At 50.5% G+C, this 117742-nt stretch overlaps 1 protein-coding gene across 1 annotated transcript; it reads right to left on the bottom strand.

The window, feature by feature from the left end:
- Positions 1-41101: 41101 nt before the first annotated feature.
- LOC140132376 (cytochrome P450 2C20-like) lies at positions 41102-101095 on the bottom strand. Its single transcript, XM_072151065.1, has 9 exons — positions 100915-101095; positions 66459-66621; positions 58237-58386; positions 55698-55858; positions 53220-53393; positions 51576-51717; positions 43559-43746; positions 42872-43013; positions 41102-42779 (listed from the first exon to the last, which is right to left on the bottom strand). Exons 1-9 carry the CDS (start codon positions 101092-101094, stop codon positions 42580-42582), a joined length of 1500 nt encoding a protein of 499 aa, XP_072007166.1. The 5' UTR covers position 101095; the 3' UTR covers positions 41102-42579.
- Between the last annotated feature and the right edge of the window lie 16647 nt (positions 101096-117742).

Here is a 117742-nt window from a genome sequence, read left to right as displayed (position 1 = left end):
TGTGATACAATTCCTTTTTTAAATTCCGCAGTTTGTCCAAATCCGTCGGGTTGTCCGGCACCACCCAACCCCCGCCCCGCGGTTTTTTGAGCAAAATCTGATCACGTGCAGCAAAATCCCAGGGCAATTTGGCGCAAAACGGCAATCGTCTGGAAACCCAACGAAAATGCGTCTGACGGATCCTTAGTAAATGAGCCGCATTGTTCCATTTGAAAGCCTGGTTCTTGCTACTCCTATGGATCTGTGCCAGCTTCCTCCTGGCAGGACCTAAGTCCGACCTGCTCTGCGGAAGATGATACTGACTTGGGGACATTGCTCTTGTGTGACTGGGCACCTGGGGTGCAACGTTCTGCTCCCCTTCATATCCTGTTTCTACTCGTGGCCATATCTGGTCAAGGATGTATGGGATTTTGTGGGCTCCTGTACTTCTTGTGCCCAAAACAAGCCATCTTGTCTTAAACCAGCTGGTTTTCTTCTACCATTATCGAAACTCAGCTGCCTGTGGACTCATGTGGCTATGGACTTTATCACCGATCTTCCATCTTCCTCGCATAATACCATGATCTGGGTGGTAACCAACCAGTTCTCCAAGATGTCCCACTTTGTTCCTCTGCCAGGTCTGCCGTCAGTTCCACGCCTTGCCAGCTTTTTCTTCCTCCACATCTTCCGGCTTCATGGACTCCCTCTACATATTGTATGCGACCGAGGGGTACAGTTTGTTTCCCGGTTCTGGCATTCTCTGTGCAGCCAACTTCAAGTGAAAATGTACTTTTCCTCTGTAGACCATCTACAGTCTAATGGCAAAGTAGAAAGAGATAATCAGACTCTGGGCCATGGGCCCCGAATTTTCCTATAATTCCTTGGACTCTGAATCTGCCGGCTCCGCCCCCTTTTCATTGTGTATGGACGACATCCTCGTCCAGCTCTCCCTCCTGCTGGGAGCTCTGATGTTCCTGCCGTGGAAGAATTGGTCTGAGATTCATATGATCTCGGATCCATATAGGAGCAAAGACGTCAGTCTTTACTCCGGGCATCCGCCTGCACCAAGACCAAGGTGGATAAGAAGCGCAGGTATTCTCCAGTCTACTCCTCAGGTGACAAAGAATGGCTGTCGTCTAGGTACATTTAATATTCCAAGCAACAAACTTGGTCCTCGTTTCCTGGGTCCATTTGAGGTCTTCCTCCCACTATGCGCTTCCCGAAGTCCTTCCATGTCTCTCTTCTGAAGCCAATCATCCTGACAGTTTCTCTTGGCAAGTGCCTACTCCTGCTGCTGAGACTGACTCCACCAATCTCTTCGAAGTGGATATGAAGATGGTGAGAGGGAAACGGTTCTTCCTTGTCAACTGGAAGGGGCTTGGGCCAGAGGAGAGATCCTGGGAGGATAACATCTTTGACCATACTCTCCAACAAAGGTTCCTTCAGACCAAGAAGAGGGGGTGGCCGAAGGGGGGGGTACTGTCATGGGTGGTCCTGCGACCCCCTCACCTTTCCGTGTACAAACGGCAGTTTCCTTGCTCCAACACGCGCATCCCTGCCTCCTAGGATGCGCGCGTGGCCGGTGGTCTAAGATTTAAAGGGCCAGCATGCCGATAATTAGCGCTGGCTGCCCATTATGTTACATTTCCGGCCCCTTCCTGTGTCCCTTGCTGGATCCTTGTACTACCATGCTTCAGAGAATGCTGTATCCCACACCCTGTGTGCTTATGCTGATCTCCCGTTGTGACCTCGCTTCTCTGCTGTCTGCCCTGACCTTCTGTTCTGCTACTGACTATTATCCCGTCCTGACCTCCAACCTGTACCCGAGTACGATTCTGCTCTACGACTCTGTACTTTGCCTTGGCTGCCACTGCCGGTGGTACCACGCCGCTTTGTGGCGGGCTCTGGTGAAAACATGGTGCCACTTAGACTCTGCTCCCAGGTGTCAGCTTACGTCATCGTCCGCGGTGGTACAGTGGTTCCTCTACCCCAGATCCTGACAATAGCTTTATCTGAAACCTCAGACACTGCCGCGAAGTACAATAGGAGCGCTGCACCACGCTCAAAGCCTCTCACTCCATAGGCCGGTGGTGATTGATGTGTCTGTCACCGCCTCCTAATCCCGCCCCCTCATGAATACAATTCCTATTGTACTTTTCGGCAGTGTCTGATAAAGGTAGCAGTGTAACACTTCTACATCTATTGCACTACTTCAGTAAGCAGCTCCTAGTGCCTGCCTATGGGTGACAGGTCCTCTTTAAATGTAACTGTATTGTAGCTATGATCACTGTAGGGTATGAGTCTCTGTGTGGTTCAGTGTAATCCACTGATAGTCTTCACAGTGGGGGAGTGTAATTCATGGTGGTAGAGACTGTAACAGCTAAAGATCAACTGGTAGCTGCTTATTACTAAACTTTTTATTCCGGATAGGTTAATTGCTAACCTGTCGCTTTTGTGGCAATCATTTAGTACTTGTATGTGGCGGTATATCGCAATCCCAATCAGAGTATTCAGACCTGTGCTGAGCTGTGAATCTTCCGGCGATTCACTAAGGTAGTGCGCCCGATGTCCACCAGGTGTCCCTGCTGCGCTGAAGTCCGCCTGGGTTCACTGGAGCTCACCAAGCTATCCTTGGTGCAGGTAAGTGCATATAGAGCGACACATTTTTTTAAAAAAATACGTCGGGTTTTCCGAATCCATCGGGTTTTCCGACGGCCATGCCTCCGATTTCCGTCGCGTGCATGCCGGCGCCGATGCGCCACAATCCGATCGCGGAACATCGCCGCAAATCGGAAATATTCGAGTAACGCCATTCGGACCCTTAGTAAATGACCCCCATTATCTCTCACTATGTGCTCTGTAGATGATCTGTTCAGGTCTGTGCTAGGAGTAGACCTGGTCACTAAGAGAGGTGGCCACTAAGAGATGCTCCTCTGTCAGAGGCTGGATCCTAAGAGAGCTGGCCTCTTCCTGTCCAGAGGTTTTGTTACTTCCTCTGGTCAGGTGGTGGCTCCCCAATCACACTCCAGTTCTCAATTAAGTGCATTTAGGTATATCATTGGATAATAACAATAAAAAATATTAACCCTTGCCCATTCAGGCAGAATCTACCGCTGCACAATTACCTCTGTACATGTATAGTGTCTTGAAGAGGAGCTGATCAGACTCTCTACTAGGGGAGCACACATATCAGGGGCTTATTTGCAACAACTCCTCTGCCTTGCATTGGCAGGGGTGTTGCATACCCCCAGGGCAATTGAAAGAGCCGCCCACGGCTCGGCTATGGACCGGATGGGAGTAAAGAGAACCTACGCTGTCCAGCAGGAGATGGGCTCCAGAGGGTCTAACAAGCCCCAAAGCAAATAGCGAAGGGGCTGAGGACTGTAGGGGGTGGTTTCAAGCCTTCTGGTAGGCTGGTGGGGCTTGCCCCTTTACTCCTCCCGTGCGAGGTCACAGGAGGTGGTGTTTGGGGGCGGGTAAGGACCCGCCCGGTGGTTTTATAAAGTCCGAGAGCACGTGGGGGGGCCTCTTTCCTTCTGCCCCCTGGACCGAAGAGGCGAGAAGTCAGAGACCCCTCTGCAAATACCCAGCATGGCTTCCCTAGAAGAACAAGTAATCCAGCAAGTGGCCATGCAGGGTTCAGCCATGCTGGATACCCTCCTGCAGCTTCCTTCTGCGGGGTTCGGTTCAAGAAGCGGACGTCCCTGAAGAGGACACCCATCTCCTAGGACCGAATCCCCCTGCAGTGGCTTCCATCCTGGAGGGTACAGCAACCACCCCCGCCCGGCGGCCCGCCACCCTGTCACCACCACCCACCCAGTGCTCCTTACCTTCTCCACGGGAGCAGCTGGCAGAAGTTGGAGGACGTCCCGTGAGGAAGAGCAGGCCTCCTGTCCCAGCCAGGAAGCGCGGCCCGGGCCAGAAGAAGATGGCGTCGCCCAGACCACGTGGGACACCGACTGCCCCAGAGGACCGTCGTGGGATCCCTGCTGAGAAGAATGCAAAGGGGTAGGTTTCCATCCTCTGCCTGGCACCCCAGCGCTGCTGCCCGCTCACCTACCCCAGCGCTGCTGCCCGCTCACCTACCCCAGGGCTACTGCCCGCTCACCTACCCCAGCGCTTCTGCCCGCTCACCTACCCCAGCGCTGCTGCCCGCTCACCCCTTCCCCCCCCTGCTCCCAGCTCCGGTCCCCTCACCACCAGGCTCCGGCCAGATGTACCTCCCCGCTCTCCAGCCACCAACCCTCCCCAGTAATATATCTATATACAGCTGCCAACTCCCCAGTAATACATCTGTATACAGCCACCAACCCTCCCCAGTTAAACCTCTATTTACAGACGCCACACAGGCAGTAATGCATCTATATACAGACGCCAACCCCCCAGAAATATATCTATATATAGCCACCTCATTGCCTATATACAGCCGCAAACTCCCCAGTATTACATATATTTACAGCCGCCAACCTCCAGAAATACATCTATATACAGCCCCCCATTAATACATCTATATAAAGCTGCCTCACCCCCTGTAATATATCTATATACAGTCGCCAACCCCCCAGTAATCTACCTATATACAGCCGCCAACATCACTAGTAATTCATTTATATCCAGCCACCCCACCAGTAATAAATATATGCACAGCTGCAAACCCCCAGTAATACATCTATTTAAAGCCGCCTTACCCCCCCTTTAATACATCTATAAATAGCCCCCTCACCCTCAGTAATTCATCTATATACTGCTGCCAACCCCCCCCGTAAGTAATCTATATACAGCAGCCATAAAACATCTACATATACAACCGCCAACCCCCTGGCAATACATCTATATAAAGCTGCCAACCTCCCCAGTAATACATCTACATACAGCTGCTTCACCCCCTGTAATATATCTATAAACAGCCGCCAACCCGCCAGTAATACATCTATAAATAGCCAACCCCCCAACTAATACATCTGTATACAGCTGCCAATCCCCCAGTAATACATCTATATACAGCCACCAACCCCCAATAATACATCTATATACAGCTTCCAACCCCCCCAAGTAATACATCTATATATAGCTGCCAACCCCCCTTATTACATCTGTACACAGCCACATCCTCCAGTAATACATCTATATACACAGCCTCCCCCCAATAAATCTTTATATACAGCCCCCAGTAATTTATCTATCTACAGCTGCCTCACTACCAGTAATACATCTATATACAGCTATCAACTTCCCAGTAATACATCTATATACAGCTATCAACCCCACCAGTAATAAATACAATATACAGCCGCCTTCTCCCCAGTAATACATATATATAGCCACCAATACACCCAGTTACACATCTATATATAGCTGCCTCACCCGCCGTAACACATCTGTATACAGCCATCATCCCACAAGTAATACATCTACATACAGCCTTCCCACCCCCATAATATCTCAATATACCGCAGGCTCCTACCGCATAATACATCTATATACAGCTGCATCATCCCCCCAGTAATACATCTATATACAGCTGCATCACCCCCCCCCCATTAATACATCTATATACAGCCACCTCCCCCCAGTAATACCTTAATATACAGCTGCCAACCCCCAGGTAATACTTCTATATACAGCCGCCTCTATATAGTATCTATATACAGCTGCCCCACCCTGTAATACATCTATATACAGTCGCTAACCCCCGAAATACATCTATATACAGAGGCCTCCCCCCTCAGTAATACATCTAAATACAGCCGCCAACCTCCATACACATGTATACAGACACAAACCCTGTAGTAGTTAGACGTGACAGCTTCTCTACTTCCTTCACTGTGAAGAGGCTCCGTTCCTTCCCGTGACATCATACCTTCCAGGAGCAACTCCATTGTAGACACAACCATAGTAGCAGGGATCAGTCTGGGAGGTGTGTTAGCTTTGTTGTCACTGAGAGTTGACTGTCTTTACTTGAGAGCATCGCTCCAGCCAGAGACAGTCAGCTCGCCAGGGACTGGGAAGCATGCGTGCGCCAGCCGTCCAGCACAGGAACCGCTATATGTACCGGACCCGATATCCTATCTTCAGTGATGGGCATCAGGACTGTAATCCCAGGCACTGCCAGGCTTGTAGAGCCCAAAATGTGCCAGTAATTACCTGTATTAAGATTTTATAACCTAGAAACAATGGGGGTCATTTACTAAGGGCCCGATTCGCGTTTTTTGCGACGGGTTAACCAAATTTTTCCATTTTGTGCCGATTTTCCCTGTATTGCCCTGGGATTTTCGGCGCGCGCGATCGGATTGTCGTGCATCGGCGCCGCCATGCATGCGACGGAAATGGGGGGGGGGGCGTGGCCCTAAAAAAAACCTGATGCATTCAGAAAGAACGCCGCATTTAAAAAAAAAAAGTGTCGCTCGACACGCGCTTACCTTCATCCACGATGGCTCGGTGAACTTCAGTGCATTCCGATGCTCTTCAGGACAGCAGCGACACCTGGTGGACGTCGGAGGAACTGCCTTAGTGAATCCCGGACGGACCCGAATCCACCGCAGAGAACGTGCCGCTGGATCGCGAATGGACCGGGTAAGTAAATCTGCCCCAATATTCACATTTTAATACATTAACCTGTTCCCGCTAAATGACATATTATTACTGCATGGGGATGTGAGGATAGCCCTCCTTGTCATAATAGTACGTCATGGACCTGATGCTGATTCAGTTCAACGCCGGAGCTGAGCTGACATCAAGAAGCGCAGGTTATCAGCAGTAGCTTACAGCTGACACCCCAAAGCAATACCCCAATTAATACCACAGTAAGCAGGATCTCAGCCTTCTATGGATTTCTCTGCGCTGTCTTTGGGGGCTCTGATCGTTGATACAGCAATCCAGATCAGGTCCCCAGGACTGTCCACAGGCAATGCGCGTCAGATCCTGTCTGTTACAGGATTTTACAGTCACAGTGTCAGCCTCTGCATGACTGAGCTAATACATCAGTATTGCAGGGTATTATTATGTACAGGCAATCACATGGTAATAGAAAAGTAAACATAAAAAAATTAAAATTAAAAAATAAACAAATACATTGATAAAAAATACCTATAATCCCTATTAACATACAAAATGACATATAATGATGAAAAAAAAGTTAAAATCATAACACAAATACCCACATACAGCATCACCGCGTCCATAACGAACCATAAAATAAATAAAAATAAATCATTATTGAGACAGCACAATAAACACAGTTAAAAAGGGTAAAAAACACTCAAAAAACAAGCCATCAACCAGCTCCATAGACGGATATATGAAGCTAAAAGATCCTGCCAGAGGGGGCGCACACCAGTATGTCAGTGCTTGGTTTACAAACCTTCATCCTGGTGGTAGATGTCCTTTAAAGTGTTTGTACCGGCTTTACCAGGAAGGTCTTCCAGATGGACAATGACCTGAAGCTACTTCCAAACTGCTTAAACAGCGACTGAACGTAACAGAGTCCATGTATTGGAGCCAACAGAAAGTCCTGATCTCAGTCCTATTGAAAATTTATGGGCAAAGCTGAAAACTAGCCTTGGAAGAGTGGCGTTATCTTCTGGAGGGAGCTTATCATCCAGTGATTATCTATACTGATCACAAGAATCTCGTGTACCTCCAGAATACTCAGCGGCTCAACCCACAACATGCTCGTTGGTCCCTCTTCTTCTCCCGCTTCAATTTCCTAATAAATTTTCGTCCTGCGGAGAAGAATGTTAAGGCCAATGCCCTCTCTCGTGCCTCACATGTCATTTGGGAAGATCCTGCTCCTTGACACAATGGGGCAGATTTACTTACCCGGTCCTGTCGCAATCCCGCAGTGCATTGTCTGACGAGGACTCGGGTCTGCCGCGATTCACTAAGCTTGTGCGTCTGAGTTCCTGCATGTCTTGCTGCTGCGCTGAGGTACGCCGGAGTTCAGCTGCTTCTTCCTGGTGCATGTGAGTGCTTGATCTTGTGACACAATTCCTTTTTTAAATTCCGCAGTTTGTCCAAATCCGTCGGGTTGTCCGGCACCACCCAACCCCCGCCCCGCGGTTTTTTGAGCAAAATTTGATCACGTGCAGCAAAATCCCAGGGCAATTCGGCGCAAAACGGCAATCGTCTGGAAACCCAACGAAAATGCGTCTGACGGATCCTTAGTAAATGAGCCGCATTGTTCCATTTGAAAGCCTGGTTCTTGCTACTCCTATGGATCTGTGCCAGCTTCCTCCTGGCAGGACCTAAGTCCGACCTGCTCTGCGGAAGATGATACTGACTTGGGGACATTGCTCTTGTGTGGCTGGGCACCTGGGGTGCAACGTTCTGCTCCCCTTCATATCCTGTTTCTACTCGTGGCCATATCTGGTCAAGGATGTATGGGATTTTGTGGGCTCCTGTACTTCTTGTGCCCAAAACAAGCCATCTTGTCTTAAACCAGCTGGTTTTCTTCTACCATTATCGAAACTCAGCTGCCTGTGGACTCATGTGGCTATGGACTTTATCACCGATCTTCCATCTTCCTCGCATAATACCATGATCTGGGTGGTAACCAACCAGTTCTCCAAGATGTCCCACTTTGTTCCTCTGCCAGGTCTGCCGTCAGTTCCACGCCTTGCCAGCTTTTTCTTCCTCCACATCTTCCGGCTTCATGGACTCCCTCTACATATTGTATGCGACCGAGGGGTACAGTTTGTTTCCCGGTTCTGGCATTCTCTGTGCAGCCAACTTCAAGTGAAAATGGACTTTTCCTCTGTAGACCATCTACAGTCTAATGGCAAAGTAGAAAGAGATAATCAGACTCTGGGCCATGGGCCCCGAATTTTCCTATAATTCCTTGGACTCTGAATCTGCCGGCTCCGCCCCCTTTTCATTGTGTATGGACGACATCCTCGTCCAGCTCTCCCTCCTGCTGGGAGCTCTGATGTTCCTGCCGTGGAAGAATTGGTCTGAGATTCATATGATCTCAGATCCATATAGGAGCAAAGACGTCAGTCTTTACTCCGGGCATCCGCCTGCACCAAGACCAAGGTGGATAAGAAGCGCAGGTATTCTCCAGTCTACTCCTCAGGTGACAAAGAATGGCTGTCGTCTAGGTACATTTAATATTCCAAGCAACAAACTTGGTCCTCGTTTCCTGGGTCCATTTGAGGTCTTCCTCCCACTATGCGCTTCCCGAAGTCCTTCCATGTCTCTCTTCTGAAGCCAATCATCCTGACAGTTTCTCTTGGCAAGTGCCTACTCCTGCTGCTGAGACTGACTCCACCAATCTCTTCGAAGTGGATATGAAGATGGTGAGAGGGAAACGGTTCTTCCTTGTCAACTGGAAGGGGCTTGGGCCAGAGGAGAGATCCTGGGAGGATAACATCTTTGACCATACTCTCCAACAAAGGTTCCTTCAGACCAAGAAGAGGGAGTGGCCGAAGGGGGGGGGTACTGTCATGGGTGCTCCTGCGACCCCCTCACCTTTCCGTGTACAAACGGCAGTTTCCTTGCTCCAACACGCGCATCCCTGCCTCCTAGGGCACGTGCGTGGCTGGCGGTCTGAGATTTAAAGGGCCAGCATGCCGATAATTAGCGCTGGCTGCCCATTATGTTACATTTCCGGCCCCTTCCTGTGTCCCTTGCTGGATCCTTGTACTACCATGCTTCAGAGAATGCTGTATCCCATACCCTGTGTGCTTATGCTGATCTCCCGTTGTGACCTCGCTTCTCTGCTGTCTGCCCTGACCTTCTGTTCTGCTACTGACTATTATCCCGTCCTGACCTCCAACCTGTACCCGAGTACGATTCTGCTCTACGACTCTGTACTTTGCCTTGGCTGCCACTGCCGGTGGTACCACGCCGCTTTGTGGCGGGCTCTGGTGAAAACATGGTGCCACTTAGACTCTGCTCCCAGGTGTCAGCTTACGTCATCGTCCGCGGTGGTACAGTGGGTCCTCTACCCCAGATCCTGACAATAGCTTTATCTGAAACCTCAGACACTGCCGCGAAGTACAATAGGAGCGCTGCACCACGCTCAAAGCCTCTCACTCCATAGGCCGGTGGTGATTGATGTGTCTGTCACCGCCTCCTAATCCCGCCCCCTCATGAATACAATTCCTATTGTACTTTTCGGCAGTGTCTGATAAAGGTAGCAGTGTAACACTTCTACATCTATTGCACTACTTCAGTAAGCAGCTCCTAGTGCCTGCCTATGGGTGACAGGTCCTCTTTAAATGTAACTGTATTGTAGCTATGATCACTGTAGGGTATGAGCCTCTGTGTGGTTCAGTGTAATCCACTGATAGTCTTCACAGTGGGGGAGTGTAATTCATGGTGGTAGAGACTGTAACAGCTAAAGATCAACTGGTAGCTGCTTATTACTAAACTTTTTATTCCGGATAGGTTAATTGCTAACCTGTCGCTTTTGTGGCAATCATTTAGTACTTGTATGTGGCGGTATATCGCAATCCCAATCAGAGTATTCAGACCTGTGCTGAGCTGTGAATCTTCCGGCGATTCACTAAGGTAGTGCGCCCGATGTCCACCAGGTGTCCCTGCTGCGCTGAAGTCCGCCTGGGTTCACTGGAGCTCACCAAGCTATCCTTGGTGCAGGTAAGTGCATATAGAGCGACACATTTTTTTTAAAAAATACGTCGGGTTTTCCGAATCCATCGGGTTTTCCGACGGCCATGCCTCCGATTTCCGTCGCGTGCATGCCGGCGCCAATGCGCCACAATCCGATCGCGGAACATCTCCGCAAATCGGAAATATTCGAGTAACGCGATTCGGACCCTTAGTAAATGACCCCCATTATCTCTCACTATGTGCTCTGTAGATGATCTGTTCAGGTCTGTGCTAGGAGTAGACCTGGTCACTAAGAGAGGTGGCCACTAAGAGATGCTCCTCTGTCAGAGGCTGGATCCTAAGAGAGCTGGCCTCTTCCTGTCCAGAGGTTTTGTTACTTCCTCTGGTCAGGTGGTGGCTCACTCCCCAATCACACTCCAGTTCTCAATTAAGTGCATTTAGGTATATCATTGGATAATAACAATAAAAAATATTAACCCTTGCCCATTCAGGCAGAATCTACCGCTGCACAATTACCTCTGTACATGTATAGTGTCTTGAAGAGGAGCTGATCAGACTCTCTACTAGGGGAGCACACATATCAGGGGCTTATTTGCAACAACTCCTCTGCCTTGCATTGGCAGGGGTGTTGCATACCCCCAGGGCAATTGAAAGAGCCGCCCACGGCTCGGCTATGGACCGGATGGGAGTAAAGAGAACCTACGCTGTCCAGCAGGAGATGGGCTCCAGAGGGTCTAACAAGCCCCAAAGCAAATAGCGAAGGGGCTGAGGACTGTAGGGGGTGGTTTCAAGCCTTCTGGTAGGCTGGTGGGGCTTGCCCCTTTACTCCTCCCGTGCGAGGTCACAGGAGGTGGTGTTTGGGGGCGGGTAAGGACCCGCCCGGTGGTTTTATAAAGTCCGAGAGCACGTGGGGGGGCCTCTTTCCTTCTGCCCCCTGGACCGAAGAGGCGAGAAGTCAGAGACCCCTCTGCAAATACCCAGCATGGCTTCCCTAGAAGAACAAGTAATCCAGCAAGTGGCCATGCAGGGTTCAGCCATGCTGGATACCCTCCTGCAGCTTCCTTCTGCGGGGTTCGGTTCAAGAAGTGGACGTCCCTGAAGAGGACACCCATCTCCTAGGACCGAATCCCCCTGCAGTGGCTTCCATCCTGGAGGGTACAGCCACCACCCCCGCCCGGCGGCCTGCCACCCTGTCACCACCACCCACCCAGTGCTCCTTACCTTCTCCACGGGAGCAGCTGGCAGAAGTTGGAGGACGTCCCGTGAGGAAGAGCAGGCCTCCTGTCCCAGCCAGGAAGCGCGGCCCGGGCCAGAAGAAGATGGCGTCGCCCAGACCACGTGGGACACCGACTGCCCCAGAGGACCGTCGTGGGATCCCTGCTGAGAAGAATGCAAAGGGGTAGGTTTCCATCCTCTGCCTGGCACCCCAGCGCTGCTGCCCGCTCACCTACCCCAGCGCTGCTGCCCGCTCACCTACCCCAGGGCTACTGCCCGCTCACCTACCCCAGCGCTTCTGCCCGCTCACCTACCCCAGCGCTGCTGCCCGCTCACCTACCCCAGCGCTACTGCCAGCTCACCTACCCCAGCGCTTCTGCCCGCTCACCCCTCCCCCCCCCTGCTCCCAGCTCCGGTCCCCTCACCACCAGGCTCCGGCCAGATGCACCTCCCCGCTCTCCTCACCTCCAGCTCAGGCCCCGGCCGGCCTCAGCTTTTAGCCTCGATGCCCGGCCTCCCCAGCTCCCGGACAACAAGGTAACCCCCTCACCTCCGCGGCGCCCTCGATCCCGCCCCCCACCGATCACCTCACCTCCGCGGCCCCCGCTATCCCGCCCCCCCCCCAGATCATCCTCACCTCCGTGGCGCCCGCTATGCCGCCCACCAACCTCCCTACCCCCCGATCATCTCACCTTCCTCACCTCACCTCCGTGATCCCGCTGCCCCCACCACTCATCTCACCTCCAGCACCAGCCGGAGCCTGCGGCCTCCGCATCCGGCCGGGCCTCTGGTAAGCCGAGCCGCCCCCCCCTCGGCAGCGATCCCCGTCCTGCTCCTCACACTGGCAGGGCCAGCCTTTCCCAGCCCTTCCGACACCCCCATTTTCCCTCCCCCGCCGTGCGGCAGGCTTCAGGCCTACCCGGCGCCTAGGCCGGGGACTTCCGGTAGGCCTCGGGCCTAATTTTCAGCCTGCCCTGGGCCTGCTACCAGGCCTCAGGCCCCCACGCCAGCCAGCCGCAGGCCTCGGGCCTATCCACCACCAGCCCCGGGCTCGGCACCAGGCCTCGGGCCTATCCCCCATCTTGCCCCAGGCCCCATAGCAGTCCTCGGGCCTACCCACACTCCAGGCCTCGGGCCTTCTCCCCAGGCAGCCCCACACCAGGCCTCGGGCCTACTCCCCAGTCAGCCCCAGGCCCCCCTCCCTGTCACATACCCCCCACCAACTCAGGAGCCGCCAGCAGCGCTATCCACAGCCTGCGTCCCGGCACTCTGTTTTCCCCCACCATGCCCCCCTGCTCAGCCAACATTACAGCCCTGGATCCCTGGGCAGCTCCCCTTCCCTCCTCCTCTCCTATTCCCGAGTCCTCTCTGCATACCCTTGATGCGGTAGAGACCTCTATGTCCACGGCGCACCACAGACACAGGAGCCACAGATCCCCGTCCTACAAGCAGCAGAATGGACTCCCAGAGGCCATAACGCAGGCGGGCTGCAGATACTGGCTCTGAGCTCCTCTCACCAGACCGCAGCCGCCATCATCATCATCATCACGGAGGGCGCCACGGACACTACAACAGCCCATCGTCACCGGGTTCCAGTGGCCGCGAGGTGGCGCACTCACACACCCGCACCAGTCACCGAGACTTCCCTCACCGCCTGACCAAGCGCGCCAGGCGGACATCAGAGCATCCAACATCTCGCCAGGAATCCGAAAACAGATCCTCAGCTCATCTACAGCAACTGCAGTCCCAGAGGTCATCCCGTCATGGCAGCCAAGGATCTCAAGCTCCACCTCGCAGCTCTGACATCATCAAGCAACCACCTCAACGCATCACTTCAGCTTCCGAACATCACCAACCATCTGAACAGGACAAAGCACAGTCTTCACATCAGGACAAGTCAGTTCCACCAGCGAAGACTTCATCCGGTGAGTTCAGTGGCCTCCCCTCGTGGTCGGCCATTACCTCATCACACAAGAGCACAGAGGTCATCACATCCATTACCTCCTCACACAAGAACACAGAGGTCATCACGTCCATTACCTCATCACACAAGAACACAGAGGTCATCATGTCCATTATCTCATCACACAAGAACAGAGGTCATCATGTCCATTATCTCATCACACAAGAACACAGAGGTCATCATGTCCATTATCTCATCACACAAGAACACAGAGGTCATCACATCCATTACCTCCTCACACAAGAACAGAGGTCATCATGTCCATTATCTCATCACACAAGAACAGAGGTCATCACGTCCATTACCTCATCACACAAGAACACAGAGGTCATCATGTCCATTATCTCATCACACAAGAACACAGAGGTCATCACGTCCATTACCTCATCACACAAGAACACAGAGGTCATCATGTCCATTATCTCATCACACAAGAACACAGAGGTCATCATGTCCATTATCTCATCACACAAGAACACAGAGGTCATCATGTCCATTATCTCATCACACAAGAACACAGAGGTCATCACGTCCATTACCTCATCACACAAGAACAGAGGTCATCATGTCCATTATCTCATCACACAAGAACACAGAGGTCATCACGTCCATTACCTCATCACACAAGAACACAGAGGTCATCACGTCCATTACCTCATCACACAAGAACACAGAGGTCATCACGTCCATTACCTCATCACACAAGAACACAGAGGTCATCATGTCCATTATCTCATCACACAAGAACACAGAGGTCATCATGTCCATTATCTCATCACACAAGAACACAGAGGTCATCACGTCCATTATCTCATCACACAAGAACAGAGGTCATCATGTCCATTATCTCATCACACAAGAACACAGAGGTCATCACGTCCATTACCTCATCACACAAGAACACAGAGGTCATCATGTCCATTATCTCATCACACAAGAACACAGAGGTCATCATGTCCATTATCTCATCACACAAGAACACAGAGGTCATCATGTCCATTATCTCATCACACAAGAACACAGAGGTCATCATGTCCATTATCTCATCACACAAGAACACAGAGGTCATCATGTCCATTATCTCATCACACAAGAACAGAGGTCATCATGTCCATTATCTCATCACACAAGAACAGAGGTCATCATGTCCATTATCTCATCACACAAGAACAGAGGTCATCATGTCCATTATCTCATCACACAAGAACACAGAGGTCATCATGTCCATTATCTCATCACACAAGAACACAGAGGTCATCATGTCCATTATCTCATCACACAAGAACACAGAGGTCATCACGTCCATTACCACCTCACACAAGAACACAGAGGTCATCACATCCATTACCTCATCACACAAGAGCACAGAGGTCATCACACAAGAACACAGAGGTCATCACATCCATTACCTCATCACACAAGAACACAGAGGTCATCACGTCCATTATCTCATCACACAAGAACACAGAGGTCATCACATCCATTACCTCATCACACAAGAACACAGAGGTCATCACATCCATTACCTCATCACACAAGAGCACAGAGGTCATCACACAAGAACACAGAGGTCATCACATCCATTATCTCATCACACAAGAACAGAGGTCATAACGTACATTACCACCTCACACACGAACACAGAGGTCATCACGTCCATTATCTCATCACACAAGAACAGAGGTCATCATGTCCATTATCTCATCACACAAGAACACAGAGGTCATCACGTCCATTACCTCATCACACAAGAGCACAGAGGTCATCACACAAGAACACAGAGGTCATCACATCCATTACCTCATCACACAAGAACACAGAGGTCATCACGTCCATTACCTCATCACACAAGAACACAGAGGTCATCACGTCCATTACCTCATCACACAAGAACACAGAGGTCATCACATCCATTACCTCATCACACAAGAGCACAGAGGTCATCACACAAGAACACAGAGGTCATCACATCCATTATCTCATCACACAAGAACAGAGGTCATAACGTACATTACCACCTCACACACGAACACAGAGGTCATCACGTCCATTACCTCATCACACAAGAACAGAGGTCATCACGTCCATTACCTCATCACACAAGAACAGAGGTCATCACGTCCATTAGATCACTACTCACACAATTACAAGCCAGTCAGGATACACCTGTGGGCTTAGGGAATTTAGCTAGCGCAGGACAGGGCAACTCAATTAGTGATCGCAGCCCCGGGAATGCCAATGCCCGAGGCTGTGCGATCCTCCTTCCAGGAGCCGGGTCCGGGCATGCGCAGTGTAATACATCTGTATTTCACTGTGTGTGGTGAACAATAGCTTGAACAAGCGATCAGTGGATCGCTTGATCAGGCTTACCTGTAAAAGTGATAAGAGTTAAATACATTTAATAAAAACATATTTTAATTAATAAAAAAAAAAATAAAAATTGAGCGCCAAAATGGTATCAATTGAAAAGTAAAAAAATTGTATCAATTAAAAACTCAACACGTAAAAAAATAAGCCCTAAACTAGCTCTGTCAACCAAAAATATTAAAGTTACGTCTCCGAAAAGATGGCGATGCAAAAACAAATGAGATTTCCTCTATTTTAGCTTTTTCAGTAAAAAAAAAACAAAAAAAAAAAAAACTATATACATGAGGTATCAACGTAATCGTAGTGACCTATAGAATAAAGATAATATAGTATTTTTAGTGTACGGTGTACGACCTCCAAAGATACAAAAGAAAGGAAACCAAAATTGACAATTTTCTTTCACCCATACATTCAAGTGTTAATAAAATCTCATCAATAAGCTTATGACCCACTAAATCGAAGTATTTGTGAAGTGCATCTCATGACGCAAAAAATAAGCCCCTTATATGTCCAAGTTGCCAAAAAAAGATAAAAAATAAATAAATAAAAAATTGTACAGCCAATAAAAAGTGACAATGCATAATCCGCTGTGAATGGCGCAGCTCCCCCCTCAATGCCTCGGTGTGTGCCCATACAGCAGTCACCATCACATATGGGGTATTGTTATACGCGGAAGTGATTGGGGTTTAAATTTTGTGGAGCATTTTGGTATTTTATCCACTAAAAATTTGTACATTTTTGAAAAACACATTAATTTAGTCAAAAAAAAAAAAAAAAAATTCAATTGCATCCGTTTCTGTTTTAACCCCTGTAAAACAGTTAAAGGGTTAACAAACTTGACAAAAGTTGTTTCGCATACATTGATGGGTGTAGTTTCTATAATGGGGTAACTTATGGGGTTTTCTTTTATTTAGGCTTCTCAAAGTGACCTGAAACCGAGCAGGTCCCGCAATAGCAGGTTTTGCGGTTTTTATGAAAATATGGAAAATCGCACGTAACATTCAAAGCCCCATAACATCCTGTAAAAATAAAAATATGCATAAAACATCGCGTCCACATAAAGTAGACATTCGGTGAGTGTTGGTTGCTAAGTTTGTTTAGCGGTTATGACTATGTATGGGATAAAGTAGAATTTTTTGAAGTCCGGAAAACGAGAATTTTTCCAAATTTTCACCAAATATCTGATTTTCTCCTAAATAAATGCAAAACATAACACCAAAATTTTGTAACTAACATGAAATGCAATGTGTCACGAGAAAACAATTTTAAAATCACTTGCGTTTCAAAGTTATAACCATTTAATGTGACACAGGGCAGATTTCAAAAACTGGCCCGTGTCAGGAAGGTGAAAAGTGGCTTCGGCGTTAAGGGGTTAATGTCAGTAGGATAATCCTGGGCAGCACAAAAGGCATTTCTCCCCCCATCCACTGCATCAGGTTAGCCACCAGCCCACCGCAATGTTGGTTAAATGCGGTAGTTTAATTTCATTCAATCCAGTATTAGCACTAGAGAAGGTCGGGAATGAGGTTTCCCCGGGTAGGACGGCCGGTCCCTTATAGAACCGCCAGGCTTAGTTCCCAAAAGGAGCCCGGAAAGTTCAAATTAATTGACCACCTGTCTTTTCCCAAGGGTCCCTCGGTCAATGACGCTATATAGGAGGTTGTGGCGGTTACGTACGTCTCCTTTGATAGGGCGGTTGACTTATCAAAGTTGACTGCAGAGAGAGATGGAAGTGTCCAAAACTTTCCATAACTAGTTGCGAGCTTTTGCGGTTTCGGTCCCTGGTTTTGGGTAAATGCAGTAACTTAAAGTCGGAAAAGGATAATCCTGGGTTGCGTAAAAAAGCACATCTCACCCCGGATAACTAGTCCCTTGAAGGAAGTCTTGTGGATTTTGCAGGTATGTCTTCGAGTAGTTAATGGGTCAGGCATCCTATTCACAGCTGCCTTACAGAGAGCAAGGAAAGTCCTGATTATCAAAAATACATGGTGTCCCTGGGAGGAGTGGCGTTTAGGCATGAGAATCTGCAGGGGATAACCGCCATCTCTTATTATGCGACGGGGTCCATCCCAATTCCATTGAGGTGAATATTTTAGAATATTTTCCTTCTCGGCCTGCAGGAGCTGGCTATGATGTCCATGGCCTTGGTCCGTGTGGGGGGTCGCAGCCGGTGGTAGGAGGGAGGAGGCAGCTCCGTGGCGGAAGTTACACAGGCCCTAAGGCGCTGGAAGATGCCCACATGCCGGCTGCAGGGACGCAGCCGCCATTTCGGGCGAAGTTGGTTCTCAAGATTTTGAAGATGCCAAGCGGGTCTAGCAAGTTGGGAAATGTTTTAATTTATAACGTTATTTAATAATTTATCTTAGTTGTTAATAAACGCTGTGGCCTTCCCACATTACCCAAACATTTAGTTTCCCGGTCTGTTGATGGGTGGTTAGTCTAGGTACACGGTCAAGTACCAGATGGTTGGATGGTTTATCAAGGTACAGGGTCAAGTACCAGACGGATGGAAGGTTGATCAAGGTACAAGGTCAAGTACCAGATGGTTGGATGGTTTATCAAGGTACAGGGGCAAGTACCAAATTTAAGGTTTGGGTTTGTTAATCCCTGCAGTCTAACAAGCCCCAAAGCAAATAGCGAAGGGGCTGAGGACTGTAGGGGGTGGTTTCAAGCCTTCTGGTAGGCTGGTGGGGCTTGCCCCTTTATTCCTCCCGTGCAAGGTCACAGGAGGTGGTGTTTGGGGGCGGGTAAGGACCCGCCCGGTGGTTTTATAAAGTCCGAGAGCACGTGGGGGGCCTCTTTCCTTCTGCCCCCTGGACCGAAGAGGCGAGAAGTCACCCTCCCACCCTGCCCTCAGAATTATTTCTTTTCAGCTCTTCTTTCCTTGGTTCTGGCTGTTTCCTTCTGTTTTCCTACAGTTGTCACAGCGAAGGCAGAAGTTACACAGGCCCTAAGGCGCTGGAAGATGCCCACATGCCGGCTGCAGGGCCGCAGCCGCCATTTCGGGCGAAGTTGGTTCTCAAGATTTTGAAGATGCCAAGCGGGCCTAGCAAGTTGGGAAATGTTTTAATTTATAACGTTATTTAATAATTTATCTTAGTTGTTAATAAACGCTGTGGCCTTCCCACATTACCCAAACATTTAGTTTCCCGGTCTGTTGATGGGTGGTTAGTCTAGGTACACGGTCAAGTACCAGACGGTTGGGTGGTTAGTCTAGGTACACGGTCAAGTACCAGACGGTTGGGTGGTTAGTCTAGGTACACGGTCAAGTACCAGACGGTTGGGTGGTTAGTCTAGGTACACGGTCAAGTACCAGACGGTTGGGTGGTTAGTCTAGGTACACGGTCAAGTACCAGGTGGCTGGGTGGTTAGTCTAGGTACACGGTCAAGTACCAGGTGGTTGGGTGGTTAGTCTAGGTACACGGTCAAGTACCAGGTGGCTGGGTGGTTAGTCTAGGTACACGGTCAAGTACCAGGTGGTTGGGTGGTTAGTCTAGGTACACGGTCAGGTACCAGGCGGTTGGGTGGTTAGTCTAGGTACACGGTCAAGTACCAGATGGTTGGGTGGTTAGTCTAGGTACACGGTCAGGTACCAGGCGGTTGGGTGGTTAGTCTAGGTACACGGTCAAGTACCTGACGGATGGAAGGTTGATCAAAGTACAAGGTCAAGTACCAGATGGTTGGGTGGTTTATCAAGGTACAGGGGCAAGTACCAAATTTAAGGTTTGGGTTTGTTAATCCCTACAGTCCATGTGGTGTATTACAGCCGTAGGGGTAAAGATGGAAGAGGTTGCACTTTCAAGGAAGTGCTGGCTATGTGCAGTGTAGGGGACAACCCGCCCATGGTCCTGGAGACAGGCACCTGGGTTGGTGTTGGACTAGGTACACAAATATAATGAAGGTGACAGTTAGTAGCTAACGCCCTTAAACCAACTGTATACCGTATTTTCTGGACTATAAGACGCACTTTTTCTCGCCAGAAAATGTCCGGATGTAGCCTATGCAGGAGGGAATGGAGGGCACCCGGCTGCGCTCTGCCTGCTGATGCTGGCAGGAAGCGCAGCCCTTCACAGTGAAGCGCAGCGGCTCTGCAGTCCGCTCCTCCTCTCAGCCCTCCACTGCTGGAGGGAATGGAGGGCAGCTAAAGCTGGCAGAGCGCAGCGCTTTGTAATTCTCATATATATCGGTGTCCTCAAGCTTTGTGGCAGAGCAGCAGCAGTGGAGAGAGAGGGGGATCAGAAAGGCACTGACTCTGGCCAATCCCCGCTCCGCTTGTAAGTAGTCCGGGAGGTTCAGAGTGAAGAAGAAGATGAAGGCTGCTGGCAGTGTGTACAGAGGAGCCTGTACATGGCTGCTGCAGTGTCTGACCTGTAACTTCTCTCCAGACAGGATCAGATAAGTGATTAGTGCTCCCTGCCCCCAGGTCTCTGCTCTCACACTCTTAAACACTTGTTGCCTGGTATGTAGTGGCTGCTGTCTTGTGAAGGTACCTTACCCCACAGACCAAGCTCTTGTGACCATTGTACAAGCACTGTCACCTCCTGTGTCCCCTCCTCCTCATAGATTGTAAGCTCCTGTGACCATTGTACAAGCACTGTCACCTCCTGTGTCCCCTCCTCATAGATTGTAAGCTCTTGTGACCATTGTAAGATCACTGTCACCTCCTGTGTCCCCTCCTCATAGATTGTAAGCTCTTGCGACCATTGTACAAGCACTGTCACCTTCTGTGTCCCCTCCTCATAGATTGTAAGCTCTTGTGACCATTGTACAATCACCGTCACCTCCTGTGTCCCCTCCTCCTCATAGATTGTAAGCTCTTGTGGCCATTGTACAAGCACTGTCACCTCCTGTGTCTCCTCCTCCTCATAGATTGTAAGCTCTTGTGGCCATTGTACAAGCACTGTCACCTCCTGTGTCTCCTCCTCCTCATAGATTGTAAGCTCTTGCGACCATTGTACAAGCACTGTCACCTTCTGTGTCCCCTCCTCATAGATTGTAAGCTCTTGTGACCATTGTACAAGCACTGTCACCTCCTGTGTCTCCTCCTCCTCATAGATTGTAAGCTCTTGTGGCCATTGTACAAGCACTGTCACCTCCTGTGTCTCCTCCTCATAGATTGTAAGCTCTTGTGACCATTGTAAGATCACTGTCACCTCCTGTGTCCCCTCCTCATAGATTGTAAGCTCTTGTGACCATTGTACAATCACCGTCACCTCCTGTGTCCCCTCCTCCTCATAGATTGTAAGCTCTTGTGGCCATTGTACAAGCACTGTCACCTCCTGTGTCTCCTCCTCCTCATAGATTGTAAGCTCTTGTGGCCATTGTACAAGCACTGTCACCTCCTGTGTCTCCTCCTCCTCATAGATTGTAAGCTCTTGCGACCATTGTACAAGCACTGTCACCTTTTGTGTCCCCTCCTCATAGATTGTAAGCTCTTGTGACCATTGTACAAGCACTGTCACCTCCTGTGTCTCCTCCTCCTCATAGATTGTAAGCTCTTGTGGCCATTGTACAAGCACTGTCACCTCCTGTGTCTCCTCCTCCTCATAGATTGTAAGCTCTTGTGACCATTGTACAAGCACTGTCACCTCCTGTGTCCCCTCCTCCTCATAGATTGTAAGCTCTTGTGACCATTTTAAGATCACTGTCACCTCCTGTGTCCCCTCCTCATAGATTGTAAGCTCTTGCGACCATTGTACAAGCACTGTCACCTCCTGTGTCCCCTCCTCCTCATAGATTGTAAGCTCTTGTTACCATTGTACAAGCACTGTCACCTCCTGTGTCCTCTCCTCATAGATTGTAAGCTCTTGTGACCATTGTAAGATCACTGTCACCTCCTGTGTCCCCTCCTCATAGATTGTAAGCTCTTGTGACCATTGTACAATCACTGTCACCTCCTGTGTCCCCTCCTCCTCATAGATTGTAAGCTCTTGTTACCATTGTACAAGCACTGTCACCTCCTGTGTCCTCTCCTCATAGATTGTAAGCTCTTGTGACCATTGTAAGATCACTGTCACCTCCTGTGTCCCCTCCTCATAGATTGTAAGCTCTTGCGACCATTGTACAAGCACTGTCACCTCCTGTGTCCCCTCCTCATAGATTGTAAGCTCCTGTGACCATTGTACAATCACTGTCACCTCCTGTGTCCCCTCCTCCTCATAGATTGTAAGCTTTTGTGGCCATTGTACAAGCACTGTCACCTCCTGTGTCTCCTCCTCCTCATAGATTGTAAGCTCTTGTGACCATTGTACAAGCACTGTCACCTCCTGTGTCCCCTCCTCCTCATAGATTGTAAGCTCTTGTGACCATTGTAAGATCACTGTCACCTCCTGTGTCCCCTCCTCATAGATTGTAAGCTCTTGCGACCATTGTACAAGCACTGTCACCTCCTGTGTCCCCTCCTCATAGATTGTAAGCTCTTGTGACCATTGTACAATCACTGTCACCTCCTGTGTCCCCTCCTCCTCATAGATTGTAAGCTCTTGTTACCATTGTACAAGCACTGTCACCTCCTGTGTCCCCTCCTCCTCATAGATTGTAAGCTCCTGTGACCATTGTACAAGCACTGTCACCTCCTGTGTCCTCCTCCTCCTCATAGATTGTAAGCTCCTGTAACCATTGTAAGATCACTGTCACCTCCTGTGTCCCCTCCTCCTCATAGATTGTAAGCTCTTGTGACCATTGTAAGATCACTGTCCCCTCCTGTGTCCTCTCCTCCTCATAGATTGTAAGCTCTTGTGACCATTGTACAAGCACTTTCACCTTCTGCGTCCTCCTCCTCCTCATAGATTGTAAGCTCCTGTAACCATTGTAAGATCACTGTCACCTCCTGTGTCCCCTCCTCCTCATAGATTGTAAGCTCTTGTGACCATTGTAAGATCACTGTCCCCTCCTGTGTCCTCTCCTCCTCACAGATTGTAAGCTCCTGTGACCATTGTACAAGCACTGTCACCTCCTGTGTCCCCTCCTCCTCATAGATTGTAAGCTCCTGTGACCATTGTACAAGCACTGTCACCTCCTGTGTCCTCCTCCTCATAGATTGTAAGCTCTTGTGGCCATTGTACAAGCACTGTCACCTCCTGTGTCCTCCTCCTCATAGATTGTAAGCTCTTGTGGCCATTGTACAAGCACTGTCACCTCCTGTGTCCCTTCCTCCTCATAGATTGTAAGCTCTTGTGGCCATTGTACAAGCACTGTCACCTCCTGTGTCCCTTCCTCCTCATAGATTGTAAGCTCTTGTGACCATTGTACAAGCATTGTCACCTCCTGTGCCCCCTCCTCCTCATAGATTGTAAGTAGAGATGAGCGAGCACTAAAATGCTCGGGTACTCGTTATTCGAGACAAACTTTTCCCGATGCTCGAGTGCTCGTCTCGAATAACGAGCCCCATTGAAGTCAATGGGAGACTCGAGCATTTTTCAAGGGGACCAAGGCTCTGCACAGGGAAGCTTGGCCAAACACCTGGGAACCTCAGAAAAGGATGGAAACACCACGGAAATGGACAGGAAACAGCAGGGGCAGCATGCATGGATGCCTCTGAGGCTGCATAATCGCACCATTATGCCAAAATTATGGGCAACAGCATGGCCATGACAGAGTGACAGAATGAAGCTAGATAGCATCTAAAACATCCAATAATTGACCCTGACACTATAGGGGACGGCATGCAGAGGCAGCGGCAGCAGCGGCAGGCTAGAGAGTGGCATGGCGACATACCCTAAATGGACTCAGGCTTCAAACCAATGGGTGGCAGAGAGGAACCAAAGGAGGTGAGCAAGAAGCGCTCAAATAATATCGGTACATGATAAAAGTTTGCCAGTATATTTTGTGGATTACACAGCAGGGTGGCGACAAAGTTAACATGGAAGCCATGAAAACAACCCAAAATTCTGCCTGACACAGCTCGTTTGATAAGGGGACCATGTATGGAGGCAGTGAACTAGTAGTAGATTAAAGGTGCTGCAGTTAAAACTATGTTAGTTGGATCTTGGCATGGAGCTGGCGCTCCGCTGCCAGGCGAGCTTTCGCCAATCCAAGCCCCTGTCTCTAGGCTACTCCCCAAACAGCACTTCTAAGAACCTTTTGTATAAGATCAAGTGTAGTAGCGTTCTTATAAGTTTAGGATATGGCGGGTGAGGGGAATGTAAACAGATGCGCAAGAAGCGCTGAAATAATATCCGTAAATGATAAAAGTTTGCCAGTATATTTTGTGGCTTACACAACACGGTGGCGACAAAGTTAACAAGTTTGATGTGGAATGCCCTGTAATAGCTCTTGGGCGGTGTGCCTTTTATCGCCTAGGCTCAGCAGTTTGAGCACCGCCTGCTGTCGCTTAGCGACGGCACTGCTGCTGTGCCTAGAGCTACCGACTGATGGCGCCATGGCCACGGATGGTAATTCGGAGGAGGAGGAGGTGGAGGAGGGGTGGGAGGAGGAGGAGGTATAGTAGGCCTGAAACACCTGGACCGAGGTAGGCCCCGCAATCCTCTGCGTCGGCAGTATATGACCAGCCCCAGGGTCAGACTCGGTCCCAGCCTGCACCAAGTTAAGTGTAGTAGCGTTCTTATAAGTTTGGGATATGGCGGGTGAGGGGAATGTAAACAGATGCGCAAGAAGCGCTGAAATAATATCCGTAAATGATAAAAGTTTGCCAGTATATTTTGTGGATAACACAGCAGGGTGGCGACAAAGTTAACAACTTTGATGTGGAATCCATGAAAACAACCCAAATTTCTGCCTGACACACCTCGTTTGATAAGGGGACGACGTATGGAGGCAGCTATATGGACGACTTTTGGAGGTAGCAATGGAGACAACGTGTGGAGGCTGCTATGGAGACAATTTAATTTGGATAGTGCCTGTATGTGGCAGTCCAAAAAAGTTTTCACACCAGAGGAGCAGGTAGGTGGCCCTCCAGAAAAATGAAATAGATTGAGTGCCTGTATGTGGCAGTCCAAAAAAGTTTTCAAACCAGAGGAGCAGGTAGGTGGCCCTCCAGAAAAATGAAATAGATTGAGTGCCTGTATGTGGCACTCCCAAAAATTGTTTAAAACAGAGGACCGGGTAGGTGGCCCTCCAGAAAAATTAAATGCATAAAGTACTATAGCTAGAGCCAGTGGGCCCTGTCAAAAAATAGCCAGTTTCCTCTGCTTTAGTGTACAAAGAGGAAACTGAAATATGAAAAATGAAATAGATTGAGTACCTGTATGTGGCAGTCCAAAAAAGTTTTCAAACCAGAGGAGCAGGTAGGTGGCCCTCCAGAAAAATGAAATAGATTGAGTGCCTGTATGTGGCAGTCCAAAAAAGTTTTCAAACCAGAGGAGCAGGTAGGTGGCCCTCCAGAAAAATGAAATAGATTGAGTGCCTGTATGTGGCAGTCCAAAAAAGTTTTCAAACCAGAGGAGCAGGTAGGTGGCCCTCCAGAAAAATGAAATAGATTGAGTGCCTGTATGTGGCACTCCCAAAAATTGTTTAAAACAGAGGACCGGGTAGGTGGCCCTCCAGAAAAATTAAATGCATAAAGTACTATAGCTAGAGCCAGTGGGCCCTGTCAAAAAATAGCCAGTTTCCTCTGCTTTAGTGTACAAAGAGGAGGAGAAGGAGGAAAATGAGGAGGAGGAGTGGATAAATTATTCAGGTTGAGCTTCCTTCACCTGGTGGAGATTGGAAATTAGGAGAAATCCAGCCTTTATTCATCTTGATAAGCGTCAGCCTGTCAGCGCTGTCAGTCGACAGGCGTGTACGCTTATCGGTGATGATGCCACCAGCTGCACTGAAAACCCGCTCGGACAACACGCTAACGGCAGGGCAGGCAAGAACCTCCAAGGCGTACAGCGCCAGTTCGTGCCACATGTCCAGCTTTGAAACCCAGTAGTTGTAGGGAGCTGTGTGATCATTTAGGACGATGGTATGGTCAGCTACGTACTCCCTCACCATCTTTCTGTAAAGATCAGCCCTACTCTGCCGAGACTGGGGACAGGTGACAGTGTCTTGCTGGGGAGACATAAAGCTGGCAAAAGCCTTGTAAAGCGTACCCCTGCCAGTGCTGGACAAGCTGCCTGCTCGCCTACTCTCCCTCGCTACTTGTCCCGCAGAACTACGCCCTCTGCCGCTAGCGCTGTCAGAAGGGAAATAGTGTTTCAGCTTGTGCACCAGGGCCTGCTGGTATTCATGCATTCTCACACTCCTTTCCTCTCCAGGGATGAGAGTGGAAAGATTTTGCTTGTACCGTGGGTCCAGGAGAGTGAATACCCAGTAATCGGTGCTGGAATAAATTCTTTGAACGCGAGGGTCACGGGATAGGCAGCCTAGCATGAAATCTGCCATATGCGCCAGAGTACCAACGCGCAAGAATTCACTCCCCTCACTGGCCTGACTGTCCATTTCCTCCTCCTCCAACTCCTCCAACTCCTCTTCTTCTGCCCATACACGCTGAACAGTGAAGGACTCAACAATGGTCCCCTCTTGTGTCTCGCCAACATTCTCCTCCTCTTCCTCCTCATCCTCCTCCACCTCCACCTCCTCCGATATGCGCTGAGAAACAGACCTAAGGGTGCTTTGGCTATCAACAAGGGAATCTTCTTCCCCCGTCTCTTGTGACGAGTGCAAAGCTTCCGACTTCATGCTGATCAGAGAGTTTTTCAACAGGCCAAGCAGCAGGATGGTGAGGCTGATGATGGCGGCACCGCCACTGGCATCGTGTTGACTCCTCGAAGTTACTCAGCACCTGACAGATATCAGACATCCACGTCCACTCCTCATTGTAGACTTGAGGAAGCTGACTGACCTGACTACCAGTTCTGGTGGAAGTTGACATCTGGCAGTCTACAATCATTCTGCGCTGCTTGTAAACTCTGGATAACATGGTTAATGTTGAATTCCACCTCGTGAGCACGTTGCACAACAGTCGGTGAGCGGGCAGTTGGAGGCGGCGCTGCGCTGCCCTGAGAGTGGCAGCATCTGTGCTGGACTTCCTGAAATGCGCACAGATGCGGCGCACCTTCATGAGCAAATCAGACAGATTGGGGTATGTCTTGAGGAAACGCTGAACTATCAGATTTAACACATGGGCCAGGCATGGCACATGTGTCAGTCTGCCGAGTTGCAGAGCCGCCACCAGGTTACGGCCGTTGTCACACACAACCATGCCTGGCTTCAGGTTCAGCGGTGCCAGCCACAGATCAGTCTGCGCCGTGATGCCCTATAATAGCTCTTGGGCGGTGTGCCTTTTATCGCCTAGGCTCAGCAGTTTGAGCACCGCCTGCTGTCGCTTAGCGCTGTGCCTAGAGCTACCGACTGATGGCGCCATGCCCACGTATGGTAGTTCGGAGGAGGTGGAGGAGGGGTGGGAGGAGGCATAGTAGGCCTGAAAGACCTGGACCGAGGTAGGCCCCACAATCCTCGGCGTCGGCAGTATATGACCAGCTGCAGGGTCAGACTCGGTCCCAGCCTCCACCAAGTTAACCCAATGTGCCGTCAGCGATATATAGTGGCCCTGCCCGGCAGCACTCGTCTACGTGTCTGTGGTCAGGTGGACCTTGTCAGAAACGGCGTTGGTCAGGGCACGGATGATGTTGTCTGACACGTGCTGGTGCAGGGCTGGGACGGCACATCGGGAAAAGTAGTGGCGGCTGGGGACCGAATACCGAGGGGCGGCCGCCGCCATGAGGTTGCGAAAGGCCTCGGTCTCTACTAGCCTATAGGGCAGCATCTTCAGGCTAAGCAATCTGGAGATGTGGACATTAAGGGCTTGGGCGTGCGGGTGGGTTGCACTATATTTCCGTTTCCGCTCCAGCGTCTGGGGTATGGAGAGCTGAACGCTGGTGGATGCTGTGGAGGATCGTGGAGGCGACGATGGGGTTTTTGTGCCAGGGTCCTGGGCAGGGGGCTGACTATCAGCTGAAACAGGGGAAGGAGCAGTGGTGTGCACGGCCGGAGGTGAACGGGCTTGGTGCCACTGAGTGGGGTGTTTAGCATTCATATGCCTGCGCATACTGGTGGTAGTTAAGCTAGTATTGGTGGAACCCCTGCTGATCCTGGTTTGGTAAAGGTTGCACACCACAGTCCGTCGGTCATCCGGTGTTTCCTTAAAGAACCTCCAGACTTCTGAAAATCTAGCCCTCGCCGCGGGAGCCCTCGCCGCGGGAGCCCTCGCCACGGGAGCTTCACTACGTGGCGCTGATGCACCTGCTCTGGCCCTGCCTCTCCGTCTGGCCCCACCACTGCCTCTTCCAACCTGTTCTGGTCGAGGACTCTCCTCCGTCTCAGAAGCACTGTGTTCACCCGGCCTCTCAACCCAGCTTGGGTCTGTCACCTCATCATCCTCCGATCCCTCAGTCTGCTCCCCCCTCGGACTTCCTGCCCTGACAACAACTTCACCACTGTCTGACAACCGTGTCTCCTCATCGTCGGACACCTCTTTACACACTTCTTCCACTACGTCAAGAAGGTCATCATCACCCACAGACTGCGACTGGTGGAAAACCTGGGCATCGGAAAATTGCTCAGCAGCAACCGGACAAGTGGTTTGTGACTGTGGGAAGGGTCCAGAAAACCGTTCCTCAGAGTATGCCAGTTCAAATGCCAAATTTTCCTGGGAGGGGGCAGACTGGGGGGAGGAGGCTGAGGTGCAGGAGCTGGAGGAGTGCCGATTTCGGTGACATGGGTGGACTGCGTGGAAGACTGACTGGTGGACAAATTGCTCGAAGCATTGACGGCAATCCACGACATCACCTGTTCGCACTGTTCTGGCCTCAACAGTGCTCTACCACGAGTCCCAGTAACTTCAGACATGAACCTAGGGAGTGTAGCTCTGCGGCGTTCCCCTGCTCCCTCATCAGCAGGTGGTGTCTCACCCCGCCCAGGACCACGGCCTCTGACCCCTGCAGTAGTTGGACGCCCACGTCCCCGCCCTCGTCCTCTACCCCTAGCCCTCGGGTTAAACATTTTGAAAATGAAAGTTATAACTTTAATTTTTTTTTAACTTTTTTTTGTGTTTTTTTGTGTTTTTTAGTTTTTTTTTGTGTTTTTTAGTTTTTAAAACCAAACAATGCTATCCTATTGCTATGGCTATTTTCTAGCCAAGTATGAAAGCACACTGCTATGCCAGATGAGATGACGCTGAGTTATGAAAAAATAAACGTAAAATAAAAAGAAACTGCCAGACTGTGCCTAATTGAAATCAAACCCCTAATACATTTTCCCACTTTGGTGTTTGAGGTGGATATGTGTGTCACTAAGAGCTAAACACAACGGTAGCAAGTCCCCCTGCAAATTCCTCACAATATGGTACTAGCTGCACTACTAGTGCCAGCAAGCCCAGCACAAGCAAACAAAAAAAAAAAAGTAGAACGTTATTGTAGCCCTAAGAAGGGCTGTTGGGTTCTTGCAGAATCACTCCTGCCTAACACTATTCTAATAGAACACCCTAACGCTTTCCCTGACCAGCAGCAGCTCTCTCCCTAACGGCATCCAGACAGAGAATGATCCGAGCAGCGCGGGCAGGGGCTAGTCTATCCCAGGGTCACCTGATCTGGCCAGCCAACCACTGCTATCCACGTGTAAGGGTACCACGTCATGCTGGGTGGAGTGCAGAGTCTCCTGGCTTGTGATTGGCTCTGTTTCTGGCCGCCAAAAAGCAAAATGGCGGGAGCTGCCATTTTCTCGAGCGGGCGAAGTATTCGTCCGAGCAACGAGCAGTTTCGAGTACGCTAATGCTCGAACGAGCATCAAGCTCGGACGAGTATGTTCGCTCATCTCTAATTGTAAGCTCTTGTGACCATTTGTCACATATACTCATACCTATACAGCCCTGGTAACTCTTGAGACCCCCTGACTACATGCCAGAATAATTCTTTCTGAAGATAGACGGCGGTGTCCGGGAGAGGAGGAGGGGGTGACCGCTGCTCGCCCCTGCCCCTCTCCAAAGAGAAACATGGCTGCACTGCACCGTCCAGTTACTTTACTGTTACTTTATTAAATATTTTAGCATACTATTTGGGGGAAAAAAACTTTTTTCTTATTTTTCCTCCTCTAAAACCTAGGTGCGTCTTATGGTCCAGTGCGTCTTCTAGTCAGAAAAATACGGTAGTTGGGAAAGGTGTGGTGTCATGTCCTGTAATCCACTCCTTGCAACTGACTATTTGTTCGAAAACTCTTCTTCCTTGGCGACAAATAGTAATACACTTACGTACATGCAATACATACAGTACACTTTACCTGCTGTCTGACGGTCTTATCCTGTGTGTATGGCATCTAGGTGTTTCTAGGTTGAACACCCCCGGTCCCCTAAAGACCCACGGTTTACAGAATACCATAACTTACAAAGCTTCGGTTTGCGGCATAAGCCTGCGGTCAGGATTTAAATACAAAGACGGTCCAACACAGTCTTACTACAATCCTGCAAAGCCTATAAAATGGTTAAGTGCAAACTTACTGACAAAATGGCAATGACAGTTGTGCAAACATGTTTCAAACACACATTTAACCAGCCCAATGGGTAAATTGCTTGAACCCTTAAAGTTACAAATGTTACATGAAATGGTTACACAGGGTAGCAATAGCAAGAATGTCTCTTTCCTGTAGAGAAAAAGGCATAGAAATTGCAAACAGAATGTCTATTCCTGCAAATGAAGGCATTAAGTGCAACACAAAGTCAATAGCAACTTCTCCTTGTAGCGGATGGCTAGAAGTCTCTCAGAAGGCTTTTAAAACAAAGTCCATCTTCTGGGCACAGCCCTTGATGTGGGGAAAAGTGCAGCCAACAAAGGGTCTCCTCTGGATGGAGGGACAGAGTCCTTTGCAGAGGTCTCTGCGTCAGCAAGAGGTTGATGCTAACATGGCATATAACAATGGTGAGCAGTTCAAGGAAAGTCTCTTGAATGTAGTAAATAAATAGGGGGATGAGTCTCAGGAAAGTTTCTGGCTCTATGAGGTATATGGGCGCTCAGCATATTCACAATATATACATAGTTCAGTACCTGTTAAGGCTACAGCCCATCAGGGGTTACTCTGTATCAGAGTTATATGACGTAGCGGTGAGTACCTCTGGTTCAGAGAAGCGCACCATCTTGGCCCTCTGACCTCTGCGGCAGGGCAGTTGGTACTCCTGCAGGTATGCAGGAGCTTTCCCCTTTGTTTCCAGCTGGGACCTCCGGAGTTCCTGTCATCCCGTCATCCACTGACTCAGGCACTGGAGCTGGGGTCGCAGGTGCCTCAGATGCAACAGGGGCCACCGGTTCTGGCGCTGAGTCATCCTTCACAGGCAGCAGAATGGGAGACTGTGGTGGGGATGATGGCCTCTCTGGAGTACCTCTCACTGGAGTGGAAACAAGTACACAAAATTGAGGCACAGTCACAAGTTCTAAGAAACTGGGTGTAGGTGAACACAAAGAGGATGTTGGACTGGAAGTAGGGGCCAGCGGACTTGACACAGGGACAAAGGAACGAAGACATCTCGTCAGCCGGTTCCTGTGTACTCGAAGTGGTGGACGGTCTCCTCTTGAAATCTCGTAGACTTCAGGGGAGAGACTTTCCCTAACCAGGTATGGCTCAAGCTCCCAACGCCCATCTAACTTACTGGTGGGATGGTTGTTTTGCAGCCACACTCGTTCTCCAGGGGCAAGAGGCTCAGCGCAAGCATTGCGGTCAAAGTCCCTTTTTTGTTTGTCTCGGGCTCCCTCCACCTGAAGGTCCACAATTTCTCTGGCATCCGCCAGACGCCTCTGGTGTTCCTGGACCCAATCAGTCGGGGGGAGTAGAGATTGGGAGTCAGGAGATTCCATGTCCAAGGCCATATCGGCAGGGAGATGTCCATGTCTTCCGAACATCAGGTAGCAAGGAGTGTATCCTGTGGAACAATGGGTGATATTATTGTACAGGTATACTAACTCGGGTAGTAGTTTCGGCCACTCAGCCCTTTTTGCAGGAGTCAGGGGGCTCAGCATGTTGATGAGAGTCTGGTTCATTTTCTCACAGAATCCATTGCCCTGAGGATGGTAGGCTGTGGTCCTCAGCTTCTTGCAGCCATAGAGGGTACACAGCTCCTGGAACACTTGTGACTCAAATGCAGTCCCCTGGTCCGTAAGTATTTTATCCGGACAGCCATAAAGGAGGATGAAGCTCTTCCACAGGGCCGCCGCGGAGGTCCTGGCGGACAGGTCTCTGACTAGTACTGCGACCACAAACTTGGTGTAGTAGTCGATTATTGTCAGGGCATATGTGTGACAGGATCTGTTGGGCTCCAACTTAACGTGATCCAGAGCCAGGATCTCCAGAGGGCACTGGCTCACAATGGGATGTAGTGGGGCCCTTTGATTGTGTTGCTCTCCTCGAGCGATGGTGCAGGCTGGGCATTCCCGACACCAGGCCTCGACGTCGGGCTTCATGTTCACGCAGTAGAAGCGCTTCCGGAGGGTAGCTTCAGTCTTCGGGGCGCCAAAGTGTCCAGCCTGGCTGTGATACATATCTAGCACTATCTTGGTATGCCTCCGGGGAATCACAATCTGGTACAGCCGGTCATAGGTGATAGGATCTAGAGTTCTCCTTTTTAGCAGGCCCTGATGCATACTCAGTCTTCCTCTGGCGCCACAATTGAGGCAATTCTCTGTCAGCTCTTTGCCGGCGGATTCTTTCAGGCACTCACCCGATAGAGAGATAGTCCATCACCTCTCCTATGGCGCGGCTATCAGCCTGAAGACTCATCCAGAGGTCCTTCTCTGCAGGTGGCGCAGACTCTTCCTGTGGGGTAGCAGGCACTGCTTCCGAGAGTAAGGAGTAAACTCTCTGGACATCTTGTCGCACAAACCGGGCATAGAACTCTGGCATCTCCACATCTTCCCACTGAGCATCCGTGGAAAGTCCCTCCCACTGGTCAGGGAGTCGGGACAAAGCATCGGCGTTGGTATTGGTCTTGCCAGCCCGGTACTTGATGGTAAAGTTGAAGTTGGCCAGCCTGGAGGCCCAACGCTGTTCCAGCGCTCCAAGTCGGGCGATGTTCAGATGTGCCAAGGGGTTGTTGTCTGTGAAGACAGTGAAGAAGGAAGCAGCTAGGTAGTCCTTGAACTTTTCAGTCACAGCTCAGATTAACGCCAAGAACTCCAACTTGAAGAAATTGTAATTCTGGTCGTTCTGTTCCGGTTCTCGGAGGGAACGGCTGGCGTAAGCTATGATCCGTTCATTCCCATTCTGAAGCTGGGATAGTACAGCTCCTAATCCCTGCCTGCTGGCATCGGTGTAGAGTATGAAGGGCAGATTGTAATCTGGGTATCCTAACACCGGAGGCTCAGTCAGCCTTTGCTTCAGCATCTGGAACACAGCTTCTCGTTCTGCTGTCCATTCAATGGCCGCTCGGGGTCGTTGGCCCTCTTTCGGCAGTCCCCTTAAGAGTTCTTGCAGGGGGGCTGCCAGCTGGGCAAACTTCGGGATGAATCGCCTGTAGTAGCTGGCAAATCCCAGGAAGCTCTTAATGTCCCGGATAGTAGATGGGGTAGGCCAATTATGGACAGCTGCAATTTTATCTGTGTCTGGCTCGATTCAGTCAGCACTCACCACATGTCCCAGGTACTTTACGCTAGGCTGCAATAGGTGGCACTTGGACGGCTTTACCTTCAACCCATGCGGGGTCAGGATTTGAAAGACTTCAGACAGATGTTGGAGGTGCTCCTCATAGGTCTTGGAGTAGATGATGATATCATCCAAGTACAGGAGGACGGTCTCGAAGTTCTGATGGCCCAAACACCTCTCCATTAACCGCTGAAACATTCCTGGGGCATTGCATAGGGCGAATGGCATGTTGTTGAACTCGAACAGGCCCATCAGGGTGGTGAAAGCCGTCTTCTCCCTATCTTCAGGCGCCATGGCCACTTGCTAGTAGCCACTGGTCAGATCCAGGGTAGAAAAGTAGGCAGCGGACCCTAGGGCTGCAAGAGATTCCTCGATTTGAGGCAGCAGATAGGCATCCTTGTTGGTGATATTGTTGATCTTCCTATAATAATTTTTCACAAGGACCAGTGGGGCAGCCCATGTGCTGTAACTCTCCCGGATAAGTTGGCTGTCTTCATCTCTTGTACCAGCTTCTTCACCTCTTGGTAACGGGCTGGAGGAATGGTCCAATACCTCTCCTTGATAGGAGGATGCGAGCCAGTAGGGATGGTATGTTGAATCAGGGTAGTGTGCCCAAAATCCAACAGGTGTTTGCTAAAGGGCTGGTGGTGCTTCATGATGACATCCAGGACGCCTTGTACTTGGTCTGCAGGAGTAATATTGTTGTCTCCAATATTTAGCTCAAGCCACCAGGATGGACGCTGAAGAGAGTGGCTGTGGCTTTGTATCTTCTCAGATCTCCCACGTTTAGCAGTCTGATGGGTACTTGCCCTCTAGGTACTGTTAGTAGGCACCTGGCGGCTAGAATGGGTAGGTATACGTCAGCTGGTATGGATTCTACCATAGCCTGGTAGTCTTGACCTTGAACACCCATGCAGGCTCGGCACCATACCAACGTCTCAGTCCCAGGTTGATGGCGGAAAGGTTGTGGAACCTTGATCCGGACTCTGTAGATTTCTCCATTGGGGCCAGCAAACTTCTGTTGTGCCGATAGGGCTTGCATGGTCTCCTGAATTACCTTCCGAGAATCACTGGGCACTGTTGGTAGAGAGTTGTGGAAAGTCTTCAGCACTTCAGGGTAGCAGTTGCAGAGGACATTCGTACCCATTACCAGGGAGAAGTTACCGGCTTGTGTCACCACTACGCCCTGTCTGGTTAACTCGGTGTCTCCAATGTTGAGTGGGGGTTCCCAGTAGCCGCGGATGGGAACAGTCTTCCCATTAGCAGCAATAATGTTCAGGTAGGCGTTGGGAGGCTGCAACAGGGATGCTCCTTTTCGGCACCTCTTAAAGATGGCACTGCGGATTGTGGTCACTTGAGAGCTGGTGTCTATTAAGCTGGTAGGGTTACTCCATTTATGCTGTTATATTACTCCATTAACCAACGACACTCATTCTCTTCATGCCCGTATCTACGGCAGTAATTGCATCGCAGTCTTGGTTCTATTTGGCTCCAGGTTTCCAGAGATTTCGCCATGGCTGGGCGTTGCTTGGCCCGGGAGTCTCGGGGAGTAGCTGACTGTAAGGAGCTATCAGGTGGCTTCTTCTTCTTGGAGGGAGCAGCCACTTCCAGTTGAGCCATTCGCTCGAGCAGTTTGCTCATGGTGTCTGCCAGGGTGGTGACCTGCTCTGCTAGGATAGCGATTTCTTCAGACACGGGAGGTGGTGTTGCTGGTTGCGCTAGAGGAAAGGCCAGAGCAGTATCTTCCAGATCCACAGGTTTAGACTCCTCCTGTGGTTCAGCAGGCAGGCGTTCTCCCAGGATGTCAATGGCAATCTCCTTGAACTCAAGAAAAAAAAGCCTGGGCATGTTGAAGAGACAGCATTTTTAACTGGCATTAGTGATTCTTATCCAGAAGCCCATTAATGAATTGTTACCTAAGGGTTTGCTCGGAATTCTCAGCCTCTTTAGGGTCAAGGCGGGTGACAGCCTTCCATGTCTCCTGTAGGGAGAGGGCAAAGTCTCGGAGGGATTCTTGGGGCTTCAAAGAACTTCTGCTTCAGCTCAGAGGCAGTACATTTTTCAAAGGTGGTGCACAGCCTTTTAAGGATTTGGGCCACATTCTGGCATTCTGGTCGGGGCCAGGACTTGACTTCCTGGAGAGCGGGTCCCTTTAACTGCCAGGTTAGGATGCCTACTTTCTGCTCTTCTGTGAGTGGAAACAGGGTGAAGGTAGCTAGCATCTTGGTCCTGAATTCAGAAAAAGTGTGCAACTTTCCTTCAAAGTAGGGTAACCAGGGACTCTCTGGAGGATTTAGCCTGAGGAGGGTCCAGGTGACAGGAGTTGCTCCAGTTCAGTGTCTTCATCTTGGGCTGACATGAATGGGTTAGCTTGGTGAAGTCTGAGGGGTTGCTATGGGCGATGGCTAGAATGGGACATGGGCACTTTAAGACACAGTCACTATTCCCTGGGAGGTGAGCCAATAACCTAGCGTCGGAAACAATCTCTACCCCCCTTTAACTTCCCCAGCTGTATTCACTCAGGTTCAGCCGCGGTGATGGGACAGCTGCAACGCACGATGACCTCCTTTCTCGATGTCTGGCAGACAGCAATGGCTTAGCAGTGATCAGCGGTGGTGTCCTTCAGCTGCAAGACACATGCGTTGGCACTCCGGAAGGTACGCGCGCCGCTGGCAGATTCTGGCGCGGCCTGCGCCGAAATCCAAGATGGGTGATTAACCCTCTTCGTTGCTGGGCTGCGATCACTCGAGCTCCTCCGCCACGGGACTTCGTGCCACACGCGCAGGGGGAGGAGTTCAGCGAGTCTCCTGGATTTCCCACCAGTGAGGTTTTTGGCGGGCTGGAGTTCTGTGCTGCGCCCCATCCACTGAGGTAAATCACTCCAGATGCTGCAGCGCCATATGTAGCAAGGCTGGTAAAGTTCTGTTGCAGAGATTAACCTCTGGAGTGCTGGAGTGGGGCTCGACAGCACTTGGCAACAGTATAACACAGTCAATGTCAAAAAGCACAAAGTCACTTGGGCCTAAACCTGGATGGCAGCAGGGTTAGGCAGCACAGTAGTTTTGTAATAAAGGACAGTCTATAGTGCCAACATAAGGCACAGAAGTAGAAATCCTGTTCGTGACGCCACTTGCAACATCCCCCACCGGGGCCTAACCTTTTCTTGGGGCCTGGAGGCAGACACGCTAGTGTCGCGGTGCTTAGTATGGGGACTGGAGTGCTGTCCTACAGCCTGGCAGGTCTCCAACAGGTGGTGTGTGCAAGAAATTAGATGAGGGAGAGGCTGTGGTACTGATTCTCCCTGGGGCAGCCCTTAGAGTCTCTAGTATGTGTCCCTGGTAGATAGATGGGGGCCCTTGATGATGATACAGCTGTAGCAGGGACCAGACGGAGGCAATGTTGTGCATAAAAGTAACTTACAGTTTTTTTATTCAAACCAACAGCAGCAACAGGCCAAACAATTCCTTACAGAGGTAGGATACTGGAAGTGCTCTTGGAGAGGGAACCTCAGGAGTTGGGTCACCAGCCTAGATGCAGGGGCAGGCTGGGATGTAGCTGTGCCCAATGCTGGAAGCTTCGGCTTTAGTTATGGGTATTGTTCAGTATCAGCCCGGATGGTGGACTGACACAGTATCTCTCACTATGTGCTCTGTAGATGATCTCCTCAGGTCTGTGCTAGGAGTAGACCTGGTCACTAAGAGAGGTGGCCACTAAGAGATGCCCCTCTGTCAGAGGCTGGATGCTAAGAGAGCTGGCCTCTTCCTGTCCAGAGGTTTTGTTACTTTCTCTGGTCAGGTGGTGGCTCACTCCCCAATCACACTTCAGTTCACAATTAAGTGCATTGAGGCATATCATTGGATGATAACATTAACAGTCAAATCAGCTTAACCCTTGCCTATCCAGGCAGTATCTACCACTGCATTATTACCTGAGTATATGTAAAGTGTCCTGCAGAGGTGCTGATCAGACTCTCTACTAGGGGAGCACACATATCAGTGGTTTATTCGCAACAACTCCTCTGCCTTGCATTGGCAGGGGTGTTGCACATTGTTGCTTGTTGATGGTGCATCCATTACCCCCTGGAGTTCGTGGTCGTAGACCACATGAAGTTGGAGTCCAAATTGTTCCTCTCATGTGTGTTCTTGTCTCCACTCTAGCGAGTTCTTTCCCCTCCGCCTCAGTCACCCGTGTTGCTGCCCCTGGAGAGCGATCCCATCCCTGAGCCTTCTGCCATCACTGACCCTGAGGTACCTGAATTTTTGGTTCTAGTACCTGATGATGAGGACGACAGCGAGGAGCCAGTGGTATCCACCAGCAGGACCTCCGCGGATCTCAGAGGGAGACAAAAGGAAAGGGGTACCAGCTTTCCCAGGGCTGCAACCCTTAACATCAATGTACTGTGCTTCTTGTATATTATCACCTAATTTTTGGTTTTATACTTATACTATTAGGCCAGAGACGATCCTGAGACTCATTCCCTCATTCATAAACCAGAAACATTTCTGGACTTTTTCCCCAGTTGTGCTTGAAAGCACCCCTCTCTGCAGTAAGCAAAAGTAACTACCTCTTCTTACACAGGACTGTGCCCCTCATCGCAAAGGAGATCCTTCTATGCCTTTTCTCTTGAGGGACGGACTGTGCCCAGAGAATGGACTCTAGCCCCGCAGAGCCCTCTGAGAAACTCATAGTCACTATATGCTATTCTTCTTATTTTTGTGATTGTTATGCATATTATGCCTTTCTTTTAGGAAATGAGCGTTGCGATTTCTGCTTCTACAAGTAGCCATATTATAACATTATGTAATGTTTTCCATTGTGTTAATTACTGCCAATGTGATGTTTAACCTCTTTTACAGGCTTTGCAGCCAAGTGTCAAAACTGTATTAAACTGTCTCTTCACCTGTATTTCATGTATATCTATGATTATGCCACCTGGGTGATGTGTCCTCGGACAAATTTCAGGCCTTGGTGCAAGGAGTAGATTACAGGACATGACATCAAGCCTTACCTAATGAAACAGTTGGTTTAACCGGTTAACGAGCGGGCCCTTTTCTGTTTTTTCATGTCCATTTTTCACTCCCCACCTTCAAAAATCTATAACTTTTTTATTTTTACATGTAAATAGCTGTGTGACGGCTTGTTTTCTGCGTAACAAATTGCACTTCATAGTGATGGTATTAAATCTTCCATGCCATGTACTCGGAAGCGGGAAAAAAATTCCAAATGCAGTGAAAATAGTGAAAAAACGCATTTGGCCATTTTCTTGTGGGCTTGGATATTACGGCTTTCACTGAGCGCCCCAAATGACATGTCTACTTTATTCTTTGGGTCGGTACGATTAAGGGGATAACAAATTTGTGTAGGTTTTATAATGTTTTCATACATTTACAAAAATTATTTTTTATACTTTGTTGTACGGAGCTGTGGGTGGTGTCATTTTTTGTGAAATTTGATAATATTTTCAATTATATCATTTTTAGGCCTGTATGACCTTTTAATCACTATTTATAGATTTTTTTATATTTTTCAAAATGGCAAAAAAAGTGCCATTTTCGAATTTGGGCGCTATTTTCAGTTGCAGGGTTAAACGCATTGAAAAACTATTATCATATTTTGATAGATCGGACATTTTCGGACGCGGCGATACCTAATGTGTTTATGATTTTTACAGTTTATTTATATTTATATCAGTTCTAGGGAAAGGGGGTGATTTGAAATTTTAGGTTTTTTTATTATAATTTTTTTTTTTTAACTTTTTTAATTTTTTTATTTTTACTGTTTTTCAGACTCCCGAGGGTACTTTAACCCTAGGTTGTCTGATCGATCCTATCATATACTGCCATACTACAGTATGACAGTATATGGGGATTTTCGTCCTCATTCATTACAATGTGCTATCAGCACATTGTAATGGAGGGGTTAAAACGAAATAGCCTCGGGTCTTCGGAAGACCCGAGGCTACCATGGAGACGGATCGCTGCTATCTTTTTGAGGCTGCCGGCAGCTTTGCCGGCAGCCATCGCTGTGATAACACCTATGCTAGCACCGATCATGGGTGTTACCGGTAAGCCTTTGCTGCAATATGCAGCAAAGACTTACCGGCTATGGAGAGGGCTCAGCCTGTGAGCCCTCTCCATGCAGCGCGACCCGACCGCCGCCGTGAATACACAGCGGGCGGTCGCGAACTGGTTAAGGGCGACTAGCTACCAAATATATTGTACCTTTGTAATGTATTTAGTCCGACACCAACCCTGGTTTCAATAGCCAGGACTCCCCTACACTGCACATTGCCTTAGCACTTTACCCAAAGTGCATTGTACTTTCACCCCTTCCATCTGGAGGCTGTGTACTACCAGCCAGCCCTGTGTTCTCATCCGGTCTATAGCCGAGTCGCGGTCCGCTTGTTCAATTACCAAGGGGATTTGCAACAACCATGCCAATGCATAGGATGGGTAGGTGTTGCAAAAATGTCCCTCTCCTTGTCAGCAGCTGCCTGCTCAACTCACTTAGAAGCTACTGTCCTGGTTAGCTTTGTAATTGCAGGTGGAAACCACTGCCTGGGAGGGCAATAGTTAAGATGCTGATTGTCTTTAACTAATGATATCCTTTGTCTTATGGTGAAGCAAGCTGGAAGCTGATTGGAGAGTGCTTGCACATGACTAGGGGAATATTTAAACCCTTTGTGAGCGGAGGACATGGTCTTAGTCAGTATATTCCAGAAGTAGAGGAGAAAGCAGCAAATGTCTGTGCTGCAGAAGACAGTGTAACACTACCAGGAAGCAGAGGTGTCTCAGGCCGCTGCCTGGCACCTGTAGCCTGTCAGGAGACTAAGCCCCAGAGCAGAGGTCCACTGTCCGGACTTGGCTCCAACTAACGACCCAGCATGAAGATAATACCAGGCTGTGAGCAACTCTTCCTGCGGACCAGCTATCTCCCACCAGCTTTCCAGCCTTCATTCTTACCAGTCTGTGCCATGTTCTATGTTCTTTGTAATCTGATACCAAAAATGAGATATAATGACAGGATTTGGGGCTATTTAGTTATTAGTTGTGTGTTGGGGTCTGTACATGTTCCCTTGTCATTGGACAGTTGATGTTGCGTTCTCTCTACACTTTATTTTAGCAGATAGCCCCCGCTCTATGGAAGCTTTGCTGCTCTGCTCAAAGAGGTTTCACTGACTGAGCCTCTAGATGGGGGTAATATGTGACCCTGGTGTTATGGATCCAACACCAGAACCTGATGTGGGTCATGAGACCTGGAGGTAGAGCGCCATCACTCTGGTTCTGAGGAACTGCAGGAGGTGTAGACGTAGGATCCGGAATATGGAGAGAAACAAAGCGACATCCGAGAGACACCAAGTGCAGTCCCACTATAATAACACTGGTTACATGTATGTGGAGGGGGGGGGGGGGGGGCATGTGACTATAGAGTATAGGAAAGAGAAAAAAATATTTTATTTGACACTAAAAATCAGGTATATCTGGGGGGACGTGTAAATTCTAAACTTCATTCATCCGTTTTACGTGTTTGGTGTAACTTTTTTGGACAATCCATGAAGATGCTGTAAAATGTCTCATCCTCTCTCCAGTGCTGAGAATAAAAGATCCCCAATATGTGACAATCAGTAACCAGTTACACTGATTGATAAGGGTGGGAGAGGGTTAATAACATGAACATTAATGTATGTTACCCCTCCCAGGGCAGAGAGTGCATGTCCCATCTGCAGACTTCTCCTCCTCTGTGCTGCCTGGTATCTCTGGTTATCCGGCACCTAGAGACACAGGGGACACAGATCAGAGGTGACGGCTCTCAGTATCAGGAAGTATTAGACATGTCCTTGGCTTCTTCTTGTGCATAGTAATAGTAATCAGCACAATCCAGTCCCTGGCACTGCTCCCTCTGCTCTGCTCACCCTGTTCTGCTCTGCTCCCCCTGTTCTGCTCTGGTCTTCCTGCTCTGCTTCCTCTGTTCTGCTCCCTCTGTTCTGTTCCCTCTATTCTGCTCCATCTGTTCTGCTCCCTCTGCTCTGTTCTGCTCCCTCTGCTCTGTTCTGCTCCCTCTGCTCTGTTCTGCTCACTCTGCTCTCTTCTGCTCCCCCTGCTCTGTTCTGCTCCCTCTGCTCTGTTCTGCTCCCTCTGCTCTGCTCTGCTTCCTCTGTTCTGCTCCCTCTGCTCTGTTCTGCTCCCTCTGCTCTGTTCTGCTCCCTCTGCTCTGTTCTGCTCCATTCTGCTCCCTCTGCTCCATTCTGCTCCCTCTGCTCTGTTCTGCTTCCTCTGCTCTGTTCTGCTCCCTCTGCTCTGTTCTGCTCCCTCTGCTCTGTTCTGCTTCCTCTGCTCTGTTCCCTCTGTTCTGCTCCCTCTGCTCTGTTCTGCTCCCTCTGCTCTGTTCTGCTCCCTCTGCTCTGTTCTGCTCCCTCTGCTCTGTTCTGCTCCCTCTGCTTTGTCGCTTCCCCGCCCAAGTCCCCGGAGTTCACCTTCATCTTCCTGGTGCATGTAAGTGCATTGTCCGTGTATAGTGCGCTGTGCGGGGAGTCACTAAGATCGTGTGCCCGGAGAAGCCTCTGCTGGAACGCAAATGGACTGGGTAAGTAAATGTGCCCCATTATGTTCTCCATTTATGAAATGTTCTGCTCCAGTATTGGGGTCTGTGCACATAGATACAAACTGCTCGCACATGGATTTATGATGTTTGCACCAGTTTTGTGTTGCGGCTGCTCTGTGTTCGCTGTGACATAAAATTGTGCACCTAGAGGGGCGTTCCGGTGAGGATTCGGCGACCACATTTATGTCGGACATTTCGCTATATCTGTGTCACACACCCATTAAACTGATAAGCGCTATCTGTACGTGCAGTTTGCTAATGTATCACTCCCATCATCCCTGAGTCCTCCGCTCCCTCATCTTGGGGCCTCGCTCCTCCTCTGGTCAGGCTGTGGAAGACCCGGGTCGAGGTTTGGCACAGATCTGGGTTAAAAACATGGCTTGGACCTTGTTCTGCTTCAGCTTCCTGCAGTCCTGACGTTCGGTCCCCGGGGGGAGGGTGAAGGAGAACTTCTGGAGCAGAGCACAGAGGAGCAGGAAGATCTGCATGCGGGCCATGGTCTCTCCAGCACAGACCCTCTTCCCTGGTAGAGAAGGTATAAAGCTGGTTATTACTGTAGTGTAATATGTTATTACAGCCCGGTGCCCAACCCCTCCCCCATAGTGAGCGACTCACCTGCAGAAAACGCCATGAATGCCGGCCGCGCTCGGAACTGGCCCTCGTCATCCAGGAAGTGTCCAGGGTTAAAATCTTCTGGGGTCTCCCATTGGGTGGGATCAGACAGTACAGAGGACAGGAACGGGATCACTGTTGTCCCCTACAATGATAAAAGAATTATATAGAAGGATCCTAAGTGGCCATCATCTCTGAATGAAGGGGAGGAGGTATGGGGGGGGGGGTCTAACCATGTTCTATCATTGAGTTTGGGAGGAGAAGGCACTAACAGGGTTGTGTCCGTCTATCGATGCGTCTAAGAAGAGGAGACACAATATGGAAGTCTAACAAGACACTATATGGGAAGAGTCTAAGAGGAGCCACTATATGTATATGAGTCTAACAGAATTGTGACCATCAATGACCTATCAGAGTCTAGGAGGAGACACTACATGGGAACAAGTCAATTGGTGACATCTTTATCCATTTGGTGACAACTCGGGCTGCTGCAACAGGTTATCTCCTCTGTGTAAATGAAGGATTTAGACTAAAGATCAGAAAGATTTCCAAACAGCCATTATTCAATTTTCCATAGCGTAGGACCCCCAACCCCACAGTGTGTGTCCATCCACAATTATGAGTGAAGGTCTCATGGACTCCCCAAAACATTGATTAAACAGGCTGGTTGTTGCCAGGCAGGTTCTGTACCTTGGGGAGGGTGTATCCTCGAAACTGAGTGTCCTTGGTCACTGCATGGTAGTGAGCCACCGGTGCCAGGTCCAGGACCCTCTGCATCTCATGGATAACGGCATTGGTGTAAGGCATCTGTGCTCTGTCCATAATCCCAGGAGACCGCTGCGACCCCGTCACCTCATCAATCTCCTGCTGGACTTTCACTGTAATATGTAGGATAAAGAGAGGAGGTCAATATACATCAACCAGGTGACATCCTGGAGAAGGGGTCTACAAAGGGCTGCTCACATGATGGAGAGAAGGGTCTACAAGTGGCTGCTCACATCATGGAGAAGGGGTCTACAAGGTTGTTTTGGACACCTTCCTCCCCTTGTTCTTCTCCTGAAACTGAAAATAGAGGTTATGGTCAGGAGTTTGTGGCCAGTAGATAATTTAGGGCTGAGCATCTTACGTCCAGCGACTGCCACTCCGATTCCTTGCTTGAAGAAGGATTTGTGCAAAAGGATGGAAGGATGATCTCCTGGTCTTTGTAGAAACTGAAAACTACTTCAGAGAATGATTCCGTCTCGTTCTTCTAGCCAAGGTAACCTCTATAAGTAGGGTGGTTTTAAACACTAAGTTCTTGATGATGTCAGTTTCAATAGGCTCAAAAGGGGTCCCTGAAAAGAGCGTCAAGCACAAGAGTGAAATCTCAAGTAGGAACCCACTTGAGTATTTTGGGTCTGATCCTGGAGGGTGCAGAAATAAACCTTTAGAGCCACCTGTGGTCAGCGAGAGGATGGTGAAAGAAAGCACTTTGGGTGGACACTGGTACATTTAGGGTACTTGTGGATAGTCCATGTTCCAGATTTGCCTTCAGGAAGTCCAATACTCGTAAGATATTTGGATTAGCCTGAGAGGCGGGATTGTCCTTCCAAAAAAATCACACATTTTCCCCAAACTTTATAGTATATTCAAAACAAGAGGCTTTCTACTTTTCTTAAGTGTTTTGATGACTACTGAAGAAGGACCTGTGACTTTAGGAAGTCAGACTCAGGATCCACATTGATAGACAGAATCTTCCTAGATGGGTCCCAGAAACAGCAGATCCACCTGAACTGGCAGGATTATCGGATTCTGAAGAACCATGGAAGTCAGGAGCAGGTACCAGTTCTTCTTGGGCCAATATGGGCAGACCAGAATCACCCTGGGTTTAGTAAGGGAATAGGGGGGGAAGGTGTACAAGAGTGACCTGCACCAGACATGGCTGAAGATATCCAGCCGTTCTCTCGCTTCTCCTGCCTCCAGCGAGTAAAAGTATCGACATTTTGAGTTTTTCTTTGCGGCGTAAAGATCTATAAGAGGAGTCCCCCAGAGGCTGATTAGGTGGAGGAAGATTCTCTTGATTGAGACACCACTTGTTTAGATGGATATTGTGTTTAGACTCTCTGCCCAGAAGAAGAATGTACGGCTTAGGGAAGATAAAGATGGAGATCTGGTTCCCCCTTCCCTTCCCAGATAAGGTACTGTCATGGTGTTGTCCAACAGAATGGGGCTCATTTACTAAGGGTCCAAATCCTGCATTTTCGTTGGGTTTCTCTAATTTTTCCGATTTGCGCCTAATTGCACCAGGATTTTGGCGCACGCAATCGGATTGTGGCGCATCGGCGCCGGCTTTCACGCAACAGAAATGGGGGGAGCGTGGCCTTCGGAAAACCTGACGGATTCGGAAAAGCTGCGGAATAAAAAAAAAAAATTGTGTCGCAAAAATAGCACTCACATACACCGAGACGGAGGAGGTGAACTCCGGTGGATTTCAGCGCAACAGCAACACCTGGTGGACATCAGAGAACGCGCTGCTGGATCGCGACTGGACCGGGTAAGTAAATCTGCCCCAATGTGTACAGCACCTGAAATAACCTTAAGTGTGATGTCACTATAAGGGGGTGGGGTTATGTGGAGCGGGCTCATGATGTCAGAGTGTAACATCACCAGAAGGGTAAGAATATTTTAGGCAGTGGTGGTGCTATCATTGTGAGAGACGAGGTTTTAAGGTCATTATGCTCTAAAATGGTGACATCATAGTGAAAGCAGGATTGGCTTGGCCCAGCTTGTGATGTCACAGGGAGGGTAGAATCAATTTCAACTGGTGATATAATATGCAAAGAATCTGCTTGGCCAGTGATGTAAAAATATTCTTGTCTGGTGATGTCATAACTCACCCATGCCCGTCTCCTTGCTCCAGTGCCCTGCTACTCCAACTCGCCTTTCCGCGTTCCTGTTCAGGGTCCGGCGGTTAGGCGCGCGTGTCCCGCGTCCCGAAGAATTAAAGGGCCAACGCACCATTGGTGCTGGCTATTCCCGGGATTCCCCTTAAGCCAGCTTCTTCCTGCACACCCCACTGGATCTTTGTGCCTCACAGCATTAGAGAAAGCTTTATCTGATGCCCTGTTCTAGTATTCTGAATTCCTGTTGTGATCCCAGATCCATTATTGACTTCAATTCCATGCTGCCTTTCCTTTAGCTACGTCCGACTCTGATCCTGTGCTGCCTGTCCTGACCTCCTGCCTGTCCCCGACCATGATCCTGCCTTACAACTTTGTGCTACCCCTTGGCCGCCACCGCGGACAAAGTCACATCTGTAGAGCAATCTGGTGGTACCATGCCGCAGCAAGTCCAGCCCGCTTTGCAGCGGGCTCTGGTGAAAACCAGGTGCCACTTAGACTCCGCTCCCATGTGCCGACTTGTGTCATTATCCACAGTGGTCCTGTGGGTCCACAACCCCTGGTGCCTGACAGTAAGATCCGGCCATGGATCCCGCCAAGGTTCTGCTGCATAACCTGGCTGATCTTACCACCATCGTGGTCCAGCAGTCCCAGCAACGCAAGGCCAACAACTTGGACAAATCACCGCCATGTTGCAGCAATTGATGGCTACTCAGCAGCAGCATCAAGTTCCTGTAGTCTCTCATGCTACTACAGTTCCTCTACCATCTCTGGATTCCAAGCTGAGACTCTCCATGCCATCTAAGTATGATGGGTACCCCAAATTGAGCAGGGTCTTTATCACTCAGTAGTCCTTGCACATTTACATGTCGACACAGTTTGTTATAGAACGGTCTATGGTGGCTTTCATTATCAGCCTCTTCTCTGGGAAGGCCCTGGCATGGCCTATTCCTCTCTGGGACAGAAAAGATCTTGTCACAGCTAATATGACATCTTTTTTCGGTGAGTTCCGGTCTGTCTTGAGAAACCTGAACGGACGTCTTCTGCTGAGACGGGCACTGCTGAACCTGCGTCAAGGCGACTCATCTGTTGGTGATTACGCGGTTCCGTACCCTGGCCTCTGAGCTAGCCTGGAACTAAGCAGCCCTGATCGCAACCTATAAAAAGGGACTACAAGTTAAATATGCACTGTGTGCACGTGACCTGCTGTCTACTCTCAGTGGTCTCATCTCTCTGGTCAGTAATATTGACTGTTTTTTGGAGGGTTCTGAGGAGCAAGAACCCAATCAAGTACAACTCAGGGTCCGACTTTGCTCCACCTGGCTCTTGCCTTCCAAAGACCACTTCAGCCACCTGCTATGTCCAATGCAGTTGGATAGAGCTCGGCTGTCTCCCCAGGAGCGATCCAGGCGATGTCAGGAGAACCTCTGCCTCTATTGTGCCAGCCCGGAACACCTCCTTCAGGCCTGTCTACTCCGTCCTCAGTGTCTGGTAAACGCACGCACCTAGGATTCTTGGGAGAAGTGTCCCTAGGTGAGAACAAAGCTTCTCCACGTTTGAACATACCTGCCTTACTCAGTTCCGGGACCGGTAATCAGTTTCAAGCCTTTGCCTGAAATTCTAGATTCTGCAGGAAACTTCGTTGATGCTACCCTGGTCACTCAGTACTGTCTTCCTGTGGTCCATCTCGAGAAGGCCCTGGTCATCTTGTCAGTCAGTGTGCAGATTCTCCAAGACCCGATCCGCCCTGAACCCCTATGCCTGCAAGTGGGGGTCTTGCACGAGGAGAGTCTTTCCTTCTACATGCTAACGCGGTCCAAGTCTTCATTTTTTCTGGGTCTTCCGTGGTTGCAGCGCCATGGACTGGTGCTCGACTGGCAGTCCGGCAAAGTTCTCTGCTGGGGACCGGACTGCCAGTCACGTTGTCTGGAACTACCTTGTCCCATATCCACCATGTCTCTTCCGAAGTCTCTGGTGGGTCTCCCCGCTACATATATGGACAATGACGATGTTTCCAAGAACCGAGCAGAGACTTTGGCCCCGCACCGTCCCTACGACTGCCCTATTGACCTGCTGCCCGGCACATCCCCTCCACGGGGTCGGGTGTACCCACTGTCTGTGCCCGAAACCACAGTGATGTTGGCCTACGTGAAAGAGATTCTGCAGAGGGGGTTCATACGTAAGTCCTCTTCTCCTGCCAGTGCAGGCTTCTTCTTTATGAGCAAAATGGATGGGTCACTTCGTCCATGCATAGTCTATTGCAGCCTTAACAAAATCACTGTGAAGAACCGCTATCCTTTGCCGTTGATCACGTAACTTCTTGACCGCTTACGTGGAGCCATGGTCACCAAACTAGACCACCTAGGTGATGAGTGGAAGACCACCTTCAATACTTGTGATGGGCACTTTGACTACTTGGTCATGCCGTTTGGACTAACGCACCAGCTGTTTTTCAGGAATTTTTCAACAACATTTTCAGAGACTTGCTATATACCTGTGTCGTGGTCTATCTCAATGATATCCTGATGTTCTCTATGGACCTTTAGTCTCACCAGTTCCACCAGAAGAGTCTTCCCTTTCTCGGCTAGATCATCTCTGACAAGGGCCTCCAGATGGATCCTACTAAGCTATCTATGGTTCTCCATGGGCCTCGCTCTGTAGGACTACGTGCAATACAGAGATTCCTGGGCTTCGCCAATTACTACCAGCAGTTTATTCCACACTTCCCCTCTTTTGTATCTCCCATTGTGGCGCTGACCAAGAAGAACGCCAATCCTAGACTTTGGCACTCGGCGACTGAAGAAGCCCTCTCTAAACGAAAGTATGCCTTTGCCTTGGCCCCAGTTCTCACATGGCCTGATACAGAGAAGCTATTCCAGATAGAAGTTGATGCTTCCTCTGTAGGAGCCGGGGTAGTGCTCAACCAGAAAGGGCCCAATGGCCAAACTCTCACTTGTGGGTTCTTCTCTAAGACTTTCTCCTCCACAGAGAGGAATTACTCCATAGTGGACCGAGAGCTATTGGCCATTAAACTTGCCTTAGAAGAGTGCCATTATCTCATGGAGGAAGCTCATTTTCCAGTCTGCATATATGTACAGATCACAACCTCCTCTATCTCCAGACTGCTCAGTGGCTCAATCCGCAACAAGCTAATTGATCAATTTTCTTTTCCTGTTTCAATTTTCTTATTCACTTCCATCTTGCAGAAAAGAACGTCAAGGATGATGTCCTCTCTCGTGCCTCAGATGTTATTGGAGAAGAACCGGCTCCTTGGCATGCCATTCCTCCAAAACAACTGGTTGTGGCCGTCCAGTGGACCTCGGCAGCTACCTCCTGGCAAGACCTGCGTCCGACCTGCTCTTCGGAAGAAGATACTGAGTTGGGGACATTGCTCACGTGTGGCTGGGCACCGTTGGGTAGCAGCGCTCTGTCTCCCTAATTTCCAATTTTTATGGTGACCTGCTCAAGGATGTACAGGATTTTGTGGGTTCCTGCGCTTCCTGTGCGCCTCAAACCTGCTGGTCTTCTTCAGCCGTTGCCAATACCCAGCTGCCCGTGCACTCACGTGGCCATGGATTTTATCATGGACCTTCCGCCTTCCTCTTGTTATAACTTCATCTGGGTGGTAACTGACCGGTTTTCAAAAATGTCCCATTTTGTTCCTCTTCCAGGTCTGTCTGGTTCTTCCTTCACATCTTCCGGCTTCATGGACTTCCTCAACACATCGTTTCTGAGCGGGTGGGTTTTAGTTTGTTTCCAAGTTCTGCCAATCTCTGTGCAGCCAGCTTCAAGTGAAATTGGACTTTTCTTCTGCCTACCATCCGCAGTCTAATGGTCAAGTGGAAAGATTTAACCAGACTCTGGGCTGCTATCTCCACCATTTTGTCTGTCTGTCAGGACTCAGCATCTGCTGGCTCTGCTCCATTTTTCATCATTTATGGACTGCACCCACACTCTTCCCTTCCTCTACCTGTGTCCTCGGACGTTCCTACTGTGGAAGAGCTGGTTCTGAAGGATCTGAAACCTGCTCGAACCAAGACTCACGCTGACAAGAAAAGCAGGCCTCCTCCCATCTTCTCTCCAGTGGACAAAGTCTGGTTATCTTACAAGTATGTCCGACTGAAGATCCCTAGCTACAAACTTGGTCCACGTTCCCTTTCGAGGTGTTGAGGCGCATCAATCCTGTGGCCTATAAGCTGTGCCTTTCTGCTACCATGCGCATCCCAAACTCCTTCCAAGCCAGTCATCCTGAACCGCTTCTCCTGGCAACCTCCTCCTCCTGCTCCTGAGGCTGACTCCACCGACATCTTCAAGATAAAAGAGGTTCTGGATATGAACATGGTGAGAGGTAAGCAGTTCTTCTTGGTTGACTGAAAGGGGTTTGGGCCTGTGAAGAGAACTTGGTAGCCCGAGGACAATATATTGAATCGTGGTCTCAGACAGAGATTTCTCCAGACCAAGATGTCGGGGAGGCCGAAGGAGGGGGAGTAATGTCACAGGTGCTCTCGCGACCATTGTCTTGGGTCGCGGGCTCACCCGTGCCCCTCATGCTCCAGAGCCCCGCCGTTCCAACTCAACTGATCGCGTTCATGTTCCAGGTCCGACTCCCTAAGGAACAGCGCATCATTGATTGTTGCTGGTTATTCCCAGGATTCCTCATAAGCCAGCCTCTTCCTGCACACCCCGCTGAAACTTTGTACCTCAAAGCCTTAGAGAAAGCTTTGTCTGATGCCCTGTGCTAGTATTCTGAATTCCCGTTGTGACCCTGATTCCGTTATTGACTTCGATCCCATGCTACCTAATCTGAGCCCCTGCCTGTCCCAGACCATGATCCTGCCTTACAACTTTGTACTACGCCTTGGCCGCCACAAAGTCGCACCTGTGGAGTGACCTGATGGTACCACGCCGCAGCAAGTCCAATCCGCTTTGTGCCGGGCACTAGTGAAAACCGGGTGTCACTCAGACTCCGCTCACAGTTTTCGGCTTACGTCATCGTCCACGGTGGTCCAGTGGGACTCTCCTGTCAGGATAGTCTTGTGTGGTGATGTCATCACATCATCCTGGCTAGGGATGTTATTTTTAAAGCAGAATTTTCTTAGCTGGTGACATCATAGTGAGGGCAGGATTGTCTTTTCTGGTGATGTCATAGTGAGGTCAGGATTGTCTTGTCTGGTGATGTCACAGTGAGGTCAGGATTGTCTTGTCTGGTGAGGTCATAGTGAGGGCAGGATTGTCTTGTCTGGTGATGTCATAGTGAGGTCAGGATTGTCTTGTCTGGTGATGTCATAGTGAGGTCAGGATTGTCTTGTCTGGTGATGTCATAGTGAGGCGAGATTGTCTTGTCTGGTGATGTCATAGTGAAGTCAGGATTGTCTTGTCTGGTGATGTCATCGTGAGGTCAGGATTGTGATGTCATAGTAAGGTCAGGATTGTCTTGTCTGGTGATGCCATAGTGAGGTCAAGATTGTCTTGTCTGGTGATGTCATAGTGAAGTCAGGATTGTCTTGTCTGGTGATGTCATCGTGAGGTCAGGATTGTGATGTCATAGTAAGGTCAGGATTGTCTTGTCTGGTGATGCCATAGTAAGGTCAGGATTGTCTTGCCTGGTGATGTCATAATGAGGTCAGGATTGTCTTGTCTGGTGATGTCATAGTGAGGTCAGGATTGCGTTGTCTGGTGATGTCATAGTGAGGTCAGGATTATCTTGTCTGGTGATGTCATAATGAGGTCAGGATTGTCTTGTTGTGTGATGTCATAGTGAGGTCAGAATTGTCTTGTCTGGTGATGTCACAAGTACACATATTCTAATACATTACACACTTACTTACCCTGCACATTGGGGTAATTGCTGATTAAATTTAGGGCGAAATTCAGAGTGACGCTTGTGGTCTCAATCCCAGTAGGGAGGAGGGCGATGAGGGACATTATGAGGCTGATCTCTCTGAAATTACTGCCCGAGTGCGATTCCTCCTGGGAAAGGAGATTTATATAATGAGATTCTGCATAACACAAAGTAACTACAACCCCCAATATCCACAAATTTACAGTACAAGGTATCCATGGCTCTCTATCTGTGTGTGATAGACCCAGCACATCCTCATACATCAAGATAACCAGGATGTGACACATTATTATATCCTGTCCCTGCGTCCGTTCTTTGACTGATAGACCATAGGTTATATACAATGTAAAATTTTCTCACTACCTATCACACATAATATACAGGCAGAGGCATAACTGCCAGCAGTCCCGGATCTAATGGGACAGTCCCGATCCTTTGGATGGTGACAGAGCTGATTATGCAATGTCCTTCTACCTGGGCCGGACCTTTTGGTTTGGGGGCAGCTGCATTCCCCTGGTATTTGAGTGTCTGTTAGAGTGACCTAGTGCTAGATGTTTCACGCTTAGCTTGGACCAGATGAACAGGCCTCCTCCATGCTGGGCAGAACCAGCAAAGGGATGCAAGAAAAGGCACATCAATAAGATGGATGATTCCCCCTGGGGCACACCCGATGTACAAGTAGTGAAGAGATCCCTGAGTAGATGGTAGAGGGGAAGCCCATGATGTTAGTGGCAGCCAGGGATCACACATGGTGATGTAGTAGGTCCCTTCTGCCAGGTCCGAGGTAGCTGGTGCGTTGATGGAGTCTGGTTTAGTTCAGAGTGGAGGCAGAGCTTCAGGCCTGATGGAGGGTAAAACCTTTTAGGAGAGAAAGCAGTAGCTGTTCTGTAGCAAGCCCAGGTTTGGACAGAAAGCTCTGGAAGAAGACTCGGAAGAGTCTCTGGAACTTCAGCCAGAGGGAGTATTAATAAACTTCCACTCTGGGAGGAGTTCCAGGCATCGAACTCATAGCGGAGCTCGGCTCCGATCAGGATTAGCATTGATTTACACTTTAATATTTACATAAGAAATATTAATCCAAATTTATTAAAGCCCCTGTGCCAATTTTCTCAAGGACCTTTCACATTCATTTCAATGCAAACTGCTTACACATGTATGTAAGAAGTGTTCTCGACACATTTGTGTTACGGCTGAACTATTCTGCCCTGAAAGGGGCCTTCTGGTGCACAGTCGGATGACACGCCACATTTTTCATGCAGTGTTCCACAGAATTTTGTTGCACGCCCCATGTTAAGGGAGCATCACAATAAGTTTGTGCACTCTGTAGGAGCAGTGCCAGGGGAGGCAGAGTCACGAGTTTCTTGAAATCTCTTGCACACTGCATACAAAATCACCTAAACTATAGAACAGAGACAGCTGTACTCTACTCAAGTAGTGGGGTCACATAAGGTGTAAAGTTTTGTAATGACTCTGACCAGCGGGCCATTACAAAAACAGTGATAATGCAGAAATGAAATCCTAGATAGAGGAGGGGGCGGGGCTCTGACTACCTGTCATACATGATATACAGGCATTCGTAGCTTTTACTACACAACATTTAGAAACTCTTTCTGCTCCTCTATGTCTGTACCTCTTTTATCTTAATCAAGAAGTAGTCAATGAAATCTCGGGGTGCATTGGGGTTCAGGCTCCTTTTGTGGTTATCAATGTATATTTTCATAAACGCTGCCAGCTCAAAAATTTCCTTGGAGATTTTCTCCTTAATAATAGGGACATTCAAGAGAAGCGGAAAAGTATCACCGAGCTGCGGGAAGAGAAACTGGTGAAAGACTCACAAAATATCGGAGACTTAGTGTATGAAGACGCTGCCTTATGCCTCAAGTGTCAGCGTGGCCCTGTCCTGTCCCCCCAAGTGTCAGCGTGTCCCTGCCCTGTCCCCCAAGTGTCAGCGTGTCCCTGCCCTGTCCCCCAAGTGTCAGCGTGTCCCTGTCCTGTCCCCCAAGTGTCAGCGTGTCCCTGTCCTGTCCCCCCAAGTGTCAGCGTGTCCCTGTCCTGTCCCCCCAAGTGTCAGCGTGTCCCTGTCCTGTCCCCCCAAGTGTCAGTGTGTCCCTGTCCTGTCCCCCCAAGTGTCAGTGTGTCTCTGTCCTGTCCCCCAAGTGTCAGCGTGTCCCTGTCCTGTCCCCCAAGTGTCAGCGTGTCCCTGTCCCCCCAAGTGTCAGCGTGTCCCTGTCCTGTCCCCCAAGTGTCAGCGTGTCCCTGTCCTGTCCCCCAAGTGTCAGCGTGTCCCTGTCCCCCCAAGTGTCAGCGTGTCCTGTCCTGTCCCCCCAAGTGTCAGCGTGTCACTGTCCTGTCCCCCAAGTGTCAGCGTGTCCCTGTCCTGTCCCCCCAAGTGTCAGCGTGTCCCTGTCCTGTCCCCCAAGTGTCAGCGTGTCCCTGTCCTGTCCCCCAAGTGTCAGCGTGTCCCTGTCCTGTCCCCCAAGTGTCAGCGTGTCCCCGTCCTGTCCCCCCAAGTGTCAGCGTGTCCCCGTCCTGTCCCCCCCAAGTGTCAGCGTGTCCCTGTCCTGTGCTTCCCAAGTGTCAGCGTGTCCCTGTCCTGTCCCCCAAGTGTCAGCTTGTCCCTGTCCTGTCCCCCCAAGTGTCAGCGTGTTCCTGTCCTGTCCCCCCAAGTGTCAGCGTGTCCCTGTCCTGTCCCCCAAGTGTCAGCGTGTCCCTGTCCTGTCCCCCCAAGTGTCAGCGTGTCCCTGTCCTGTCCCCCCAAGTGTCAGCATGTCCCTGTCCTGTCCCCCAAGTCTCAGCGTGTCCCTGTCCTGTCCCCCAAGTGTCAGCGTGTCCCTGTCCTGTCCCCCCAAGTGTCACCGTGTCCCTGTCCTGACCCCCCAAGTGTCAGCGTGTCCCTGTCCTGTCCCCCCCAAGTGTCAGCGTGTCCCTGTCCTGTCCCCCCAAGTGTCAGCGTGTCCCTGTCCCCCCCAAGTGTCAGCGTGTCCCTGTCCTGTCCCCCAAGTGTCAGCGTGTCCCTGTCCCCCAAGTGTTAGCGTGTCCCTGTCCTGTCCCCCCAAGTGTCAGCGTGTCCCTGTCCTGTCCCTCCAAGTGTCAGCGTGTCCCTGTCCCCCAAGTGTTAGCGTGTCCCTGTCCTGTCCCCCCAAGTGTCAGCGTGTCCCTGTCTTGTCCCTCCAAGTGTCAGCGTGTCCCTGTCCTGTCCCCCCAAGTGTCAGCGTGTCCCTGTCCCCCAAGTGTCAGCGTGTCCCTGTCCTGTCCCCCCAAGTGTCAGCGTGTCCCTGTCCCCCAAGTGTCAGCGTGTCCCTGTCCTGTCCCCCCAAGTGTCAGCGTGTCCCTGTCCCCCAAGTGTCAGCGTGTCCCTGTCCTGTCCCCCAAGTGTCAGCGTGTCCCTGTCCTGTCCCCCAAGTGTCAGCGTGTCCCTGTCCTGTCCCCCCAAGTGTCAGCGTGTCCCTGTCCTGTCCCCTCAAGTGTCAGCGTGGGAATCTCTAAGGTCTTCCCGTCTGCTGCTTCTATGTTTATGGTATCAGCTACTGGGCTCCATGGTGTGTATATGGTGTACAGACTATATGTATGTGTATATATGGTGTGTATATGGTGTATAGACTATATGTATGTATATATATGGTGTGTATATGGTGTATAGACTATATGTATGTGTATATATGGTGTGTATATGGTGTATAGACTATATGTATGTGTATATATGGTGTGTATATGGTGTATAGACTATATGTATGTATATATATGGTGTGTATATGGTGTATAGACTATATGTATGTGTATATATGGTGTGTATATGGTGTATAGACTATATGTATGTATATATATGGTGTGTATATGGTGTATAGACTATATGTATGTGTATATATGGTGCGTATATTATGTATGGGTTTATATGATGCATATGATACACTGTATGTATAATTATATGTATATCAGTGTATGAGTGTAGATCTGTATATAGATGTCCGTTTATATCAGTGTATGGATGTATATTTTGTGTGTTTTGTGTTAGGGGCTTATGGGGCGCAGCCGCTCCTAGTTACCCCCCTGCCCTGGATAATGAGGCGTTGTCCCAGGTGGGACCTTCCATTATTGGGGGGTCCTGTACCTCGTATAGGTAGGAGTGTGTTTTCATGCTGAACCTCCTTGAAGTTTCGATCAGCTCCTGTAACTTTGGGTCGTTGTAGTTGAAACGCTCCCCTAGGAGAGCGCAGCTCATGATGTTCCCCACTGCGCAGCCCAGGACCTCCACGGGGTTAAATGGTTTTCCTACAATAACAAAAGTAATTGTTATTTTATCCATTTCATGGAGATACAAGGGGAGGTGGAGGAGGCTGGAGGTGCAGGGTCCTAGTGACTGGAAACCTGAAAAAAGTTTTGTGATGTTGTAAGGATGTAATACATAGCTGCCAACCATCCTGGTTTGGCCGGGACAATCCCGTTTTTTTTACCTCTGCTGGGGTTGTCCAGCATAATATTTCATAGCCAGAACCTGCTATACTGAATGTCTTCTACAGACATTGGGCAGGGAATCCTTTTGAGAGAAGTGTCGGCTTAGCGGAGAGCAGGGACCAGGTCATCAGGTTCAGATCTCTATCCATATATGGCCACTGCAAGGGCTTCCCCAGACACAAGGTTCAATTAAACAAATTTATGCCCAGCCCGGGATTTGAACCCCAGACCTTCTGCTATAGAGATAGAAGCCCCTAGGCCAGTGATGGCAAATCTTTTTTACACCGAGTGCCCAAACTACAACCAAAACCCACATATTTTTCGCAAAGTGCCAATGCGACAATGTAAGCAGTAACTTATTACTCCCTGCTGTGTATAGGCACCTGAGGACACCAATACGATAGAAAGAAGGGGAAGTAGTTTGGATTATCATTGTAGCTTCCTTCTAGGGTCCTGGGCTGCCTGGGACTGCAATAGGCCTTGAGTCCGGTCTGGCGAACCCTGCCCTGGGGTGATGGCCTGGGTGCCCATATAGTTGGCTCCGAGTGCCACCTCTGGCACCCGTGCCATAGGTTCGCCACCACTGCCCTAGGTTATAAGCTCTGGGGATGTCAGTGAGAGGATTTTATGTAACTAAGAGTTTCACTGTTACATTGTGACACACTGATACATAGAGAGGGATCTTCTCAGTGAATATTATTGAGATTATTATTTTTATGGAGATTATTATTATTGAGATGATTACTATTATTGAGATGATTATTGAGAGTATTATTATTATTGAGATTATTATTATTGAGATGATTGAGATTATTATAATTGAGATTATTGAGATTATTATTATTGAGATTATTACTATTGAGATTATTATTGAGATGATTATTGAGATTATTAATATTGAGATTATTATAATTGAGATTATTATTGAGATTATGAGTATTGAGATTATTACTATTGAGATTTTTGAGATTATTATTGTTAAGATTATTGAGATTGAGATTATTGAAATGATTGAGATTATTATTATTGAGATTATTATTGAGATTATTGAGAATATTAGTAATGAGATTATTGAGATTATTACTATTGAGATTATTATTGAGATTATTATTATTGAGATTATTGAGATGATTATTATTGAGATTATTATTATTATTGAGATTATTGAGTTGATTATTGAGATTATTATTATTGAGTTTATTGAGATTACTATTATTATTATTATTAAGATTATGATAACAATTATAAAAAAATAATAATAATAGTCGTCTCAATAATGACAATAGTAATCTATGAGAAGATGTATCTCTATACACCAGTGCATGGAGCCTGGGTCACTGTGTAACAGAAAAAGACTAAGTCACATAAAATCCTCCCTAGTGGATAGAGACTCCATCTGTTGCAAGTAGAGTTTAGAGTCTGGAGTTCAAATCCCAAACTAGGCAACATTTTTGAAAAAATTATTATGGAGGGGATTATTATTATTACAGGCGGTCCCCTATTTAAGAACACTCGACTTACATACGACCCCTAGTTACATACGGACCTCTGGATACTGGTAATTTATTGTACTTTAGTCCCAGGTTACAATGATCATCTATAACAGTTATCACAGGCGTCTGTAATGAAGGTTTAGTGTTAATCCTGTTTTTTATGACAATCCAACATTTTTAATTTAAAAAATTTTGACCGGGGTTACAATTATAAACTATACAGATCTGACTTGCATACAAATTCAACTTAAGAACAAACCTACAGAACCCATCTTGTACATAACCCGGGGACTGCCTGTATAATGAAGATGATTATTAGTAATAAAAATTTGGGGCGTGGCCAGGGCATGATTAGGGGTGTGGCTTAGGGGGAATCGCCCCTCTTTCTCTTCCAGAAATGTTGGGAGGTAAGGTAATATTCTACCAATCACAGACTAGGAACAAGCAGCTTCTCTCGCTGTGGATGACGGGGTCCCTCCTTCTGGTTTACATCTGGACAACCTGCTGCCGGAGGGTGCAGTCACTTTGGAGTCGCTCAAACTTTTGCAATTATCACATTTTTATTTAGTGCTTTAGAATATTTACAATTCATGAAATAATCTTAAAATACTGAAATATTATTTATTATAGGACATAATGAGACTGTGACAGCCCATAATCTGTATAGACTATAACCCGGGCTGCCCAGCGGGGGGCGCTCACCTCCCATCTGTGTCACCGCTTTGATCAGATACTTGGATTCCTCCAGGACTTGTCTCTCCATGGACGTCTTCCCCATCCCAAAATTCCTCAGAGAGGACATGGTGAACCTGCGGAGCTGACGCCATCGCTCTCCATCGATGCTGGGGAAACCTGCAGATTAGACAACAACGTACTCATTACGTGGGGGACCATTGGATTACAGCGAGCAGCGCGCACCTCCCGCCGGACCACTTTATTCATCCGGATAGTAACCAGTGGCGCTGCCCCTATATCCTGCTCCAGCACTCCGCAGGATTGCAATACTTTTTATACAGTACTCCCCTCTGTTATACCCCAAAGCATTATATCCAGTGTTATATGCTTATGGACCTGATGAAGAGGACAATTCGTCCTTGAAACGCGTCGTCCGCCATTGAAAAAATAAACCTATTATATAAAAAAAATTCTTTATATTCCTTCGGAGTCTACCTCCATATTACTTTTTAGCTGTAGGGGCAGCGCGTACGTACCTACCTGTGTATTTCTTTGGACCTTTTTGTCTAATCGCTACCTACCTATTTGACCGCAGACACTCCTGCGTGCCACAGGGTCCGCAGCAGCCCCCCACATCTTCTCTCTACCCTTCCCTCCATATCTCACCTCTATTATCCTACCACTATATACCCTCAAAACTACTACCCTCCCCCCCTAAGGCGCCACGTGCCCCCACAATACTATATTACGTGGGGGAGACAGTCTATGAGAGAGCACATCACTGCAGTCTATGAGAGTGCACATCACTACAGTCTATGAGAGTGCACATCACTACAGTCTATGAGAGTGCACATCACTACAGTCTATGAGAGTGCACATCACTACAGTCTATAAGAGAGCACATCACTGCAGTCTATGAGAGTGCACATCACTACAGTCTACGAGAGTGCACATCACTACAGTCTATGAGAGTGCACATCACTGCAGTCTATGAGAGTGCACATCACTACAGTCTACGAGAGTGCACATCACTACAGTCTACGAGAGTGCACATCACTACAGTCTATGAGAGTGCACATCACTACAGTCTATGAGAGTGCACATCACTACAGTCTATGAGAGAGCACATCACTACAGTCTATGAGAGAGCACATCACTACAGTCTATGAGAGTGCACATCACTACAGTCTACGAGAGTGCACATCACTGCAGTCTATGAGAGTGCACATCACTACAGTCTGGAATGGGTTAACAAAAAATATTTTATATGTATCTATAGACTGTCTCAGACTGTCTCGGGCACTCTCATCCCAGTGACTGGCTGTCTCGGGCACTCTCATCCCAGTGACTGGCTGTCTCGGGCACTCTCATCCCAGTGACTGGCTGTCTCGGGCACTCTCATCCCAGTCACTGGCTGTCTCGGGCACTCTCATCCCAGTGACTGGCTGTCTCGGGCACTCTCATCCCAGTCACTGGCTGTCTCAGGCACTCTCATCCCAGTGACTGGCTGTCTCGGGCACTCTCATTCCAGTGACTGGCTGTCTCGGGCACTCTCATCCCAGTGACTGGCTGTCTCGGGCACTCTCATCCCAGTCACTGGCTGTCTCAGGCACTCTCATTCCAGTGACTGGCTGTCTCGGGCACTCTCATCCCAGTGACTGGCTGTCTCGGGCACTCTCATCCCAGTGACTGGCTGTCTCGGGCACTCTCATCCCAGTGACTGGCTGTCTCGGGCACTCTCATTCCAGTGACTGGCTCTGTCTCAGACTGTCACTTTGTCTATGGGGAGATTTATCAGAAGTGTCTGAGAGCAGAACTGTTCTGGTTGCCCATGGCAACCAATCAGAGCTCAGCTTTCATTTTCCCACAGATGTTTATGCAACACCCCTGCCAACGTGTAGGCAAGGGAGTGCTTGCAAATGAGCACTCCATCTGTACTATCCCTCTAGAGGAGTCTGATCAACTCACTTTTAGGGTAATGCAGTTCTTGAAAGGCAATTAGCACTGGTAGATTCTGCCTGGACAAGCAAGGGTTAAACCTATTTAATACTGTCATCCAATGATATTTCAATCTGTAAGCTGGAGTGTGATTGGAGAGTGAGTACCACCTGACCAGGGAATGATAAAACCCCTGGACAGGAAGGGGCAAGTCTTTTTAGAACTCAGGTCTCTTACCAGAGACACCTCTTAGAGCGCATGCTCTTACTACAGGGCTCCTAGGCCTCAGCTCTCAATATAGAGCACAGACTGTCAGTGACCAGAGAGATAGTGTGACACACCTTCAGTGCCACACAGAGAATAATAATAATTTTTTATTTATATAGTGCACACAGATTACGCAGCGCTGCACTAAGCATGTCAAAATACCCAGGACAAAGCTGCAGCTTCCATAGCTGGACACAGCTACCTCCCAGCCTGCACCGGAGTCACCAACAATCCAGCATCTGTGGCATGTTGCCTGCAGTTGTTCCAATAAAGAACCATGAGTTATTTTTGCACAAGGTTGCCTCCATCTGGTCCCTGAATACGGCTGTTACCACCACAGGCTCCCCAACCATCACCCAGGAACTTATCTTACAGACACTCAGGGGTTGCCCCAGGGAGAACCAGTACATCAACCTCTCCCTCATCTAATTCTTACACACACCACCAGCTGGAGACCTGCCAGGCTGTAGGACAGCCCTCTGGTCCCCATACCAAGCACCATGACATCAGCGTGCCTTGGCCGCAATCACCAGCCACCCCGGTATTCCGGGCCCTGGCTGCCTCCAGGCCTCAAGAAAAGGCTAGGCCCCGGTGGGGGATGTTGCAAGTGGCGTCACGAACAGGATATAGACTTCTGTGCCTTATACTGGCACTATAGACTGTCCTTTATTGAAAAGACTGTGCTGCCTAACCCTGCTGCCATCTGGCTTTAGGCCCAAGTGATTTTTATGCTATTCAACATAGACTGTGTTTCTGCATTGCCACGTGCTGTCGAGCTCCGCTCCAGCACTCAGGATTTTAATCCCTGCAAATAAACTTTGTAAGCTCTGCTACATCAGGCACTGCAGCGCCCAAAGTGTTAACCTCTGGAAGCTTGTGGCGCAGCAAGGAGCTCCAGCCCGCCAAACCGCTGGGGAAGTTAAAGGGGGCTAGAGATTGTTTCAGACACTAGGTTAATTGGCTCACCTCCCAGGGAATAGTGACTGTGCCTTAAAGGGACCACGTCCCCATTACTAGCCATTGCCCATAACAGTGGACATTGTTAACCACCTCAACTTCGCAAAACCAGCCCAATTATGTCAGCCTAAGATGAAGACACTGAACTCGAGCAACTCCTGTCTCCCGGGCCCTCCACAGGGTATCAGAGCATGCTAAATCCTCCAAAGAGCCCGTCCAGCCCGTTGCTGCCAGTGCCACCACCATTATGCCCCTGACTATGCCCTACTATCTTGGGGTTCCCTGGTTACCCCACTATGAAGGAAAGTTGCACACTTTCTCTGAATTTAGAGCCAAGATGCTAGCTACCTTCACTCTGTACCCGCTCACAGAAGAACAGATAGTGGGCATTCTAATCGGGTAGTTAAAGGGACCTGCTCTCCGGGAAGTCAAGTTGTGGCCCCGAGAAGAGCGCCAGAATGTGGCGCAAACGCTCAATAGGCTGCGCACTAGTTTTGAAAAATGTACTGCCTCTGAGCTAAAACAGAAGTTCTTTGGGAATAGACAGAAGCCCCAAGAATCCCGTAGAGACTTTGCCCTCTCCCTACAGGAGATATGGAACGCTATCATCCGCCTTGATCCTAAAAAGGCAGAGAATCCTGACCAAATCCTGAGAGAGCAATTCCTTCATGGCGTTTCTTACCATCACCAATGTCAGCTGAAAATGTTAGCCCTACATCATCCTAACGCATCCTTCCTAGAATTTGAGGAGATGGACATTGATGTACTTGAGGAACGACTTCCATCCAAGATACAAGAGGAATCAGCACCCCTGACTGGCGAAGAATCTGCCGCAGCTGTCTGTTCGGCACAACAGGCCTCCCAATCTCTGATGCATAAGGTAGTCGCCATCCTAGCGGATCAATTGTCCTCCTTGACTACAACATTACACAAACTTCTAGAACATCTGGAACAGTTAGAGGTGTTATCCTGGCAACAGAAACAAGAAATTCCAGCCCACAGAACGTCTCCACCCCTACCTGCAAACCGAGATCAAGAGTGTCATACACCGCCAAGATCTCCAGACTCCGGCTATAGTAGCCCTGGAAGGTCGCTGGATGTGGTCGCCGGTTCGGGCATCAGGAGGACACTTGTTGGCAGCTGAGACGCCAGAAATTGAGAAATGAAGAACGTTCCCCAATAGGAGAACCTCTAAGTCCCCGAGATTCTAACTGGATGCCAAGGTTCGTGGGGACTCGCCCCATGGTTCATGTGACCATCAACGGAGTAACCCTACTGGCCTTAATTGATACCGGCTCTCAAGTGACCACCCTCCAAAGTGCCACACTCGAGAGCTACTGGGAACCCACACTAACCATTTGAGACACTGAGTTAACCAGGCAGGGCGTAGTAGTGACACAAGTGCCTGAAGATGGTAACTTCTCCCTGGTACTGCGTACCAATGTCCTCCGCAACTGCTTTCCTGGAGTGCTGAAGGCCCTCCATGACTCTCTACCAACAGTGCCCAGTGATTCTCGGAAGGTAATTCAGGAGACCATGCAAGTCCTAGCGGCGCAACAGAAGTTTGCTGGCCCCAATGGAGAAATCTGCAGAGTCCGGATCAAAGATCCACTACCTGTCCGCCTTCAACCTGGGACTGGGACGTTAGTATGGTGCTGAGCCTGCATGGGTGTTCAAGGTCAAGACTACCAGGCTATGGTAGAACCCCTACCAGCGGATGAAGACCTGCCCATTCTGGCAGCTCTGAGCTTAGTCACAGTATCCAGAGGACAAGTACCCATCAGACTGCTAAACGTGGGGGACTCCCCAGTAGACCTGAGAAGATACCAAGCCATAGCCACTCTCTTCAGCGTCCACCCTGAAGATTTAGAGGAAACCTCCTAGTCTGCCTCCCAATAGCTGGAGGTGAAACAAAGTGCAGAGGGTGAGCCTACCGAGCAGTCCTGGGGTTTTGAGCTCAATATTGGAGACGACGATATCACTCCTGCACACCAAGTACAAGGTGTCCTGGATGTCGTTATGAAGCACCACCAGACCTTCAGCAAACACCCACTGGATTTTGGGCAGACTACCCTGATTCAGCATACCATCCCTACTGGCTCTCATCCTCCTATGAGGAGAGGTACCGGCCAATTCCTCCAGCCCATTACCAGGACGTAAAGAAGCTGGTTCTAGAGATGAAGACAGCCAATGTTATCCGGGAGAGTCACAGCCCATGGGCTGCCCCGCTGGTCCTTGTGAAGAAGAAGGATGGAACCCTTCGCTTCTGTGTTGACTATAGGAAGATCAACAATATCACCCACAAGGATGCCTATCCGCTGCCTCAAATTGAGGAATCCCTTGCAGCTCTAGGGTCGGCTGGACAAGAAGGCCCCGGACACACAGCACATATAACACTGCATATATACACTGCATATGCACACAGCATATACATACAGCACCCGCCTACAGCATATACACACAGCATGTACACACTGCATATACACACAGACATATACAAACAGCATATACACACAGCATATACACACAGCATATACACACAGCATATACACACTGCATATACATACAGCACCCGCCTACAGCATATACACACAGCACATACACACTGCATATACACACAGCATATACACACAGCATATACACACAGCATATACACATAGCATATACACACTGCATATACACACAGCATATACACACAGCATATACACACAGCATATACACACAGCATATACACTCTGCATATACACATAGCATATACACACAGCATATACACACTGCATATACACACTGCATATACATACAGCACCCGCCTACAGCATATACACACAGCATATACACACTGCATATACACACAGCACCCGCCTACAGCATATACACACAGCATATACACACTGCATATACACACAGCATATACACACAGCATATACACACAGCATATACACATAGCATATACACATAGCATATACACACTGCATATACACACAGCATATACACACAGCATATACACACAGCATATACACACAGCATATACACACTACATATACACATAGCATATACACACTGCATATACACACTGCATATACACACTGCATATATACACTGCATATATACACTGCATATACACATAGCATATACACATAGCATATACACACTGCATTTACACACTGCATATATACACTGCATATATACACTGCATATACACATAGTATATACACACTGCATATACACACTGCATATACACACTGCATATACACATAGCATATACACACAGCATATACACACTGCATATACACACTGCATATACACACTGCATATACACATAGCATATACACACAGCATATACACACAGCATATACACATAGCATATACACATAGCATGTACACACAGCATATACACACACCATATACACACAGCATATACACACAGACATATACACACAGCATATACACATAGCATGTACACACAGACATATACACACAGCATATACACATAGCATATACACACAGCATATACACACTGCATATACACACAGCATATACACATAGCATATACACACAGCATATACACACAGCATATACACACAGCATATACACACAGCATATACACATAGCATGTACACACAGACATATACACACAGCATATACACATAGCATATACACACAGCATATACATACAGCAAAAATATGGATAAAATTACTTGTTTTATTGGTCCTGGCAGGCAGGGTTGGCCTTCTTTAAGATGGCCGTGCTGTGTCGTCGGGGGGAAAAGGGGAGCTGGGGTGTTGGGGGGGAGCTGGGGTGCAGTGGGGGGAGAAGGGGAGCTGGGGTGTTGGGTGGGGGGAGAAGGGGAGCTGGGTGTTGGGTGGGGGGAGAAGGGGAGCTGGGGCAGGGAGGGAGGATGGGAGGCAAGACTTTGGGGCAGATGTGAGGGCGGGAGGGAGACTTTGTGGCCGGTACAGGTCCTCAGCTCTGTATTTAACACAGCAGGTGGGGCCCCATTACTGCTGTGCTGTTAGCAGGGAGAGAAGGGCCCGGCAGAATGGAATTAATAAATTTAAGTTTCGTCGTCCATCCCGGGCCCCTGAGCTTCACGGGCCCTGTAGCAGCCGTAGCTGTTGTTACACCACTGTATCTGAGGGTGTCTCTATCACTGTAATCCACCAGAGAGCAAATCACTGCAGTCTATGAGAGTGTCCCAACCACTGCAGTCTATGAGAGTGTCCTAATCACTGCAGTCTATGAGAGTGTCCCAACCGCTGCAGTCTATGAGAGTGTCCCAGTCACTGCAGTCTATGAGAGTGTCCCAACCGCTGCAGTCTATGAGAGTGTCCTAATCACTGCAGTCTATGAGAGTGTCCCAACCGCTGCAGTCTATGAGAGTGTCATAACCGCTGAAGTCTATGAGAGTGTCCTAACCACTGCAGTCTATGAGAGTGTCCCAGTCACTGCAGTCTATGAGAGTGTCCCAGTCACTGCAGTCTATGAGAGTGTCCCAATCACTGCAGTCTATGAGAGTGTCCCAACCGCTGCAGTCTATGAGAGTGTCCCAACCGCTGCAGTCTATGAGAGTGTCCCAACCACTGCAGTCTATGAGAGTGTCCTAATCACTGCAGTCTATGAGAGTGTCCCAGTCACTGCAGTCTATGAGACTGTCCCAACCACTGCAGTCTATGAGAGTGTCCTAATCACTGCAGTCTATGAGAGTGTCCCAACCACTGCAGTCTATGAGAGTGTCCCAGTCACTGCAGTCTATGAGAGTGTCCCAACCACTGCAGTCTATGAGAGTGCCCAAGTCACTGCAGTCTATGAGAGTGTCCCAACCACTGCAGTCTATGAGAGTGTCCCAGTCACTGCAGTCTATGAGAGTGTCCCAGTCACTGCAGTCTATGAGAGTGTCCCAGTCACTGCAGTCTATGAGAGTATCCCAATCACTGCAGTCTATGAGAGTGTCCCAGTCACTGCAGTCTTCGAGAGTGTCCCAACAACTGCAGTCTATGAGAGGCCATATACAAACTGAGGAACAAGGATGTAAGCGACTGCACTGTTCCTCAGGGGCGGGGCAAAGATAAGAGATACGCCTCCTTACAGCATCTTTCATTGAAGACATCAGCGATGGCGGATATGGGGCGGCCGCTGAACTCCTCAGCATGTTGGAGCAGAGCGTCCTTCACTGCCTCGTAACCACAGATGACCACGATGGGATTGGTCAGCTTCCACACGGTGAACACCGGGCCGTACTTCCTGCTGAGCTACAGGGAGACACAAGGAGGGGTTATAGCTTCACTATATACATGTGCCCCAGAGCAGCGCTCTGAGAGAGACCCCAGCCCGCACACTACACCATGAGCACTCACCATGTAACTATCGCAAACTGCCGACACGGCTATAAAATTACAGACAATCCCCTCTATAAGGGACATATAATACCGCCACATGGTGACCAGTACCAGTACAACAAGATAAATACCATTCACTGATAATAAACAGAACATTATAGAAAGACCAACATTCCCAATAATATCACTAAGCAGGGGCAAATACAGTGAGGAATAATACCGCCATACAGTGAGGAATACTACCGCCATACAGTGAGGAATAATACCGCCATACAGTGAGGAATAATACCGCCACACAGTGAGGAATAATACCGCCATACAGTGAGGAATATTACCGTCATACAGTGAGGAATAATACCGCCATACAGTGAGGAATATTACCGCCATACAGTGAGGAATATTACCGTCATACAGTGAGGAATAATACCGCCATACAGTGAGGAATATTACCGCCATACAGTGAGGAATATTACCGTCATACAGCGAGGAATATTACCGTCATACAGTGAGGAATAATACCGTCATACAGTGAGGAATAATACCGCCATACAGTGAGGAATATTACCGCCATACAGTGAGGAATATTACCGTCATACAGTGAGGAATAATACCGCCATACAGTGAGGAATAATACCGCCATACAGTGAGGAATATTACCGTCATACAGTGAGGAATAATACCGCCACACAGTGAGGAATAATACCGCCATACAGTGAGGAATAATATCGCCATACAGTGAGGAATATTACTGCCATACAGTGAGGAACACTACCGTCATACAGTGAGGAATAATACCACCATACAGTGAGGAACACTACCGCCATACAGTGAGGAATACTACCGCCATACAATGAGGAATATTACTGCCATACAGTGAGGAATATTACCGCCATACAGGGAGGAATAATACAGCCATACAGTGAGGAATAATACCGCCATACAGTGAGGAACACTACCGTCATACAGTGAGGAATAATACCGCCATACAGTGAGGAATATTACCGTCATACAGTGAGGAATAATACCACCATACAGTGAGGAACACTACCGCCATACAGTGAGGAACACTACCGCCATACAGTGAGGAATAATACCGCCATACAGTGAGGAACACTACCGTCATACAGTGAGGAATAATACCGCCATACAGTGAGGAATATTACCGTCATACAGTGAGGAATACTACCACCATACAGTGAGGAATATTATCGCCATACAGTGAGGAATATTATCGCCATACAGTGAGGAATAATACCGCCATACAGTGAGGAATATTACCGTCATACAGTGAGGAATACTACCGCCATACAGTGAGGAATATTATCGCCATACAGTGAGGAATAATACCGTCATACAGTGGGGAATAATACCGCCATACAGTGAGGAATATTACCGTCATACAGTGAGGAATATTACCGCCATACAGTGAGGAATAATACCGCCATACAGTGAGGAATAATACCGTCATACAGTGAGGAATATTACCGTCATACAGTGAGGAATAATACCGCCATACAGTGAGGAATAATACCGCCATACAGTGAGGAATAATATCGCCATACAATGAGGAATTCTACCGTCATACAGTGAGGAATAATACCGCCATACAGTGAGGAATACTACCGTCATACAGTGAGGAATAATACCGCCATACAGTGAGGAATACTACCGCCATACAGTGAGGAATATTACCGTCATACAGTGAGGAATAATACCGCCATACAGTGAGGAATACTACAGCCATACAGTGTGGAATATTACCGTCATACAGTGAGGAATAATACCGCCATACAGTGAGGAATATTATCGCCATACAGTGAGGAATACTACCGCCATACAGTGAGGAATATTACCGTCATACAGTGAGGAATAATACCGCCACACACTGAGGAATAATACCGCCATACAGTGAGGAATAATATCGCCATACAATGAGGAATTCTACCGTCATACAGTGAGGAATAATACCGCCATACAGTGAGGAATACTACCGTCATACAGTGAGGAATAATACCGCCATACAGTGAGGAATACTACCGCCATACAGTGAGGAATATTACCGTCATACAGTGAGGAATAATACCGCCATACAGTGAGGAATACTACAGCCATACAGTGTGGAATATTACCGTCATACAGTGAGGAATAATACCGCCATACAGTGAGGAATATTATCGCCATACAGTGAGGAATAATACCGCCATACAATGAGGAATATTACTGCCATAAAGTGAGGAACACTACCGCCATATAGTGAGGAAAATTACCCCCATACAGTGAGGAATAATACCGCCATACAGTGAGGAATACTACCGCCATACAGTGAGGAATATTACCGTCATACAGTGAGGAATAATACCGCCATACAGTGAGGAATACTACAGCCATACAGTGTGGAATATTACCGTCATACAGTGAGGAATAATACCGCCATACAGTGAGGAATATTATCGCCATACAGTGAGGAATACTACCGCCATACAGTGAGGAATATTATCGCCATACAGTGAGGAATACTACCGCCATACAGTGAGGAATACTACCGCCATACAGTGAGGAATACTACCGCCATACAGTGAGGAATAATACCGCCATACAGTGAGGAATACTACCGCCATACAGTGAGGAATACTACCGCCATACAATGAGGAATATTACTGCCATACAGTGAGGAATATTACCGCCATACAGGGAGGAATAATACAGCCATACAGTGAGGAATAATACCGCCATACAGTGAGGAATACTACCGCCATACAGTGAGGAATACTACCGCCATACAGTGAGGAATATTACTGCCATGCAGTGAGGAACACTACCGCCATACAGCGAGGAACACTGCCGCCACATAATGAGGAATAATACCGCCATACAATAAGGAATATTACTGCCATACAGTGAGGAACACTACCGCCATACAGTGAGGAATATTACCGCCATACAGTGAGGAACACTAGCCCCATACAGTGAGGAACACTACCGCCATACAGTGAGGAATATTACCGCCATACAGTGAGGAACACTACCGCCATTCAGTGAGGAATAATACAGCCATACAGTGAGGAACACTACCGCCATACAGTGAGGAATAATACAGCCATACAGTGAGGAATACTACCGCCATATAGTCAGGGACAATTCCGCCATACAGTGAGGAATATTACCACCATACAGTGAGGAATATTACCGCCATACAGTGAGGAATATTACCACCATACAGTGAGGAATATTACCACCATACAGTGAGGAATACTACCGCCATACAGTGAGGAATATTACCACCATACAGTGAGGAATATTACCACCATACAGTGAGGAATAATACCGCCATACAGTGAGGAATATTTCCGCCATACAGTGAGGAATATTACCGTCATACAGCGAGGAATATTACCGCCATACAGTGACAATAGTCCTGAGCAGGAGGGGGGGGGGGGGACTATTGTGCTTTAGCTGCTCATGGACCAAATATTGCCAGTAGCAAGGACAATATGGAGGATTGGGGAATCCAGTTTGGCCGGGGGTGTTCAGGACAAAGTGTGTTTATTGGGGTGGAGGGCGTGAGTTACAAGGAGCCAGGCAGGTGAATTTCGGATCACTCCACCACACATGACATATGTCAGCTCCTGCCCTCCTCCTCCTGAGTGACTGCACTTATCTGCACTCAGCAGCGTCTGCCCTCCTCCTCCTCCTCCTGAGTGACTGCACTTATCTGTACTCAGCAGCTCCTGCCCTCCTCCTCCTCCTCCTGAGTGACTGCACTTATCTGTACTCAGCAGCTCCTGCCCTCCTCCTCCTCCTCCTGAGTGACTGCACTTATCTGTACTCAGCAGCTCCTGCCCTCCTCCTCCTCCTCCTGAGTGACTGCACTTATCTGTACTGAGCAGCTCCTGCCCTCCTCCTCCCTCCTCCTGAGTGACTGCACTTATCTGTACTCAGCAGCTCCTGCCCTCCTCCTCCTCCTGAGTGACTGCACTTATCTGCACTCAGCAGCGTCTGCCCTCCTCCTCCTCCTCCTGAGTGACTGCACTTATCTGTACTCAGCAGCTCCTGCCCTCCTCCTCCTCCTCCTGAGTGACTACACTTATCTGCACTCAGCAGCGTCTGCCCTCCTCCTCCTCCTCCTGAGTGACTGCACTTATCTGTACTCAGCAGCTCCTGCTCTCCTCCTCCTCCTGAGTGACTGCACTTATCTGTACTCAGCAGCTCCTGCCCTCCTCCTCCTCCTCCTGAGTGACTGCGCTTATCTGTACTCAGCAGCTCCTGTCCTCCTCCTCCTCCTCCTGAGTGACTGCACTTATCTGTACTCAGCAGCTCCTGTCCTCCTCCTCCTCCTCCTGAGTGACTGCACTTATCTGTACTCAGCAGCTCCTGTCCTCCTCCTCCCTCCTCCTGAGTGACTGCACTTATCTGTTCTCAGCAGCTCCCGCCCTCCTCCTCCTCCTGAGTGACTGCACTTATCTGTACTCAGCATCTCCTGCCCTCCTCCTCCTCCTGAGTGACTGCACTTATCTGTACTCAGCAGCTCCTGCCCTCCTCCTCCTCCTCCTGAGTGACTGCAATTATCTGTACTCAGCAGCTCCTGCCCTCCTCCTCCTCCTGAGTGACTGCACTTATCTGTACTGAGCAGCTCCTGCCCTCCTCCACCCTCCTCCTCCTCCTGAGTGACTGCACTTATCTGTACTCAGCAGCTCCTGCCCTCCTCCTCCCTCCTCCTGAGTGACTACACTTATCTGTACTCAGCAGCTCCTGCCCTCCTCCTCCTCCTCCTAAGTGACTGCACTTATCTGTACTCAGCAGCTCCTGCCCTCCTCCTCCTCCTTCTGAGTGACTGCACTTATCTGTACTCAGCAGCTCCTCCCTCCTCCTCCTCCTTCTGAGTGACTGCACTTATCTGTACTCAGCAGCTCCTGCCCTCCTCCTCCTCCTGAGTGACTGCACTTATCTGCACTCAGCAGCTCCTGCCCTCCTCCTCCTCCTGAGTGACTGCACTTATCTGTACTCAGCAGCTCCTGCCTTCCTCCTCCTCCTCCTAAGTGACTGCACTTATCTGTACTCAGCAGCTCCTGCCTTCCTCCTCCTCCTCCTCCTGAGTGACTGCACTTATCTGTACTCAGCAGCTCCTGCCCTCCTCCTCCCTCCTCCTGAGTGGCTGCACTTATCTGTACTCAGCAGCTCCCACCCTCCTCCTCCTCCTGAGTGACTGCACTTATCTGTACTGAGCAGCTCCTGCCCTCCTCCTCCTGAGTGACTGCACTTATCTGTACTCAGCAGCTCCTGCCCTCCTCCTCCTCCTGAGTGACTGCACTTATCTGTACTCAGCAGCTCCTGCCCTCCTCCTCCTGAGTGACTGCACTTATCTGTACTCAGCAGCTCCTGCCCTCCTCCTCCTCCTGAGTGACTGCACTTATCTGTACTCAGCAGCTCCTGCCCTCCTCCTCCTCCTGAGTGACTGCACATATCTGTACTCAGCAGCTCCTGCCCTCCTCCTCCTCCTGAGTGACTGCACTTATCTGTACCCAGCAGCTCCTGCCCTCCTCCTCCTCCTCCTGAGTGACTGCACTTATCTGTACTCAGCAGCTCCTGCCCTCCTCCTCCTCCTGAGTGACTGCACTTATCTGTACTCAGCATCTCCTGCCCTCCTCCTCCTCCTGAGTGACTGCACTTATCTGTACTCAGCATCTCCTGCCCTCCTCCTCCTCCTGAGTGACTGCACTTATCTGTACTCAGCAGCTCCTGCCCTCCTCCTCTTCCTCCTGAGTGACTGCACTTATCTGTACTCAGCAGCTCCTGCCCTCCTCCTCCTCCTGAGTGACTGCACTTATCTGTACTCAGCAGCTCCTGCCCTCCCCCTCCTCCTCCTGAGTGACTGCACTTATCTGTACTCAGCAGCTCCTGTCCTCCTCCTCCTCCTCCTGAGTGACTGCACTTATCTGTACTCAGCAGCTCCTGCCCTCCTCCTCCTCCTCCTGAGTGACTGCACTTATCTGTACTGAGCAGCTCCTCTCTCCTCCTCCTCCTCCTGAGTGACTGCACTTATCTGTACTCAGCAGCTCCTGCCCTCCTCCTCCCTCCTCCTGAGTGACTGCACTTATCTGTACTCCGCAGCTCCTGCCCTCCTCCTCCCTCCTCCTGAGTGACTGCACTTATCTGTACTCCGCAGCTCCTGCCCTCCTCCTCCCTCCTCCTGAGTGACTGCACTTATCTGTACTCAGCAGCTCCTGCCCTCCTCCTCCCTCCTCCTGAGTGACTGCACTTATCTGTACTCAGCAGCTCCTGTCCTCCTCCTCCTCCTCCTGAGTGACTGCACTTATCTGTACTCAGCAGCTCCTGCCCTCCTCCTCCTCCTCCTGAGTGACTGCACTTATCTGTACTAAGCAGCTCCTCCCTCCTCCTCCTCCTGAGTGACTGCACTTATCTGTACTGAGCAGCTCCTGCACTCCCCCTCCTCCTGAGTGACTGCACTTATCTGTACTGAGCAGCTCCTCTCTCCTCCTCCTCCTCCTGAGTGACTGCACTTATCTGTACTCAGCAGCTCCTGCCCTCCTCCTCCTCCTGAGTGACTGCACTTATCTGTACTCAGCAGCTCCTGCCCTCCTCCTCCTCCTCCTGAGTGACTGCACTTATCTGTACTGAGCAGCTCCTGCCCTCCTCCTCCTCCTGAGTGACTGCACTTATCTGTACTCAGCAGCTCCTCTCTCCTCCTCCTCCTGAGTGACTGCACTTATCTGTACTCAGCAGCTCCTGCCCTCCTCCTCCTCCTGAGTGACAGCAATTATCTGTACTCAGCAGCTCCTGCCCTCCTCCTCCTCCTCCTGAGTGACTGCACTTATCTGTACTCAGCAGCTCCTGCCCTCCTCCTCCTCCTCCTGAGTGACTGCACTTATCTGTACTCAGCAGCTCCTGCTCTCCTCCTCCTCCTCCTCCTGAGTGACTGCACTTATCTGTACTCAGCAGCTCCTCCTCCTCCCTCCTCCTAAGTGACTGCTCTTATGTGTACTCAGCAGCTCCTGTCCTCCTCCACCTGAGTGACTGCACTTATCTGTACTCAGCAGCTCCTCTCTCCTCCTCCTCCTCCTGAGTGACTGCACTTGTGCTCACGGCTGCTGAGCTCTGGCCTCTGCCTCACTCTCCCGGGTTCCTGTAAGGCAGCACTAGTGAGAACAGAGCAGGTCATATAGCAGCCTATGGTGTGATAGATCACTGGTGCTCTTGGGGAGCGGCAGCTTTCCTGCCTGGCCGGAGCTCCAGTGCTGAATATAGAGAAGGCAGAGGAGATGGAGACCACAGAGAAGCCTCTGCGTGCCACAGGTTCGCCACCAGTGCTCCATGCACTTCATGGCAATGTGAGAGAACAGAATCCGTTTCGTTCATGCTTTCTATTCTTGTATAACATTGTTCATGCATATCTTGGACAGGAGCTGGTAGACAGTTACACCCTTCAGAAGGTCCAACTACACTGCAACCCTGGAGGAGTTTAGAAGTAAAGTGAACTTTTCATAAAGTGCCTAGACCATACACAAGGTATTGTATTCCGGTGTGGAAGATAAGCCACCCGCGGTCCTGGTTACTGGAACTAGGGTTGGTATTGGCAGGCCCGGCGCCAGCACCCGGCTAACCCGGGCAAGTGCCGGGGCCCACTCGGACCACCAGGTCAGCAGGACATCTGCCCCGCTGCCCGGGAGATTCCTTTCCTCTCTCATCGCGATCTGTGTCCTCCAGACACAGATCGCGATGAGAGCATTTGCACTCACTGCTTTCCCACAGGCTGAAGGCTGAAGGACCTTTGATGATGTCATGGTCACATGACCTGCCGGGGAAAGCAGTAACAACACGGAGAGAGCTGCATCAGGTGAGGGGGAGACATGACAGGGGCCAGGGAGGGGGTCAGTGTGTATACAGGAGGGGGTCAGTGTGTATACAGGAGGGGGGGCAGTGTGTATACAGGAGGAGGGGGTCAGTGTGTATACAGGAGGGGGAAGTGTGTATACAGGAGGGGGTCAGTGTGTATACAGGAGGGGGGGCAGTGTGTATACAGGAGGAGGGGGTCAGTGTGTATACAGGAGGGGAGGCAGTGTGTATACAGGAGGGGGCAGTGTGTATACAGGAGGGGGGCAGTGTGTATACAGGAGGGGGTCAGTGTGTATACAGGAGGGGGGGCAGTGTGTATACAGGAGGAGGAGGGGGGCAGTGTGTATACAGGAGGGGGGCAGTGTGTATACAGGAGGGGGGGCAGTGTGTATACAGGAGGAGGAGGGGGGCAGTGTGTATACAGGAGGGGGGCAGTGTGTATACAGTAGGGGGGGCAGTGTGTATACAGGAGGAGGGGGGCAGTGTGTATACAGGAGGAGGGGGGCAGTGTGTATACAGGAGGAGGAGGGCAGTGTTTATACAGGAGGGGGGGGGCAGTGTGTATACAGGAGGAGGGGGTCAGTGTGTATACAGGAGGGGGCAGTGTGTATACAGGAGGGGGGGCAGTGTGTATACAGGAGGGGGCAGTGTGTATACAGGAGGAGGGGCAGTGTGTATACAGGAGGGGGGGGGCAGTGTTTATACAGGAGGGGGGGGCAGTGTGTATACAGGAGGAGGGGGGCAGTGTGTATACAGGAGGAGGGGGTCAGTGTGTATACAGGAGGAGGGGGGCAGTGTGTATACAGGAGGAGGGGGGCAGTGTGTATACAGGAGGAGGGGGGGCAGTGTGTATACAGGAGGGGGGGGGCAGTGTGTATACAGGGGGAGGAGTGGCAGTGTGTATACAGGAGGGGAGGCAGTGTGTATACAGGAGGGGGTCAGTGTGTATACAGGAGGGGGGGCAGTGTGTATACAGGAGGAGGGGGTCAGTGTGTATACAGGAGGGGAGGCAGTGTGTATACAGGAGGGGGCAGTGTGTATACAGGAGGGGGGCAGTGTGTATACAGGAGGGGGTCAGTGTGTATACAGGAGGGGGGGCAGTGTGTATACAGGAGGAGGAGGGGGGCAGTGTGTATACAGGAGGGGGGCAGTGTGTATACAGGAGGGGGGGCAGTGTGTATACAGGAGGAGGAGGGGGGCAGTGTGTATACAGGAGGGGGGCAGTGTGTATACAGTAGGGGGGGCAGTGTGTATACAGGAGGAGGGGGGCAGTGTGTATACAGGAGGAGGAGGGGGGCAGTGTGTATACAGGAGGAGGAGGGCAGTGTTTATACAGGAGGGGGGGGCAGTGTGTATACAGGAGGAGGGGGTCAGTGTGTATACAGGAGGAGGGGGGCAGTGTTTATACAGGAGGGGGGGGCAGTGTGTATACAGGAGGAGGGGGGCAGTGTGTATACAGGAGGAGGGGGTCAGTGTGTATACAGGAGGAGGGGGGCAGTGTGTATACAGGAGGAGGGGGGCAGTGTGTATACAGGAGGAGGGGGGGCAGTGTGTATACAGGAGGGGGGGGGCAGTGTGTATACAGGGGGAGGAGTGGCAGTGTGTATACAGGAGGGGGGGCAGTGTGTATACAGGAGGGGGCAGTGTGTATACAGGAGGGGGGCAGTGTGTATACAGGAGGGGGGGCAGTGTGTATACAGGAGGGGGCAGTGTGTATACAGGAGGGGGTCAGTGTGTATACAGGAGGGGGTCAGTGTGTATACAGGAGGGGGGGCAGTGTTTATACAGGAGGGGGGGGGCAGTGTGTATACAGGAGGGGGTCAGTGTGTATACAGGAGGGGGGGCAGTGTTTATACAGGAGGGGGGGGGGCAGTGTGTATACAGGAGGGGGTCAGTGTGTATACAGGAGGAGGGGGGTCAGTGTGTATACAGGAGGGGGGCAGTGTGTATACAGGGGGAGGAGTGGCAGTGTGTATACAGGAGGGGGGGGCAGTGTGTATACAGGAGGAGGAGGGGGTCAGTGTGTATACAGGAGGGGGGTCAGTGTGTATACAGGAGGGGGGTCAGTGTGTATACAGGAGGGGGGCAGTGTGTATACAGGAGGGGGGGCAGTGTGTATACAGGAGGGGGGCAGTGTGTATACAGGAGGGGGGGCAGTGTGTATACAGGAGGAGGGGGGCAGTGTGTATACAGGAGGGGGGCAGTGTGTATACAGGAGGGGGGCAGTGTGTATACAGGGGGAGGAGTGGCAGTGTGTATACAGGAGGGGGGGCAGTGTGTATACAGGAGGAGGAGGGGGGCAGTGTGTATACAGGAGGGGGGCAGTGTGTATACAGGAGGGGGGGCAGTGTGTATACAGGAGGAGGAGGGGGTCAGTGTGTATACAGGAGGAGGAGGGCAGTGTTTATACAGGAGGGGGGGGGCAGTGTGTATACAGGAGGAGGGGGTCAGTGTGTATACAGGAGGAGGGGGGCAGTGTTTATACAGGAGGGGGGGGCAGTGTGTATACAGGAGGAGGGGGGCAGTGTGTATACAGGAGGAGGGGGTCAGTGTGTATACAGGAGGAGGGGGGCAGTGTGTATACAGGAGGAGGGGGGCAGTGTGTATACAGGAGGAGGGGGGCAGTGTGTATACAGGAGGAGGAGGGGGTCAGTGTGTATACAGGAGGAGGGGGGCAGTGTGTATACTGGAGGAGGGGGGCAGTGTGTATACAGGAGGAGGGGGGCAGTGTGTATACAGGAGGAGGGGGGGCAGTGTGTATACAGGAGGGGGGGGCAGTGTGTATACAGGGGGAGGAGTGGCAGTGTGTATACAGGAGGGGGGGCAGTGTGTATACAGGAGGAGGAGGGGGTCAGTGTGTATACAGGAGGAGGAGGGGGTCAGTGTGTATACAGGAGGAGGAGGGGGTCAGTGTGTATACAGGAGGAGGGGGGCAGTGTTTATACAGGAGGGGGGGGCAGTGTGTATACAGGAGGAGGGGGTCAGTGTGTATACAGGAGGGGGGGGCAGTGTTTATACAGGAGGGGGGCAGTGTGTATACAGGAGGGGGGGCAGTGTGTATACAGGAGGAGGGGGTCAGTGTGTATACAGGAGGGGGTCAGTGTGTATACAGGAGGGGGGGGCAGTGTGTATACAGGAGGAGGAGGGGGGGCAGTGTGTATACAGGAGGGGGGGGCAGTGTGTATACAGGGGGAGGAGTGGCAGTGTGTATACAGGAGGGGGGGCAGTGTGTATACAGGAGGAGGAGGGGGTCAGTGTGTATACAGGAGAAGGAGGGGGTCAGTGTGTATACAGGAGGGGGGGGCAGTGTTTATACAGGAGGAGGGGGGGCAGTGTGTATACAGGAGGAGGGGGGCAGTGTGTATACAGGAGGAGGGGGTCAGTGTGTATACAGGAGGAGGGGGGCAGTGTGTATACAGGAGGAGGAGGGGGGCAGTGTGTATACAGGAGGAGGGGGGCAGTGTTTATACAGGAGGGGGGGGCAGTGTGTATACAGGAGGAGGGGGGCAGTGTGTATACAGGAGGAGGGGGGCAGTGTTTATACAGGAGGAGGGGGTCAGTGTGTATACAGGAGGAGGGGGGCAGTGTGTATACAGGAGGAGGGGGGCAGTGTGTATACAGGAGGAGGGGGGCAGTGTGTATACAGGAGGAGGAGGGGGTCAGTGTGTATACAGGAGGAGGGGGGCAGTGTGTATACAGGAGGAGGGGGGCAGTGTGTATACAGGAGGAGGGGGGCAGTGTGTATACAGGAGGAGGGGGGGCAGTGTGTATACAGGAGGGGGGGGCAGTGTGTATACAGGGGGAGGAGTGGCAGTGTGTATACAGGAGGGGGGGCAGTGTGTATACAGGAGGAGGAGGGGGTCAGTGTGTATACAGGAGGAGGAGGGGGTCAGTGTGTATACAGGAGGAGGAGGGGGTCAGTGTGTATACAGGAGGAGGGGGGCAGTGTTTATACAGGAGGGGGGGGGCGTGTGTATACAGGAGGAGGGGGTCAGTGTGTATACAGGAGGAGGGGGCAGTGTTTATACAGGAGGAGGGGGGGCAGTGTGTATACAGGAGGAGGGGGGCAGTGTGTATACAGGAGGAGGGGGTCAGTGTGTATACAGGAGGAGGGGGGCAGTGTTTATACAGGAGGGGGGGGCAGTGTGTATACAGGAGGAGGGGGGCAGTGTGTATACAGGAGGAGGGGGTCAGTGTGTATACAGGAGGAGGGGGGCAGTGTGTATACAGGAGGAGGGGGGCAGTGTGTATACAGGAGGGGGGGGCAGTGTGTATACAGGAGGGGGGGGCAGTGTGTATACAGGGGGAGGAGTGGCAGTGTGTATACAGGCGGGGGGGCAGTGTGTATACAGGAGGGGGCAGTGTGTATACAGGAGGGGGGCAGTGTGTATACAGGAGGAGGGGGGGCAGTGTGTATACAGGAGGGGGGCAGTGTGTATACAGGAGGGGGGCAGTGTGTATACAGGAGGGGGGGCAGTGTTTATACAGGAGGGGGGGGCAGTGTGTATACAGGAGGGGGTCAGTGTGTATACAGGAGGAGGGGGGGCAGTGTGTATACAGGAGGGGGGCAGTGTGTATACAGGGGGAGGAGTGGCAGTGTGTATACAGGAGGGGGGGCAGTGTGTATACAGGAGGAGGAGGGGGTCAGTGTGTATACAGGAGGGGGGTCAGTGTGTATACAGGAGGGGGGTCAGTGTGTATACAGGAGGGGGGGCAGTGTGTATACAGGAGGGGGGGCAGTGTGTATACAGGAGGGGGGCAGTGTGTATACAGGAGGGGGGGCAGTGTGTATACAGGAGGAGGGGGGCAGTGTGTATACAGGAGGGGGGCAGTGTGTATACAGGGGGAGGAGTGGCAGTGTGTATACAGGAGGGGGGGCAGTGTGTATACAGGAGGAGGGGAGGCAGTGTGTATACAGGAGGAGGAGGGGGGCAGTGTGTATACAGAAGGGGGGCAGTGTGTATACAGGAGGGGGGGCAGTGTGTATACAGGAGGGGGGGCAGTGTGTATACAGGAGGGGGGGCAGTGTGTATACAGGAGGGGGGCAGTGTGTATACAGGAGGGGGGCAGTGTGTATACAGGAGGGGGGGCAGTGTGTATACAGGAGGAGGAGGGGGTCAGTGTGTATACAGGAGGAGGAGGGCAGTGTTTATACAGGAGGGGGGGCAGTGTGTATACAGGAGGAGGAGGGTGGCAGTGTGTATACAGGAGGAGGGGGTCAGTGTGTATACAGGAGGAGGGGGGCAGTGTTTATACAGGAGGGGGGGGCAGTGTGTATACAGGAGGAGGGGGGCAGTGTGTATACAGGAGGAGGGGGTCAGTGTGTATACAGGAGGAGGGGGGCAGTGTGTATACAGGAGGAGGAGGGGGGCAGTGTGTATACAGGAGGAGGGGGGCAGTGTGTATACAGGAGGAGGGGGGTAGTGTGTATACAGGAGGAGGGGGGCAGTGTGTATACAGGAGGAGGGGGGCAGTGTGTATACAGGAGGAGGGGGGGGGCAGTGTGTATACAGGAGGGGGGGGGCAGTGTGTATACAGGGGGAGGAGTGGCAGTGTGTATACAGGAGGGGGGGCAGTGTGTATACAGGAGGAGGAGGGGGTCAGTGTGTATACAGGAGGAGGAGGGGGTCAGTGTGTATACAGGAGGAGGGGGGCAGTGTTTATACAGGAGGGGGGGCAGTGTGTATACAGGAGGAGGGGGTCAGTGTGTATACAGGAGGAGGGGGGCAGTGTTTATACAGGAGGGGGGGGCAGTGTGTATACAGGAGGAGGGGGGCAGTGTTTATACAGGAGGGGGGGGCAGTGTGTATACAGGAGGGGGGCAGTGTGTATACAGGAGGAGGGGGGCAGTGTTTATACAGGAGGGGGGGGCAGTGTGTATACAGGAGGGGTCAGTGTGTATACAGGAGGGGGGGCAGTGTGTATACAGGAGGGGGGCAGTGTGTATACAGGAGGGGGGCAGTGTGTATACAGGAGGGGGCAGTGTGTATACAGGAGGGGGCAGTGTGTATACAGGAGGGAGGCAGTGTGTATACAGGAGGAGGGGGTCAGTGTGTATACAGGAGGGGGCAGTGTGTATACAGGAGGGGGGCAGTGTGTATACAGGAGGAGGAGGGGGGCAGTGTGTATACAGGAGGAGGGGGGCAGTGTGTATACAGGAGGAGGGGGGCAGTGTGTATACAGGAGAAGGAGGGGGTCAGTGTGTATACAGGGGGCAGTGTGTATACAGGAGGAGGGGGGGCAGTGTGTATACAGGAGGGGGGCAGTGTGTATACAGGAGGGGGGCAGTGTGTATACAGGAGGGGGGCAGTGTGTATACAGGAGGGGGCAGTGTGTATACAGGAGGGGGGGCAGTGTGTATACAGGAGGGAGGCAGTGTGTATACAGGAGGGGGGGCAGTGTGTATACAGGAGGGAGGCAGTGTGTATACAGGAGGGGGGGCAGTGTGTATACAGGAGGGAGGCAGTGTGTATACAGGAGGGGGGGCAGTGTGTATACAGGAGGGAGGCAGTGTGTATACAGGAGGGGGGCAGTGTGTATACAGGAGGGGGGGCAGTGTGTATACAGGAGGGGGGCAGTGTGTATACAGGAGGGGGCAGTGTGTATACAGGAGGGGGGCAGTGTGTATACAGGAGGGGGGCAGTGTGTATACAGGAGGGGGGGCAGTGTGTATACAGGAGGGGGGCAGTGTGTATACAGGAGGGGGGCAGTGTGTATACAGGAGGGGGGCAGTGTGTATACAGGAGGGGGGCAGTGTGTATACAGGAGGGGGCAGTGTGTATACAGGAGGGGGGCAGTGTGTATACAGGAGGGGGGCAGTGTGTATACAGGAGGGGGGCAGTGTGTATACAGGAGGGGGGCAGTGTGTATACAGGAGGGGGGCAGTGTGTATACAGGAGGGGGCAGTGTGTATACAGGAGGGGGCAGTGTGTATACAGGAGGGGGCAGTGTGTATACAGGAGGGGGGCAGTGTGTATACAGGAGGGGGCAGTGTGTATACAGGAGGGGGGCAGTGTGTATACAGGAGGGGGGCAGTGTGTATACAGGAGGGGGCAGTGTGTATACAGGAGGGGGGCAGTGTGTATACAGGAGGGGGGCAGTGTGTATACAGGAGGGGGGCAGTGTGTATACAGGAGGGGGGCAGTGTGTATACAGGAGGGGGGCAGTGTGTATACAGGAGGGGGGCAGTGTGTATACAGGAGGGGGGCAGTGTGTATACAGGAGGGGGCAGTGTGTATACAGGAGGGGGGGCAGTGTGTATACAGGAGGGGGCAGTGTGTATACAGGAGGGTGGGCAGTGTGTATACAGGAGGGGGGCAGTGTGTATACAGGAGGGGGGCAGTGTGTATACAGGAGGGGGGCAGTGTGTATACAGGAGGGGGGCAGTGTGTATACAGGAGGGGGGCAGTGTGTATACAGGAGGGGGGCAGTGTGTATACAGGAGGGGGCAGTGTGTATACAGGAGGGGGTCAGTGTGTATACAGGAGGGGGGGCAGTGTGTATACAGGAGGGGGCAGTGTGTATACAGGAGGGGGGCAGTGTGTATATAGGAGGGGGGCAGTGTGTATACAGGAGGGGGGGCAGTGTGTATACAGGAGGGGGGCAGTGTGTATACAGGAGGGGGGCAGTGTGTATACAGGAGGGGGGGCAGTGTGTATACAGGAGGGGGGCAGTGTGTATACAGGAGGGGGCAGTGTGTATACAGGAGGGGGCAGTGTGTATACAGGAGGGGGGGCAGTGTGTATACAGGAGGGGGCAGTGTGTATACAGGAGGGGGGCAGTGTGTATACAGGAGGGGGCAGTGTGTATACAGGAGGGGGCAGTGTGTATACAGGAGGGGGGCAGTGTGTATACAGGAGGAGGGAGGCAGTGTGTATACAGGAGGGGGGGCAGTGTGTATACAGGAGGGGGGCAGTGTGTATACAGGAGGGGGCAGTGTGTATACAGGAGGGGGCAGTGTGTATACAGGAGGGGGGCAGTGTGTATACAGGAGGAGGGAGGCAGTGTGTATACAGGAGGAGGGAGGCAGTGTGTATACAGGAGGGGGCAGTGTGTATACAGGAGGGGGGCAGTGTGTATACAGGAGGAGGGAGGCAGTGTGTATACAGGAGGGGGCAGTGTGTATACAGGAGGGGGGCAGTGTGTATACAGGGAGGAGGGGGGGCAGTGTGTATACAGGAGGAGGGGGGCAGTGTGTATACAGGAGGAGGGGGCAGTGTGTATACAAGGGGCAGTGTGTATACAGGAGGGGGGGCAGTGTGTATACAGGAGGGGGGGCAGTGTGTATACAGGAGGGGGAGCAGTGTGTATACAGGAGGGGGTCAGTGTGTATACAGGAGGGGGGCAGTGTTTATACAGGAGGGGGGGGGGGCAGTGTGTATACAGGAGGAGGGGGGCAGTGTGTATACAGGAGGGGGTCAGTGTGTATACAGGAGGAGGGAGGCAGTGTGTATACAGGAGGGGGGCAGTGTGTATACAGGAGGGGGGCAGTGTGTATACAGGAGGGGGCAGTGTGTATACAGGAGGGGGCAGTGTGTATACAGGAGAGGGGCAGTGTGTATACAGGAGGGGGGCAGTGTGTATACAGGAGGGGGGCAGTGTGTATACAGGAGGAGGGAGGCAGTGTGTATACAGGAGGGGGGCAGTGTGTATACAGGAGGGGAGGCAGTGTGTATACAGGAGGGGGGCAGTGTGTATACAGGAGGGGGGGCAGTGTGTATACAGGAGGGGGGCAGTGTGTATACAGGAGGGGGGCAGTGTGTATATAGGAGGGGGCAGTGTGTATACAGGAGGGGGGGCAGTGTGTATACAGGAGGGGGGCAGTGTGTATACAGGAGGGGGGGCAGTGTGTATACAGGAGGGGGGCAGTGTGTATACAGGAGGGGGCAGTGTGTATACAGGAGGGGGGCAGTGTGTATACAGGAGGGGGGCAGTGTGTATACAGGAGGGGGGCAGTGTGTATACAGGAGTGGGGGCAGTGTGTATACAGGAGGGGGCAGTGTGTATACAGGAGGGGGGGCAGTGTGTATACAGGAGGGGGGCAGTGTGTATACAGGAGGGGGCAGTGTGTATACAGGAGGGGGCAGTGTGTATACAGGAGGGGGCAGTGTGTATACAGGAGGGGGGGCAGTGTGTATACAGGAGGGGGGCAGTGTGTATACAGGAGGGGGGCAGTGTGTATACAGGAGGGGGCAGTGTGTATACAGGAGGGGGCAGTGTGTATACAGGAGGGGGCAGTGTGTATACAGGAGGGGGGGCAGTGTGTATACAGGAGGAGGGGAGGCAGTGTGTATACAGGAGGGGGCAGTGTGTATACAGGAGGGAGGCAGTGTGTATACAGGAGGGGGGCAGTGTGTATACAGGAGGGGGGGCAGTGTGTATACAGGAGGGGGGCAGTGTATATACAGGAGGAGGGAGGCAGTGTGTATACAGGAGGGGGGGCAGTGTGTATACAGGAGGGGGGCAGTGTGTATACAGGAGGGGGGCAGTGTGTATACAGGAGGGGGCAGTGTGTATACAGGAGGGGGCAGTGTGTATACAGGAGGGAGGCAGTGTGTATACAGGAGGGGGGGCAGTGTGTATACAGGAGGGGGGGCAGTGTGTATACAGGAGGGGGCAGTGTGTATACAGGAGGGGGGCAGTGTGTATACAGGCGGGGGGCAGTGTGTATACAGGAGGGGGGCAGTGTGTATACAGGAGGGGGGGCAGTGTGTATACAGGAGGGAGGCAGTGTGTATACAGGAGGGGGGGCAGTGTGTATACAGGAGGGGGGGCAGTGTGTATACAGGAGGGGGGCAGTGTGTATACAGGAGGGGGCAGTGTGTATACAGGAGGGAGGCAGTGTGTATACAGGAGGGAGGCAGTGTGTATACAGGAGGGGGCAGTGTGTATACAGGAGGGGGCAGTGTGTATACAGGAGGGGGGCAGTGTGTATACAGGAGGGGGCAGTGTGTATACAGGAGGGGGGCAGTGTGTATACAGGAGGGGGCAGTGTGTATACAGGAGGGGTCAGTGTGTATACAGGAGGGGGGTCAGTGTGTATACAGGAGGGGGGCAGTGTGTATACAGGAAGGGGGCAGTGTGTATACAGGAGGGGGGGCAGTGTGTATACAGGAGGGGGCAGTGTGTATACAGGAGGGGGTCAGTGTGTATACAGGAGGGGGGTCAGTGTGTATACAGGAGGGGGGCAGTGTGTATACAGGAGGGGGGCAGTGTGTATACAGGAGGGGGCAGTGTGTATACAGGAGGGGGCAGTGTGTATACAGGAGGGGGGCAGTGTGTATACAGGAGGGGGCAGTGTGTATACAGGAGGGGGGGCAGTGTGTATACAGGAGGGGGGCAGTGTGTATACAGGAGGGTGGGCAGTGTGTATACAGGAGGGGGGGCAGTGTGTATACAGGAGGGGGGCAGTGTGTATACAGGAGGGGGGGCAGTGTGTATACAGGAGGGGGGGCAGTGTGTATACAGGAGGGGGGCAGTGTGTATACAGGAGGGGGCAGTGTGTATACAGGAGGGGGCAGTGTGTATACAGGAGGGGGGCAGTGTGTATACAGGAGGGGGCAGTGTGTATACAGGAGGGGGCAGTGTGTATACAGGAGGGGGCAGTGTGTATACAGGAGGGGGGCAGTGTGTATACAGGAGGGGGCAGTGTGTATACAGGAGGGGGGGCAGTGTGTATACAGGAGGGGGGCAGTGTGTATACAGGAGGGGGGCAGTGTGTATACAGGAGGGGGGCAGTGTGTATACAGGAGGGGGGCAGTGTGTATACAGGAGGGGGGCAGTGTGTATACAGGAGGGGGCAGTGTGTATACAGGAGGGGGGCAGTGTGTATACAGGAGGGGGGGCAGTGTGTATACAGGAGGGGGGCAGTGTGTATACAGGAGGGGGGCAGTGTGTATACAGGAGGGGGCAGTGTGTATACAGGAGGGGGGCAGTGTGTATACAGGAGGGGGGGCAGTGTGTATACAGGAGGGGGCAGTGTGTATACAGGAGGGGGCAGTGTGTATACAGGAGGGGGCAGTGTGTATACAGGAGGGGAGGCAGTGTGTATACAGGAGGAGGAGGGGGGCAGTGTGTATACAGGAGGGGGGCAGTGTGTATACAGGAGGAGGAGGGGGGCAGTTTGTATACAGGAGGGGGCAGTGTGTATACAGGAGGGGGCAGTGTGTATACAGGAGGGGGGCAGTGTGTATACAGGAGGGGGCAGTGTGTATACAGGAGGGGGGGCAGTGTGTATACAGGAGGGGGGCAGTGTGTATACAGGAGGGGGCAGTGTGTATACAGGAGGGGGGCAGTGTGTATACAGGAGGGGGCAGTGTGTATACAGGAGGGGGGCAGTGTGTATACAGGAGGGAGGCAGTGTGTATACAGGAGGGGGGCAGTGTGTATACAGGAGGGGGGCAGTGTGTATACAGGAGGGGGGCAGTGTGTATACAGGAGGGGGCAGTGTGTATACAGGAGGGGGCAGTGTGTATACAGGAGGGGGCAGTGTGTATACAGGAGGGGGCAGTGTGTATACAGGAGGGAGGCAGTGTGTATACAGGAGGGGGCAGTGTGTATACAGGAGGGGGGCAGTGTGTATACAGGAGGGGCAGTGTGTATACAGGAGGGGGCAGTGTGTATACAGGAGGGGGGCAGTATGTATACAGGAGGGGGCAGTGTGTATACAGGAGGGGGCAGTGTGTATACAGGAGGGAGGCAGTGTGTATACAGGAGGGGGTCAGTGTGTATACAGGAGGGGGGGCAGTGTGTATACAGGAGGGGGGCAGTGTGTATACCAGGAGGGGGGCAGTGTGTATACAGGAGGGGGGCAGTGTGTATACAGGAGGGGGCAGTGTGTATACAGGAGGGGGGCAGTGTGTATACAGGAGGGGGCAGTGTGTATACAGGAGGGGGGCAGTGTGTATACAGGAGGGGGCAGTGTGTATACAGGAGGGGGCAGTGTGTATACAGGAGGGGGGCAGTGTGTATACAGGAGGGGGCAGTGTGTATACAGGAGGGGGCAGTGTGTATACAGGAGGGGGGCAGTGTGTATACAGGAGGGGGGCAGTGTGTATACAGGAGGGAGGCAGTGTGTATACAGGAGGGGGGCAGTGTGTATACTGGAGGGGGGCAGTGTGTATACAGGAGGGGGCAGTGTGTATACAGGAGGGGGCAGTGTGTATACAGGAGGGGGCAGTGTGTATACAGGAGGGAGGCAGTGTGTATACAGGAGGGGGTCAGTGTGTATACAGGAGGGGGCAGTGTGTATACAGGAGGGGGGCAGTGTGTATACAGGAGGGGGCAGTGTGTATACAGGAGGGGGGCAGTATGTATACAGGAGGGGGCAGTGTGTATACAGGAGGGGGCAGTGTGTATACAGGAGGGAGGCAGTGTGTATACAGGAGGGGGTCAGTGTGTATACAGGAGGGGGGCAGTGTGTATACAGGAGGGGGGCAGTGTGTATACAGGAGGGGGCAGTGTGTATACAGGAGGGGGCAGTGTGTATACAGGAGGGGGGCAGTGTGTATACAGGAGGGGGCAGTGTGTATACAGGAGGGGGCAGTGTGTATACAGGAGGGGGGCAGTGTGTATACAGGAGGGGGGCAGTGTGTATACAGGAGGGGGCAGTGTGTATACAGGAGGGGGGCAGTGTGTATACAGGAGGGGGCAGTGTGTATACAGGAGGGGGCAGTGTGTATACAGGAGGGGGCAGTGTGTATACAGGAGGGGGGGCAGTGTGTATACAGGAGGGAGGCAGTGTGTATACAGGAGGGGGGGCAGTGTGTATACTGGAGGGGGGCAGTGTGTATACAGGAGGGGGCAGTGTGTATACAGGAGGGGGCAGTGTGTATACAGGAGGGAGGCAGTGTGTATACAGGAGGGGGCAGTGTGTATACAGGAGGGGGGGCAGTGTGTATACAGGAGGGGGCAGTGTGTATACAGGAGGGGGCAGTGTGTATACAGGAGGGAGGCAGTGTGTATACAGGAGGGGGCAGTGTGTATACAGGAGGGGGCAGTGTGTATTCAGGAGGGGGGCAGTGTGTATACAGGAGGGGGCAGTGTGATACAGGAGGGGGCAGTGTGTATACAGGAGGGGGCAGTGTGTATACAGGAGGGGGCAGTGTGTATACAGGAGGGGGCAGTGTGTATACAGGAGGGGGCAGTGTGTATACAGGAGGGGGCAGTGTGTATACAGGAGGGGCAGTGTGTATACAGGAGGGGGGCAGTGTGTATACAGGAGGGGGGCAGTGTGTATACAGGAGGGGGCAGTGTGTATACAGGAGGGGGCAGTGTGTATACAGGAGGGGGCAGTGTGTATACAGGAGGGGGGCAGTGTGTATACAGGAGGAGGGGAGGCAGTGTGTATACAGGAGGGGGCAGTGTGTATACAGGAGGGGGCAGTGTGTATACAGGAGGGGGCAGTGTGTATACAGGAGGGGGGGGCAGTGTGTATACAGTATACAGGAGGGGGTATACAGGAGGGGGCAGTGTGTATACATGAGGGGGGCAGTGTGTATACAGGAGGGGGGCAGTGTGTATACAGGAGGGGGGCAGTGTGTATACAGGAGGGGGCAGTGTGTATACAGGAGGGGGCAGTGTGTATACAGGAGGGGGCAGTGTGTATACAGGAGGGGGGCAGTGTGTATACAGGAGGGGGCAGTGTGTATACAGGAGGGGGCAGTGTGTATACAGGAGGGGGGCAGTGTGTATACAGGAGGGGGCAGTGTGTATACAGGAGGGGGCAGTGTGTATACAGGAGGGGGCAGTGTGTATACAGGAGGGGGGGCAGTGTGTATACAGGAGGGGGGCAGTGTGTATACAGGAGGGGGCAGTGTGTATACAGGAGGGGGGCAGTGTGTATAAAGGAGGGGGGCAGTGTGTATACAGGAGGAGGGGGGGCAGTGTGTATACAGGAGGAGGAGGGGGGCAGTGTGTATACAGGAGGGGGCAGTGTGTATACAGGAGGGGGGCAGTGTGTATACAGGAGGGGGGGCAGTGTGTATACAGGAGGGGGGGCAGTGTGTATACAGGAGGGGGGCAGTGTGTATACAGGAGGGGGCAGTGTGTATACAGGAGGGGGGCAGTGTGTATACAGGAGGGGGCAGTGTGTATACAGGAGGGGGCAGTGTGTATACAGGAGGGGCCGTGTGTATACAGGAGGGGGGCAGTGTGTATACAGGAGGGGGGCAGTGTGTATACAGGAGGGGGCAGTGTGTATACAGGAGGGGGGCAGTGTGTATACAGGAGGGGGGGCAGTGTGTATACAGGAGGGGGGCAGTGTGTATACAGGAGGGGGGCAGTGTGTATACAGGAGGGGGGCAGTGTGTATACAGGAGGGGGCAGTGTGTATACAGGAGGGGGGCAGTGTGTATACAGGAGGGGGGCAGTGTGTATACAGGAGGGGGGCAGTGTGTATACAGGAGGGGGGCAGTGTGTATACAGGAGGGGGGCAGTGTGTATACAGGAGGGGGGCAGTGTGTATACAGGAGGGGGGCAGTGTGTATACAGGAGGGGGGGCAGTGTGTATACAGGAGGGGGGCAGTGTGTATACAGGAGGGGGCAGTGTGTATACAGGAGGGGGCAGTGTGTATACAGGAGGGGGCAGTGTGTATACAGGAGGGGAGGCAGTGTGTATACAGGAGGAGGAGGGGGGCAGTGTGTATACAGGAGGGGGGCAGTGTGTATACAGGAGGAGGAGGGGGGCAGTGTGTATACAGGAGGGGGCAGTGTGTATACAGGAGGGGGGGCAGTGTGTATACAGGAGGGGGGGCAGTGTGTATACAGGAGGGGGGCAGTGTGTATACAGGAGGGGGGCAGTGTGTATACAGGAGGGGGGGCAGTGTGTATACAGGAGGGGGGGCAGTGTGTATACAGGAGGGGGGCAGTGTGTATACAGGAGGGGGGCAGTGTGTATACAGGAGGGGGCAGTGTGTATACAGGAGGGGGCAGTGTGTATACAGGAGGGAGGGGGCAGTGTGTATACAGGAGGGGGCAGTGTGTATACAGGAGGGAGGCAGTGTGTATACAGGAGGGGGGGGCAGTGTGTATACAGGAGGGGGCAGTGTGTATACAGGAGGGGGGCAGTGTGTATACAGGAGGGGGCAGTGTGTATACAGGAGGGGGGCAGTGTGTATACAGGAGGGGGCAGTGTGTATACAGGAGGGGGCAGTGTGTATACAGGAGGGAGGCAGTGTGTATACAGGAGGGGGTCAGTGTGTATACAGGAGGGGGGCAGTGTGTATACAGGAGGGGGGCAGTGTGTATACAGGAGGGGGCAGTGTGTATACAGGAGGGGGGCAGTATGTATACAGGAGGGGGCAGTGTGTATACAGGAGGGGGCAGTGTGTATACAGGAGGGAGGCAGTGTGTATACAGGAGGGGGTCAGTGTGTATACAGGAGGGGGGCAGTGTGTATACAGGAGGGGGGCAGTGTGTATACAGGAGGGGGCAGTGTGTATACAGGAGGGGGCAGTGTGTATACAGGAGGGGGGCAGTGTGTATACAGGAGGGGGCAGTGTGTATACAGGAGGGGGCAGTGTGTATACAGGAGGGGGGCAGTGTGTATACAGGAGGGGGCAGTGTGTATACAGGAGGGGGCAGTGTGTATACAGGAGGGGGGCAGTGTGTATACAGGAGGGGGCAGTGTGTATACAGGAGGGGGCAGTGTGTATACAGGAGGGGGCAGTGTGTATACAGGAGGGGGCAGTGTGTATACAGGAGGGGGGCAGTGTGTATACAGGAGGGGGGGCAGTGTGTATACAGGAGGGGGGGCAGTGTGTATACAGGAGGGAGGCAGTGTGTATACAGGAGGGGGGCAGTGTGTATACAGGAGGGGGGGCAGTGTGTATACAGGAGGGGGCATTGTGTATACAGGAGGGGGCAGTGTGTATACAGGAGGGGGCAGTGTGTATACAGGAGGGAGGCAGTGTGTATACAGGAGGGGGCAGTGTGTATACAGGAGGGGGCAGTGTGTATACAGGAGGGGGGCAGTGTGTATACAGGAGGGGGCAGTGTGTATACAGGAGGGGGCAGTGTGTATACAGGAGGGAGGCAGTGTGTATACAGGAGGGGGCAGTGTGTATACAGGAGGGGGCAGTGTGTATACAGGAGGGGGGCAGTGTGTATACAGGAGGGGGGCAGTGTGTATACAGGAGGGGGCAGTGTGTATACAGGAGGGGGGCAGTGTGTATACAGGAGGGGGCAGTGTGTATACAGGAGGGGGCAGTGTGTATACAGGAGGGGGGCAGTGTGTATACAGGAGGGGGCAGTGTGTATACAGGAGGGGGCAGTGTGTATACAGGAGGGGGGCAGTGTGTATACAGGAGGGGGGCAGTGTGTATACAGGAGGGGGGCAGTGTGTATACAGGAGGGGGCAGTGTGTATACAGGAGGGGGCAGTGTGTATACAGGAGGGGGGCAGTGTGTATACAGGAGGAGGGGAGGCAGTGTGTATACAGGAGGGGGCAGTGTGTATACAGGAGGGGGCAGTGTGTATACAGGAGGGGGGCAGTGTGTATACAGGAGGGGGCAGTGTGTATACAGGAGGGGGGGCAGTGTGTATACAGGAGGGGGCAGTGTGTATACAGGAGGGGGCAGTGTGTATACATGAGGGGGGCAGTGTGTATACAGGAGGGGGGCAGTGTGTATACAGGAGGGGGGCAGTGTGTATACAGGAGGGGGCAGTGTGTATACAGGAGGGGGCAGTGTGTATACAGGAGGGGGCAGTGTGTATACAGGAGGGGGGCAGTGTGTATACAGGAGGGGGCAGTGTGTATACAGGAGGGGGCAGTGTGTATACAGGAGGGGGGCAGTGTGTATACAGGAGGGGGCAGTGTGTATACAGGAGGGGGCAGTGTGTATACAGGAGGGGGCAGTGTGTATACAGGAGGGGGCAGTGTGTATACAGGAGGGGGGCAGTGTGTATACAGGAGGGGGCAGTGTGTATACAGGAGGGGGCAGTGTGTATACAGGAGGGGGGCAGTGTGTATACAGGAGGGGGCAGTGTGTATACAGGAGGGGGCAGTGTGTATACAGGAGGGGGGCAGTGTGTATACAGGAGGGGGCAGTGTGTATACAGGAGGGGGCAGTGTGTATACAGGAGGGGGCAGTGTGTATACAGGAGGGGGGCAGTGTGTATACAGGAGGGGGGGCAGTGTGTATACAGGAGGGGGGGCAGTGTGTATACAGGAGGGAGGCAGTGTGTATACAGGAGGGGGGGCAGTGTGTATACAGGAGGGGGGGCAGTATGTATACAGGAGGGGGCATTGTGTATACAGGAGGGGGCAGTGTGTATACAGGAGGGGGCAGTGTGTATACAGGAGGGGGCAGTGTGTATACAGGAGGGGGCAGTGTGTATACAGGAGGGGGCAGTGTGTATACAGGAGGGGGCAGTGTGTATACAGGAGGGGGGGCAGTGTGTATACAGGAGGGGGCAGTGTGTATACAGGAGGGGGCAGTGTGTATACAGGAGGGAGGCAGTGTGTATACAGGAGGGGGCAGTGTGTATACAGGAGGGGGCAGTGTGTATACAGGAGGGGGGCAGTGTGTATACAGGAGGGGGGCAGTGTGTATACAGGAGGGGGGCAGTGTGTATACAGGAGGGGGCAGTGTGTATACAGGAGGGGGGCAGTGTGTATACAGGAGGGGGCAGTGTGTATACAGGAGGGGGCAGTGTGTATACAGGAGGGGGGCAGTGTGTATACAGGAGGGGGCAGTGTGTATACAGGAGGGGGCAGTGTGTATACAGGAGGGGGGCAGTGTGTATACAGGAGGGGGGCAGTGTGTATACAGGAGGGGGGCAGTGTGTATACAGGAGGGGGCAGTGTGTATACAGGAGGGGGCAGTGTGTATACAGGAGGGGGGCAGTGTGTATACAGGAGGAGGGGAGGCAGTGTGTATACAGGAGGGGGCAGTGTGTATACAGGAGGGGGCAGTGTGTATACAGGAGGGGGGCAGTGTGTATACAGGAGGGGGCAGTGTGTATACAGGAGGGGGGGCAGTGTGTATACAGGAGGGGGCAGTGTGTATACAGGAGGGGGCAGTGTGTATACATGAGGGGGGCAGTGTGTATACAGGAGGGGGGCAGTGTGTATACAGGAGGGGGGCAGTGTGTATACAGGAGGGGGCAGTGTGTATACAGGAGGGGGCAGTGTGTATACAGGAGGGGGGCAGTGTGTATACAGGAGGGGGCAGTGTGTATACAGGAGGGGGCAGTGTGTATACAGGAGGGGGGCAGTGTGTATACAGGAGGGGGCAGTGTGTATACAGGAGGGGGCAGTGTGTATACAGGAGGGGGCAGTGTGTATACAGGAGGAGGGGGGCAGTGTGTATACAGGAGGGGGCAGTGTGTATACAGGAGGGGGGGGCAGTGTGTATACAGGAGGGGGTCAGTGTGTATACAGGAGGGGGGTCAGTGTGTATACAGGAGGGGGGGCAGTGTGTATACAGGAGGGGGGCAGTGTGTATACAGGAGGGGGGGCAGTGTGTATACAGGAGGGGGGGCAGTGTGTATACAGGAGGGGGCAGTGTGTATACAGGAGGGGGGCAGTGTGTATACAGGAGGGGGCAGTGTGTATACAGGAGGGGGCAGTGTGTATACAGGAGGGGGCAGTGTGTATACAGGAGGGGGGCAGTGTGTATACAGGAGGGGGGCAGTGTGTATACAGGAGGGGGCAGTGTGTATACAGGAGGGGGCAGTGTGTATACAGGAGGGGGCAGTGTGTATACAGGAGGGGGGCAGTGTGTATACAGGAGGGGGCAGTGTGTATACAGGAGGGGGCAGTGTGTATACAGGAGGGGGCAGTGTGTATACAGGAGGGGGGCAGTGTGTATACAGGAGGGGGGCAGTGTCATACCTCCCAACATTTGTGAAAAGGAAAGAGGGACAAAATGGCGGCACGCCAGGTGGAGAATTTTGGTCACTAAGAACTATGACTATATACTGCCTTGGTATATAGGGAGGGATCTTCTCAGACTATTGTAATTATTGAGACTATTATTATTATGGAGATTATTATTATTATTATTGAGATGATTATTATTATTTTTACTATTATTAATAATCATCTCCATAATAATAAAAATAATAAAATTTATAATAATAATAATAATAATAATAGTCTCAATAATTACAATAATAATCTCTGAGAAGTTCCCTCTCTATATATCAGTGCATTAGTCTGTGTCACAGTGTAACAGTGGCAGATAACATGTCTTACTTACCAGAAATCCTCAGCTCTGTATCACTGGGCTTATAGCTCAGTTAGTTAAGGCTCCTGTCTATGGTGCAGAGGGTCCCAGGTTCGAATCTCAGCCTGGCCAAAACTTTATGTAATTTAATTATATAAAGAGCTTGTGTCTGGGGAAGACCTGGAGACCATATATGGACAGATGCTGATCTGACCTGATGACGTGGTCCCTGCTCTCTCCACTAAGCCGACACTTCTCTGAAAAGGATTCCCTCCCGATGTCTGCTCTGGGGAACCCTAGGAGATGCAGTGACCATATATGGACAGATGCTGATCTGACCTGATGACGTGGTCCCTGCTCTCTCCGCTAAGCCGACACTTCTCTGAAAAGGATTCCCTGCCCGATGTCTGCTCTGGGGAACCCTAGGAGATGCAGTGACCATATATGGACAGATGCTGATCTGACCTGATGACGTGGTCCCTGCTCTCCGCTAAGCCGACACTTCTCTGAAAAGGATTCCCTGCCCGATGTCTGCTCTGGGGAACCCTAGGAGATGCAGTGACCATATATGGACAGATGCTGATCTGACCTGATGACGTGGTCCCTGCTCTCCGCTAAGCCGACACTTCTCTGAAAAGGATTCCCTGCCCGATGTCTGCTCTGGGGAACCCTAGGAGATGCAGTGACCATATATGGACAGATGCTGATCTGACCTGATGACGTGGTCCCTGCTCTCCGCTAAGCCGACACTTCTCTGAAAAGGATTCCCTCCCGATGTCTGCTCTGGGGAACCCTAGGAGATGCAGTGACCATATATGGACAGATGCTGATCTGACCTGATGACGTGGTCCCTGCTCTCCGCTAAGCCGACACTTCTCTGAAAAGGATTCCCTCCCGATGTCTGCTCTGGGGAAGCCTAGGAGATGCAGAGACCATATATGGACAGATGCTGATCTGACCTGATGACATGGTCCCTGCTCTCTCCACTAAGCCGACACTTCTCTGAAAAGGATTCCCTCCCGATGTCTGTAGAAGCCATTCTGTACTGTGAGTTCAGACTTTCAAAGTATTTACTATGGGGACACAGCGCCGGGACACAGCGGGACCTGGGGGGAGAATCCGTGACAATATCATAGCTGCCCGTGACGCGGGGCAGAGGTACGAAAAACGGGAAAGTCCCGTCAAAATTGGGACGGTTGGGAGCTATGCAGTGTGTATACAGGAGGGGGGCAGTGTGTATACAGGAGGGGGGCAGTGTGTATACAGGAGGGGGCAGTGTGTATACAGGAGGAGGAGGGGCAGTGTGTATACAGGGGGAGGGGAGGAATGTGTACACGGGGATGGGGGGCAGTGTGACTAATGGAGGGCGGCCCATAAAGGGGCCCACTAGGGCTCTGTCGCCCAGGGGCCCACTAAAACCTGGAGCCGGCCCTGGGTATTGGACTAAGTACATTACATAAAGCACAGGTACAATCGGTAGCTACTCTCCCTTAAACCAACTGTTTTCTTAAGAAAGGTGTCCTGTCCTGTAATCCACTCCTGGCACCAAGACCCAGGTGACAATCATATACTGTGCATATATCAAATTCAATACAGTAAAGCTGCTGTCTTGCGGTTTTATCCTAGCATGCAACCTGCATTTCTTTCTGCCAGTATAAGGTCCAGGGGATTATCCAACCAGCACCTTTGTACAATATAACAAGGCATTCTATTGTTTGCAATAATTAATACAATTTCCCTCAGGCAGATAGCACAGTCGCAATACCAAATAGAGCCAGTAGACTGCAGTGTTGCTAATGGGAGGACAACTCACATTTAAAACACTTTTTAAACTTTATAGCCGGCGCAGGGAGGTACGTGCTCGGAGCTTACCGTGCGCGCGACCGTGCGAGCGGCTACATAGGAAGTGAATGAGAGCCGCACGCATGGTAAGCGCCGAGCACGTACCTGCCTGCGCCGGCTATAAAGTTTAAAAAGTTTTTTTTAAACCGCGATACCACGGTTTAAAACACTAACAAAAATAAGCTCCGGCACCAGCTCAGCCTGAGCTCACCCTGAGCTGGTGCCTGGTATTTCCATCAGAAACCTGCCACTACAAGTGGTAGGTTTCCTTTAAAGAAGACCTGTCAGCCTAAAAAAACGGACTTTAGTAATCAGCCCCTAGCGGTCCAGTGTATTCATGAGGAGGTAGTGACTGCCGCATGATGCCTGGCAGTCACCGCCGGTCTATGGTGTGGAAGGGGAGGTCGAGAAAAACGGGCGCAGAGGCTTTAGTAAATCTTGGCCTCTGAATCTGCACCAGAACACGACTTGACCCAAAACCATGAGTGATGGTGGAAACCTCACACTAGACCTCGGCAGCTCGGATGCCTCTCCTCTTCCTCCAGAATCTGGGACCTGATTTCCAAACCAAATGGAAAATTTACTTTAATCTGAAAACACTTTGGACATTGAGAACAGTCCAGTTCTTGTTCTCCTCGGCCCAGGTAAAAGGCTTGTGGCGTTTACTGGTAAGGAGTGGATGACACATGGATGCGACACTAAGGGTGATGTCACACATGGCGTTTTTAGGCCGTTTTTAGTTTTTGTCTGTTTTCCGAATTTGCGCAATTAAAAATGGACAAAAACGCATGCGTTTTTAAAAAACGGATGCGTTTTTTAACGCACACGCTTTTTACGATCTGAAAACGAACTAATCTAAAAATGACCCAAAAACTGCCTAAAAACGCGTGTCACCACCCTTATAGCCCATGTCCTAGATGCGTGCAGCGACTCCTGCAGCATCCACTCTTTGTGAATCCTTTTCTTAACAATCCTCCAGTTCTCCTCGTGTTTGTGCACCTTTTTCCACCATGCTTTTTTCTTCCACTCATTTTCCCGTTAATATGCCTGGATACAGCGCTGTGTGAACAACTCCTTTAGCAATGACCTTTTGTGGCTTCTCCTTGTGGAGTGTTCAGTCTTCTGAACATCTGTCAAGTCAGCAGATTTTGATTGTGTTGCCTACTGAACCAGACTAGGGTGCGGTCACGAGTACCACTACTGCTGCGTTTACAAACACACATTTTTAGGGTGCGTTTCCACGTTCAGTATTTCAGATGCAGTTTTCATTGTTCAAACCAGTAGTGGAGAGAAAGGAGGAGGAGCAGCACCTTTCCATGATGTGATATCACTTATTATCATCCACACCTGCTTTTGGCTTTTAAAACTGCATCTGAAAAACTGAACATGTGACCGCACCCTTAGCCTGGTTCAGTAGGTGACACAATCATGGGGAAGATGGCTGACTTGACAGATGTCCAGGAGGCAGTCGCTGACACTACACAAGGAGGGGAAGCCACAAAAGGTCATTGCTAAAGGAGTTGTTCACACAGCGCTGTATGCAGGCATATAAATGGGAAGGTGAGTGAAAGTATAAAGTGTCCCTGAGGCCGCGTTCACACATGGAAACGCATTAAAACAGCCGAGGAGCGGTGATTAGTCTAATTACATTACTGTTAACATTTGCGTTCACAAAACGCAATGTAAAAACGATGTTAATGCATCCACTAACATTGCATTGACAAATGTAAACAGTAATGTAAATCAGCAAATCATCTCAGCTGTTGTAATGCGTTTAATTAAAACGCGCAACATGCAAAGTATGAACGCGCCCTAAGGGTGATGTCACACATGGCATTTTTAGTCCGTTTTTGGTCCGTTTTTCCCAATTATCTTAATAGATAAACAGTTTGTAAGCAGCCAAATGCATTGAAAATGGCCGAAAACGGATGTTTAAAAACGGACCAAAAAAGCCATCTGTGGCATCACCCTGAGGCTGCTGTCACACGATTGCGTTTTCATTCCGTTTTGAAACAGTATAAAAAAACACTGCGGTCCACGGCCAATCGCATACGAGTTTGTATTCTAATGCATCTGTTTGGCATTTAGCACCGGGTTTATACAGTACCTGGTACCTGGTGCTAATTGCCTAATTGCACTTGCGTTTGAATACAAACTCATATGCGACCGTGTGTGATTTCATTCTGTTTCAAAACGAAATGAAAACGCTATCGTGTGACAGCAACTTCAGGGGGCAACCCCGCGTGCTCAGATGCCCATTCCAGGAATGGATTAGGCTAGCGGCACACATGGCGTTTTGAACTCGTTTTTGGGCTCTTTTCAAGCCGTCCGTTAAAAACCGCTTGCGTTTTTGACCGGTTCTACTTATTATCATAATCAAAACGGGTCAAAAACGCATGCGTTTAATGGACTGCTTAAAAACGGGTTCAAAACGCCACATGTGCCGCCGGCCTTAAAAGTAGGAGGAGGCTTCAAAATCTGCATCTGAAAAACGGAATGTGTGGACGCAGCCTCAGGGTCCATGGAAAACCCTCAGGAAGCCTGTGCAGGTTTTGGGTTAATGATTCGAATTTCCTGAGATAATGGGGCACATTCACTAAGAATGTGGGAGACTGCACTATAAATTCTCTGTCCGGCGCCACACGTAGCGCTTTGTCTGCGCTTGCAAACGCAGACAAAAGTCGCAGACAAATTAACGCAAAACACCGGCGGTTCGTTCCCGATCGCAGGCGTATCCATAGAAACGCCGATGCGATCGGGCCGTGGCCCGCCCCGGTGGGCGCGACTTTGTTTGCGTTTGCAAGCGCAGACAAAGCGCTACGTGTGGCGCCGGCCTCTGCCCGTGTATAACACTCAGTGCGACACATTCACCAAGATCGTGCGCCAGAAAACTTCCCTGCACTGACCCCACAGAGTTCACCAACTTTTTTGTGTTGCACCTTTAAAAGAATAGAGCAGCTGCGCCACAAAAGGGTCACGTGCGACACTTATCTGACGCGGACGCTTCTTATACCTGTGCACGACGTTTACACTACAAAGAACCTGCAAAGTCCAACAGAAAACGGGCGCAAAACCCTTAGGGTGAAGACACACATGGCGTTTTTGGGCCGTTTTTACTAAGTGCGTTTTCAGATCGTTAAAAACGCATGCGTTTTTGTCCGTTTTTCATTGCGCAATTTCAGAAAAAAAGGACAAAAACGCATGCGTTTTCAAAAAACGCATGCGTTTTTAAAAAACGGATGCGTTTTTTACCGCATGCGTTTTTAACGATCTGAAAACGCACTTAGTAAAAACGGCCCAAAAACGGCCCAAAAATGCCAAGTGTGTCTTCACCCTTAGGCAATGAGCCCCATGACTTTTGGGATTTCCTTGGCTGTAGCCAATAATCATCAACATCAACAGAAATAAAGACTTGAGAAAGTTCCCTCAAAATTATTTGATAGTATGAGATGAACACTATGGGGGTCATTTATTAAGGGCCCGATTCGCGTTTTCCCGACGTGTTACCCGAATATTTCCGTTTTGCGCCGCTTGTACTTAAATTGCCCCGGGATTTTGGCGCACGCGATCGGATTGTGGCGCATCGGCGCTGGCATGCGCGCGACGGAAATCGGGGGGCGTGGCCGAACGAAAACCCGACGTATTCGGAAAAACCGCCGCATTTAAAAACCGAAAATGTGTCGCATAAGGACCGCTTACCTTCACCTGGTCCAGCTCGGTGCATTCCGGCGCGATGAGTTTACTTTCAGCGCAGCAGCGCCACCTGGTGGACGGCGGAAGAACTACCTTATTAAATCCCGGCCGGACCCGAATCCAGAGCGGAGAAGCCGCCGCTGGAACGCGAATGGACCGGGTAAGTAAATTTGCCCCTATATGGCAGTATATATTAGAGCACTGAGTTACAGTATTATTAGTGCACTGGATGGCAGCATTAATATTAGTGCACTTCATTGCAGTTTTATTAGTGCACTGTGTGGCGGTATTATTAGGTATGTATAGATCAGGCACAGTATGGCGGTATGTATAGATCAGGTAAAGTATGGCAGTATGTATAGATCAGGTACAGTATGGCGGTATGTATAGATCAGGTACAGTATGGCGGTATGTATAGATCAGGTACAGTATGGCGGTATGTATAGATCAGGCACAGTATGGTGGTATGTATAGATGAGGCACAGTATGGTGGTATGTATAGATCAGGTACAGTATGGCGGTATGTATAGGTGAGGCACAGTATGGTGGTATGTATAGATGAGGCACAGTATGGCGGTATGTATAGATGAGGCACAGTATGGCGGTATGTATAGATGAGGCACAGTATGGCGGTATGTATAGATGAGGCACAGTATGGCGGTATGTATAGATAAGGCACAGTATGGCGGTATGTATAGATAAGGCACAGTATGGCGGTATGTATAGATGAGGCACAGTATGGCGGTATGTATAGATCAGGCACAGTATGGCGGTATGTATAGATCAGGTAAAGTATGGCGGTATGTATAGATCAGGTACAGTATGGCGGTATGTATAGATCAGGTACAGTATGGCGGTATGTATAGATCAGGTACAGTATGGCGGTATGTATAGATCAGGCACAGTATGGTGGTATGTATAGATGAGGCACAGTATGGTGGTATGTATAGATCAGGTACAGTATGGCGGTATGTATAGGTGAGGCACAGTATGGTGGTATGTATAGATGAGGCACAGTATGGCGGTATGTATAGATGAGGCACAGTATGGCGGTATGTATAGATGAGGCACAGTATGGCGGTATGTATAGATGAGGCACAGTATGGCGGTATGTATAGATAAGGCACAGTATGGCGGTATGTATAGATAAGGCACAGTATGGCGGTATGTATAGATGAGGCACAGTATGGCGGTATGTATAGATCAGGCACACTATGGCGGTATGTATAGATGAGGCACACTATGGCGGTATGTATGGATCAGGCACAGTATGGCGGTATGTATAGATCAGGCACAGTATGGCGGTATGTATAGATCAGGCACAGTATGGCGGTATGTATAGATCAGGCACAGTATGGCGGTATGTATAGATCAGGCACAGTATGGTGGTATGTACAGATCAGGCACAGTATGGCGGTATGTATAGACCAGGCACAGTATGGCGGTATGTACAGATCAGGCACAGTATGGCGGTATGTATAGATCAGGCACAGCATGGCGGTATGTATAGATCAGGCACAGTATGGCGGTATGTATAGATCAGGCACAGTATGGCGGTATGTATAGATCAGGCACAGTATGGCGGTATGTATAGATCAGGCAGCTGCCATATACCACCATATAATAATAATTCAGAGGATGAGTCACTTACCTCCGGGAAGTATTTACAGGCAGCGCGGTCTCCTATATATTTGGGGGTCCCCAGGAGGGGCAGCGGGGCAGGACCCGGGGGCAGAAACTTATATTTCTTGTCTTTCCTCCAGAAAGTGAGAAGGAAGAGGAGGGAGAGGAGGAAGGAGACGACCACCGAGAAGACGGGGAGGACACTCATCATCCTGGAGAGAGGAGGAGGCAACATTGTATCAGCTCTGCAGAACATCGCACCCTCTACATACTGATACATAGTAATAATATCCTGCAGAACATCACTCCCTCTACATAATGATACATAGTAATAATATCCTGCAGAACATCGCTCCCTCTACATACTGATACATAGTAATAATATCCTGCAGAACATCGCTCCCTCTACATACTGATACATAGTAATCATATCCTGCAGAACATCGCTCCCTCTACATACTGATACATAGTAATCATATCCTGCAGAACATCGCTCCCTCTACATACTGATTAGAGATGAGCGAACACTAAAATGCTCGGGTACTCGTTATTCGAGACGAACTTTTCCCGATGCTCGAGTGCTCGTTTCGAGTAACGAGCCCCATTGAAGTCAATGGGAGACCCGAGCATTTTTCAAGGGGACCAAGGCTCTGCACAGGGAAGCTTGGCCAAACACCTGGGAACCTCAGAAAAGGATGGAAACACCACGGAAATGGACAGGAAACAGCAGGGGCAGCATGCATGGATGCCTCTGAGGCTGCTTAATCGCACCATTATGCCAAAATTATGGGCAACAGCATGGCCATGACAGAGTGACAGAATGAAGCTAGATAGCATCTAAAACATCCAATAATTGACCCTGACACTATAGGGGACGGCATGCAGAGGCAGCGGCAGCAGGCTAGAGAGTGTCATGGCGACATACCCTAAATGGACTCAGGCTTCAAACCAATGGGTGGCAGAGAGGAACCAAAGGAGGTGAGCAAGAAGCGCTCAAATAATATCGGTACATGATAAAAGTTTGCCAGTATATTTTGGGGATTACACAGCAGGGTGGTGACAAAGTTAACAACTTTGATGTGGAATCCATGAAAACAACCCAAATTTCTGCCTGACACACCTCGTTTGATAAAGGGACGATGTATGGAGGCAGCTATATGGACGACTTTTGGAGGTAGCAATGGAGACAACGTGTGGAGGCTGCTATGGAGACAATTTAATTTGGATAGTGCCTGTATGTGGCAGTCCCAAACATTTTTCAAACCAGAGGAGCAGGTAGGTGGCCCTCCAGTAAAATGGGATAGATTGAGTGCCTGTATGTGGCAGTCCCAAAAATGTTTCAAACCAGAGGAGCAGGTAGGTGGCCCTCCAGTAAAATGGAATAGATTGAGTGCCTGTATGTGGCAGTCCCAAAAATTGTTCAAACCAGAGGAGCAGGTAGGTGGCCCTGCAGTAAAATGGAATAGATTGAGTGCCTGTATGTGGCAGTCCCAAAAATTGTTCAAACCAGAGGAGCAGGTAGGTGGCCCTGCAGTAAAATGGAATAGATTGAGTGCCTGTATGTGGCAGTCCCAAAAATTGTTCAAACCAGAGGAGCAGGTAGGTGGCCCTGCAGTAAAATGGAATAGATTGAGTGCCTGTATGTGGCAGTCCCAAAAATTGTTCAAACCAGAGGAGCAGGTAGGTGGCCCTGCAGTAAAATGGAATAGATTGAGTGCCTGTATGTGGCAGTCCCAAAAATTGTTCAAACCAGAGGAGCAGGTAGGTGGCCCTGCAGTAAAATGGAATAGATTGAGTGCCTGTATGTGGCAGTCCCAAAAATGTTTCAAACCAGAGGAGCAGGTAGGTGGCCCTCCAGTAAAATGGAATAGATTGAGTGCCTGTATGTGGCAGTCCCAAAAATTGTTCAAACCAGAGGAGCAGGTAGGTGGCCCTGCAGTAAAATGGAATAGATTAAGTGCCTGTATGTGGCAGTCCCAAAAATTGTTCAAACCAGAGGAGCAGGTAGGTGGCCCTGCAGTAAAATGGAATAGATTGAGTGCCTGTATGTGGCAGTCCCAAAAATTTTTTAAAACAGAGGACCGGGTAGGTGGCCCTCCAGAAAAATTAAATGCATGAAGTACTATAGCAAGAGCCAGTGGGCCCTGTCAAAAAATAGCCATTTTCCTCTGCTTTACTGTACAAAGAGGAGGAGAAGGAGGAAAATGAGGAGGAGGAGGAGTGGATCAATTATTCAGGTTGAGCTTCCTTCACCTGGTGGAGATTGGAAATTCTGAGAAATCCAGCCTTTATTCATTTTAATAAGCGTCAGCCTGTCAGCGCTGTCAGTCGACAGGCGTGTGCGCTTATCGGTGATGATGCCACCAGCTGCACTGAAAACCCGCTCGGACAAGACGCTAGCGGCAGGGCAGGCAAGAACCTCCAAGGCGTACAGCGCCAGTTCGTGCCACATGTCCAGCTTTGAAACCCAGTAGTTGTAGGGAGCTGTGTGATCATTTAGGACGATGGTATGGTCAGCTACGTACTCCCTCACCATCTTTCGGTAAAGATCAGCCCTACTCTGCCGAGACTGGGGACAGGTGACAGTGTCTTGCTGGGGTGACATAAAGCTGGCAAAAGCCTTGTAAAGCGTACCCTTGCCAGTGCTGGACAAGCTGCCTGCTCGCCTACTCTCCCTCGCTACTTGTCCCGCAGAACTACGCACTCTGCCGCTAGCGCTGTCAGAAGGGAAATACTGTTTCAGCTTGTGCACCAGGGCCTGCTGGTATTCATGCATTCTCACACTCCTTTCCTCTCCAGGGATGAGAGTGGGAAGATTTTGCTTGTACCGTGGGTCCAGGAGAGTGAACACCCAGTAATCGGTGCTGGAATAAATTCTTTGAACGCGAGGGTCACGGGATAGGCAGCCTAGCATGAAATCTGCCATATGCGCCAGAGTACCAACGCGTAAGAATTCACTCCCCTCACTGGCCTGACTGTCCATTTCCTCCTCCTCCAACTCCTCCAACTCCTCTTCTTCTGCCCATACACGCTGAACAGTGAAGGACTCAACAATGGTCCCCTCTTGTGTCTCGCCAACATTCTCCTCCTCTTCCTCCTCATCCTCCTCCACCTCCACCTCCTCCGATATGCGCTGAGAAACAGACCTCAGGGTGCTTTGGCTATCAACAAGGGAATATTCTTCCCCCGTCTCTTGTGACGAGCGCAAAGCTTCCGACTTCATGCTGACCAGAGAGTTTTTCAACAGGCCAAGCAGCGGGATGGTGAGGCTGATGATGGCGGCATCGCCACTGACCATCTGTGTTGACTCCTCAAAGTTACTCAGCACCTGACAGATATCAGACATCCACGTCCACTCCTCATTGTAGACTTGAGGAAGCTGACTGACCTGACTACCAGTTCTGGTGGAAGTTGACATCTGGCAGTCTACAATCGCTCTGCGCTGCTGGTAAACTCTGGATAACATGGTCAGTGTTGAATTCCACCTCGTGGGCACGTCGCACAACAGTCGGTGAGCGGGCAGTTGGAGGCGGCGCTGCGCTGCCCTGAGAGTGGCAGCATCTGGGCTGGACTTCCTGAAATGCGCACAGATGCGGCGCACCTTCGTGAGCAAATCAGACAGATTGGGGTATGTCTTGAGGAAACGCTGCACTATCAGATTTAACACATGGGCCAGGCATGGCACATGTGTCAGTCTGCCGAGTTGCAGAGCCGCCACCAGGTTACGGCCGTTGTCACACACAACCATTCCCGGCTTGAGGTTCAGCGGTGCCAGCCACAGATCAGTCTGCGCCGTGATGCCCTGTAATAGCTCTTGGGCGGTGTGCCTTTTGTCGCCTAGGCTCAGCAGTTTGAGCACCGCCTGCTGTCGCTTAGCGACGGCACTGCTGCTGTGCCTAGAGCTACCGACTGATGGCGCCGTGCCCACGGATGGTAGTTCGGAGGAGGAGGTGGAGGAGGGGTGGGAGGAGGAGGAGGCATAGTAGGCCTGAAACACCTGGACCGAGGTAGGCCCCGCAATCCTCGGCGTCGGCAGTATATGAGCAGCCCCAGGGTCAGACTCGGTCCCAGCCTCCACCAAGTTAACCCAATGTGCCGTCAGCGATATATAGTGGCCCTGCCCGGCAGCACTCGTCCACGTGTCCGTGGTCAGGTGGACCTTGTCAGAAACGGCGTTGGTCAGGGCACGGATGATGTTGTCTGACACGTGCTGGTGCAGGGCTGGGACGGCACATCGGGAAAAGTAGTGGCGGCTGGGGACCGAATACCGAGGGGCGGCCGCCGCCATGAGGTTGCGAAAGGCCTCGGTCTCTACTAGCCTATAGGGCAGCATCTCCAGGCTAAGCAATCTGGAGATGTGCACATTAAGGGCTTGGGCGTGCGGGTGGGTTGCACTATATTTGCGTTTCCGCTCCAGCGTCTGGGGTATGGAGAGCTGAACGCTGGTGGATGCTGTGGAGGATCGTGGAGGCGACGATGGGGTTTTTGTGCCAGGGTCCTGGGCAGGGGGCTGACTAGCAGCTGACACAGGGGAAGGAGCAGTGGTGTGCACGGCCGGAGGTGAACGGGCTTGTTGCCACTGAGTGGGGTGCTTAGCATTCATATGCCTGCGCATACTGGTGGTAGTTAAGCTAGTAGTGGTGGAACCCCTGCTGAGCCTGGTTTGGCAAATGTTGCACACCACAGTCCGTCGGTCATCCGGTGTTTCCTTAAAGAACCTCCACACTTCTGAAGATCTAGCCCTCGCCGCAAGAGCCCTCACCACGGGAGCTTCACTAGTTGACAGTGGCGCTGATGCACCAGCTCTGGCCCTGCCTCTCCGTCTGGCCCCACCACTGCCTCTTCCAACCTGTTCTGGTCGAGGACTCTCCTCCGTCTCAGAAGCACTGTGTTCACCCGGCCTCTCAACCCAGCTTGGGTCTGTCACCTCATCATCCTCCGATCCCTCAGTCTGCTCCCCCCTCGGACTTCCTGCCCTGACAACAACTTCCCCACTGTCTGACAACCGTGTCTCCTCATCGTCGGACACCTCTTTACACACTTCCACTACGTCAAGAAGGTCATCATCACCCACAGACTGTGACTGGTGGAAAACCTGGGCATCGGAAAATTGCTCAGCAGCAACCGGACAAGTGGTTTGTGACTGTGGGAAGGGTCCAGAAAACAGTTCCTCAGAGTATGCCGGTTCAAATGCCAAATTTTCCTGGGAGGGGGCAGACTGGGGGGGAGGAGGCTGAGGTGCAGGAGCTGGAGGAGTGGCGATTTCGGTGACATGGGTGGACTGCGTGGAAGACTGACTGGTGGTGGACAAATTGCTCGAAGCATTGTCAGCAATCCACGACATCACCTGTTCGCACTGTTCTGGCCTCAACAGTGCTCTACCACGAGTCCCAGTAACTTCAGACATGAACCTAGGGAGTGTAGCTCTGCGGCGTTCCCCTGCTCCCTCATCAGCAGGTGGTGTCTCACCCCGCCCAGGACCACGGCCTCTGACCCCTGCAGTAGTTGGACGCCCACGTCCCCGCCCTCGTCCTCTACCCCTAGCCCTCGGGTTAAACATTTTTAAAATGAGAGTTATAACTTTATTTTTTTTTTTACTTTTTTTTTTTTTTTGTGTTTTTTTTTTTTTTTTTGTGTTTTTTGTTTTTTTTTGAGTTTTTAAAACCAAACAATGCTATCCTATTGCTATGGCTATTTTCTAGCCAAGTATCAAAGGAAGCACACTACTATGCCAGATGAGATGACACTGAGTTATTGCCTAATAGAAATCCAACCCCTACTGAATTTTGCCACTTCGGCCTTTGCTATGGATATGTGCGCCACTAAGCGCAGAACACAGCGGTCGCAAGTCCCACTACAAATTGCTCAGAATTGGCAAGTACATGCACTGCAGAAACTACAGCCACCAGCAGATCAACCAGAAATCAAATATATAGAACGCTACTGTAGGCTTCAAGAAGCTGTTTGTATTCTCCTATGGCTATTTTCTAGCCAAGTATCAAAGGAAGCACACTACTATGCCAGATGAGATGACACTGAGTTATTGCCTAATAGAAATCCAACCCCTACTGAATTTTGCCACTTCGGTCTTTGCTATGGATATGTGTGCCACTAAGAGCTAAACACAACGGTAGCAAGTCCCCCTGCTAATTCCTCACAAAATGGTAAAATATGCAAATTAAAATAAAAAAAGTAGAACGTTATTGTAGCCCTAAGAAGGGCTGTTGGGTTCTTGGAGAATCACTCCTGCCTAACAGTAAGCTAATAGAACACCCTAACGCTTTCCCTGACCAGCAGCAGCTCTCTCCCTAGCGGCATCCAGACACAGAATGATCCGAGCAGCGCGGCCAGCGGCTAGTCTATCCCAGGGTCACCTGATCTGGCCAGCCAACCACTGCTATCGACGTGTAAGGGTACCACGTCATGCTGGGTGGAGTGCAGAGTCTCCTGGCTTGTGATTGGCTCTGTTTCTGGCCGCCAAAAAGCAAAACGGCGGGAGCTGCCATTTTCTCGAGCGGGCGAAGTATTCGTCCGAGCAACGAGCAGTTTCGAGTACCCTAATGCTCGACCGAGCATCAAGCTCGGACGAGCATGTTCGCTCATCTCTAATACTGATACATAGTAATAATATCCTGCAGAACATCGCTCCCTCTACATACTGATACATAGTAATCATATCCTGCAGAACATCTCTCCCTCTACATACTGATACACAGTAATCATATCCTGCAGAACATCACTCCCTCTACATACTGATACATTGTAATAATATCCTGCAGAACATCACTCCCTCTACATACTGATACATAGTAATCATATCCTGCAGAACATCAATCCCTCTACATACTGATACATAGTAATAATATCCTGCAGAACATCACTCCCTCTACATACTGATACATAGTAATCATATCCTGCAGAACATCGCTCCCTCTACATACTGATACATAGTAATCATATCCTGCAGAACATCACTCCCTCTACATACTGATACATAGTAATCATATCCTGCAGAACATCTCTCCCTCTACATACTGATACACAGTAATCATATCCTGCAGAACATCACTCCCTCTACATACTGATACATAGTAATAATATCCTGCAGAACATCGCTCCCTCTACATACTGATATATAGTAATAATATCCTGCAGAACATCACTCCCTCTACATACTGATACATTGTAATAATATCCTGCAGAACATCACTCCCTCTACATACTGATACATAGTAATAATATCCTGCAGAACATTGCTCCCTCTACATACTGATATATAGTAATAATATCCTGAAGAACATCACTCCCTCTACATACTGATACATTGTAATAATATCCTGCAGAACATCACTCCCTCTACATACTGATACATAAGAATAATATCCTGCAGAACATTGCTCCCTCTACATACTGATACATAGTAATAATATCCTGCAGAACATCGCTCCCTCTACATACTGATACATAGTAATAATATCCTGCAGAACATCTCACCCTCTACATACTGATACATAGTAATACTATCCTGCAGAACATCTCACCCTCTACATACTGATACATAGTAATAATATCCTGCAGAACATCACTCCCTCTACATACTGATACATAGTAATCATATCCTGCAGAACATCACTCCCTCTATATACTGATACATAGTAATCATATCCTGCAGAACATCACTCCCTCTACATACTGATACATAGTAATAATATCCTGCAGAACATCACTCCCTCTACATACTGATACATAGTAATAATATCCTGCAGAACATCACTTCCTCTACATACTGATACATAGTAATCATATCCTGCAGAACATCACTCCCTCTATATACTGATACATAGTAATCATATCCTGCAGAACATCACTCCCTCTACATACTGATACATAGTAATAATATCCTGCAGAACATCACTCCCTCTACATACTGATACATAGTAATAATATCCTGCAGAACATCTCTCCCTCTACATACTGATACATAGTAATAATATCCTGCAGATTATTACACCACTGGCATCTTTAGAAAGCTGCAGACTATTGCTTCTTCAGACAGAAAACCTGAGACAGACAGAGACAAACCAGACGGAGACCCCCGGACAGAGAGAGGCAGGGCAGAGACCCCCGGACCAGCCGCTTTTACAGGAGGGAACCTGCACTTATCTGCCCCTCTGATGCCTCCGGGGCAGATGTTCTAATATTCCATCCTGTCCTCCCATATATCAGCCCTCGCTGTGATCTACCCCCATTATTATCTACCCCCATTATTATCTGCCCCCATTATTATCTACCCCCATTATTATCTACCCCCATTATTATCTGCCCCCATTATTATCTGCCCCCATTATTTTCTGCCCCTTGTACTACTCACCTGTGACTGCGATGTGCTGCAGATGCCTCCTCACTCAGGTGCCTCCTTTTTATACCCACAAATCACATAACCAAGACACCACCTCCAATCTACTGCTCTCTGTTATCAGCCATTACATCCTGGGGAGAGGAGACTGTACAGGGGGGGATACAATCTATTACTCTCTGTTATCAGCCATTACATCCCGGGGAGAGGAGACTGTACAGGGGGGGATACAATCTATTACTCTCTGTTATCAGCCATTACATCCTGGGGAGAGGAGACTGTACAGGGGGGGATACAATCTATTACTCTCTGTTATCAACCATTACACCCCGGGGAGAGGAGACTGTACAGGGGGGGATACAATCTATTACTCTCTGTTATCAGCCATTGCACCCCGGGGAGAGGAGACTGTACAGGGGGATACAATCTATTACTCTCTGTTATCAGCCATTACATCCTGGGGAGAGGAGACTGTACAGGGGGGGATACAATCTATTACTCTCTGTTATCAGCCATTACATCCCGGGGAGAGGAGACTGTACAGGGGGGATACAATCTATTACTCTCTGTTATCAGCCATTACATCCCGGGGAGAGGACACTGTACAGGGGGGGATACAATCTATTACTCTCTGTTATCAGCCATTACACCCCGGGGAGAGGAGACTGTACAGGGGGGATACAATCTATTACTCTCTGTTATCAGCCATTACACCCCGGGGAGAGGAGACTGTACAGGAGGATACAATCTATTACTCTCTGTTATCAGCCATTACACCCCGGGGAGAGGAGACTGTACAGGGGGGGGATACAATCTATTACTCTCTGTTATCAGCCATTATACTCCGGGGGAGAGGAGACTGTACATGGGGATACAATCTATTACTCTCTGTTATCAGCCATTACATCCCGGGGAGAGGAGACTGTACAGGGGGGATACAATCTATTACTCTCTGTTATCAGCCAATACATCCTGGGGAGAGGAGACTGTACAGGGGGGATACAATCTATTGCTCTCTGTTATCAGCCATTACATCCCGGGGAGAGGAGACTGTACAGGGGGATACAATCTATTACTCTCTGTTATCAGCCATTACACCCCGGGGAGAGGAGACTGTACAGGGGGGTACAATCTATTACTCTCTGTTTTCAGCCATTACACCCCGGGAAAGGAGACTTGTGCAAGCTCTAAAGCATTGGTCCTTGTCATCCCCTGCAGATTATAGCCTTGTATCCTCCTCCTATTGTGGCCTCCATATTAGTAATAATAATCTTTATTTATATAGCGCCATCATATTCCGTAGCATTTAAGAAATTATAGAGAACAAAAACAAATTAAATAAAGACATCACAGCGTAATAACAGTCATATGGAACAATAGGCGTTAGGGCCATTTTTATTATATTGTGGCCCCTGTGCTCCACCCCCCTCTTTTTTAGCCTCCTGTCCTCTATTCTATGCATTTTTTGGCCTCCTCATACTGTAGCTTCCTTTCCACCATCTCCCTCATATTGTGGCCTCATAACTTTATCCTTATGTCCTCATTACCCTCATATTGTGCTGTGCAGCTGTGTCTGCGGGACATTTAGGAACGATCTCCCAACCGCCCAGGACGGTGGGACAGCACAGAAAAATCAGGAACGTTGGGAGCCATTAACAATAAAACCTCTCCCAGAAAAAGCTAATCTGGTGACTGCATTGATGAATTTATGGAAAATTACGGCTCCTGGAAACTGAAGCATAAAGTCACAAACAAAAAATGCACGGTCAGGTTACGTTCACACGTTCAGCTTTTCAGAACCAGGAGTGAAATAAAGAGGAGGAGCTTCTCACCTATTATAATCCATCAAAAACTGCATCTGAGAAACTGAGCGTGTGAACGCAGCCCCAGGGGGTTAAGGAGATTTTCTGATTCTATGTAGATGTAAGAGCCGAGGGCCGGGCCTACAGGAGGAGCACGAGGCCTCACAGACAAACATTGCTTTATATTCCCAGGATAATGTTTACTGAGTAACGAGGAGAGACCTGGGGAAATGTGCCACAAGGAAAGTAGTGGTGTAACTAGAAGCTGAGGGGCCCCGGTGCAAAGTCTGTAATGTATGTGCAACATCCCCCACCGGGGCCTAGCCCTTGAGGTGAGGCCTGGAGACAGCCGGGGCCCGCGGTACCGGAGTGGCTGGCGGTTGCGGCCTAAGCACGCTATTGTCACGGTGCTTGGTACGGGGGAACCGGAGGGCTGTCCTACAGCCTGGCAGGTCTCCAGCAGGGTGGTGTTGGCAAGAAAAGATGAGGGAGAGGCTGCTATAGCGGATCTCCCTGGGGCAACCCCTTAATGTCCTGAGTGTGAGTCTCTGGGTGATGGACAGGGTGCCCGTGATGAAGGCAGCCGTATTAGCAGGGACCAGACGGAGACAGAAGTTGAAGAAAACAACTTACAGTTCTTTATTTGAACCGGCAGGAACCGCAGCAAACGTGCCTTTAACAGGTAGATGGAGTGCTGAGATGTGAGTTGGAGGGAGCCTCAGGAGATAGTTCACCAGCCTGGATGTAGAGGGCAGGCTGGGAGGCAGCTGTGTCCTGGTAGGAAGCTTCAGCTTGTCCTGTAGGGCTTCAGGTATCACCTTTAAAGGTAAGATAATACCCCTTTTCCTCACTACACTAACTCTAGTCTAATGCTCCACTCTTCAGAGGCAGGGGCTAGGCTCTTCCTGCTCTGGTATGGGCTAGACAGAGATTACTCACTCACTCACTGATCTCTAGGATTCTCCTACACTGGAATCTCTCTGAGTCTTCTCTTCTCTCTCCTGAGAGAGACTTCTCTAGAACATTCCTGGCCAGGGGGTTTTATTACCTCCCTCTGGTCAGGTGGTGGCTGCTCCTCCAATCACATCTCAGCTTACAGAACACAGGATGTAACACAAATCATTGGACAATAGCATCTTGCATCATACAAAATACTTAACCTCTGCCTTGCCAGGCAGGATTCACCACTGCAATACCCCTATGTCCTATCAGGACCATGTAGTGTGATGTGGGTACATGCAGGTGGGACGTATTCGCAAACACTCCCTCGCCATTGCATCGGCGAGGGTGTTGCATATGGTTTATAGTAATAGTCTTCTCATATGGGAAAGTCACACAGTGAGGGCCCCCTAAACCTTAGGCCCGGGTGCGATCACAACCTCTGCACCCCCTCAAGTTACGCCCCTGAAGGAAAGCACTGAGTATTACACGAACCAGCGCCATCCCTCGTCACCACAGTTACTGGAACCAATCATAGATACTTTAAGGGTACATTCACATGAATTCACATTCAGCATGCTCATGCTGTGCGGCGCTCCTCCCCCTCCTCCTCTCCAGCGCACAGCAGGTATACGGCTGTGTGAATGTACCCTTAGTCCTTTAAGAAACCGTCTTTCCAGGATGCCTTGTTGGGGGGCGCCCTAAGTATTGCACATACTATACACTATTTGTAATCCGGATAAATCCCTTCTTCCCCTTAGACCATATAAGTGCCTTATATACAGTAACCTTATATATCACCACGTGGTCTACATAGATGCAACCGAGCCGTACTCACATGTCCTTAAAGGGAATTTACACTGAAGACACATTTGCTTTGAAATATAATTTTGTGTTATAACCTACCTTGCATCCTGACAGAATCCTCTGTGTAGTCCCAGGGGTTGGCATTTGGTTTGGATGCATTTCAAAAAACAACATGTGACTTGTCTGTACTGCAGACTCCTCAGCTCTCAGCCCCCACCTTTGTGCTCCTGTACAGCTCCTCCCTTCTGCTCCTTTACAGAGCTCACAGCCTGGTTAGCTGACATCAGTGGGGGAGGCAGGAGCTGTACAGGACCACAAAGAATGCACATCTGCCGCGATTCAAAATTGTGCACCTGATTTCCTGCATGTGTCACTTCCCCACTCAGGTCCGCCGGAGTTCACCATTCTTCTTCCCAGTGCATGTAAGTGCTTGGCATGCAACACAAATTAAAAAATTTTAATGTTAAATCCCGCGCTTAGTCCGAATCCATCAGATCGTCCGATGCTCCCCCCCCCCCCCAGATTTCTGTCGTATGAAAGCCAGCGCCGATATGCCAAAATCCCCGGCGCGATCCCCGAAAGGTTGCAAAAAATGTGGCTGCGGGACCCTCAGTAAATAAGCTCCATAGTTTTTGGAAATGCATCCACAGCCCAACCCCTGGGACGACACAGAGGATTCTGTCAGGGTGCAAGGTAAGTTATAACCACAATTATATTGTATTGAAAATGCTTAGAGAAGGCAGAGAGGCAGATGTGCACTGCAGGAGTAATGGGCTTCTGCAATCTATCTTTAGCAAAAATGAGGTGCCTGGTGACAGGTTCCCTTTAAGGTTACAATATAAGGGGGAGTGCAGTGCGGGCATAATTGGGGAATTATCCACCTTCACCTTAATATTAGGGGACATAATTTTAGGTGGAGATGGGGGGCATCATATTTGGGGTGCCACAATGTGAGAGAGAGATGAGGGGTGCAATATCAGGGGGAGAATGGGGGAAACGATATCTGGGGAACATAGTACTAGGGAGTTACAATGTGAAGGGTAGGAGGGGGCAGATTAAGGTTGGTGGGTGCAAAATCTGGTGGAGGCCCCCACTGAATGTAGCATAAATACACGTCCACCTGCTCGCTATTCGCTATGCCCCGAGAAATACATCAATACACAGCCGCCAACCCCCCCAGTAATACATCTATACACAGCCGCCAACCCCCCCAAGTAATACATCTATATACAGCCACCAACCCCCACAGTAATAAATCTACATACAGCCGCCAACCCCCCCAGTAATACATCTATATACAGCCACCAACCCCCACAGTAATACATCTATACACAGCCGCCAACCCCCCCAGTAATACATCTATATACAGCCACCAACCCCCCCAGTAATACATCTATACACAGCCGCCAACCCCCCCAGTAATACATCTATATACAGCCACCAACCCCCACAGTAATACATTTACATACAGCCGCCAAACCCCCCCAGTAATGTATCTATATACAGCCACCAACCCCCACAGTAATACATCTACATACAGCCGCCAAACCCCCCCAGTAATGCATCTATATACAGCCGCCAACTCCCCAGTAATACATCTATATATACAGCCTCCCCATGTAATAAATCTATATACACCTATCAACTCCCCAGTAATACATCTATATACAGCAATAGGATGCTTATATGATACCACTGTGTGTGGAGGGTATAACAGTTCTTTCGGTCCAATATTAGGTCTCAGCGTTACTCATCGGTTTTTGCTTCTCCACTCTTTCCCCGTGAGTTCAGCGTTTCTCATCGACTGAAGGCTGAAGCTTCTTGATGTATCGCGCTGCAAAAATGGCGTGAAAGTTTTTGGGGCAAATAATTGCAAGTGCTACAAATAAGTTATAAGCATTTGCCATTATTTGAGGGCCTCCCAGGCAATATATATATACACACCCCTGCAGATGCAAAGGGTTAGGTAGGTGTTGCAAAAGTGTCCATCTCCATGTCATAAACGTAACATGGGAAACTTAGTAATTGCAGCTTGAAGTCACTGCCTGGTAAGGCAAGCGTTAATAATGTGAAATGTTCATAACCAATGATATCCTTTGTAAGGTAAGCTCGAAGCTGACCAGGGGAGTATAAAATCCCCTGTTGGGTGGGAGCACATGGTCGGAGTGAGAGACTCCATCTTGGAGCACATGTCTGTTCCAGTCAGCAGAAGCCTGAAGCCCGTGTCACACTACCAGGAAGCAGAGGTCCACCATCAGGACTTGGCTCCATCTTTACCAGCCCAGCCTGAAGTTACTACCAGGCTGTGAGCAACCTTCTTGCGGACCAGCTATATCCATCAGCCTTCCAGCCCGCTAATGTGCTGCTGTATTCTGAAGTTAAGGCCGGTTCCTGCTGTTCGAAGTCGAATAAAAATCTGTACGTTATTTTTGCACAATGTTGCCTCCGTCAGATCCCTTGATATAGCTGTTACCACCACGGGTTCCCCATCCATTACCCAGGGACTTATCTTACAGACACTCAGTGGTTGCCCCAGGGAGAACCAGTACATCAGCCTCTCCCTCCATATTTCTTGCACACACCACCTGCTGGAGAGCTGCCAGGCTGTAGGACAGCCCTCCGGTCCCCCATACCAAGCACCGTGACACTAGCGTGCCTAGGCCGCAACCGCAAGCCACTCCGGTATCCTGGGCCTCGGCTGCCTCCAGGCCCCAAGAAAAGGCTCGGCCCCGGTGGGGGATGTTGCATGTGGTGTCATGAACAGGATACATAGTTCTGTGCCTTATACTGGCACTTTGAGCTGTTGTTTTATAAAGACCCTGCTGCCATCCAGGTTAAGGCCCAAGTGTGATTGTGCTTTGCAAAAAAAGACTGTATTATATTACTGCCACGTGTTGTAGAGCACCAGTGAGGTTAATTCCTGCAAAGAACTGTGTCAGCCCTGCTACATCTACTGCTGCAGCACTGCTGCAGCACCGGAGGAGTTAACTTCTACCGAATCTTCTACCAAATTCCAGCCCCTCAAAACTCACTGGCGGGAACCTACAGGCTGCACACATTAAAATCTGCCCCCTACCTATGTGGTGCGAAGTACCTCAAAGGAGGAGCCAAAGCTGCAGCGATCCAGCAAGGACAAGGGTTAATCGGACATATTGGGGCACATTTACTTACCTCGTTCTCTTTCGAGGATTCGGGTCTTCTGGCGATTCACTAAGGTAGTGCGCCCGATGTCCACCAGGTGTCGCTTCTGCGTCGAGGTCCGCCGGAGTTCGCTGGAGTTCACCATCCTCTTCCTGGGTGTAGGTAAGCGCGTGTCAAGCGACACATTTTTTTTAAAAAAATCTGTGGTTTTTCCGAATCTGTCGGGTTTTCCAATGGCCACGCCCCCCGATTTCTGTCGCATGCATGCCGGCGCCTATACGCCATAATCTGATCGCGTGCGGCAAAAACCCGGGGCAATTCAGGGAAAAACGGCGCAAATCAGTAAAATTCGGGAAACCCGACGAAAAATAGCGATTCGGGCCCTTAGTAAATGACCCCCATTCAATTGCAGCGCACGGTGCTGGGAAGCGTGCTGACTCCGTGTGCACCATCCGGAGTACCGACTCAAACGCCCTGCATCCAGAGAGGAGCACCGATGACCTCCGCTGAGCCTCTCCTGCCTGCCGACCGTCTGGAGAAGGGACCATTGTGCACTGGAGCTGTCCTGTCACCGCGGCTGAGCCTGAGTGAGTACCACTGGGGAACTATCCACCTTCACCTTATACCCTGTGACTGAGGAGCAGCAGATAACCTTCTTGATTGGCCAGTTTTAGGGAAAAGCTCTTTGTGAGGTCAAATCCTGGCCTCCACAAGAATGTCAGACTGTAATTCAGATACTGGACAGGCCGAGAACTACCTTGAGAACTGCACTTATACTCCGGTTCTTTGTGAAGAGACAACAGCCCCAAGAGTCCCTCAGAGACTTTGAAAGAAGCCTGGGAGGACCAGACCCTCAGCGAGCAATTCCTTCATGGCGTTTCTAACCATCACAAATGTCAGCTGAACATGTCAGCTCTTCATCATCCTAACACAGTGATGGCGAACCTATGGCACTGGTGCCAGAGGTGGCACTCAGAGCCCTTTCTGTGGGCACTCAGGCCATCACCAGAGATGACTCCAGGTATCTTCCTGCAGTCCCAGACAGCCCAGGACTTGCTGTGCAGAGCTATTATAAAGTGACAGCTGTACCTGGGACTATTTTCTGCTTTATTGGTGCCTCAGGTGCTGGTATCAGTGAAAACTGTGACAGAGCAGGGAATATAAATCATAAATTACATTTCTGTGTTGGCACTTTGCGATAAATAAGCGGCCCTTTGTTGTAGTTTGGGCACTCGGCCTCTAAAAGGTTCACCATCACTGTCCTAACACATCCTTCCTAGAGGAGATGGCCATTGATGTACTTGAGGAACAACTTCCATCTGAGACACAAGAAGAATCGGCATCACTGACTGACAAAGAATCTGCCCCAGCGGTCTGTTGTTACCCGCGTGTTACCCGAATATTTCCGAATATTTTATGGTGCATGCGACGTAAATCGGGGGGCGTGGCCGAACGAAAACCCGATGGATTCGGAGAAACCGCCACATTTAAAAAAAAAAAAATGTTGCTTGACACGCATTTACCTTCCCCAGGAATAGGATCGTGAACTCCGGCGGACTTGGTCGCAGCAGCGACACCTGGTGGACGTCGGAGGAACTGCCTTAGTGAATCGCCGGAAGACCTGAATCCACCGCAGAGAACGTGCCGCTGGATCGCGAATGGGCCAGGTAAGTAAATCTGCCCCATTGTCTTCACCATCACCTGCAGACTGATTTGAAGAGTGTCATACACCGCCAAGATCTCCAGACTCCGGCTATGGGAGCCCTAAAAGGCCCAGATGGGGATATTGTCATCAGAACGGGCATCAGGAA

This window comes from Engystomops pustulosus, chromosome 5, assembly GCF_040894005.1.
Source record: "Engystomops pustulosus chromosome 5, aEngPut4.maternal, whole genome shotgun sequence".
NCBI classification, from domain to species: domain Eukaryota; kingdom Metazoa; phylum Chordata; class Amphibia; order Anura; family Leptodactylidae; genus Engystomops; species Engystomops pustulosus.
This window is presented reverse-complemented; position numbering and strand designations above follow the sequence as displayed.

Excerpts from the sequence above, each read along its gene's own strand:
- LOC140132376 (XM_072151065.1), bottom strand. The coding sequence starts at position 101,094 with ATGAGTGTCCTCCCCGTCTTCTCGGTGGTCGTCTCCTTCCTCCTCTCC. Across the intron at positions 53,394-55,697 it reads CACACTCCTACCTATACGAG|CTCGGTGATACTTTTCCGCT; the intron begins GTACAGGACCCC and ends CTCTTCCCGCAG. Across the intron at positions 51,718-53,219 it reads TCTTGATTAAGATAAAAGAG|GAGGAATCGCACTCGGGCAG; the intron begins GTACAGACATAG and ends CTCCTTTCCCAG.